This window comes from Pristis pectinata, chromosome 23 (genome assembly GCF_009764475.1).
Source record: "Pristis pectinata isolate sPriPec2 chromosome 23, sPriPec2.1.pri, whole genome shotgun sequence".
NCBI lineage: Eukaryota > Metazoa > Chordata > Chondrichthyes > Rhinopristiformes > Pristidae > Pristis > Pristis pectinata.
Genome location: NC_067427.1, coordinates 5,537,946 through 5,660,298, shown reverse-complemented (window position 1 = coordinate 5,660,298; position 122,353 = coordinate 5,537,946). Strand labels below are relative to the sequence as shown.

Below are 122,353 nucleotides of genomic sequence, written 5' to 3'. Positions count from 1 at the left end.
TTTAGTACACGTACTAGAGATTAATATGGAAACGGTTTTACGTCAATTAGCCGATTGTTTGCAATATAAACATTTGATGTAATGACGGCGTTTTATTCTTTCATGTGCTTCATAAATTGTAATGAATTACTGGACATCAACAACTGCTTTCACACTAACATTTTTCCCTTGCATCCCTCACTATTCTTTTGCAAAACACTTTTTCCTGCTGAACTTTCTTGGTTCCTTCCCGTGATTTCCAGCCTCACACAGCTCTCGCCAAAGTGACGTTCAAAGATAATAACTTTGCAAATTGCATAAAAGAAAGCTGCGGGACCAGCAGCATCTGAGGGGGAGGAGAGGAACTGTGCACGTTTTGGGTCGAGAGCCCACGTCAGGACTCTGTAATTCCCTCCCCGTGATCTCTCTCCCACGGATACCATCGAATAATGACAGCACTTGTTCCGGGAGGTCCCAGAGCCCCGGAGGATGACCACTCCTCCCGGCGCTGGGTGAGACAACAAGTCCACTCTTGCTCACTGATGTGACCTTCTTGGCGTTGCAGCCCAGCCCTCACGGCTGGTGGGTGGGGGGGGGGAGCTGAGCGCACCATCCAATCAGAGATCGGATTGCACGAACGAGCGCGGGGGATACAACCAGCTGCGGGTGTAACGCCGGCTCTGATTGGCTGGGCGGGGAGGGCGGGACCAGCGAGCGCTCGGTGACGTCGCGGCCACATCGGCTGAAGTGAGGCGATGAGGGAGCGATGGAGCGGCGGCCCTCGAAGCTCTGCGGCTGACGCGCACTGAGGTACCGGCTCACCGAGTGACGGACAACTCCCCGGGCCGTTCCCACTCGCCACAACCGCTGCTGGTGTCCAACTTTTCCGAGCCGGCCTGCTTTATCCCGCAAGTCCGGGCCAGCGGCCGCTGAGCCGCCGCGCTGTCGGCCGACCGTTAGCGCCGGCTGGGTCCTCCCCCCACCCCCGCTGCCCCGGGCCAGGGATGTCACTGGCGCTAGGCCGCTACCCCTCCGTTCAACTCCGTACTCACCCGCGGCTCCCGCCCCGCCCGGTGCTTGATTGGTGCGGAAGTTCTGGCAGCCGTCCAGTAAACATCCCGACTGGGGACCCCTCCGTCTTCTGATTGGTCGGCTGGCCTGCCACTCAAGGAACTGTCAGCTGCAGTTCACATACAGTTTCTTCCTTTTATATTTCTGGCGACTTTTGGCGAAGGAATGTAAAGATGTGCAGCATTTTCAAATAGCCAGACGTTACAGACCGTGCACATGCATCAGTGCAATTGCATGACTTCTGTGGATACACTTGAAGAATCTGCACAGTTCATGATAAAAAAGACACCTGATGCTACCTAAACCCCTGTGATGTTTGGAATTAATTGAAAACTCAGTGAATTTGCATGGATTTTTAAAAAAATCCCTATAATTTATGTTAAACTAATAGATTTGTCATTACCTCTATACATCTTATACAGAGGTTTGCAATAAAAATGAAGATAACTTCTGCACAGATCTTGCTATGTTTCAAGAAAATAGGGACATTTGCATTGTTATTGGTGACTTTCATCTAATGTCCTTTAGGGAAATAAACCTCATGTCTTTCCTGGTCTATCCTGCTCCGTTGTGACGTGGTTGTCTCTTTTAGTTTCTTGAGAAATGGCCTAGCATTCACTCAGTTTAAAGGCAAAGGTTAGGCAATAAATAACTGGCTTTGTCAGTGATTCCCACATTCCATGAATGAATAATGATTTCAAGGTAACCAATGGAATTTATTAGTACTTGTTATTGTATTGGTTCTGTCACCCTTTGTCAAATGAAATATGACCACTTGATAAGGTTCTGGTTATTGATAGACTTGTCCGATTACCCTGGCAACCTTCAGGTGTGTGGAGAAAATTGGGAAGAGTAAAAAGACATTTGGACAGCAACATTTTTTTGCTTTTGTTTTGCCTTGGCTTTTGGTGATTTGTAGGCATGAACACTGTAAGGTGTGCAGTTACAAATTTCACCACATCTGCTATTGTTATGCTCACACATTTTGAAAATATCAGCTGCACAATTTATTGTGCATTCTAATTTAGCATCTTAAAGCCTGGATATAACTCTCTCTTACTTCATCCAAGCCCCATGTGTGAACCTGTGGCTGTAATACAGATCACTGAGGAACACCACCTGTCATATTTTAACAATTAAAGAGGTCTTTGCCCCTACTGATTCCCCATTTACCAATCAATTGGTAACACTTGTTGCAGGGTTCCCACCAAATGGTTCCATTCCAGTAATGCTTTTTTGTGCAACCTGGATCAGATGGCTTCTGGACATCATCTTTTCACCTTGCCAGTGTGTTCTTCAAAATTTCCAACCAGACAGTCTCTGATCAGCCGATAATTGGATAAGGCCTCAGTCATCATCGAGGGTGTTATTAAACTAAAAAGTTTCTCCCTCCCTTCCACCCCAAATGGGATGATATTTGTAATTTTCCAAAAAAAAAAGCTACATTTCCTTAATTAGGAGAGTTTTGTGAAATGATGTCTGATGAACCCATTGTTTCCTCAATTGTTGTACTCTTTGAACAGATGAGGCCTATTTCTGCTCCTTGGTTTTGCATTCATATGTTGGCTTCTCGTGGATTTTGTTTTATTAAGGGTAATGAGATGCAAAATGATTGGATGTAGGTTTATAGCACCACAAAATGCAGGCTAATTACTGTGTAATCGATCTACTATCAATCATCAGCAAATTGATGGAAAGTATTGTTGACATGCTATCATTTAGCATCAATAGTTTCACTTGGCACGAGATCTCTTCACTATCTTGGCCCAAACAAAGTGAGATCGATTGCCTTTAACATCAAGGCAACATTTGAATGATTGCGATATCAAGGAGCCCTGGTAAAGCTGAACTCAGTGGCATTAAAGGGAAAAACACTGCAGTAGCTGGAGTCATGCCTGGTGTAAAGATAGTCGTGACTGTTGGAGGTCAATCATACGAGCCACTGGACATAATTGCAGAAGTTACTCAGGGCTGTATCCTAGGCCCAACCATCTTCAGCAATGACCTTCCTTCCATCATAAGGTCAAGACTGGGAAGGTTGTACAAAGTTCAATACCACTCAGATGAAGCAGTCCATTCTGCGTGCAGCAAAACCTAGATTACATTCAGGCATGAATGTGACAAATAATATTTCTGCCACAAATGAGCCAGGCAATGACCATCTCTAACCTGAGAGAACCTAATCACCAACCCTTGACCTTCAACAGTATTACCATTACCAGGTCTCCCACCATCAACACCCTGGGCATCCTCATTCATCAGAAACTTAACTGAACCAGCCACATAAATATTATGGCTACAAGAATGAGTCAGAGGCTGGGCATCCTGTTGCCAGTGACTTGCCGCTTTGCAGCCCAAAGTTTTCCATTGACTACAAGGCACAAGTCAAAGTGTGGTAGAATACTCCCCACATATCTGGATGACTGCAGCTCCAACAACTCTCAAGAAGCTCCTAGGACAAAGCAGGCACTTGACTGGCATCTCATCAGCACCCTAAATATTTATTTCCTATCCCACCTCATGCCATGAGTGCAGTTTATGTCATCTCCAATTTACATTGCTAGGCTACTCTGACAGCACTTCCTAATCCTGTCACCTCTACCTCCAAGAAGCACAAGAGCAATGAGAAAACCACTCTCTGCAGGTTCCCCACTGAGTCATATACCATCCTGAGTTAGAAATATATTGCCATTACTTAATTCTTGCCGGGTCTAAAGCTTGGAAGTCCCTTCTTGATAGCACTGTGGGAGCCCCTCACCAAAAGGACTACAGTTGTTCAGAGATGACTCAACATCAGTTTCTCAGGGGCAACTAGGGATGGGCAATGAATGTTGGCCTCGCCAGTGATGCCTGCGTTCCAGAAAATAAATATTAAAACAAGATCATGTACCTTTGATGGAGCTGCAACGACAAACTGGACCCCCTGAGAAAAGGCAAGAAAATAGCCAAAGATACTTATTTGCCCTTTAGAAAAGGATGATATCAACGATGTTTTTGGTGGAGGACACATAAGATAAGATTTCTTTATTAGTCACATGTACATTGAAACACACAGTGAAATGCATCTTTTTGCATAGTGTTCTGGGGGCAGCCCGCAAGTGTCGCCACACTTGCGGCGCCAACATAGCATGCCCACAACTTCCCTAACCTGTATGTATTTTTTTGGAATGTGGGAGGAAACCAGAGCACCCGGAGGAAACCCACACAGACACAGGGAGAACATACAAACTCCTTACAGACAATGGCTGGAATTGAACCCGGGTCGCTGGCGCTGTAAAACGTTACGCTAACCGCTACACTATCTATCCCTGGAAATGAAATGCGAGAAACTAACCCCAAAATAGGCAGTTGATATTATTGATGTACAAACCTGAAGTTATATTCTCTGCAACCTGTGCAATATAAACTACGTGCAGTACGTCATTTATGGAGCTTGGCACAAGCTACCAGCACCTGTGTTCCAGCTGATGGATTTTTAAGGTTGCATATTGTTGGTTGGGCAAACCGTAACTTTAAATGTTTTGTTATGCATGGCCTCGCCTCTCTCCATTTTTGTACTTTTTTCAGCTTCATAGCCATCCACGATTTCAAATTCTGCCTTTTGTACAATCACGGTGAAGGTTGACCATGATATCTGCTGCTGGGGCCATAATTCTGGAATTTCCCCTTTGAACCTCTCACCTCACTTTCCTTCCTATAAGAAACTCTTCCCCTAACCCCCCCTCCCCCTCCCTCCTTTTAATGTGGCTCAGTGACAGGTCTTGTTTGAGAATCATCTTGGAATGTTTTATTGCACTACAAAGTGCTACATAAAAATCAAAGTGATGTTGCTGCTATCAGACAGAGATTGAATCGGTGTTGTATAGGATTCCCTTTCCTGATAAATCAGCATGTAATCTAGGTCACAGGTCCTCCCTAGGTTACGAATGCCCAATTTATATACAGCCCGTACATTTCAACGAGTGTTTGGGAGACCGGCAGGATGGATTTGCCGTCTGCTGTGGGGCTGCAGGCACCTTCTGCCGCCTGGGAATTCAGATAGCAGCCACGTTTCTGACTTGCGAACTGTCTGGGTTTCAAACGGTTCACAGGAACGGAACCCTGCTTTAAGCTGGTTCGGTGAGACAGCTACATTGTCAGAAGTAAAAACAGAAAATGCTGGAAACACTCAGCAGGTCAGGCAGCATCTGTGAAGAAAGAGAATTCTGATGAAGGGACCCAGAACTGAAGGATCAACTCTTTCATTGTCCACAATGCTGCTTGACCTCTGAGTGTTTCCAGCATTTTCTTTTCTTATTCCAGATTTAGATGCTTGCACTTTTTGATTTACATTGTCAGAGGTGAAATGTTTTATATGTCTTTTAAACCTAGTTTGTCTGTGTCTTTTTGGATGGTTCATCTTATGGTAAAATAGATCATTAATTTAAAAATCTTTCTATTATTCCCTCCCATCACCACTTCCCACAGAGCCTTCAACTTTTGGGTCCCTGAAACTGCAAGGGAAGTAGAAAAATAAAACTTGTGACCTTGTTGTATAGTTTCTCCGGATCATATGGTTGTAATGAAACCACCAGCTATGCTGAATAATGAAACCTCAAACACTTCTATTTCTTGAAGATCAGCAGGGATGTTATTTTCTTGATCTAATGTATTTTCTTTTGCCTGACAGGTGCCTATTACGATGCAATGGAAACTTTTGCAATGGATTGTAAGGGCAGTCGCTGTTAAGGAGTAGCAAAGCCAAACACAGTGTGTTATTTTATCAAGTACAGTTGAAACTCCTTCCAAGTGTAAACCCTATTTGTTCAGATAAATTTACAGAACTTTGTGTTTGAAGCAAACTTGCTTGTGGATGAATTGGAACTCACCTCAAAAAGAAAAACTGTGGAAACATGTTTGCCAAATTGAAGAAGAAGATCGCTGAAGAGGCAGGAAGCACCTCAAAGCCTGGTATGGGACGGATCCCAAGATCAATCAGTAGAGACTCCATTACCTCAGTGGGAGCTGACTCGGGAGATGACATTGTACGTATGGTGATTTCCGTCATTTCGTAGATTATTTGATGTGCCTAGAGAAGAAATCTTAGAAGTGGCTTTGTAAAGCTACAGGATAATTTCATCAGTCTGCATCTTAAGAACATAAGTAGGGGTAGATCATATGGACTGTTCCTGTGTATCTTCACATTTACATCCAGCCCCCATATCCCTTGGTTCTCTTGTGTCCAAAGTCCATCACTCTCAGTGATGATTGAGCATCCACAGCCCTCTGAGGTAGTGAATTCTAAAGGTTTTCAATTATTGTTTGTCTGTTACTGCTATTGAAACATACTAATGTAACATCTTTAACATACTTTTTGAGGCATTTACTTTATATCTATGTAGCTCTAAAGATTGGAGCTATAAGAAGATAGTTTCATCTGCATCTAACCCTAACCCTAGAACAGTAGAAGTTCTTACCTGGGAATTGGTATTGGTTTATTATTGTCACTTGTACCAAGGTACAGTGGAAAGCTTGTCTTCCAAACTGATCGTACAGGTCAATTCATTACACAGTGCAGTTACATTGAGGTAGTACAGAGTGCATTGATGTAGTACAGGTAAAAACAATAACAGCACAGAGTAAAGTGTCACAGCTACAGAGAAAGTGCAGCGCAATAAGGTGCAAGGTCACAACAAGGTAGATCGTGAGGTCAGAGTCCATCTCATTGTATAAGGGAACCGTCCAATAGTCTTATCACAGTGGGGTAGAAGCTGTCCTGAAGTCTGGTGGTACGTGCCCTCAGGCTCCTGTATCTTCTACCCGATGGAAGAGGAGAGAAGAGAGATTGTCCCGGGTGGGTGGGGTCTTTGATTATGCTGGCTGCTACACCAAGACAACGAGAGGTAAAGACAGAGTCCAAGGAGGGGAGGCTGGTGTCCGTGATGCGCTGGCTGTGTCCACAACTCTCTGCAGTTTCTTGCGGTCTTGGACAGAGCAGTTGCTGTACCAAGCCGTGATACATCCAGATAGGATGCTTTCTATGGTGCATCAGTAAAAGTTGGTGAGAGTCAAATGGGACTCAAGGGGGCTGTGTGCCACAATAAAAATGTATAATGTGGAGGTGTTGAAAACAAAGACATTTCTAATTCAGTGTGCTTTCAGATATTTTCTACAAGGGTAAATAGAAGTATAACTAAAATAAGAGCAGCCCTCAAACAGGCTAAACAGTCTTTCTGTGCTGCACTTTCGATATATGTCCAAATTTATTTAAAAAGTGCACTTCATTGCTGAGTTTGTTGGATGCAGTATAATTTTAGCTGTACTCATGTCAAAAAACAACATTAGGTTTCATGCTGAAATTGGAGGCAAGACTTTAGGGATCAATGGTATTAATTTATTCATTCAAACTTTGGGACAATATTTCCTTACAGAATCAAGCAGAGGGTCGGGAAAGTAATTTTGGAATTAAGTAGGATCTAATGACACAAAACTAGGTTGGACTGTAAATTGTGAGAAGGATGTAAAGAGACTTCAAGGTGATTTAGACAAATTGGGTGAGTGGATAAATAACTGGCAGATGTGCATGTATAACATGGTTAGGAAAACCAGAAAGACAGTATTATTTAATTATTGATGCACAAAAGGACCAGAGTGTTGTTGTACACCAGTTACTGAATGTCAATACGTAGGTGCGACAAGCAGATAAGAAGGCAAGTGGTATGTGTGCCTTCATTGCAACAGGTTTTGAGTACAGGAGCATGGATGTCTTGTTACAATCACATAGAACCTTAGTGATCCCTCAGCTGTAATACTGCCTGCAATTTTGTTCTCTGACTGTAGAAAGGGTATACTTACCATCGAGGGAGTGCTGCAGAACTTCACCAGACTGATTGCTAGAATGGTAGGACTGATGGAGGAGAAATTGGGTCAACTAGGCCTGTATTCATTAGTGTTTAGAAGAATGAGAGGAGCTCTCTCATTCTAAAACAGAACCAGACAGACTGGATGTTGGTAAGATGCTTCCTCTGGGTGGAGCGGGGGGGTGGTGGTCTAAAGCCAGGGATAACAATATCAAGATACAGGGTAAGACGTTTACGACTGAAATGAGGAGAGATTTCTCCAGTCAGAGAGTTGGTGAGCCTGTGGATTTCTCTACCACAGCAGGTAGAGGCAGACCAAGTTGCTGAATATATTTAAGAAGGAGCTAGGTGGATTTTCATACGCAAAAAAAACATCAAGAGATATGGGGAGAGAGTGGGAAGGTAAAATAGAAGATCAGCCATTAGTGTACTGAATAGTAGAGCAGGCTCAAAGGGATGAATGTCCTAACCCTGCACCTATTTTCTGTGTTTCTATGTAAACAGTCTTTCCAGGTGAAGCAGCGAATCACTTGCGCTTCCAATCTAGTTTACTGTATTCAGTGTTCCTCTACACTGGAGAAACCAAATGCAGATTGGGTGATCGCTTTGTGGAATACCTGCATTCAGTCTACCCTGAAGTGACCCTGAGCTTCCCTTGCCTGCTCCTTTAATTCTCCATCCCACTCCCACTCTGAGCTATCAATTTGTGGCCTCTTGCGCTGTTACAGTGAGGACCAGCACAAACAGTGTTACAGTGAGGCCCAACCCAACACAAACCTCATCTTCCTTCTGGGCACATTGCAGCCTTCTGGACAATATTGAATTCTACAACTTCAGGTAACTTGATCTCTGACTGCATCAGTCATCCATCTGTGATATTGGCTTGGCTTGTTCATTTTTTCTTCCTGTTTCTTTTTTATTCCTCTGGGGAGTGGAGGACACACCCATCCTGCCATGCTGGCATGTTCCCTGCTCTGCATTTTGCAACTCCCACATTTTGTTTATATTCTCACCCTCTAACTCCCATTCACTCATTGACAAGATAACCTTGTTTTCTTTAGCTCAACCCCATGGCCAGCCCAGTTTTACCCTATCCCTTCCCCCACCAGACTCCCCCATTCTCCCTGCAACTTAACAAGCTTCTTTGTCTCCTTTCCAGTTCTGACGAAGGTCTTCTACCCGAAACTTTTTGCTCAGTTTCTCTTTCCACAGATATGGCCTGACCTGCCAAGTACTTCTGGCATTTTGTGTTTCTATTTTATAATATAGCTTTTATATTCTTCCACTTGGATTGGTCTAAGTGTGTGGCTTTGTGTAAGCATTAAAGGCACTGAAAATGTGTTTCTTTCAGTGGAGCGAACTAAATACAAACTAGACCCAGACCAATGACATCTGGAGAAAAGGCATTCTCCAACAAACACAAAATAAGTTCTTGTATTATCTTGTGTTCTTGAATTTTTTCACGATTTGAAAAAGTGTTACAACCTTTGCAAGTTATTTTCTAAGATAGGTGCTGACAGTTAGTGTTGGAATAATGAAAATCCACCTTCTTGAAAAATATTGCAGTGACATAACCAGATAAGAAAGAACATTCTATTTCACTTGGTTATTGCCAATAATAGTCCTGCAGGGCTCTTTTGTATAACTGGAGTACAACCTATTACCTGTCTGTAAATGCTCCCTAATATAATAGAGTTCTAATGGTTAGAAATTTGTGGCTGCCTAGGTGTGATTTGATAATATACTATTGAAACTTTTACAAGCAAACTGCTTATAGAATCATTTCATTTTTTTACATATAAGTGAAGCTTGCAAACTGCCCTCTGTATCCAGTCACAGTACTGTACCAAAGTGATTTTGTATTTATTGATTTTTGGCTTCAAATCTCTGTTATTGGGAAAATAATCCTAATTAGCCTTCATACATAATGTTGCTATAATCAGCTCAGTTATAGGGCCTTGGTGAGACCACACCTGGAGTATTATGGAGACACAAGAGGCTGCAGATGCTGGAATCTGGAGCAAAAAACCAGGTGCTGGAGGAACTCAGTGGGTCAGGCAGCATCTGTGGAGAGAAATAGACAATCGGCATTTTGGGGCAAGATCCTTTATCTGTCCAGAGGAAGGGTCTCCACCCAAAACGTCAACGGTCATTTCCCTCCACAGATGCTGTCTGATCCGCGGAGTTCCTCCAGCATCCTGTTTCTTGCTCCTCAAGTATTGCACACAGTTTTGGTCCTTACCCAAAATTAGGATATGCTGCTTTTGAGTGGAATGAAGATCTGGCAGACTGGTTCCTGGGACGGATAGAGTGTCATATGAGGAGGGAATAAGTTGGGTGGTCTTCTATTCTTTTAGGGTTTAGAAGAATGAGAGCTGATTTCGTTGAACCATAACAAAATTCATGGGGGCTTATTGGTAAATATGAGAAGGATGTTTCCCCAGTCTGAGAAGTGTAGAACTAGAGGAGATAGTCTCAAAATAAAGTGTAAGCCATGCAGGACCCAGATGAGAGAATTTTTCATTCCAAAGATGGAGAACCTGTTGTATTCTTTACTCTAGTACTGTGGAGGCTCAGCTGTTGATTTCATTCCAAATTGAGACTGGATAATTTTTGGATATTGGAAGGATCAAGGGATATGGGATAGAGCAGGAAAATGGTGTTGAGGCAGAGGATCTGCCATGGTATTGTTGAGGTGGCAGAGCAGGCTCGAGGGGCTGATTGGCCCACTCCTATTCCTATTTCTTATGCCTTTATGTTCTTTTTATCAATGCACCTGGTGTTAATCGGTAGTTTTACTGTGCTTTATCAGTGTGGAATATGAACCACATTAGTATGTTGAAATTCATTCCTTAAGGAGTCTCTTTGTGAGTATTCTTGAAGTAAAAATTTCACAAGCCAGGAAACTGATCCTATTATTATTCATGTTCTGATTAACAGGGTGAATTTTTTGGTTTGCCAATCTCTAATCAGACAAGAACTGAATAGACACCATGATTAATTTGCTTGAGATATAATGTGACATAACATCAATTCCATTAGATTTTACTATCAGGCCACGCTCAGCAACTTTGACTCTCATTTTTTAAAAATTTACCAGCATTTAAATTTGCAACTGTTTACTTATCATTTTTTTTAAAAAATTGGTGCAGTGGTTTATCTTAGATGAAAGTAACTGTGACTTTTTGCTGACATGGGTACTTCATGGTCTTTCTGCACAATATTTGAAGGCGTTTTCTTTGCTCAGGCATCTCGAGCTTGGCTCAACCTATGGCCTCATTTTATTTGATGTGCACGACTTTTCCATGCCAGCAATCTCTCCAGAGGCAAAGAATGTCAAACTGACCCTTGCATTTGGCTGACAGCTTTGATTATTTTTCTTAAATACAAAATGCTTACTTTCAAAATATATTGGAGAACCACCAGTGTTGCTGCTCATAGTAAGTCATGTTGCGATGCTTTGTAGAGTCAGGAACATTTCCCTTTCATAAATCCATGTTGACTCAGTCCAATCCCATTTTTTTCAAGTGCCCTGTTACTTAGATATAGTTTCCAACATGTTTCCTATTATTGTTTTACAGTTCCCTATTTTACCCTCTAAATGGTGAGATTACATCTGCTAACTACCTTTCTAGAATATATGGAACCAGTACATCCACCATCTCCATAGCCCCCTCCTTCAAACCCTTATGGGATGCAGGCCGTTACTTCCTGGGGATTTATCACCTTCCACCGCCTTTAATCTTGCCTGTACTTATTTTTTACTGAGCTCTTCATTCACTCTTCTCTGCTGTTTCTGGGAGGTTGTGCGTAGACTGCTGGCTGTTCGCATTTGTCTGTGATTATCTAATAGAATGTACTAGTTAGTGACATGACCGAGTAACTTGGGACATGATGGAAACACAGAATAGTAAAAACACATGCAGTGGTGGACAACTTTGAATGTACAGACATTATTTATTGTCATTAGTGGTGCAGTTGTAATTTCTGGCCTTCCATGAAGACAAACACTCATTTATTTTTAAATTTCTTTGCCATTTCCTTATTCCTGAATATAATTTCACCTGTCTTAGTCTGTAAGGGACACACATTAACCTTAGCTAATCTTTTCCTTGTCACATATCTATGGAAGCCTGTCTTTATGTTCCTCACTATCAATGCCTTAGCCATCCTTCACTGAATTCTGCTCTTCCCAGTTCTCAGTCTTACTCCCTTTCCTCTGATTTAACTTCTCTTGAGAGCCTCAGCTGGATCATTTTTCTTTTTTTTAATGCCTTAAAAGGCTGGAAACGTACTTGCCAAAGTGATTAAAATTGGGGCTGTTCAGGATTGGAGAAGTGCAAATTTCTTCAAGTGTTTTTGGACAGGAGAAGATTACAGAGGTAGAAAAGGTAGTGGGGATGGAAAAAGGCCCAACTTAACTAGAGGCTTGTGCAACTCAGTGAGCAGAATGTGAAAATAACTGTACATAGTACTTGGGTTTATTTTTATTTTATTGATGTGCCAAAAAATGCCATTTTTGTTTTGTCAAACTGATTTTTCTTTTGCCTTTCTCCCTCCCCCATCCATCCCAATTTTACCTGAGAGGTTTAGGTCAAAATTTTCTCCCTGATTGTTATTGATAATGCTAAAATTTGAACATGAAAGTTAATTTAAAAACGGGGTTTTAACATAGCACTAAAAAAAAACAGCTTTAATGAAGTGGATCAGGAAAAGATATGGATTTGGTTCATCCAGTGACTATGTGGCAAACTGTATGTTGAGATAGCTGGAGCAGATCAAAGTTGATCCATGTTGCCATGTCGACATTTGGAAACTACTAATGAATTAACACATGGATCATTATTTCCATCAAAAGACTGTGGTTGCAAAAGTGCTTTCATTTGCAGAGAAGGTTTATTTACTTTAAAATAAATTAAGAAGATCTATTTTACTGTGGTTTAAACAAGAGAAGTATAATATATAAAATAGATAGTTTGCAATGATTTCAAATTTTAAACATCCTTTTGTTTTGTAAGGCCTCTGACAGCAGTTGTTCTCGAGAGGATTTGTCGTCTCAGCTGCTACGTCGAAATGACCAAATTCGAAAGCTGGAAGTTAAGCTGTCAGGTAACTCCTTTTATTTTTTTTAACTAAAATTTTTCCTCCCAAAAGAATTTAAAAGTGGAGGAATTCTTCACATTGAAATTAAATTTGAGTTCTGATTTAGTCATAAGGTTTGAATTTTTTGATTATAGCTGATAATTGAAAAAAACACACTTGAAGGCCTATTTAGAATTATTTTTTCCACCTCTGTTGGAAATATCCTTTTTATCGACCATGCATTTTACTGAAAGATTGTAGCTTTGACAATGTGGTTGTGCATAGACTGCTGAGTGTTCGCATTTGTCTGTGATTATGTAATAGAATGTACTAGATAGTGACATGACCGAGTAACTTGGGACATGATGGAAACACAGAATAGTAAAAACACAGGCAGTGGTGGACAACTTTGAATGTACAGACATTATTTATTGTCATTAGTGGTGCAGTTGTAATTTTATTATAAAAACAGAAAGTTTATTTTTAATAACTGAAAATACTTGATTTTGCCAAATGGGAGGAATCAAGCTGACTGACAGCTGGTGGTTCCATCGGGAACTGTCGGCTGTCAGGCATTTGCAACTTGGCTCATTTTGGACTTATGTCCAAATGTGGAAGCGCACTCTCTCCTCTGTCTGTCGATTCACCATTGAGCTTAGCGGCAGAGCCTTGATGTGCTGGAGAGAGGAGCCTGATGCGCTGTGCATCCTGTCCTTCAGTGTTACTCCATGCCTGCCTGGCAAACATATAGCGGCCTCATTGTTTTGAATGGGGCCACTGATCCTGTGGGGAAAAAAGGCTAATGCAGGTTGGTGTTTATTATTTAGTTTATTTTTTCTAATCATTTCTTGATATTTTGAGGTATTTTTAATTAAATTTATTTCCTTTTAAATCTATTTGAATAGGTTTTAAATGACTCTAACTTGGAGTGGAGCCTCAGCCATAAGTTGTGTAAGGCTTACTCCTGTCACCAAGCCCACCTTGCTTGGTAGGATACTGGTTGAGTGAAGAGGGTTGGCTTGTTTGTTCCTCTAGGTCTTAAAAAGGTGCACCCTGCAGGCTTGGAGTCTAGGTGGCAGGTCAGGTCAAATAGGATACGGCATTCTGATACTGACCGTGAAACACTCCCAAAGTGAACCAGAGTTAAAAACTGGAAAATTCAAGTCCTATCTGCAGCTAATTTTAAAAACAAATTATGATGCTGTATCCCCTTGTAGTACATGGACTAAAAGGGAGAATTACATTAGCCAGGTAATTCCTTGTTTTATGAACTTTTGATCTACGAATTTTTGCTGTAATGCTGTTGACTTTTTGGGTTTCATGTCTTTTATTTCCAAGGCTGTTTTTCACTGTAATGAATAATTTGCTACTCTCCATGCACAGGACTACACTGTACTGAAATACCATGAAGCATTTTGTCCAGACTTTTCATTTTTCAAAATTTCACAACAGAACATTTTCCAGGAATGCTTCCCTTCTGTAAATCAGGGAATGATTATGGTTCTGTTTCTATACCCTCCTTTGAAAGGCTTCTGATGACAATGAGTGATCGAGGACTTCTGTCCTTTGTGCTGCTTTCTATTTGTTTTGTCCATCGTAATAGATGTGGTCAAAGGCAGTGAACGTAAATTCTTATGCACATTATCTTTTCCTTACTCATGCCATTTTGCCCTTTTTGGTCACTATAATCACGGTTGTGCTTGTGGAATACCGTATATTTTATTGTGTTATGCTCTGAAGCTACGTTTGTGGGTTTACAATAAGTGCCTAATCCACTTTCCATTTAATGGATAGAATATCATTTGTAAGCAGTTTTGAAAAAGACCTTTTTTGTTTCTTTATTAAATATATCACTGCCAAAACTGGTCTGTGACCATTTAAGTGAAATAGTAACAGTCATGGTTTTGTGCCTCTAAAGAGTGTTCATCACAAAGTGGTAAATTCAGAGGATGAGTGAACTCTCACTGGCTCTATATAGTGTGTAAATGCCTGAGCACAGGTTACTAAATGAATTGGATCCGGGGAAGTAGGAGATCTATAGATGGTGCAGGGAGTTTGAAAAAAGTTAAAACATTATAAATTATGTTGAAAAAATTCATTTTAGCTTGAGGTACTTCACTTTGACAAAAAATTGTCAAGAGTAGGTTCATGTAGACTCGAAAATAATAATTAGCATATTCAAACTATGGTCAGAAGCTTGACTTTATGCTGTAGATTTGCATTGCTTAGGTGGGGGTGATATCAATTCATTTCATTTCAGCTATTAATCAACTGGGAATGTGGGCAGACAAATAGCAGATGGAACTTAATTCAGACAGATGTGAAGTGATGCATTTTGGGAAGTTAAACCAGGCCAGGACGTACACAGTGAATGGCTGGGCCCTGGGGAATATTGTTGAACAGAGAGACTTAGGGTATAAGTACATAGTTCCCTGAAACTGGCAACACAGGTAGGAGGGTTGGTTATGGCACTGAGTACAAGATGGGACATCATGTTATAGTGGTACAAAACTTTGGTTAAACCACACTTGGAGTATTGTGTGCGGTTCTGGTTGTCGCACAATAGGAAAAATGTGATTAAGCTAAAGGGGGTGCAGAAAAAATGCACAAGGATATTGCCTGGACTGGAGGGCTTGAGTTATCAGCAGTGATTGGATTGGCTGATAATGTTTTCCCTGAAGCACAGGAGGCTGGGGGGGGTGACCTTATAGAGGTGTATAAGATTATGAGAGGCATAGATTGGGTAGTTAATCACAGTCTTTTTCCCAGGGAAAGGGAATCTAAAATTAGAGGGTGTATGTTAAGGTGAGGTGGGAAAGATTTAAAGGGGATCTGAGAGGCAAGTTTTTTTACACAGAGGGTGATGCATGTATGGAGCGAGCTGCCAGAAGATGTAGTAGAGGCAGGTACAATTACAGTGTTTAAAAAAAACATTTGGACAGTTTCATTGATTGGAAAGGTTTAGAAGGATTTGGGCCAAATGCAGCCAAATGGGATTACCTTAAATAAGCATCTTGGTTGTCATGGATGAATTGAGCCAAAGGGCCTGTTTCTGTACTGTATAATGCTATGAATCTAGATCAACAGATCTTGGATATTCTGTTGTTTTTGCAATATTATTCTAAATTAGAGGCGTGCATCATGTATTACTGCATAAGTTAAGTTCTCTGTTGTACTTTAAAACTTAAAATCTTACTGTATTGCATGTGTTATTTATAGTTGTCTGAAATGGCAGATCAAAGCATGTGCGTTCATTTCAGAGTAGAGCCATATCCAGTCAGTGTTGTGCATGCTAATAAAGACATAGGAATATGTTTGAAATAAACTCAGTTAGTAGTCCTCCTTGTGACTGAGGGTAAATTATTGTCTCCAAGCTTTGTAGATGGAGAGAACAATTGATATTGTGAAGAGTAATTGAGAACAGGGATTATCTTGCATGCTGTTCATTATATATGAAGGAAATCTGATAAATAATTGACAACAAAGCCATGAGGTAATTGTGAAGACGCACCTTGTGTATGATAAAAAGGATTATTTCTGTCATATCTTATAGTAGGTGATTATGTTATACAGTACTGCTATTTCAGTAACGCACCAGTTGTATAACAGGTGTCTTGAGAGATTGTAAGTCATATCTAGATTTTGAATTGCCTAACATATACTGTTAAGTTTGATGTAATTAAACCAAGGAAACCCATATGGTCACGGAGAACATGCAAGCTCCACATAGGTGAGAATTGAACCTGGGCCATTGGAGGCATGAGGCAGCAGCTCTACTAGTTGTGTTATTCTGCCACTGTGTACTATATGTTCCGTGCTGTGTTTTCTGCCAAAGGAAACTGACCTCTGAACATAGAAAAAGAACAAGTCCTCCCCAGGTTACGACAGGGTTCCGTTGCTAAGAACTGTCTGTAACTGGAACAGTGTGCAAGATGGAGGTGTGGCCGCGTGGCAATACATTTAAATAAAAACATCGCCGCATGTAGTTAAAGCAAGGCGTTTAACTCAGTCGTTCAGATTTCTCTGCAAGATGCAGTGATACTTCCGCCGACTGAGTTCCCACACGGCAGAAGATACCTGTAGCCCCGCAGCAGCTGGCAAATCCATCCCAAATGACCACTCTATGCACAGGCATTCGTAACCTGGGGAGGACTGTAATCTGAACCTTGTGAATTTGCTCATAATTGTTTCTCTGTGTGCTGACCTAAAGTGAAATAAAACTGATAATTGTGTGGAGCCCAGTTTAGTTTACCACCAAGTAGTAGTCGCAGAAGACCTGACTGATCTTGGAATCATCAATCCAGTTTCTTCATAATCATGAATGGTTGAATAACCTCATTATTCTTGATACTAGATTTCTTTTATTTAATGTGCTGTCTTTTCCCTTGCCGTCTGTGCTTTTCCATCCAATGCTCCAACTGATTAACAGTTAAGTTAATCTGCTCTTAGGTTTCTTGGGTTCTCCCAGTGCCACCTTGTTGTCCGATTGAAGTGAGCAAGTGGGATTATTCAGTTTGGGGGAGGTTGCTCACACTTTTTTTTAACATTCTCTGAAAGCAGCTAGCCATGTTTCAGCACTCTGCCTTCCTAATGACATGGCAGTAGTTGTACTATGAAATGTTTAAATAAAAATAATATACTTACAGTTTTAATACATTGAGATCCTGTGTTTTATCTATAACTTGGTAGTAAGTGAGCTGAATAATTGGTCAACATAGTGGTTGGCTACACAGTCTTTTAAATGTCATTAGTATTATTATAATCACATCAAAATAGCAATACAGCGCTACGTCACATTAATTTAGGTGATTTGACAGCTGAAGCATGTGGTGAGCTATTACAAATTGTTGATGCACTCCAGGAAAAATATGTTACATTATAAAGTTATTTTCTTCCCCTTTCCAATTACAGCAGAGTGAATATATCCATTTTTAAATGAGCTTTGAATAATTTATATATTTGTTTTTTGGCTCCTTTCCAAGCAATGTCAAGGATATGGAGAGTTTTATTGATGATGCTAAGAATCAGAACTTGTGGCTATGATGAGAGATTTTTATTTAAAAGAAATAGGCCTTTGTATTAGAACTGAGAAGAGATTTAATAGATCAGCCATTGGAATAATAAGCTAAATCAGGAGTAAATCTATTTCAAATGGTTGATGCAGCATGAACTCAAAGGTAAGATTTAATAATAGTGAGTTTCTGCCTCCCTAACCTCCCTGAGTCCCAGACCATTTTAGTAGAATTCCTTCATGGGATCTGGGCATTACTGTGAGTGTCACCATTTATTGCTCATCCCTGATTGCCTTTGAGAAGGTGGTGATGAGCCAGCTTCTGCAGCAGAGCTTCTGGTGAAGGTGCTCCCACAGTCCGGTGGATAGGGTTTCAACCCAGAAACGATGAAGCACCAATTCCAAGTCAGCATGGTGTGCAGCTTGGAGGGGAACCTGCAGGTGGTAGTGTTCCCATGCACCTGTTACCTTTCTCCTTCTGGATGGTAGAAGTCACAGGTTTGCGAAGAGCTATCAGAATAGCCTGGGCAAGTACAGGAAGTCCCCGGGTTACGAACGCCCATACTTATGAACGGTGGGAAGAAGGCGCAGAATTGGGCACAGAACAGTTTGCCTGTCAGTGTTGACTTTTTCCAGATGATGGAGGTGGCGAAAGGCTGGATCATGGATTTCATGTGTTACAGTCTGTACCGCTATTTTGGGGCAGGGATGTTCGAGGAGTTCTGAATGATGAGGGATGCTATGAATGGTCACCAGCCCCCTCTTCCACTGCCCCCACCCACCATATCTATCTATCTATCTATCTATCTATCTATCTATCTATCTATCTCTCTCTCTCTCTCTCTCTCTCTCTCTCTCTCTCTCTCTCTCTCTCTCTCTCTCTCTCTCTCTCTCCCTCCCTCCCTCCCTCCCTCCCTCCCTCCCTCTCTCCCTCCCTCCCTCCCTCCCTCCATCCCTCCCTCCCTCCATCCATCCATCATCTATCCATCTATCCAGCATTCGCTCTCCCCCGACAGGTCGTCCCCGGGTAATGACCGAGGTCCGTTTCTACAGATGTCCTTAAGTTGATTTTGTCCATCAGTCGGAAAATACACAAAATTCACTCAATGTGGTAACTGTACCTCCACAGTACTGTATTGTAATGAATGACACCAAACGCACATAAGACCGACACATATCACATGTCCCGGCGATAACAAGTTATGCTGTATGTTAGTTTGCTTCACATTATGTGTGGAATTATAATGAAACTGGAATCAAAATTCCATTTGAATCTTAATATATAGCTATAAATAACTGAAGCTTGTAGTGATTTAGGACTAATTGACGCTAGATGCGAACTGTACGTAACTGTTCCGACTTACATACAAGTTCACTTTACGAACAGACTCAAAAACAGAACTCGTTCGTAATCCGGGGACTTCCTGTAATTGTAGTGCATTTTGTAGATGGTACACTGTACATCAGTGGTAGAAGAATGAATATTTAAGGTGGGTGATCAGCTGCCAATTAAGCAGGCTGCTTTGTCCTGGATGGTATCTAGCTTCTTGAGAGCTATTGGCAATGTAGTCATTGTGGCAAGTGAAGAATATTCCATGGCACTCATTACTTGTACCATGTAGATGGTGGAAGACTTTGGGGTTATAGGAGGTGAGTCACTTGCTGCAGGATACCCAACCTCTGACCTGATCTTGTAGCCATAGTATTTATGTGGTTGATTCAGTTGAGTTTCTGGTCAGTGGTGACAACCAGGATACTGGTGAGGGACTCGGTGATGTAATGGCATTGAATGTCAAGGGTAGGTTGTTAGACTTTTTTGTTGGAAATTGTCATTACCTGGCACTTCTGTAATATAACTATTACTTGCCACTTAACAGCCGATGCCTGAATATTGTGTAGGTCTTGCTGCATGAGGAGTTGTGAATGGAACTGAACATTTTGCAATCATTAGTGAGCATCCCCGTTTTTGACCTGATAGTGGAAGCAACATTTGACTTCTGAAAACCACACCATCTTCCTTTGTGCAAGGTATGACTTTAGCCACTGGAGCATTTTCCCTGTGATGCATTTTGACTTCAGTTTTACCAGGACACCTTGATACCACACTTGGTGAAATGTTGCCTTGATGTCAAAGGCAGTCACTCTCATCTCTCCCCAGGAATTGCTCTTTGCTCCATGTTTGGACCAAGGCTGTGATAATGTCTGAAGCCCAGTGGTCTTGGCAAAACACAAATTGAACATCAGTTTGCTGATGTTTGAGAGTGGACTGAATAGATGGTAATTACCCAGATTGGATTTGCACTGCTTTTTGTGAACAGGACATACCTGGGCAAATTTCCACATTATCACGTAGATGCCGGTGTTGTAACTGCATTTGCATACCTTGGCTAGAGATGCAGCTTGTTCTGGTTTGCAGATTCTCAGTACTGCAGCTGGGTTGTTGTCTGATCCCACAATCTTTACTCTATCGAGTGCTTTTGGCTGTGTCTTGAATCATGTGAGTATATAAAATTAGCTGGAGACTGGCTTCTGTAACAGTGGGGATCACCAGAGGAAGTTGGAGATGGATCATGTGTTCGGCACCCCTGGCTGAGTATGGCTGCAAATGCTTCAGCCTTTTATTTAGGAGTTGTGTGCTGGGCCTTTGCCATCATTAGGATGGGTATGTTCCTGGAGCCACCTCCTTCCATTAGCTGTTTAATTGTCCACCACCATTAACAGATAGTTGTGGTTGGACTACAGAACTTCATTCTGATCTGTTGGGTGTGAGATTGTCTATTGCCTGGTGTTTTATGCTGTAGCAGCTTCACCAGGTTGGCACCACGTCATTTTTAAGTGCACCTAGTGTGGCACTCGGCATGTCCATCTCCACTCTTCATTGAAGTGGGGTTGATCCCTTGACTTGATAGTAGTGGTAGAGTGAGGGGAAAGCCGGGTGATGAGATTACAGTTTGAAGTAGTGTACATTTCTGCTGAGGCTGATTGTCCACATTGTCCCATGGATGCCCAGTTTTGAGTAGCCGTACCTATTCTGAGTCTAACCCATTTAGCACAAATGTAGTGCACAACATGATGGAGGGTGTCCTGAGTGTGAAATGTGACATTGTTTCCACAAGGACCGTGCGGTGGCTACTCCTACCAATGGTATGTCGTCATTCAGTGGTCCAGGTGCACTGAAAGATCTGGGTAGAATATAGATTGCTGAGAGGGAATACCACTCACCAATGCAAAGGTTGCCAGATTTGATCTGTGTGATGGACCCCCATTGCCAATGAACACTTGGGTCAGAAGATCACGGCTAGGTGATTGGCAAGGATGGCCACCAGTCTGGTAAGCTATGGCATTACCTGCTGGTCAGCAGATTAAATGATCCAGCATAATAACAAAACTTGCACTTACATAATGTGACATTACGTAGTAATGTTTCCTAGGGCCCTTCACAGAAGTGATTATAAAACAAAATTTGACTTCAAACTGCAGGAACTTGGTCAGTAGTAGATTTTAAGGAGTGCCTTAACTGATGGGTAAAGAGGTAGAGAGCCAGTTTCTCTGTGGAATTCTAGAGCTTAAGGCCTGGGTTTACTGAAGCAAGTGGTAGATTGTTAGAAACTGGTGATGTTTTCAAACTAGGAATGTTTAAATATCTGTATTTCTTATATTTGAACTTTATGGTATCTGCCTTCTGGGGTAAATATTTTTGTACTCTATTTAAACATTAGTAGTAAATTTATTAGGCTATTCTGTGCAAGAGTGTGATGTGTTTTTTGCATTTTTAAGTAGCTATTAGTTCTGCTGTTCAGTACTACATCATTCAGGTGTGATGTCAGAAAGCATTTGTTCTCACACACCATTGTGGAAGTCTGGAGCACTCTCATCCAAAAGGCTGACGAGGTTGGTCTTTGTCGGGTATTAAAGATTATGTTGCCATGGTAGGTAAATGGAACTATGGAGCAATCAAGTGTTGAAATGTTCTAAATGAATGGTGAAATAAGTAGCTGGATTGCTGCCTCCTGTTTAGATGTTGTGGTTCGCACATCATATCTATGCTCACTGACATTGTCCCCTGATCTGACAAAAACTAATTTAAAATTCACGTCCTTGTGTTTAAATCGTTCCGTGTCCCTGACTCACCACTTCTGGGTAGCCTGCTCCAGCACTACAACAGTCTGAGATCTCATGTTCCCAGATGGGCTATTGCTTAATAGCTCTATTGAACTCGCTCAATTGGATTCAAGCCAGTGTAAAGAGTTCAGCATGTTTCCCTTCACATAGACCTGTTGCTCTGCCAAACTCCTATGGTAGTGAAGCAGCTGTAGTTTAATACTCATTTGCTGATATTGATAATTGATAACTTCCAGTAAGCTGCTTATATATTTCTGAATCAATATCATCTTTGCATTACCACAAAAATAATGCAACATTGGGCCAAGTCTCGATGATAAATGCCCGCAGTTGCATGGCAGCAGCCAGCATTTACCCCCATTAGTGCAGCCATGTATGGGACTTCACATGCACATCCAGATGCAGAAGTCCTGTACCTGTGGAGAAATTGCAGCTGGCCACCTGTCACAGGTTTCCTCAGCAACTTTGTTGGAGGGGCTTGTTCTGGTGCATCTGACCAAATTATATTGAAAAAGAACTTCACCAAGAGTGACCAGGATGCTCTCGCTGGTAGACTTGGTCTTCCAGATCACTAACTTATAAGTGCAGAGCAAAGGAGAAGCCAAGCAGCAGTTGTGTGCAGCGAGCCCTAGTCAGCAAAATCTGCTAACACTGAGCAAGAAATACCAGTGCTAATGATAAAGAAGGTTTTTGTGGTTGACTTTTGTTCAAGTATTTTGTTCGCATTAATTTCACCCTTTTAAAAAGATAGATCTTGTCTAGTAATTGAGATAGCAATTCTTGGTACAGCACTAATGAAAAAGCAATAAGATTAAACTACCATCTATTTGCTTGATAGAGAGGTACAGCTATCTAGGTTATGTTCTTCCTCATGGATGGGAATTTAGAAAGGAGGTGGTAGTGTGGGGAAGAAACCATAGCGTCATAGAAGTGTACAGCACCGACCTGGGCACCTTATCATACTAATCCCATCTTCCAGCACTTGGCCCATAGCCTTTTATGCCTAGGTGATTTAAATGTTCATCTGCCAGAGACCAGCTTCAGCCACTCTCTCAAGCAGTGCATTCCATGTACTTACCATTCTCTGGGCGAAGAAGGTCCCCTTCATAACACCTCTAAATCTCTTCCCCCTTACTCTAAATCTGTCTCCTCTAGTTTTATCTACCTCTGATATGGGGCAAAGTTTTCCACGATCTACCCTATCCATACCCCTCATAATTTTATATACTTCAATCATGTCCCCTCCGCTCCAGGGAGAACAGACCTAGCTTCTCCAAACTCTCCTCAAAACTGAACTGCTGCATCCCAGGCAACATTCTGGTGGAACTCCTCTGCACCCTCTCTGGTGCTGTCACATTCTTATCATGGTGACCAGAACCACTTGCATTACTCCATCTGAGGTCTGACTAAGGTTTTATATAGTTGGAGCATAACGTTGCTCATTCTGTATTCAGCGCCTCGACTAATGAAGGCCTGTTTGCCTTCATAACCATATTATATACCTGTGTTGCCACCTTCAAGGATCTATAGACTTGTACTCCAAGGTCCTTTTGTTCCTCAATACTTCCTAAGACCCTACCATTCATTATGTATGTCTTAGCCTCATTAGTAATCCTAAAATGCATCACTTCACATTTGTCTGGATTTATGACACGAAGGTTGGAGGTGTCGTGGATCGTAGGTTACAACGGTATATAGACAGGATGTAGAGTTGGGTGGAGAAGTGGCAGATGGAGTTCAATCTGGAAAAGTGTAAAGTGATACACTTTGGAAGAACAAACCTGAAGGCAGAGTACAAGGTTAATGGCAGGATTCTTAGCAGTGTGGAAGAACAGAGGGATCTTGGGGTCCAAATCCATAGGTCCCTCAAAGTTGCCATTGCAAGTTGATAGGGTGGTTAAGAAGGCATATGGTGTGCCGGCCTTCATTAGTTGGGGGTTGAGTTCAAGAGCTGCGAGATAATGTTGCAGCTCTATAAAACTCTGGTTAGACCACACTTAGAGTATTGTGTTTAGTTCTGGTCACCTCGTTTTAAGAAGGTTGTGGAAGCTTTAGAGAGGGTGCAGAAGAGATTTACTAGGATGCTGCCTGGATTAGAGAACATGTTTTATGAGGAAAGATTAAGCAAGCTAGGGCCTTTCTCTTTGGAGTGACACAGGATGAGAGGTGACTTGATAGAGGTGTATAAGATTATGAAGGGCATAGATAGAATGGACAGCCAGCACCTTTTCCCCAGGGTGGCAATGGCCAATACCAGAGGACATCAGTTTAAGGTCAGAGGAGGAAAGTTTAAGGGAGATGTCAGAGGTAGGTTTTTTTACACAGAGAGTGGTGGGTGCCTGGAACACACTGCTGGAGGTGGTGGTAGAGGCTGATACAATAGGGACATTAAAAAGACACTTAGAAAGGCACATGGAAGTAAGAAAAATGGAGGGTTATGCGCTGTGTAGGAGGGAAGGGTTAGATTGATCAGGGAGTAGGTGTTTATGTAGGTCAGCACAACATCGTGGGTTGAAGGGCCCATACTGTGCTGTACTGTTCTATGTTCATCTGCTATTTCTCAGCCCATTTCACCAACACATTGATATCTCTCTGCAGCCTAAGACTACATTCCACACTATCAACAACCCCACCAACTTACTGGTTGTGCCTCCCACATCCACATCCAAGTCATTCATGTACATTACAAACAGCAATGGTCTCAGCACCATGCCTTCTGGGACACCACTAGTCACAGGCATTCAATTGCAAATACAATTCTCTACCATCGCCCTCTGTCTCCTGTTGCCAAACCAATTTTGGATCCATTTTACCAATCTGCCCTGATTGCATGGACCCTAACCTTTTGAATTAGGCTCCCATGTGTGACCTTGTCAAAGTTCTTACTAAAGTCCATTGTAAATCAAATCTACTGCTCTGACCTCATCAATACACTTTGTTACCTCTTCCAATAATGCACTCAAATTTGCCAGACAGGATCTAATCTTAACAAAGCTGTGTTGGCTGTCTCTGATTAGTCCCTGCCTTTCAAGTGATCATTAATCCTCTCATTCAGAATTTTTTCCTGTATCTTCCCTCCCACTCATCTTAGGCTCACAGGTCTATAGTTACCAGTCTTTTCCCTGATGCCTTTCTTGAAAAGGGGGAGCACTTCTGCTATCCTCCAATCATCTGGTACCTGACTTGTGTCCAGCGAAGATTTCAAAATCTCAGCCAGTTGTCCCAGCAATCCCTTCCCTTTCCTCTGATTCTGTTATATATCCACCTTTAAGCCCACTAAGGCATCGAATACCTCCTCTTTGGTAATTTTGGTCAGACTCATTCTGTGTCCTGTTGCATTCCTGTTAGTCAGACTAGTAGTCCCATGATGGCATTTGTAACAAAGGCACCATTCTCTTTATTAAGATTGTATACACTCCTTAGAGATTTGAGACACTGTTGGAACTTGACCACAATATTAGTGATGAACTATGTATCAGCTCCTTCAGTATGTGTAGTAGTTATGCATGTTACTCTAATATAGGGAGTAATTGGGATACTCATCACAAAAGTTTGTCTATCATATATTATTCATAGTTTCCAAACAAGACCTACAGTATATAGTTTAAAATACTGTTTAATTTTAACTTCTTAACTATGAAAATCATAATTTTACAACTTTAAAAAATTGAGACCTAAATTCATAACAGCCCATAATTTGTCAGTAGCAGACAGATTGCACTTACTGTTAGCTGTGCAGCTGTCCCCAACATCTGTGGGTATTGTACCATGAACCAGAGAAGCATGGTGCCCACAACACGTGATCTGGGTGTGCATGAAGAGGATGTCTTCTCAACCAATCAGATTGAAGAATGAATGCTGACATTCCATATTTTTAAAATAAACTTGTAGTGCCAAAGAATTTGTTTGGCAGTAAGTACAACTATATTATGTTTTTAAAAAAATCACCATCCCATGAATTGACAAGTATTAACTTTTATTGGTATGTTTCATTGAGTAACTGGTGAGTAAGCAGTGTCATTTAATGCACTTCATGCATTTAATGCCAATTTTCTGAATGAAATACTACGTGAGCAAAGCTTATAGAGGAGCTGAGCAACTTGGGCAGCAACTCCCTGACTGAAACTGGAAATTGTCATCCAATTTACTCAGTGAGGAGCACTGATAACCTTGCCTTATTCTTAATGCAAAATCCATGCCATTTTCTTAGATGTAGCTTTTTTCTTTTGGGGAAATTAAAAATGCTGGAAATCTGAAATAGAAACAATCAACTCAGCAGGTCAGGCAGAAGGGGAAGTGCTGCACCGACTTTCTCTTAGTCTCCTTGTATCACTGCCATTCATCTTCCCTACATCTTAAAACATGTTTCATTCCTAACTTTTCTTAGTTTTAATGAAATGCCATCAACCATAAGCATCGACCCTGTTTCTCTCTTCACAGCTGCCACCTGACCTACTGTGTATTTCCAGCATTCTATTGACTCCTTTTTAATCACAAACAAAAGTAAATGCCATGGTGGTACAGTGGTATAGCTAGTAGAGCTGTTGCCCCTCACAGCTCAGCAACCTGTATTCATTCCTGCTGTCTGTGGAGCCTAAATAATGATTTAGGTAGATAATGATTTGCAAGATACTGATGTTGGCTATTTGGAACTGGTAATGCGCCAAAAAGTCAGAAGTGGTTGGGTTTCCCTGAAAGTGGTGTCACGGGTAGAAAGGGTGGTGAAGAGGCTTTTGGCACTTTGCCTTCATCTGTCAGGACATTGAGTATAGAAGTTGGGATGTTATGTTGCAGCTGTATAACACATTGATGCATTTGGCCGCATTTGGAATATTGTGTTCAGTTTTGGCCACCTTGCTGTAGGAAAGATGCCATTAAGCTGGAGAGAGTGCAGAGAAGATTTACGAGGATGTTGATGGGCCTTGAGGGACTTGATTATGGAGAGAGATTGAGAAGGCTGGGACTTCATTCATTGGAGCATAGCAGAATGAGGTGTGATCTTATAGAGGTGTATAAAATCATGAGGAGCATAGATAGGGATGAATGCACTCTTTTTCCCAGGGTTGGGGAATCAAGAACTAGAGGACATAGGTTTAGGGTGAGAGGGGAGAGATTTAATAGGAACCTGAGGGGCAACTTTTTCACCCAGAGGGTGGTCCAAATGTGCCACCAGAGTAAGTGGTTGAGGCAAGTACATTAACAATATTTAAAGGACAGTTGGACAAGTCCATGGATAGGAAAGGTTTAGAGGTATATGGGCCAAATATGGGCAAATGGGACTAATTTAGATGGGAATCTTGGTCAGCATGGACCAGTTGGGCTGAATGCTGTATGACTCTATTTCCATGATGTATATGATCATTGCTTGGCACATGCGTGGTGCAAGTATTACATGATACTTCTCAGTCCAAACTTGAATATTGCCCATGTCTTGCTGCACAGGATGTTTCTTTGTCTGAGGAGTTGCAGTTGGAACTGAGTACCAGTATTTGATGGAAATACAATTATTGATGACTCACCTGAATATTGTTGGGCCAATATTGCTGCTGCAGTGTTCTGGGATTAGATCATTCTCCAACAATCACTACCTTCATCCTTTGTGCCACATATAATTGCAACCAATTGTAATTCCTGTTGACTTGGACAAATGGTGCCTTGATGTCAAGAGCAGTTACTCTCACCACTTCTCTTTTGTCCACATTTAGACCAAGTTATAATGAGGTCGGAGCTCAGTGGTCCTGCCACTGACATTCTTCGTCACATTGGTAATGGTTGAGAGTGGAGTGATGGGATTTGCCCTGCTTTTTGTGGACAGGACATATCTGGCCAATTTTCCCCTTTGTGGGGTAGATACAAGTGTTGTGGCTGTGTTGGAATAGCTCAGCTAGAGGCTGAAACCGAAGTACGGTTTCTGCTCAGACAAGGGAAAAACATTCTTTTAATCCATTATGAGATTCACTTGTGGGGATATTGGTACATATGTACAAATTAATCCATGTGAAATTTAGCATGTTTTCTGAAAGTTTAATACTGTACTACACGTTCAAACAATGATAACTGGTTGAAAAATCTGAAGCAAGATGTCACACATAGATTGCAATCAGCATGTTTCTTCTAGTAGTTTCAGTTCATTTAACTTTGTAAATGCACAGGCTCCAGCATATGCTCAAACATTTACTTTCCCTAATATACTGTATTTGTTAGTTCGAGTAGATCTTTCTGTTTACCATTAACATGTTAAGGGGAGGTCATGAAAGACATGTTCTCCTTAACAGCAATGATTTTCTGTTGGAGAAAATCATTTACGTCCTTCACTCATGAATATCCTGTGTTTTGTTTTCTTTTTTGCTTGTTTTGATCTCCGGGCCTGCGTCCCCTCTCCCCTCACACAAGATTATGCTGAACAGCTGCGTAATTTGCAGAAGACAAAAGAGAAGCTTGAAATTGCATTAGAAAAACATCAGGATTGTACGTACATTGAATTTATTGTTTCTATATGATTTATTCAATTGAATAGCTTTTCAGATGCTAATCAACTTTTTGCCATGAGTGATAAAATAAAGCCTAAGCATTTATTAATTACTTCTTTTACTGGTGTTTTAAAGACTGAAAAAACAGTATGATTTCATTGTACAAAACTATGGAAGAACATTTGCAAAATATAGTAAGACTCCAATAATCTGTTCAGAAATCATGATGGTTCGACATGTAGCTTACTAGGGTGGTGTTTGCAGTTTCCACTGACTAGGACCCCAGTTCCCATGCTCACCAGGGCCCCATTTCCCACTCTCCCTTCCTACTCACTGGGGCACCAGTTCCTGTGGTCCCCAAGTACTTGCCGGGGGTTCCCGCGCTCTTTTCTTACTCACCGGGTCTCCAATTTGCGCACTCCCCAACCCCTCACTGTTCCCTAACCACTTGCTGGGACACTAGTTCCCGGACTTTCAGTTACCATGCTCCCCAATCCCATGGCAGGGCCCCAGTTCCCAGGTTCCTTGACCACTTGCTGGGACCCCAGCTCCCACACTCTCTTGAAACTTCTGAAAATGGTATTGTGTAATATCTTTTTAAAAAAGTGAAATCAAAGTCTTAATAAAATAACATCTGATGGACTGGAAAAATGACTAGTCTAGCACCATCAATGTCCTGAGCATGCTGGATTAATGGAGTCTTACTGTACTTTGGATAGAAAATATGTTGATAAATTTCACTTGCTTCTAATAAAATAGTTCATTTGAAAGGACATTCTATTCTAAGTACAATTTTGTTTACTGCCAGGCAGTAATATGACGTATTTTGTATTTCAAATTTTAATCAGCCTCAATGAGGAAACTTCAGGAACAGAATGAGGCGTATCAAGCCAGCAGAGCAAAAACAGCAGAAACAATGGCTCTAGCCTTGGAAAAGAAGGATCAGGTAACTTGTTGCTAATATTGCAAACTTACGCCAGTCTTATTCAGGCTAAAGTAGCTATGTTACACAGTAGATAATGCTGCTTGCCTGAGGAGTTACCAAAGGAATTATTTTTTAAAATTAGTACATTGCTTTAGTTTCTGCGCAGAGCAACACCTCTTCTGAAACTGCATTCACTTCTTTTATCTTTAAAGAAGAAGCATATATAAGGCTTGACATGTGTTCTAAACTAATACTTTTTTTTAACTCTTCCACCCTCTCCAGAAAGGTGTTTTCTTCCATGGGTGACATCGGGCATGTGCCCAACCTGTTCTTCAGAGCACCATGGATGGCAATAAATAATGTCATTGATCAATTCAGAGATTTCCCTAAATCTGTGTACATTATGTACATTTGTGTACAGTCTTAATGTTTTAGTAAACAATTCTAATTTGGAAATGAAATACTTGTCATTTTCATTTTCAGGAGTGGATGGTGAAAGTTTCAATTCTTGAAAAGGTAATGGATTTTTCTAAACTTTATTATGACATACCCAAGTAAATTAAAATAATAAATTGGCTAGTTGAAACTGTTACATTTAAGATTTGATGTTTTTTGTAAGCTAGGATCATGTCTGCTGTAGGCACCTATCAGCAACATTTTGCAGCATTCACTTTGTGCACAGCAAGATCCTCTAACAATATTTGGATGAATGGTTAATTTGTATTTGTTGAGTTGGAGAAGTGACACGCTATGGCAGCTTCACTTGCCTTTTCATCAGAACTGGGAAAATTGGTAAATTGGTTTATTGTTGTCACATGCACCGAGGTACAGTGGAAAACTTTGTTTTGCATGCCATCCATACAGATCATTTCATCACATCTGTGCATTGAGGTAATACAAGGGAAAAGCAATAACAGAATGCAGAATAAAGTGTTGCAGTTACTGAGAAAGTGCAGTGCAGGCAAACAATAAGGTGCAATGCCATAATGAGGTAAATTGTGAGGTCAAGAATCCATTAGCGTAACGCTATTGCAGTACCAGCGACCCGGGTTCAATTCCGACCGCTGTCTGTAAGGAGTTTGTACGTTCTCCCCGTGTCTGCGTGGGTTTCCTCCGGGTGCTCTGGTTTCCCCCCACATTCCAAAGACGTATGGGTTAGGAAGTTGTGGGCATGCTATGTTGGCGCTGGAAGCGTGGCAACACTTGCGGGCTGCCCCCCAGAACACTCGATGCAAAAGATGCATTTCACTGTGTGTTTCGATATATGTGACGAATAAAGAAATCTTATTTTATTGCACAAGGAGTATGATTATATGACATCTCAGTTGCATTAAGGTAATGATTCAATCGATTGACTATCTTCTTTACCAGCTTGATGCAGTGAATGGTTTGCTGGGCAACCGTGACAGGCAGTTAGGAGATATCTATGTAATTGCAGACACCAGAGAGAAAAATGCATGTCAAATGTGATAAAAATAGGACATTTCCCACTCCATTAAGGCAGTCTGGAAACTCATGGTCACTTTTACTGATACTTCTTTATATTTTCATATTTTTCATCTAATGAATTCAAATTTTCAAACAACCAACCTTTTTCTTGATTACTTATAGCTTCAACAGCACATGCTATAACCAGGTGTGTGTTTACATAGGCCACAATAGAGAACATTGACAGGAGTTACATACAGTTTTAATGTTTCTTATACACACACATACATATCTATGAAGGAGTACTTTCCATGAATGTAGCATGGACTTTCAGATTTGTAAATCAAAGATCCTCTTATGTGAGTCAGAGAGAGATACAGCAGGAAAACAGGTCCTTCGCCCCAGTGTGTCCCCACCGACCATTAACCACCCATTTACACTAATTCTACATTAATCCCAAATTCTCATCAACTCCTCCCAGACTTTACCTCTCATCTAGGGGCAATTTATAGTCACCCACTAACCTACCAATCCACAGGTCCTTGAGATGTGGGAGGAAGATGGAGCACCTGGAGAAAACCCACAACAGTCACAGGGAGAACATGCAAATTCCACACAGCACCTGAGGTCTGACGAGAACCCAGGTGTCTGGCGCTGTGAGGCAGCGCTGTACTAGCTGTGCCACTGAGCTGCTCAGGTATAAGTTGTGTTACAGTCTTTGAACACACCCATTTATCGTGATATCTATGAATGCATGCAGAGACCTCATGAAAGATGGTTGTAAGGATTGCCGAGAGCATTGATCTTTAATTTATAATTATGTGTATAAAATAGCCTTCCTTTTTTTTAGGAAAAAGCAGCGTTTGAGGATCAGCTGAAGCAGATGAAGGATGAGAATTTGAATCTGTTTCAGAAACGTGATGAACAGGATGAACTGGATGGATTCCAGCAGCAGGAACTTGCCAAAGTCAAACATATGGTATCAGAAATAAAATATAAATATTCATGCAAACTTCCATTTTTTTTAGAAAACCTTTTGCTCTATTTTGTAGCCGTCCAGTTTGTGGTGGACTTGTATTTTACTACTAGGACTTGGAAGCAGGGTGTCTTCTGGAAGAAGTGATTTCATCCCTCACACCAGAGCTTAATAGTGGGTGTGGCACATTGGTTAGTGTCCTCACTAGGTTAATAGTCCAAACCACAGCCCACCAACCAATGGGAACACATCCCTTGAAGTCCAGGGATTAATTACACCTAACTTTCTACCTTGCTGTTGGTGTGGTGGTTTGTTACGAGCTGTTCTTACCATTGATGCCATAAATGAAACTGACAGATCACAGAGTTATGAGATTTAAACTCCATGTGCCTGTGGAGCTGTGAGTTGATGAGAGTGAAGGCTTGAACAATCATAAACTCTCTGCTGTTAAGGACTTATGAGTACCTGCTGCATCATCTCCCTTCAACATCCCAATCAGAATTAATACAATTGGTCCACATTACACAATACATATTTCTTTTTAGTCCTTTATTGCGTGTGAGCATTGCGGACAAATTTTACATTCTAAGGGAAACAGGCACACAAGACAGTTGAATAAATTAACAACCCTCAGTCTCAGTTTGTGTATTCCATGGCAATCTAACAATTCAATCAAAACTTTGAACTTATTGTTAATACTAATATTGTTAGCAACTATAAAACAGTATTTAGACTAAGGTGAACTTCACAAATTGTGACGGTGAAAGTGGTTTATTATTTGCTTGAATCACAGAAGCGAATTATGGCCTCATACAACAGAAATAAATCCACGAGATTTGTTAACCTTATATATTAGGATGTTTAACCTCTTTGTGTTTTATTTGAAAGCTTAATGTTGTTATGCATATCCAGGTTTAAAGTGAAATATCAGATTTATCATGCATTTTCTGGAATCTTCAACTCCAGGATTTAATTGATATAAAGTGAGGTTTACTCTTTCAGACATTCATTCTTCCATTCTTCTACAGTAATACTTGGCATCCCAACATAACACTAAACTCGTGTCTTGGGAATTGGACTTTAAGGCTTGATTAAAATGAATGTTTTCCCTCTGTGAAGAGTCTTCACCAATTTATATTCCAATCTTCATTTTAGAAATTTCCATGTTCCTGAATTTGTGAATGCAGGAAGGCATTCTGTTCACAGCTCTCTACCAACGCCACACACTGCCATTACTCTTAACAGTAGATGCATAAAGGTCTGCTGAATATTCTTTTGCTCTTTGTGATAAACTGGTTTCAGCTGAATGAACATAGCATATGAGGAATTATACATGTGAACCCCCCCCCCCCCCCCCCTACTTTTCTATAATGGAGCATGTTAAATTTCTATCTACCTCTGATGGCTTGGGGAATCACAGCCTTAGACTTGTCAATATTCTCATTAATTAAGGTAAAGCATTAGAACTGAATTACATTGTGATATTTGGAACTTAACCTTGTGCTAAAACATCTTTTATGTTCAGAGCTAAAAGTAATCTGTAAAGATGTTATTTTATCTGTTTTATAGCTCCTGAGGAAAGAACAAATGTTATCCAATGTTGAAAGAGAACTTGAGGAACAGAAAACAGAGCTAGATCAAACCAAAGAGGAGCAGAAGGTCTCCAACCAGAAACTTTCAAACCTAAACCAAAGGCTACAGCAGCTAGAGAATTTAAATGCAGACATGACCAAGGAAAGGTACAGCATTTTGGGGGAAATGTCAGTTATCATATTCTGAAACATTTCATTCTTCCATAAGCTATACAATTTAGCATCAATTCAAATGAGCAGGATATTTCTGATCATACTTGCTCCAGTTGAACATGTAGCAAAATTGCAGTTACCTCCAAATTAACACAAAACATTATGTTTTTCTTCTTGAAAGAAATAAAATTGTCAGCAGAGGTCAGATTGGTAGAATAGTAAGTTTAATGCTGTTTATTGGAAGTTTTCTATGAGACAGAAGGGTGTTACAGAGCTTCTAGAGTACACTAAGTGGGCCTTTTTTTTACCTTCCTTGTGCAAAACTTTAGGTGTTGAAAATGCATTTGAGGAACTAAGATGTGGAAGCCATTGGTCCTTACATTAACATTAATGGATGGAAATTCAGGTCCCACAATGTTATGCCAAATTTTCAATAAGTGCTCATAATTTGCTTATTTGTACAATCTTCTCTATTGTGTGTTATCTTTAGTTCCATTGACATGCCATGCATCCTTCTATATATCCCATCAATATTACCAATGATCGCATATAGCCAAAAAATGCATATGGTCTTGGTTTCAAAGACTTAAGGAAACGTATACAAGTACAGGCCAATCTGGGCAGTTGCTTTCTGAATCAAACTGAAACATTTTAGCAGTTTTCTGCAATTTGCAGGTTTATGCAGTTTGTTGAGATTAAAGCCTATATATTGCATTTATCAGTGATACGAAGTGGATTAGTATTTTATGAAATGAATTTTGTTCTCCATCATTGGACTGCCTGTACTGAAATAGAGAACTTAACTTGCAGTACCAGTTTCTATGGTCAAACAAGTAATCCCTCTCTAAACTTCTCACCTCTCAACTTTTCTTCCTTCCTATAACATGCTTTTTTAAACCTACTTATTTAAACAAGTTTTTGATCATCTCCCCAAATACCTTCCAATGTGGATTGGTGTCAAATGTTACCTGTTGACTCTTTGGCACCTTTTGCTATAAATACAAGCTATTGTAATTGTTCTGTGTTGAGAAACAGAAATGTTATTGTGATTTAAAAAAAAAGATATATCTCCATCCAATGTATATTAAGTGATGGGATACCTCTGACGTTAGGCCAGAACATTACTGCAAATATAAAGAAATAATTCCAAAGAAGAAACGAAATATAGAAATTACATTTATATAATGTCTTTCATTGCATCAGGATGTACCAAAGTGTTCCAAAGCAAATTAAATACTTTTGAAGGGTATTTAATAGTACTCTTAAATACTCTGATGTAATGTAGGGGAAGTGGACAGCCAATTTGTGCTTAGCAAAGTCTTACAAAGGACCATGAGATAAATGATTACATTGTGGAAGGATAAATATTGCACCATGCTTTGGGAAAGCTCCAGTGCGTAATTTTTAAATCCTACATTCGCTTCAAGGAACAGGGCTATGGTTTATTACCTTATAACAATGTCATCTCTGTCAGTGCAGCAATACCTTAGTACAAACCAAATTGTCAGCATACATTATGTCTCAAATCTTTGGTTCTACTTTATTTAAACAAACTTTAAGCATTTGCAAAGTACATTGTAGCAGGCATGAACTTACAATTGTTTTGTGTGAAATGATGCCAAACACTGTTGTCCAAAAAGATCATTGAAAACATGGAACTCTTACTGAGTTCTTACAAATATTTGGAAGCAATTCTTTGTTTCATACCTTTGAAGAAAAATTGTGTTGATTTTTTCCTTATTACATAGAGAGGAACTTCTGGCTACAAAACAAAGTGCAGAAGGGAAAATAACTGAATTGGAACAAAGGGCTCAGGAACTGCAGGATGTGACCCAGCGGTTCTCAGCTGATTTACATAAGGTATCCGAAGTTTAATGTGCTATGTCAAATAGGAAAAAATGTTCAATAATCAACAGCCTATAATTTATATGAAACTTCATAGGAGAATGGAATGGTGTCCAGCTGACATTTAATTCCAGCAAAATAGCAGTTGTTCACTTTTTGCTTGCTGGATCTTTAGATTTATCACAAAGCTCATAAGTGTGCCTGTGTAAAACCTGTGAAAAATAGCTGTTATATGTAGCAGTTTTTATTAGAAAAGATAAATTGTTATGATATCAACATTTTCAGAGTCTAAAGCAAAAAAAAAATTCCCATACTTTGATCCTAAAATAGAGTTCAAGATATTCTTTCTCATCAAACAGCAACTGTACATCCTAATAATATAAAGAGAAAATAACTATATACAGGGGCACCTATTTAGAAAGTAAATAGTAAATGTTGAATTGTACAAACTAATTAAAATTCTTTGTTGTAGCATCAATCTGCCCATTTTTGTTTTCAAATCAAAGCCATTGGGATATTTTAAAAAGAAGGAAAATTAACTTCCCAAACTGAGCTGGAACTTTGTGAAATATTGCTCAGTTTAATTGTATTCTGTGAGGTTGCTGAGACTTGTCATACTGCAAACAAAAAATGGTGAGCCCTCCATAGAATGTAGTCATTTCCTTTAATGTTGAGAAGTATTCCTTTAGTTTGAAGTTGCTGAAGCAGTCAAACAGTTGAAATGTTTCAGGTGATCAATATGAAACAATAACTTTGTTTTGCTCTCCACAGATACTGCCTGACCCATTGAGTGTTTCCAGCATTTTCTGTTTTTATTTCATATCTCCAGTAGTCTTTTGCATTTTGAAATATTCCTGTAAATCAGTTTTAACTATAATTTAATAGCAGAAAGGAAGATTGTATAGAAGTGAAATAGCTGAAGACTGAAATATACATTGGGAGTTTTAACTCTCTTGTTCTCTGAAAAGTGTAGGTTTCAAGCTTTTGACAGCTAGTATAATGGCAGTCAGTTGATGAGAGCTCGCTGACCCATTTTTGGTACCTAACTGTGAAGTTTTGTGGAAGCACAGTCTGTTGATATATATATCCTAATGGAATGTGCAGTAGTCCAAATAGGAATTGCCTGGCATGTATATAGTAGCTGTTATGATTTTAAAAAGCTTCTTGTCAGATAAAATGTTCTTTTTTATTCTCTCCATGAGAAACAAAATAAGATTTCACATGAAAATATTTTGTTAGTTCTGTCTCCTGCCCCACACAAATTTGCAGATGATTTGTCCCAGATTTCTCTATCAAGGCAATTCTTTATACACTAGACAGAGAGTTTTATCGGGCTGTTCAGTGGGGGATATGATAGCTGAACCAAATTCTGCTGCTTTCTAACCTCGCAGTTGTGCACTTTGTTCTCAGGGTTACTGAAATGCAGTCAGATTTGAGGCCTGGCGATCTCTTAGATAGCCACATGAATGATAGAAAAATGGAGGGTTACGTGGGAGGGAAGGGTTAGATAGATCTTAGAGTAGAATAAAATGTTGGAACAACATTGTGGGCTGAAGGGCCTGTACTCTGCTGTAATGTTCTATGTTCAGTATTTAAATGATGCTAGTCTTTCTGTTGCTTAATGGGCTCTTTTTCAATTATTTGTCATGCTTTGTGTATAATGGTAATTTCCTAAAGAGGCCAGTTGTAAAATTCCTATTTCTAACATGTCCAAGAAAAATTAACACCCCTACCTGAAAAATGCCCTCCAGGCCCCACACCATCCTGACCTGGAGAGATAATGCCTTTCCTTCACTGTCACTGGGTCAAAATCCCACTCCTCAAGGACTGCAATGGTTCAAAAAGACAGCATCTTCTCAAGGGCAATTAGCAATGAGCAACTAAATCCTGGCCCTGCCTGCGAAGCCCACGTCCCTTGAATGAATAAAAAAAACTAATTATCACTTAAAGTAACAGTGGGGAAAAAACAGTGCTGCATTGCATCGTGATTCCCAAGTACACCTTATTAGGATTTTCAGTGACATTGATTCATCCTTAGTTAGCTTATCACTGTATCTTTGTTGTTCTTTGAAAATAGGCGTCTGTAGAGGCTGAAGAGAAGGGAAAAATTATTGAGCATCTACAGGCAAAAGTACATTCTCTGGAAAAAAGGATAGAGGGAAATTACTCAGAGGATGAGCACGTTCAAGAGCTGCTTAAGGAGGTATAATTCACGCAATAGCAACTCTAACTTACAGTTCTTAAATGATTCAAATTTTTTGTTTTGATTGATCCTTATTCAATGATATGTCATGCTATGTGTACAACCGTAATTTTTCTTACTCAGCTTTTGTCTTAGTTTTATTTTAGTTCATTATAAACACAGTCTATGTCCATGAAATTGGAGTTGAAATTGTGATTCTATTACTTTGTTAACCTCTAACTGTGCTCTGCAGAAATCCTATCTGGAGCAGGTACTGGAAGAAAGTAGGCATCATTTGTTAGAAGCTAAGACTAGCCATGCTGAGGCTGTGGGAACTTTTGAAAGACAGGTATCCACTGCAGTGGAAAATCTAATTATCTCAAATAATTTCTTGATACAAGAAATTGTGCTTTATTTTTACTTAATGTTTTTCCCAATTTGTTTTAGTTAGCTAAACTAAAGAATGAAGTAGCTGAAGTACAGTCTTTGATGAAGCAAAAAGAGGCTGATATGCAGAGTTTCAAAGATAAGAGTGCAAGTCAGGTAATTTCTGCCTCCTGTTCTATTACAAGACTAATTACTGAACTACCTCTTGATTACTTGCAAACAGGCTTTCATTTTCAACATAGCCTGAAATTCTGTCTTTATATCTTAGTTTTTGATTGCAAAATGAGAACAGTGGCATGTGGATGAATGTATTACAGCCAAATTAAATGATGTGATGCTTTCATGATGTTGGAAATTATAAAATTCAGCATCTAAGTTTAACCAGACATTGTGTGATTATTTCTCATCTGTAACACAAGAAGGTTTTGTGCTTTCGAGGCATTACTTTGGTCTGGTCTTCATAAGATATAGGAGCAGAATTTGGCCATTTGGCCCATCGAGCCTGCTCTGCCATTCTCCGGCCTTCTCCCCATAACCTTTACCAATCAAGAACCTATCAATCTCTGCCTGAAATACACCCAGTGACTTGGCCTCCACAGCCCTCTGCGGCAACGAATTCCACAGATTCGTCACCTTCTGGCTGAAGAAATTCCTCCTCGTCTCAGTTTTAAAAGGACGTCCATTTATTCTGAGGCTGTGCGCTCAGATCCTAGACCCTCCTACTAATGGAAACATCCTCTCCACGTCAACTGCCATTTATTGCCACTCCTGCCATAATACTGCCATTTCTAACAATCCGGTTACTTTCCAGATCAGTGAACTGGAGGAAAGGTTGCAGTCCACCAATGAAAAGCTAATGCAGAAAGAGAGTGATGTAAATGAGAAAGAAATTCAATTAAAAAAGCTGGTGAGCAGAATTATAAAAATAAGTTATTTTTTTGAATCCTTAAAGACCAGATTTGTTTTTTTAAAACTTTCAAATTCAAAGAGTTATTCTTAGTAAGTTTACTTTAAGTTTTGTTGAGATAATTTCTTTCTTGTAGCAGGAAGAACGTGAAGCTGAGAATGATAAATTACAACATCAGATTGCTGCCTTAAGACATCAACACCTTGAGAGGACCAACAGAGTGGACGCCCAAATAGCTGCTCTTGAAACTGCCCGTGAATTTGACAAAACAGCCTCTCAACACAAGCTAGTAAGTATTATACTAACATTGTGAAATAAAAGCAAAGAATTCTGAAAAAACTCATGGAACCTGAGAGAAAAAGTTTAACATTTTGATCAATGACCTTTTATCAGGACTGGAAAGAGAGGAGGAAGGAGCAGAAAGAACAAAATGGGAGATCTGTAGTTGGAGAGATTTTATGCTAACACTATTTAAACAAAATATAAGGCACAGAAACCATTATTTTAGTTCCTTTTTTTCTTGGATTTCAGAGGAGAGTTCCTGCTGCCAAGGAAGCAGGTGGATAACTGTAGCTATACACTTGTAGTTGGGCAAGAGTTGATAACTTTTCCTCTGCTTGGAAAATTACATGGACCATATTCATGTCTTTGGCTCAGTGGAATGGAGTCTGTGAAATCTCACCGTCTAGTCAATGACTGTAGGAATTGATGCCCTAGTGAAACAATGAAATATTAATATTCTAGGAACACAGAAAAAGTGCCAAAAAGCATGATTTTGAAGGGAAAAAACTATCGTATCATGGTGAAGGATCCCTAGAAACGAGTGATCATAGCACATTAGAATTCCAAATTCAGTTTGGGGTGACAAACTTGGGTATGAAAACAATGTCATAAACTTAAATAGAGCCAATTACAATGGATGAGAACAATGTTCCCTGAAGAGGACTGGGAAATAAATTTTATGGTAAGAGGTGGCAGACATTTAAAGAGAGATTTCATGGATATCAGCAAAGATGTGTTTCATTGAGAAAGGAATCCATGGCCAAGGAAGCTGAGGATGGTATCACACTGAAAGGAAAGGCATATAATATTGTGAAGATTAGTGGTAGGGCAGAGGAAACCAGCAAAGGATGACTAAAAAAAAATAAAGAGGGAGAAGATTGAGTATGAGAGTAAATCAGTGAATAATATGGAAACAGTAAGAAACTTCTGCAGGTATATACAAAAGAAAAGAGTAGCTAAAGCAAATCAGATTTATTATCACTAACTTATATGATGTGAAGTTTGTGGTTTTGTGGCAGCAGTACAATGCAAAGACATAAAATTACTATAAATTACAAAGATAAATAAATAGTGCAATAAAAAGAAAATAAAGAGGTAGTGTTTCATGTACCATTCAGAAATCTGATGGCAGAGGGGAATTAATAATGGGAGATGACAGATATTCTAAATAATTATTTTGGATAGGTCTTAATATTAAGAAGACCAATAAAAAACATCCCAATTCTTGATAATTCACGGCGCTATAAGGAGGGAAGAATTTAAGACAATCTGTATCGTAGGAGAAAAAGTGTCAAGCGAACTAGTGGGGCTAAAGGCCAACAAATCCTCTGAACCTGTAGCCTATAATCTAGGAACTGGCTGCAGAGATGGTAGGTGTGTTGGTTATAATCTACCAAAATTCCCCAGATTCTGAAGAGGTCCCAGAGGATTGGGAAATGCAAATGTAACATCACTATTTAAGTAAAGAGGGAGATGAGAAGGTAGGAAATTATAGTCCATTTAAATCCATCTCTCTTTGGGAAATGCTGGTATTTATTACTAAGGATGTAATGGCAGGACATTTACAAAATCATTAGACAATCAAACAAATACAATATGAATTTATGAAAAAGAAGTCGAGTTTAACAAACCCTGCTAGAGTTGTTTAAGGATGTAACAAACAGAATGGATAAAGGGACACCAGTAGATGTGGTCTGTTTGAATTTCCAGAAGGCATTCAATAGGAGACCACATGAAGGGTTACTGTGTAAGATAAGAGCATAACAGGTTACAAGTTTAGTGTTGGCGTATGAATTGACTAACTAACCGAAAACAGTCAGGTTAAATTGATACTTTCAGATTGACAGTCAGTACGAGTGGAGTGTTGCAGGGATCAGAGCTAGGGCCTCAACTCTGTACAGTCTACATTAATGATCTAGATAAACCAATTGCATTATAGCTGAAGTTTCTGATGATATAAAGATGGGTTGGTTAACGAGTTGTGAGGAGGGAGCAAAGGGCCTGAAAGGAGAAGTAAATAGGTTAAATGAGTGGGCAAGAAGTTGGCAGATATAATGTAGGAAAAATAAGTTATCTACGTCAGAGAGAAGAGCGATTAAAGCACATTATTACTTAAGTGGAGACTACAAAGTGTTGCAGTACGAAGGGATCTGGAGCTACAAAGTGCATGAAGCACAAAGGATTGGTGTACAAATACTGCTGGTAATTAGGAAGACTAATGGAATAAGGCCTTTATAGCAATGGGGAGAGGAATATAAAATAGGGAAGCTTTGATACAGCCTTACAGGGCAGTGATGAGACCGCTCCCTGAGGACTATGTACAGTTTTTGGCTTCCATATTTAAGGAGGGATATACTCGCAATGGAGACATTGTGGAGAGGATTCATCTCAAGTTGATTCCTGGGATAAAGAGGTTAACATATGAAAAGTGGTTGATCAGGTTAGGCTTATTTTAATTGGAGCTTAGAAGAATAAGAGGTGATCTTATTGAAGCACATAAGATTCAGAGGGCAATTGGAATGCTAAGAGTAGTTCCTACCTAGTTGATTATCTCAAACCAACTGCACTCCCAGTCCCCAGCTCTGGCTGTGCATGTAATGATGCTGGTCATGGCCTCCTAGTTGCTCACCTAACCATGCACATGCATACGCACGGCACATGCATACATACACACGCACTTCTACATAGCTACATGCACACACACATATACAGTATGCACACTGTCATACAGCTATGAGCTGCTTTTGCACTGGTGTTGAAAGTTTTTATTTAGGTGCATAGGGCAATTCTTCCAAGTTATTTTTCCTACTTGCTTATATCTTGGCCTTGCTGACCCCGTTATTTCCTGCATGTAAGATCACCCCACCTATTCTTCCCTAGAAAATCATAATGTCTTGTATTTGTAATGTATTGGACATTGCTGGCAATTGCTGATACTGTTTGTCTATTTCTAAATGCCCCTGAACTGAGGAGACATTTCAGAATCAATCACGTGGTTAGGGACTGGAGTTGCATGTAGGAAGATCAGATAAGGACAGCACGTTTTCTTCTCTGAAGAACATTAATGAACCAACTAGGGTTTTATGAGAATCTGATAGCTTCATGGATATCAATTAACAACAAGTTTTTGTTTAGGTTCTAGGTTTATTTAACTACTTGAAGTTAAATTTCCAAGCTGCCATAGTGGGATTCAAACTGATGGTCTCTGGATCAGCAGTCTATTACTCTGGCTGCCATTCTAGTAACAACCACTTCTCTTCCGTGTGCCATTTGCAGAAACCCAGCCATAAGTGCCATTTGTTTGTCTTTATTGTGCACAGTGCCAGCTCCAACAGAAAAATGAAGAAATAAGTGACAGACTAAATGAAACTGAAAATGCTTTGAAGAAAGTTGAGTGTGAACTTGAAAAGTCAAAGGTTTGTACCCGATTAGTCTATAATCACAAAGAACCTGCCTACTTAATCTTCACTATCATCTTGCTGGGATATATGTAAAAAGAGTTCCCATCCTTTCTTTTATCAACTTACTTCTCTTCTCAGTCTTTCTTTTTCCTTCTCCTGATTCTGACTCTTTGGGTTATGTAGAAAGCCTAATTGAAAAAGGAGTTTTATATGCATGTTTGAATGTATTCGAAGGTTTTTGGTGCATGACAAAATATCGCAGACTGCACTAGTCATAATTTTGATGCCCTTTTTTCTGATTCCTTCATGATTTCAGTTTATTCCATATATCTTCATCCAGAATATGAAGTGCTGTCAGTGCTTCAACATTTCTCATCACCTCCCTTAGACGGCCATGTGCTGTTCCAAAGATGGGAGAGTGGGAAGCTTGCACAACAGTCTTCTCTGTGAACCTATGAGGAGGAAGCGGTTTAAAAAGTATTGCTTCAGTAAAGTGGCATATTACTGCATTGATCCAACTGAAAACAAATAATTCTCTCCAATGCACAGATTAAGTGAGGGAGGATATCTACAAAAATCATTTACCATGTATGAAAGTGTTTGTGTTTCCAATTATTTAATTAAAATGGAACAAAGTTATTTTGCAAAACAAAGAACAGGCAACCTAAAGGACGGAACTATCCTTGGGGAAATACATCTGTGTATTCCTTGTACACTTGAAGTATCTTTTTTATTGAATTAATTTAAAAATATGGCTTGAATTTTGTTCTTTGGTGGGTGGGGGGGGGGGCCTTTCACCATCATCCATGATCTTGCATACAGTTACCAAAGTACTTAGTCAACTGCTATCTGTTGCCATGCAGCCTCCTTTATAGGGAATCTGAGGAGTCTTTGAGCTGGGGAAGAAATAGTGAGACTCTTCAACCAAACTTGAAGAATCCTCACTGAGATATACAGTCTTAACTTAAAGAACTGGAGTTGCAAATTACATATTTAAATGATGGATGGTGTGGTGCCACAGCAGTTAATGCTGCTGCTTCTTAACACCAGGGACCCAGGTTCGATCCTGACTTTGGGCCTGTCTTGTGTGGTGTCTGCACATTCTCTCCAGGATCGCATGGGGGTGTTTGCCAAGTGCTCTCCTCCCACATCCCAAAGACTTGCAGAAAGGTTAAATTGTCACTGTAACTTACCCTTTAGTGTTGGTAAGTGGCAACGGAATCAAAGTGGAGTTGATGGGCAAGTGAAGAGAGGAATAGTTGCAGAGCTCCAGGGAAATAAGGAGGGAGGAACGTGACTGATAGGATTTGCTATTTTGTGAGCCGGCAGGGACCTGATGGGCTGAATGGCTGCTTTTTTGTTATATTACGTATGTAATGGAATTAAAAGTTGATTGAAACATACACATGGGAATGAAGGAGTGAGGCATAAAGAAAGTAAAAAGAAAAACTAAAAATACCTTTTTATCCATATATTTCAGCTAAATGTTTGCACATTCAGTTGGATCAACATTTGCTATTGATTAGAAGTGTTTAGGCTAGCAGTATTATAGTGAGCATACTGTTTACCCACTTCTATTAAATACTTAAGCATCACTCCCTCATAGCACAGCACTGAATACTCACATTAACTCACATTATTAGCTCAAATAATAATTACATAAGGCCATTTACTTAACTGTATAAAACAGCAGAAATATCTAATAATGTGTGGCCTGTGTGTATGAATATACAATATTAGAGGTGTTGTAAGCATGACATTACTGTTATGCTTTTGAAATTTTAATAATGCAATTGTACTAACACATTTAACTGCTTTAATGCAGGACAAATTAAGAGTCAGCGAAACTGCAAGTGCTGAATTTACTAAAGCTTTAGAAGAAGTTAGAACACAGAGGGATGAATTGCAACATGAGGTTTGTTCTAATCAATATTCGTAAAATTGAGCTGAAGGTGTAGAGTACATAGAGCTACAATCTTGGTCCTTAAAAGTACTGTCTTATTATTTTGTCAAATTGAATAGTTGGCCAAAGAGTGTATGTATAAATCCTTAACAGTCATGTTATGGAAGTGTATTTATTGGGGTTTTTGTAAGTGATATTAGCTAGATATATTAAAAGTTATGTTCTGCCCTATTGTTTTCAAAGATTAGAATGGGATCTTGTAGAGGCGAAGGTCAAATCCAATAGCTCAACCAACTATAGGTCATAGTTTGGTGTTGCTGTCACTGACACGTTGCAGAAAGTTTTGCCTAGGGCTAAATAGTCCTGGGAGCAAGGCGAGTTGGGACATTATTCCATGAGAATGATCTGGGATATGAAAGCCAAAGTAACATATGGTTAAAAGATTAACAAAGATCAATAAAATAATTGCCTAATTATTGCAAGAGTTGGATGAATAAGCTATAGTCAGGAACAGAAGGGATAATTGTAAGAATAAATTGAAGTTTTGCCATAGATGCATAGAACCATAAATAAGTATTGTAGGTTGTATGGCATTCTTTGGATAAGCCAAAAAAAAGATGGTTTGTTTTGATGTTAAGAAAGATCTGTCTTTCTACACCTTGTGAGAGAAAAATGATTAAGTTGAGAGTTAAATATCAAGTTACAATATAAATGTGTCTTCGGGAGGGTTTATAAAGTATGGAGATGTAACTTGTATTTTATAAAGTTTGATCATTCTAATTTTAAAATTGGACATAACTTCGCTGATTGTACATCACTGATTTATATACTGAAAAAATCTAATACATGCACTACAAGAAGATAAACAGTCTTTATTTTAATCTTTGAAATTTTTCCAATATTTTTTCAGTCATCTGTTGGCACAAATGTGTCCGTTGGCCTGCAATTCCCCTTGAGTCCTTTTCTCTTTTCACATTTCTCTCTCTTCCTTTGGTGCCTTGGAAAGGATTTTTGGTAAACCCTGAAAGAAAGCAGATTCTGTATTTTGATTGCAGAATTATATCCTGTTTCATTTTCCATTAGAACTAAAAAAAATCTATGCACATTAAACTTCAAGGATTTCACAGCTTTGATGTCAAAACATGCTAAGTGTAAGCATATTAATTGACTTTAAAAAATAAAAGAAATGAATACATTAGAATCAAATAGACTTTGCAAGCGTAACATTTACAAGAATTGTAGGAGCCAAAAGGCTAGGGTGTTATATCGTACGTAGTATCATTATAGCACAAGGAATCATAAGAAATTAGAAAAGTAATTTCCTTTCACACTTGGATTTAATCCTAATTTGGTCATTGATTGCAGAACAAACCTGATTGTCATAACACTGCCACCTTGTGTTTTATCAATGGAAGTCCTTGGTATCAGCGAAGTTTGTTTGTAACAGTGCCTCCTTTCATTAGGTCGGTACAAGAACACAAGAAAATAGGAGCAGGAGGAGACCACTCAGCCCCCTCAAGCCCTGCCTCACCATTCAATATGATCATGGCTGATCTATGCTGCCCTCAATTCCTATGCCATTCCCCATAATCGTCAATTCCTCGATCTTCCAAAAATTTATCTAGCTCCACCTTAAATACATCTACTGCTCTGACTACCCTGAGGGGCAGAGAATTTCAGAGATTCACTACCCTCTGAGGGAATAAATGTCTCGGCACCTCAGTTTCAAATGGACCGGCCTTCTAGGTTAGAACAAGGCCACCCCTCATTCTTCTAAACTCCAAGGAACACAAAGTCAGACTGTCTAGCCTCTCAACATGGGACAGTACTCTCATCCGAGAATAAGCCTGGTGAATCTCCTTTGGACTGTCTCCAATGCTATATCCTTTTTTAGGTAAGGGGACCAAAACTACACAGTATTCCAGGTGCAGCCTCACCTGTACAACTGTATCAAAACCTCCCTAAAACTCCAAATCGTTTTCAATAAAGACTGATGTGCCATTTGCCTTCTTAACTATTTGTTGGGCCTGCCTGCTATCTTTTTGTGTTTCATGCACTAGAACACCTAGATCCCTCTAAACTTCAGAGCAGCACACACAAAATGCTGGAAGAACTCAGCGGGTCAGGCAGCATCTGTGGAGCGAAATAAACAGTCGACGTTTGGGGTCGAGACCCTTTCTCAGTACCTCATCAGGACCCGATGAAGGGTCCTGGATGAAGGATCTCGTCCCAAAACAATCAACTGTTTGTTTCCCTCCATGGATGCTGCCTGACCTTGCTGAGTTCCTCCAGCATTTTGTGTGTGTTGCTCCAGATTCCAACATCTGCAGAATCTCTTGTGTCTCACTCTGAACTTCACTCATTTGCTTTCTCTCTCCATTTAGATAATATTCCACCTTTTGATTCCTCTTACTGAAGTGCATTACCTCACACTTCCCCACATTAAACTCTATTTCCCATGTGGTCCTCTCTGTAGGATAGGGTTTTTGTGATTATGATTCTTGTACCATTGTTATAATCTTTAGTCTAAGGGAGATACAGTTGCTGGTGCTGCTAAAGTTTTACCAAGAAATATAACACAAATTAAATTTCACTTTCTTGCACTGATAGGTGTTAACATTAACAGAAAAGCTGGAAGAAAAAAATACTTCAATAATCAAAATGGAAGAAGATTTCAAGAAACTTGAACAAGGTTTGAACGTATATCATTTATTAATCATCCAGCAACATTTGAGGGAAGGCAAAAGAAAATGGATTAATATTAAAACCTTGAACTGCATTTTAGAATCTAGCTAAGGGAATGTCAATTTTTACTTTAGCCTCGCGAAAAACATCGATGCAAGTTTCTTTTGATCATTATATTTGAAATGAACAAACAAAATCTATATATGAATTCTCAAGGTCAATGCATGGTTGGCAATTCAATGGTCAATTTGGTGAATGCAAATTAATTTTATTTTCACAATTGTGTTAAATCAAGTTTTACTCAAACAACTTGTACAAAAGCTTTATCATCACGGCCATGTCTCTGATCCTGAGTAAAGAATAAGTGCCTGCAAACTGTCACATGCACTTTCTACTAACCAATTATGAAACAGCAAAATCTTAGGTCTTTGAGCCATGTAGTCTAGATCACAGAACTGCTTGAGAGGGACAGGAAGAGATTAGTCATTGTTGGTCAAACTTTGTCTTTTTGGAGACAGGTGGTACCTATTTTCTAAATCTGAGTTTGGAACAGTATAACGAAGAGATTGTGAGAAATCTTCAAAGATCTTTTTGTTCCAATCCAATGTACTTTCTGTATGTTTGTTAGAATTGAGTGGTATTTCACTTATAGATAGATGAAAGGTTCTTAATTACATATAGTTAATTGCAATGAGTTCTTACAAATTTGTTTTCCTAACATTTTCCCTAGACAAGGAAGCGCTAAGTTGCAACTGCATCAGCTACAAATCGGAAAGTGAAAGTTATAAAAGTATAGCAGAAAGAGAGGGGGCAGCACAGAGCCAGTTAAGTGATCTCAAGCTGCAGGTGACTGAGAGCCGGCAACTATTGGAGGCCAGTCAGAGGAAGGTAGGTTATCTTTTATCTCAGTCACACACTAAGTTTTAAATGGATTGTCATTTCGATGGTTGGGTGTAACACACTTCTAAAACAACCATGGTTCAGTTCATTTTTGTTCCTCGGTGATCCTGAGTGACCTGTCATTATTTCTGAATCAATAAAAAAGTGCAGTCATTTTGTGAGAAAGAGATACTGCCTCTCTTCCATTCTTCTTGCTGCAATGTAATAGTGCTTCACAAGTTTATGTTTCTTGATGTTTATAGAGTCCAAAATGAAAGCCTTTGCTGGGATAGAGACCACACAAAGGACTGTCCTGCACTATAACTACATGACCCAGTTCTGACTTAGAATCATAATCAGTGAGGTAACTGGGGCATCATATTGATGTCTACCAATAACATTTTTTCCTCCAGTGAGTTGACCTTCATGATTATCCCAAGGTGCCCTAATGGCATTGTACAAATTGAATGTTTTTTGGACAAGACTGAATGTGCGGCGACCAATACTTTGCAAAAAGCTCGAGTTTTTCAAAATTTCATATTTAACGACAGACAATTATTGATGATTAAGCTGCAACCCTTGTTCTTTGGATCACCTTGGAAGCAGGTGGTGATAACTTCAGTCTGTTTCCTCTTTCCCTATCCTGCATTTGATCTTTAGCCTATGTGAATCCTTCTGCTGTGTGCTTGGCTTTACCCCTCAGTTCTCAGGACAAAAAGCCATTCGATCAATGTCCATATAGGTCTTTAACAGTGTCCATTTCACTGGCTCTAGTGATCAAAACTGCTACTGAGGACCCCAGAACATGATAGTTCAGCATTGTATACCATTATCTCCCTCACACAGATTATTCTAGCAGATGGAACAGAGGGCTGTAGTTATAGGGGAGACATTGGATAGGCTGGGTTTATTCTCACTGGAACGCAGGAGGCTGAGGGATTACCATGTAGAGGTTTATAAAATTATGAGAGGCATAGATAGGATAGGTAGTCTTTTTCCTTGGGCAGGGGAGTCTAGGACTAGAGGGCACATACTTAAGGTGAGAGGAGAGAGATTTAAAGGAGATCTGAGGCCTAAGTTTTTCACACAGAGTATGGTTGTCTGGAACGAACTGCTGGAGGAGATGGTAGAAGCAGATACTCTTACAACATTTAAAAGGCACTTGGATAGGAAAGGTGTGGAGAGATATGGGAAAATGCAGGCAAATGGGTTTGGCATAGGTGGGCATCACGGCCAGCACGGTGGAGATGGGCCCAAAGGACCTGTTTCCAGCTGTACATGGAAATGGGTCCTCTTAGCCCACCTAGTCCATGCAGTACGGTTCCATGATCCTGTCATTCTCATCAGAGTCAGCAACTGTTCACAAGCCTGGAATCCTTCCTGCAAATTCCAGGCTCGTGAACAGTTGTTCATACCCCCTGTCTCTAACGGCTTAACATGTTTGGTATGGTGTGTCTTTTTGTCTTTGTTTGCAACCTTTCTATAAGTCAAACAGGCTCTTCAAGTTCCTTATCATACTTAACAGAAATATCAGCAGGTGCATGGTTTACATTTCAGCTGCACATTTCTTTAACCCTTAACTTACTTAGCTTTACTTACTTAACTTACTTACTTACTTAACTTACTTACTTAGCCTTATAAAGTCATAGAGAGAAATGGCACAGAAATAGTCCCCATGGCCCACCGAGTTCACACTGACCAAAAATCACCAGTTTTTAACAGGAATCCCACCCTAACCTATTTTATTCTCACCACATACCCATCAACAAATGACTGTTTTACAATTATTCACAAACAGGATGTCGATGGGTTTGGCATTATTACTGCCAAACTATCAGAAGTCCCTGATATTCTAGAAAATGTGTGCATCATTTCGGTCTTTTAGATGAAGTGGAAAGCAATTAAATTATGACAATTATTATTCCTTGAAGGCATCATTGAAACAACTGACCTGGCATACCTTTGATTTTATGCACCCTGCTCTGTAATCCCCTGTAAAGTCACACCCTTTCTTTGTCTACAAGACTCCTTCTGAGTTGCACACTATCCTGACCTGGAAAATATTGCACTTTTTTATCATCTCAGACTAAATCCTGGAACTCCTTGCCAATCAGTCCTTCACCACTTGGACTGTAAGGCTTATGGAAGGCAGCTCCCACCTTCTCCTCAAAGGCACTTCGGGATAAACAAATGCCAGCCTTGCCAAAGGTATAGATATTGTGGAAATAAATGAAAAAAAAGAATCAGCTTTTGAGTTTCAGTGATCACAGTCCAGACTTTTTCTGGAGGGGTATCTCCGTCCTCTGTCCAACCTTTCCTGCACCATTCACAACATAAGCAGCAGTCAGAACTAAAAGTCCTCAGGGTTACACACTAGACAGAGTCAGCTGCTTCAGGAATCTGGAATGCTGTGATAAAAAAGTAAGTGGAAAAAGTCCATATTATTTTAACTGGCATCAAAATTATTAGAGCTGCAGTGGCTTTAAACATGAGATCGGCTGTTTTACAGCCAATCAAGCACTTTTTGAAATAGAATCAGAAGAACTTGTAAAACACTGGCAATTTTTTTTTCAATCTTCACTCTTTTTGGTTTCTCCACAAGAAATTTGACTTTGGAATACAGTTGCAAAACCTAGCCACTGTAACACTATATTCTGCATTCTGTTATTGCTTTTTCTTTTGTACTACCTCAATGTACTTATGTTTGGAATGATCTGTATGGATGGCAGGCAAAACAAAGTCTTTCACTGTATCCGGGTACATGTGTGTTACGGACTCGGTGAATGTCCCTTTAAGATAGAGCTAGTTGTGTGTGTGTGTGCGTGTGCGTGTGTGCGCGCGCGCGCATGCGTGTGTGTGCGTGTGCGTGTGTGTGTGGCGTGCTTACGTCAACAGAAGATAAAGGACGTAATGACGTTGTTGAAGAAGTCAGTCGAAGTCAGTCAGAGGAGAGAGAGAGAGAGAAAAGAGAGAGAGACACCAGCCTGCTAGTTTCTCTATCGATGGATGAGAAACAATAACTGTGTCTGTTACTGCAATCCACGTATGGAAATTGGGAGTAATCCGGTGGAGTTCACTTTGTTGCTGACCTGTAGAGGGAAACAGGTATTTGTGTGGACGACCACGATTCGGATGCTTTTCGGGGTGAGGAAGTCACTACTGAGTAAACACTGAGGTGTCGTTTGGGTTCCATCGTGGAACATTTAGATTTCGTAATTACTCTCTCTATGTTCTCTACATCTACATCTTATCTTCAGACAACGGTGGTTGTTGAAGAAGCCTTTGCTCATGTTTCACCTTATGGCTTGCTGAACTGAACTTTAAGAACGATTCCTGGACTTGGAGTTTGGGACTTTGCCACACACACATGACGAGTTTAGTTTTTGGGGTTAATGTTCAAGGTTTAACATTTTTACTTCTAACATTCTAACATTTTTACTTTTATTTTTCTTATTATCATAAGTAGTTATTAATGAAGTAGTTTTTAACACTGAATCATGACTCAATGTGTTTCTTTTGTTGCTGGTTTGTAACAATGTGACAATAATTTACCAATTACCATCCATAAATGCTTGACCCTCACACATGAGCATGGAATTCTAATAGGAGTTCTTGGATAATGATCAGGAACACTGATTGGTTTCATTAATCCAGCAATGTTACAGCCAATTGTGGCATTTCTGCCACTCTTCCAATAAAATTCACTTGTTTAGCTTTGATGAGGACTTTTATCTTTTTTTTAAGTTTAAAATTGTTAATGTTATTGTACTCACTTCCTTGAAAATAGAGTGAATTTCATTTGAGGCCTTTTAGTTTTCAGGTTTGGAAACCAGAGGTTGCTTGTTTCTCCAGTGAGATGGTATATACTCAGTGTTTTATGTATTGTGTTCTATACTTTTCTCAAACTCTTTATTTCAATTCATGGCCAAATTGCATAGGTTTGCAATTTCCAGAAACAAAGCCAAGAGCTCAACTGATGAAATCCAAATTGCTCCCACAGGTAACTGCTCTGGAAGCAGAACTGATGGCCCTTAATCCCCCAGAAAACGGCGAGAAAGAGCAAAATGGAGATGTTGCAATTGCAGATGCCTTGCAGCTTCAGCAGGACAACCAAGATTTGGAGCAACAGTTGACGGAGAAAAATAAGGTTAGCCACACGGGAAATACTTACTTCACTGTGGTTTAGAAGCTGTACCTCCAACTGACAACCACTCCAGGTGTTAACAGAGGATTACTTTGTGCTTTAATAGTTTTTGAATGGGGTACTTCTGCTTGTAGTTATGCTTGTGGTTGTACTGGTTAAAATACTGCATTTTTCCATCTATGATCAACACCTTGGGTTGTTCTAGTGTGCCATTTTCATTATGAATATTGTCGTTTCACAGTTGTGTTCTCAAAAAGGTTAAATTACATTGATGCTTTATCACATTGAGCCACACCTTTCACAGCATCCCAATGTATTTTATAACCAATTAAGTACATGCAACATTGTAATCTGAAAATGTGGCAACCAATTTGCATATTGCAAGCTCACACAACTGCGTGATAATCACTAAATAATATGCATTTTAGCAATGTTGAGTGAGGGATAAATATTGACCAGAGTTCAAGGGTTGAGGGGTAGTGGGGGGTAACTCCCTTGCTTTTTGTCCAAGTAGTGCCTTATAATCTTCTATGTCTGTCTGAGAGAGCAGACAGGGCCCTGCTTTGATATTGTACATGACAGACTGTACCTTTTACAGAGCAGCACTCCCTCAATACTGCACTGGAGTCAGTGGGGTCATTCTTGAACCATGAATCATAGAAGTAAGTGGTGCACACTGAGCCAGGTCTGACCAGTAAGAGGTGCAGCATGAAGGTGGCTATCTTCAAAGATATCAGCAAATTGTACTGAAAAAAGTAATGCGTTACATAACCTGCTCTGAAAGCCTTCACTTCTAAATAGACCTCTGTTTACTGGTTGTCATTTCATGAGCCAGTCAAATCGCACCCAATCCACCCCATCAGCTAGGCCAAGTTATATAATGAGACTACATCTTCTGAACCTTTGCATCTATTTTTCTTGCAATTGATCATCTGTTTATTGCAAAGGCAGCTCTAGTAAAGGCCTTTACTGGTGCCATACTTCAGTAGCAGGTTCAAAGTGACTCAAGAGGAAACCTGACACAGAATTTTATGTGGGTGTAGAACAGGGTGGATGTGAAAAAGCTATTTCCGCTCGTAGGTGGCACCAGTCCCCAAGTCGGTGTAATTTATAAAAGTCACTAACAGATCAAAAAGCCCATTTATGACACACTTCTTTTGTTTGTGGCACTTTCTGCCTCATAGAGTGGATGCAGCTGACATATTGTCACTTTTAAGGGGAGGTAATGCCAACATGAAGAAGAGATAAAAGAATTATATGGGCAGAATGGAGTGGGAACGGTTTTGTGTGGGAAGAGTCAAAATCAAGATTATTGTCCTATGCATAAGTCCATGTGTGCAGAGGTGCAAAGAAAAACTTACTTGCAGCAGCATCACAGGTAGATAGCATCAGAGACGTAACATTCACAAGAAAAACATAAATTATACAAAATTATACAAGAAAGAACACAATTAGAACAAAAAAAAGTCCATTGTAATGCAAAATGGTTATAGTGCCGCTATACTGAGGTAGTGATTAGGGTTTGCTGGTTGGGTCAAGAACCAAATGGTTGAAGGGACGTAGCTGTTCTTGAACCTGCTGGTGTGGGACTTCAGGCTTCTGTACCTCCTGTCAAAGATTCTCGACCCTCTGAGAAAAAAATTACCTTGTCTCTGAAATAAATGGGTGATACCCTTAATTTTAAACAGTGACCCCTAGTTCTAGATTCTCCCACAATCCTCTCCACATCCATCCTGTCAGCAATTCTCAAGATCTTGTGATTCAGTTGAGGCCTCCCTCACCCTTCTAAACTCCAGCAGATACAAGATAAGCCGGTCCAACGTTTCCTCATAAGACAACCTACCCAGTTCAACTATTAGTCTGGTAAACCTCAACTGAACTGCTTCCAACACCCTCCTCAAATAAGGAGACCAATATTGTACACTGTACTCTAGATGTGGTCTCATCAATGGCCTACATAACTGAAGCATAACCTCCCTACTTTTACATTCCATTCCCCTTGCAATAAACTATACTGAATACATGTGCAACAGATAATTAGGAAAACTATTAAAAGTAATTAATTAAAAGAATAGTTTCATTGATTTATGCATTCTAAAGTAAAATTTTTTTAAAGAATTACTTGTTTTCCTTTTTCTCCCAGCTAAGAATCCCCATTGAAATCAGTGGGCTTTCAAGCCTACATAGGATAACAACAGAGCAGAGTGACGGATATGGTGGCCTCTGTCACTGACTACGTCCTGGACTTGCAGTTGGGTCTGTGTATGTCTGGGACTTGGTGGGAATGATGGAACCCCATAGTTTGCACACCCAGCACCATTTGGTCCATTATGTATCCACACTTTCATTTCCTTCCATCCAGTCCATCTTCACAGTGTGTTGCTTCAGGAAGGCGAATAGTATCACGAAGGATGCCTGCCACCCTGGCCATTCCCTCTTCTCTCTTCTACCTTCTCGGAGAAGATACAGGAGTTTGAAAGCCTGGACGTCCAGACTTGAGAACAGCTTCTTCCCCACTGCACTCAGGCTTCTGAACCAACCACCTCTCTCACATCCCCTTCCCAGTGTTGCTGCCACACTCTCATACTCTTAATTTTACCTCACTTGGTTATTCCATTATTGTCACTTCAGCATTTCTTTTTGCACTACTTCGTATTGCACTGCAGTCTTCGCACCATTCAGCTGTTTACAGTCATTGTTGTATTTATTGTTATAGTTATTATTAACATGTATACTGTGAGCTTCGTGCAAACAAGGAATTTCATTGCACCCTGGTGTATATGACAATAAACTAATCTGAATCTGAATAATGATGCCGAAACTCCTTGGTTGTGGTAAGATGTGATGGTCCCATTTCTTCTCCCATTTTTGAGGCTCATGATCACTCAAGGTCCATTAGTGATTGACCCTAGAAAACTGGAACATTTGTGTATACATACACTGGACTTTTATGGCTAAAGTTTAAATCAGGATTGTTTTATCAAATAATGCACAGCATCAGTGTGGATTTTACATTTTAAATCTTTTTCCTCTCTCAAAGACAATTAAGCAGTTGCTACAGAGGCTAGCAGAACTGAAAAAGACATTGCAGAAGGAACTGGTAAGGCTCCTGCATGAACCTAAGCTTTCAAAATATATTAATTAGGTTTTATTTTATTTTCGGGAATCATTTCAAAAAGTGGGTCAGAGAAATGACACCAATACCTTGCACATGCGTAGAGTACAGCGGATGCCACTATCCAAAACACGTCGCTCGACACCCATGACTTAACATCTGTAATGTAATACTGAAATAATGTCACCTGGAGAATTGTTCCCAGGATAGCTTTCTATGACTTTGCTTGACCCAGTCTTAATGGAAGTAATAGCACTATTTAAGGGAGCTTATCTTTGTGATTGATAACCCTTTCTAATTCCTGTGTTTTCACTCCTCTTAAACTCTTGCACATGTGGTTCACATTGAAACTGGTGCGGCTCTTCCACCTGGAACAGTTCATTACTTTGAACTGGAACTAACCCACTTTGTTTTCATGTGTGTTTAAGCAACTGAAGAATGGCAAAGTGCATTTTGTGGTTTCCTACCAATGTGGGCAAAATTAGAAGTACAATAATGGACATCAACCCCAGTATATCTACCCTGCAGATTATTTTCAAACATTTATAAAACAATTACATTCACTTAAGCACATACTGTCTTTGCTTATGCTGTGAATGTGCTCTGTATGAATAAGTGTGCACATTTAGATAGTTCAGCTGTAGTCTTGGACATCCTTGAAGGTCGCTAGGCTTTGTCTATCTGAGTGCATCTACATTTTAGCTTCTGAGGTATGTTCCTCAGAGAGGATACTGTCCACGTCAGGCAAACAGAAATACCACTTGTATAGATTTCTCCTTAGCTTAAGTAAGAAACTCAAAAAAATTTTGATTTGGTTTTGAATGTAGCATCTTGATTAATGCATTCTAAATCTTGTCAATTAAAGAAAATGAAACCAGAAATGGACCCTGCTGAAGTCCGAGAGAGATCCTGCTTCGAGCCGCCGGGCACCGTTAGTAATTCCTCCACAGTTGTAAACAATTCTGATCTGAATGACTCCAGGGAGATAAATTTTGAGTATCTTAAACACGTTCTTCTCAAGTTCATGTCTGTACGAGAGTCAGAGGTAAGTTAATAATAACTCAGTAGTTTAAAGATGATCAGTGGAAAGGTGTTACTAGAGTCTGTTGGAGCAAGATTAAATATAGATCTGTAACAGTAATTTAAATAATGAGCGAAAAAAGTCCTGCCGTGGTCTCGTATTTAAACTCGCGTATGTGAAATTTGGACTCGTGATTATTTACTATCAATAAAAGCTGAAAAGCATATCCCATTCTGACATGCTGAAACCTTCGTATACCATGAATCCCATCACACTAACCCTGCCCTATGGATGTGCCACTCTCAGGTTTAGGAAATTCCTCCCTGACACATAAAAGCAATCTCCCCAGTTTCATGAGTTGTTGTTAGCCCACCTGCCCACCGTTACATGTGTAGCTGCTCTCTGAGGATTTGTACTGAATCCATGCACACCAACAATCTATCAGGGAGGTCAAAGATTCTCTGTGAAAAGTACTTCCTGGAACTTAGCTACCACTTTTGTAATTCATATAGATGCCTGATCCTACCCAGCCTATCTAGCTTAACCCAGTTCACTGTTAGTTTACAGACTCCAAGCATATCCTCAATAAGTCTTTGCTTTTTCAAAGTAAAATAAATCCAATTCTCTAAATTTATGCTGACCATTAAGGGCCCAGAGATTTAACAACACAAGACGGGACCAAAACAGCAAGGTATTTTAGGTGCATACTAATTAAGGCTCTATACATGGAAAAGATTGCACAGATAACAGAGGACTGTGCACTGTGATGGGGGGAAAGGGATGATTGGGTGAGGAGAAGTGGGTGTTAGACATTGGAAAGTAAGAGGACCTATGCTCTGTTTAAAATGCATGATGCAGTTTGATCATTTGCACAGCGGTGTCCTCAAACTCACAGAGTCTCACTCACAATTGATCATATCTCTTACATCACTAGTGACTGCAGTTACAGCCAGTATTTAAAGATTATAACACAGATTGACCCACACTCAGACACTTACTGTTCTGCTTAATATTTTGTTAGAAAATATATGAGCACTTACATAATTAGCGAACTGCCTTTCTCTCAATATTCAGAGACATAAAATATATACAGATCCCACAAGTCGGGGTTCCACCAAAGACTGGATGTAAGAGTGCTGTAATTGGATGGCTAAATTCAATAACATGGCTAGGATCAGGAACCCAGTTGCCAAGTGGCAAGTAACTTTTTAAAGATCAACAGAAGAGACAAAATGTTTCTGGAAAAAACACTGAACGATGTGGTCATTGTAGCCTGATGTAGTACTTTAATGAACTCTAACTTAGAAGTTTAGAGAAGATTTCTTGAAACATTAAAAAGTGATTCTTGAATAGACTACTGAAACTTTATATTCAAAATGATTTGTGACGGCTGCAATTATTTTAGCATTTTCCTTGCTGATCCATCAGTACTTTTCTGCTTGTAGAAAACTGCATGACAATTTTCAGTGGTGTAATATATGAAAAAGGTATTAGATTACAGTAAGTATTCTGTTACAGGCATATCAACTGGTGAAAGCTGTGTCTGTGCTACTAAACTTTACACGCGAGGAGGAGAACATGTTAAAGGAATCCTTAGAATACAAGGTATAGCATCGTTATTTTTTTTGGTTCTCCAAATTAACTGGTGTTGTTAGCCATCCTGTTTCCTTAGATACAGTTGCTCCTCAACAAGTCTTGTGTCATCAACCTTCTCTGGAAAGAATAAGCTTTGATCCATCCATAATGGTAAATTGCACCCATTTCCAAGCTTCCTTTCTTCCCCAATTGCTGAATCTGTTGTAGCCTTCTAAATTTGTGCCCATTTTTCTTGAAACCCTTTTTCAATTAAGATTAGAAGGACACAAGAAAATAGGAGCAGGAGGCCACTCGGCCCCTCAAGCCTGCCCCGCTATTATAGCCCTCAATTCCCTGATCTTTCAAAAATATGTCTACCTTTTTTAAATACCACCAATGATCCAGCCTCAACAGCCCTCCAGGGTGCGGAATTCCAGAGATACACCACCCCCCCCACCCTGATCCTGTAACCGTCACCCCTCCTTCAAATCAGATTTTCGACTTAACCATGGCTTTTTATTAAAGTTAGTAAAGACATCCTATCTGATCATCTATTCTGCTTGTGGTTCTTGCCGTCTTTAACACACTTGACTACATAATCCTATCCATCAATACCCAGCTAATTAGACTCACCGGATTCTTATTCAGCTAGTTGTAGCCAGAGGTTCACCAACAATGGCTTTTCTTCCTGTGCTCCACCAGTTGTTCTTGGCCTTTTCCTGTTACTTATCGACACGCTAACCCTGGCATCATCTAATAACATAGCATTATTTTCCACCTGTAAGTTGATGAAAACTGTCTCAACCCTCACAACCATTCACTGTCCGTAACGACTACCTGTTCAGCACACCTGTCCTTCACCTTAAGTATTAGGAAGACCAAACCCATTGCCTTTGGTCTCTATCCCAAACTTTGCCCCAACCACATCTCTATCTCTGTCCCTGACATGAGAAAATGAAGCAGACTTTTCACTGTGCTGGTGTTACATTTGACTCTGATGAGGTTATTCGCCATTGCTAAGGTTGCCTAACATGGTGTTTGCTACAGTTCATTTGCTGCTAAAATCTTCATTCATGCCTTTGATACCTTCACACTTGACTTTTCTAATGCACCCTTCACTGATCCTTGTTTCTCTCTTCATTACACTGAGCTCCTCTACAACTTGTGTTATGCATGCTTAGCTCAAACCAAGTCGCGCTCACCCATCATCCCCTCCGTGCTCACTGAACCCAGGTTTAAGCAACATCTTGATTTTAAGTTTTTCACCCTTGTTTTCAGATTCCTCCATGGCCTCTCTCCTCCCTGCCTCTGTGATCTCCTCCAGCCCTCTGACTCCCCTGAGATCTCTGTGGTCCTCCACGTCCAGCCTCATGATTGTGCCCAGAGTTAATCACTCTACCAACGCAACCAGATCTTCAGCTAAGCTTTGGAATTCCCTTCCTAAACCTTCCTGCCTCTCCCTTTCTTTCCTCCTTTTAGATGCTCCTCAAAATCCACCTCTTTGATCACCTACCCTACTATCTCTGTGTGGCTCAATAAGGCAACTATGAAGTATTTTGGACATTTTTATTAACTAGTTAATGTCACTCTGTAACATTGTTCCTTATAGCGTCTGGTCTATGTTGTGTCTTTTACTTCTTGTACATCTCCTGTTTTGGAAACTGCAGCTTTCATGTAAAGTGTTTTAATTTGTTAGGTGAGTAAATCAGCTCCTGCTGCGTTATCATTTTACATTAGAGTGAGTGAGGCGCACAGCTTGAAAGGTGGTTGCATCAGATGACCGTTGGCATGGAATTATTGCACTCAACAAATGTCTTTGAGTAGCTTACTAAACATTATTCCGTATACTTTGCAGATGTCTTGGTTTGGATCTAAGCCTGCCCCTAAAGGTATTGTGCGTCCATCAATATCAGGCCGACCTCCCTCTCACTGGCAGTGAACTAAGTGCAGTGTCTGGAACATGCACTCTCACAAGAACCATCGACATAACTCTCTGGGTGAACACTACAGCTATTGATAAGATATCCTTATTAATGTTTTCTGTCACTGTTATGACAGTGTTTTTAATACAGGACTACCCGTTTTACAGCTGTTTACATTTAATAGTACCTGGTACTTTATATTACTGCACCTGTTAAATGCAGATGAAGACGTTCTCCTATGGGGAATGATATTCATAGAGAACAAGTATGGACAGATTGAAATTCTGGGATAATTCGTTTTGGTCTTGTAGCTTTATTACAGCCCTGAACAGATTTGAATGAAATACTGTTTGAAATGACATACTATCCTGCATCTTTGTACATGTGATGCTCCTTCATGAGAAAACATTAACGAATGCTTACAAATGTCTGTTCCTTAAGTTATAATTTTCATTCTTAGCATTAGAATATAAAGATGGGACTAAATCTAAACAAAATAGCTGAATCTCCATGCCCTGGTTACAGAAGAGGAGGACAGCAGTGCTGTTCATAACCGCTTTTGAACTCAGTATCATGGTCAAATAACATGTTTTTGTTTCTCTTTTTCAAAAGACTAAAATGTGCACATCTACAGTGAGTGATTTGGATTTGATAAAAGCAGAAAATGAATGAAAGATGATGATAGAAGAGACCAAGTTTAATATTGTAATTGGTCCAAAAACTTCACTGCAGCCCTTTCCCAAATGTCATTTACCTCTCAGAAATACTCCAATAATTGTACGTTTGTCTGGATTCATTACATCATTTAGAGCCTTTCCATGTGTTGTTGCTGTTTTAAGGTTATCATGTGGTTTTATTACTGTAGTATTGTGTGAAAATGGCGCTGGAACCAGAAACTGGGGCTTTAATGCTTGGTATAAATAGGGCAAGCGAAAGTATGGTTAGTTCACATATACTCGAGCTAATGCAAAATAGAAAAAGTAGCATTCCTGAAGGGTCGTTTCTGAAGGGAACTCTGTATTGTATATCGAAACTGGAACAAGGTTGTAACACACTAGATGTAAAAATGGATGCATAAATTATTTACAGCTTTTCCAAGGCAGAAAGCATTGCTGTTGTAATAATGATGTTCCATCAGTATTTTCTTCACCCTGCCATTGTTGTGAAACCAGGAATTCTTGTTGAAAGCAAGAGCAACATGTATGTAAATAATATAATATATGTTATATGAAAACTAATGCACTTTTATTTGTATAAAATATGCTGTGGCATGTAATATTGTACATGCGTTGATTGGCCTTGGCGACTAATTTTTCTCCCTTGATGTTGTAAACCTGGACTGGATACAGCAACTGATGCTCTGTCTAACCAGTGTTTGCTTGGGAATGATTTGTAGGTGCAATACTTTCCAATTAAAATTCCTCTAGACTTGCAGAAATTGTGTTTGGTTTCATTGAAACTTTAGTTGCTGCAATGATTTGTTATTGTACATGGTACGTTGGGGGTTGACTCGTAAAATTTCACCCTCCCAGGATACAAAAAAAAATTAAGCAACAAAACATTATTCAAATGTGCATTTGTGTTCTTAACATTTGTGACATTGGCTGCTATCACTGTCAGTTGACGTGGTAAACTTTACAGTGTCTTTTTAAAGATTTGAAATGTCAAGGTATCTAGCAAATAATATATTTTACTTTTTTAATGCAAGAATGAAAAGACGCATTCAGCAGTGTTGGGGAGAATATCATATTCTGAGAGAACTAAGTGTGCAAATGGCAAACTTCCAAAAGCTTCTTTTCAAACTTGTAAAATGAACATAAATCTAGAGAAACTAACTCAAACTCCTTTCCAGTAGAAGTTGAATATCATCTTCAAGGGGCAGCCCAGTGTGCAGCTAGTAGAGCTTATGCCTCAGTGATCCGGTTAAATGCTGACCTCCAGAGCTGTCTGTGTGGAGGTTGCACACTCTCCCTGTGACCACATGGGTTTCCTCCAGGTGCTCGGATTTCCTCCCATCCCGAAGATGTGTGAGCTGTTAATTCTCCATTCTAAATTGCCCCTAGTGTGTGAGTGGTAGAAACTGAAGGGAGATGATGGGAATGTAGGGAGAATAAAATTGGATTAGTGTAGGAATAGTGTAAATGGGTGCTTGACCGTCAGTGTGGACTCGGTGGGCTGAAACGCCTGTGTCCGTGCTGTATGAATAACACAACATTCAGCTTCAACAGAAGAATGGCAGAAGCAAAGTTTGAAAGAGAGCCAACAAGAGGTATATAACATTTCTTTGTGACAATGAGGGTGGTGTAGGTTTTTTTTAATCTTGTGTTTATCCAAATAATAATTTATTCTATTTTTCTTTCAAAATTCAGTTTGGTATAGTAATTGCAGATAATTAGTTGGGTAGCTTCTGGCTGTTGTCCAAACCTCATTTGAAAACTTGACTAAACTACACACAATAAATGGCTTGTTATTTACAACCCAGAATTTGATTCCATATAATGTCGTGATGGCCAAGTGTAAATACAGGCTTAGAGTCAGTTTTTCACAGAACTATTGTGAGGCCATAAACTCACAAAACAAAATCATACTTACAAGTAGGTCACTTGTTTACACAGTGGAATTGGAAACCAGGTTAGTTGTCCTGGTATAAAGCTAAAATTGTTTTTAAAATGGGATTGGGGGAAAGGGATTGTACCTATTTTTTAAAAACTATTTAATGCAATTTGAGGACTTCCTAAAAGTTGAGAACAAACTAAGAATGAGAGAATCAAAGTAAAGTTACCGAAAAATATAGCAACAGCGTGGAATTAGCTGAAGATGGGGCGTTAGTAGGCATTGAGACATTTTAGAACATTACGTAGTGCTTTAATCAAAACTTTATGGGAACTGCTAAAGTGATATAAACTGTAACAGTTTTCAGTAGTTGGAGAAATTTAGAGCTGTTGGGAAACTGATGGTGCTTGGCCTGAAGATTAGAGCCAGGGTGTTGGAGGCAAAGTTAGGAAATGCCTCAACCTGCTAAGGTTGGTGAGCTTGGAAACCTCATGCACTGACAGCAATTGAGCACAGGTCAGTTAAAATAAATGGATGGGTTTCTGTCAAGCAAGCACATTAAAATGGTATGAGACAATGGCAGGTATGTGAAATTCTGTTGCAATATTTCAATGAATGGTAAGAGGCATCGAGGCCACCTCCTGTTCAGTCTGATTGTCAAAGGACAGAGGTTTACAGAGTGTTACATTGGAAGTATTCTATTCTGCCTTCTGGGTTTACAGCTGCATATTAAGTAGCAATTGTCAGATTTTTTTTTTAACCAGCATTGAAATTTTGTGTTAATGTGTTAAATTATCCCATTCTCTTTTCACACTAACCCTTATTTATGTATATCATGCCTTTCACTACTTCAGGACATCCATATTAGTAATGATGGAGAAGTGATGTCTTTATACATAGAGGAAAACACTAACTGCTCTCTCAAATATATATGTTGAAGGTTTTATCCTGGCAACATGACTGATTTAGGTCTACATGGTGTGAACCTGAAATAAATTCACATTGTACCCTTTCAGCCATCATACCCACACTAAGTGTTTAGTTCAGTTGTTGCTGCAGGTCATTGTTTTATAATTAGCTTTACTAAATTAAGTGATGCCAAAAAAGGACCAATTGAATTATTTTTAAAAAGTTAATTTACCCAGAACACTGAATTAGGATAATTTCCATTCAACAATGGTCTATTTAAATAATGTGATCAATTATTGTGAATGGAGTTTCTAGTTTATTGGCTGACATCTGCTGTTAACACACCACCATACCCAAGCACAAGTTTCAACCATGACAACAATTTTCATTTTTAATAGTGCCTTTAATGTAGAAAGACAATCAAAGGCGCTTCATTGGTATAACTGGACAAAGTAAACACCAAGCCAAAGCAGACTAGGAGTGATCAAAAACTTGGGTTGTAAGGAGATGGCAAAAGTTTAAGGAGGGCGTGTAGGGTCTTGGTTGCTACTCATAACTAGATGGGATAAGAGAGAAGAGGCCAGTCATTCTCGAACCAGGTTTTGAGATCTCTATTTGAAAGATGTGCTAAGCCACCGTTAACCTGCATGCAGTACAGGTGCTTGGGAAACCATGTTAAAAAGTATTTTTCTAACAAAAAACAGAAAAAGTGACTATCTGATGTCAATGTGCATGGCTTTGAAACCAGTCCAGCTGGTTTGTAGTTTACTATGAGAAGTATTAGTTCAGCAGCACTCCTCATTGGCAGGGTGAGGCAGTTTAAAATCAAAGTTTACCAAAGAAGGCAGACAATTTTCTCTGCATCTTAGGTTAAATATACAGCCAATCTCAACTGTGAGCAGGGTAGCTGAAAAGAAGTGAAAGAATATAGAACTTGCAGAAAGGGGTATCATCTCAATGGAATAAACATGTAAAGGCCACTTGTCGTCCTTTTTCATAATATACATTTAAACCAGTTTATAGTTTAATACATTTTTGGAATAGCAAAGTCATGCCTACAAATGCAATACACATACAGCTGAAGCAAAATGTTTCCTAAAATTCCCACCAAATCTGTTGGAAAAACTTCTGGTAAATGTTTTTGCTCAACTAGAGAATGGAAATAATTGTCATAAAAATTACCTCTACAGAAGTTAAGTTTGACCAAAGCCATCATACTACAGCAGGGTAACATTTTCATTTCCCCATCTCAGCCACTGTTCTGAGCAAAACACTTCAGTGCCAGTTCTATGCATTATTAGTAGGGACTGTCAGCCACCGACTTGGTTTAAGATTGTTCTTTTTCTTTTTAAAAAACTTAAAATTATGAATTAGCCATGAAGGTTATTGATGATGCACCAAGGGAGCATTTACTCCAGCACAGAATGTGTTTAATGTGTTTACACTTGATTCCACTCAGTAGGCATTTTCTCACTGCTTCCTTCAAAAAAAAAATCAGAAATCAAACTAGTTTTTGACGTATTATGATACAACAAAAGCTATCCACTAAAAATGATCCAACAGTTTTATTTTGCAGCAGGCACTTTACAATAAATCCATCAGTGGCAATTCAGTTAATAATATTGCCATATGTATAATACTAAGTCTACCCAACTGTACAAACAAAAGTGGAGTGACCCAAAGAAATAATGCGTAATACTGCATGTACTGACACTGAAGTCTTAGTCCACCAGTACTCTGTGGCACAAAATTTTGGGTAAAATCCCCAACACTCTACAACACAAACAGCACAATGTCATATCATTGTTTTTCCATTGTGTGAATGTGTCTTTATTAGTTACTATTTGGTTTCAAAACATTTCCAAAGGTAAAAGCAAAAATGGTAAAGAAACTTAGGATGTGCAAGACCTTGCATGTCATACTTGGCCAAAACATAGTAACACAAACTTTTCACCACAACCTATTATGATAAAAAGAGCATTCCAACAGTTTATTTTCAAAATAATTTCATTTAATATGAATTAATCTTTAAAGATGGGTTCAGATATTTCTCTTCCGCTGTTCCTTCCTCCTACTTTTCAGCAGCTTTCCATCCATGTGAATGTATTACTTTTCAAACAGTTTTTCTTGCAGTGAGAACTCTTACTATGCAGCCTACTCCACCCACCGCTAATGCCTATGAAGAGAAGGGAGATGTTCAAGTTTTACACTAAAAACAGTGCAACTACATACGGCACATTCACACATTTAGCCACACAAGTATTTTGATGTGATAACTCTCCACTCTGGAACCAGCATTTCACAAATTACATCCTTATTCCCAAAGTGACTCACAAACAGTTAAGTCCATTAGTCAATTTGTGCACAGCAAGGTTCTACATTATAAATGAATGATCACAGAATGCTTGTTGGTGCTTGTATAAGGAAGAATGCTGTCCAAGAGATTCAAACTCCCCACCCAAGAAATATTAGATCTATCAGTAGTTAGCTCAAGTTTTTCCATGGTATTATTAAACTTGACTCTCTGTACATTAAAGTGTGGACCTCAATTATGTGCTCCTTTATGGCACACAGCCAAGCCACACTCTAAGCCATCTAGTTACAGCAAGAACATTTATTCAAAGTGTAATGTTAATTTTATCTTGGCCTACTTTCTCCATGTACATTTTATCTAGCAATTAATGATCAAAATGGCAGCAGAATGAAACTGCCTGCAACTTTCCTGTCAAATTTCTAGAGATAGCATGTTTTGGAGTAAATTTTCAAAGCAAAACACAATTAAAGACACAAAGAAATTGATTTACCTTTTCATGCCACTGCAATAATATCGCACTACTGTTTTCTGTGGGTTTTTCAAAGCCTTTATAAATGTACTTCATTAAAAGGTCAACACCATTTCTATCTAATGACTTTACCGCTTGTTCTATTTCACTACTTTTAAAGGATGTAAGGACTTTGAGAACTATTCCCTGTGCCCGCTCCTGTGAATGAAAAGAAAAAAAAAATAATTTTGTGCATTTTAACTATGATTGAAATATGAACTATGCTGCACATCTAAATCAATGAAACGATTTCTAGTCCTAACATTGCAAGATCAACTATCAATGATTGTGACAATTGTACCAAATAGCAGGAAATTTAAATGAAACTTTGGGGTTTTTTTTGGAATATGGTAGCTTACTTCTTACTTTTTTTTTGTTCAGTTGACAAACTTGCATCATACTTTCCCCAAGATCCCCATGAATTTGTGTCAAACCAAGTTCTTTTTGGATATTAGAATTACTCCCAATTCAAAAACCTGAACTTTCCTGGGGATGAGGAGAGAAAGAGTACAGGAGGGCAGAGATAAAAATACAGGAAGTGTTATAGGTGATTTTGAACACAAGTTTACAGGGCTTGTACTAACTAGAGCAAAAAGGAGGCATAATCAATTAAGTTATTAATCCAAGTGCCATTAACTGAAATCTGGCAAAGTTCTAAACCGGGAGGCAAAGTTGCCTCTGTCTATGCCTCCTGTTGCCTCGGTAAAGCAGCCAGCATAATCAAAGACCCCATCCACCCGGGTCATTCTCTCTTCTCCCCTCTCCCATCAGGCAGAAGATACAAAAGCCTGAAAGTATGTACCACCAAGCTCAAGGACAGCTTCTATCCTGCTGTTATAAGACTATTGAACGGTTCCCTAGTACAATAAGATGGGCTCTTGACCTCACAATCTACCTCGTTATGACCTTGGACCTTATTGTCTACCTGCACTTTCTCTATAACTGTGACACTTTACTCTGCATTCTGTACTGTTTTACCTCGTGCTACCTCAATGCACTGTGTAATGAATTGATCTGTATGAACGGTATGCAAGACAAATTTTTCACTGTACCTCAGTACAATAATAAGTCAATTCAATAAAGCAGCAAAACAAGAAATATTATTGCAATAATACAGATAGAGCTACAGGACGTTTATCTTTGTAAAGTAAATGATCAGGTAGATGATTTGTTCAAGATAGACATTCTTGGAGACAAGCTAATGCATTTTTGAGTATATTTCCATGCATAACAGCTCTAACATTTCAACACTGGGGGGAAAAAAAATCAGCTTTAAATACCTTGACTGCTTGATTCTTCATGTTAACTGGAGGGTTCCTTAAAGCTGCATGGAATGCACTAAGCATGTCACCTGTTCATTATTACAGGTCAAGGAAGATTAAGTTGTATCTCACGGACGAGTTGGGCTGAAGAGCTCATTTCTGTGCTGTATAACGCTGTGAGTCAACCACTGAAAGCCAAGCTGTTCTTTAGGTATAAATTTATATGTGAATTAACAGTGTGGGATGAGTTACCTATGTCAGTTATATACTTTACTATTTCACATCTGTATTTAAATTAAATCCCTTTGAATACCAAGCAACGTCAATCACCAATCACGATGCATAACAGTATCAATTTCCCCAATATATAGTAAATCCTTTATTCCTTAAACCACGATCAAATGGCTCAATACAAAACTATGCCATCACAGGTTTTCAGGATTTCTTGAAAAATTAAATGATTAGTCCTTCAGTGTAATACTATTTTCCATCTAGAAAAGTACTTCTGTTCAATTATAAAGTACTGCACAAAATAGTGTCAATTTTGGCTCTAACAATGTTGGGGAAGGTGCAAGTCATGTCAAACAACACGAAAGAGACTTTTCTCCTTTAATTTAGATCACACAATACTTATGCTGCAGATGGACAATGTCAAGGTCACAAGTGCAGCCTTATTTGCACAGAGCATAATAGTCCCGACTTTAGCCACTTAAATGTATAAGAAATAGCAAGTGATAAAATAAGGTACACTTAAGATGCAAGGGGAGGAAAGAAAGGTGAATTAAATACCTCTTGGAACAATTGACTAGGTGTGAGACTCCTCATGGCTCCTTCTCTCAACCTCCAAGGCTGAATATCATGTAAAACTGATAAAAACCTGTTCTTAAGATACCAGTTACCTCCTGTAAAACGCTGCACTGATCCCTTCATATTTGCTGGATTTATACTATTACTTCATGACAAACTTTAATGGGGAGGCTCACGATAAGATGGTAACCATTCCAGTTTTAGCTGCATCTAATCGCCCATCTGTTCATGGAGAACCAAGTGCATGATTTAAAAAAAACATTTTACATCTTAACGCTAAACCTTAGGTGAAACACTTGAACAAACATCAAGTAGTATAGGGAATCAAAATCAAATCTGAAACATCAACTAATCACCAGCAATCTGAAACTGTTTCTCTCTGCCTGGCCCGGTTGAGCATTCTATTTTTGTTTTACAATCACTTTTGCAACAAAAGAAACGCTGGAAATAGCACGTCAGGCAGCATTAGTTTAATACATGTCTGCTTTCTAAATTTTTTCATTTCTGAAAGAGAGTCATGAAACTGTTACCCTCTTCACAAATGTTACCCGAGTACCTCCCAACATTTTCTGCTTTTATTTCATATTTCCAGCAATTGCTTTTCGATACAAGTCAGGAAAGTTGAGGATTCTTGTGCATTTAAAATCAGTGAAACAACACGACTGCAAACCAGAAGTGAGACATCCTGAGGTATGCGAGGGTGGGGACGCCCCGGGTTAATCCGCCCTGTTCCCGGGCGCTGTCACCACCTCGGGGCTTTGAATTCATTCACAGGATGTGGGTGTCGCCAGCGGCTAATTACCCGACTGAGACCCACAACCTTGTCCAGTGGGGAGGGCGAGCCCCACGGGCAGGTTCCCACCCCCTCCCCCGACAACCCGCTGCCGACACCCGCACACTCCTCTATTGAACTGCAATCCGGAGGCGCGGGTGGGACTCGAACCCCGGTCTCCGGGTCACCAGTCCAACACCTTAACCGCTAGGCCACCGCGTCGCCGTGAGCCGCCCCGCGAAGGATATTGCCTGATGAAGCCGTCCACCTCCCCGGAGTCGGGGCCCTGCTGCTCGGCCGCCTCCTCCTGCTCGTCCACGAACTTGTTCTCGTCGTACTCGTCGATGTCGACTTTGCGGAACCGGTTGGACAGCGTGTTCCTCGCCATCTCCCGCTCGCCCGCCCTGCTGGATCGCCCAAAGCCCGAGCGTCAACCGGGACGATTCCCTCTCCTCCTCCTGCTCCTCCGCCGCCCCTCCTACTGAACCGGCGGCCGCATCCAAAGTCGCGGCGGCTGCCGACTGCCCCGCTCCAAACCGGGCCCGCTCCAGCTTCGCCCTGGAACCGGAAACTGCCTCAGGACTCTATTAGAAGGGGAGAGTGTAAAATAACAGAATAAAAAAATGAAGCTTATCATGGGTGTTCCTGCAATAGGTTATTTGAAAATATATTATTAATACTACTGAAAGGAGCTGTTGGGATGGGTTTAGAGTTAAAGATTTGAACCCCGATTATGTGTTTCAGATCCTGCTGGCGTTCCCCCCCCGCCTGCCGCGGCAGGTGGTAGAGCCGGTCACGTGGTAAGGCAGGCCCCGCCCCCCTGCCCGCTCCCTTTCTGCGCCTGCTCCGACAACATGGTAGGGAAGGCGAGCGGGGAGCGGGCGGTCGCGGTACAATCCGACCCCATCCTCGGTCCCCGGCAGCGGCCGAGCCCCGCCGTCCTCCTCCATCCGCGCCCCCACCCCCGTCCCACTGGCCGCCGCTGCTATTGGTGATGGTTTGTGTGTGTGGAGGGGGGAAAGGATGGAATGTTCGATAGGTCCCGGCTGGGGTTTGCAAATGGCGGCGACGGGGCGGCCTGAGCTCCGGGGCCCCGGCGTCCCGCCTCGGACCGGGGCCGCCGCTGGAGTCCGACCCCGGCGCCGTGGAACAACCTCGATGTGGACGGCGGGGGCTGCGTTCAGTGCGCCGGGAGGGGACCCTTGCCCAGGAAAGGGGTGGGAGGGAGGCTCTGAGGGGGTTCCACTGCCCCGGTGATGGGGCTGGAGGGGGTTCCACTGCCCCGGTGATGGGGCTGGAGGGGGTTCCACTGCCCCGGTGATGGGGCTGGAGGGGGTTCCACTGCCCCGGTGATGGGGCTGGAGGGGGTTCCACTGCCCCGGTGATGGGGCTGGAGGGGGTTCCACTGCCCCGGTGATGGGGCTGGAGGGGTTCCCTCACTGATTTAGTGAGGTAGAGCAGCGGGGGTGGTTACATTCTCAGTGTTCAGCCTTTGTTACTGCTGGAGTTTAAAGGATAGAAATGCAGGAAGAATCTGGAATTGTTAGAAACATTCTGCAAGTCAGACTATCTGTGGAGAAGGAGTTGATGTTTCAGGTCAAGGACCCTTCATGATCATTCTGGCATTAACTTTCTCAGTAGGGTGTAGTGAGGGGGGTGTTCTGCCTTAGTAATTGAAGGTGGGAGCTTGGGGCTAAGAGAAGGGATGAGATGGGAGGAATGGGATGGAAACTTTTTAGGCTGATGTTTGATCTTTCTTATCCAAGATGGCAGAGGTGTTGGAAGGGGATTGGGTGTTGGAAGAGGTTTGATGCCTTGATAGTTGGTGGGAATAGTTGTAAGTTGCTGCAATTTGGGTATTGGTTTATTATTGTCACTTGTACCGAGGTACAGTGAAAAGCTTGTCTTACAAACTGATCGTACAGGTCAATTCATTACGCAGTGCAGTTACATTGAGTCAGTACAGAGTGCATTGATGTAGTACAGGTAAAAATAGTAACAGTACAGAGTAAAGTGTCACAGCTACAGAGAGTGCAGTGTAATAAGGTGCAAGGTCACAACATGGTAGATCGTGAGGTCATAGTCCATCTCATTGTATAAGGGAACCGTTCAATAATCTTATCACAGTGGGGTAGAAGTTGTCCTTAAGTCTGGTGGTACGTGCCCTCAGGCTTCTGTATCTTCTACCCGATGGAAGAAGAGAGAATGTCCTGGGTGGGTGGGGTCTTTGATTATGCTGGCTGCTACACCAAGACAATGAGAGGTAAAGACAGATTTTCTTGTGAATGGTGAGATATTGGGAAACTAATTGTTGTTACTGTGTTTCCCCTGCTGTGAAAAGGCTTTGAGAGTCTATATGGTTTTGATGAAGTGTTCCTTTCTGCGATTGATATGTGATGAGTACTGGTGGTATGTGTCAATGGCACTGGTTTGGCTGTGGATCTGCAAGACTGATGTGGGATAAGTGTAGTTGGCTGAACAAGTGCTGAGTATTCCAGCCTCCTGTAGATTTGATTCTTGCAATGGCAGAGACCAGAAGATAAGAATTTTCATTTTTCATTAACAGGGAATGTGCATCTCTAGCAAGACCAGTTTAGGATTGCTCATTCCTAATGCCTTTGAGAAGGTGGTGATGAGCTGCCTTCATTAAACCAAAGACCATAATTTTACTCTTAGGAGATTGGTGGGTAAGGAGTGCCAGGGTTTGGGCCCACTGATGAATGAGCAGCAGCATATTAGTATGACGTGGAGTTGCTGCTGTGCCCATGGACTTGATGCCTTTGTTCTAAATGGTAGAAGTTGTGTGTTTGAGAGGTGGTATCCAAAAGCATTAGGTGAGTGTTTGCTGTGTATCATGTAGATTGCGTTCCATGCTGGCGGTGAAGGATTATAAATGAATATTTGAAGTGGTGAATTGAACATCAGTTAACCAAATATACAGTAAAACTAATAATCTGGCATGCTTGGGACTTTGGCATAGACCTGGCAGATTTTCTGGTCTGTTGGATGTTGTTTGTATTGTCACTCTGATGAGTCGAAAGGGAGTGTGGGAGCTAAGGCCTTGGTTTGGCATCTTTCTCACCACTGGGGTTTACAGAAAGCAAATTGTCAGAGTTTTATTGTACTTTGTCCCAGATGGTGTGAAGCTTTGTTACTGTTGGAGCTTAAAAGGCAATAAACAGAGGATGGAAAGTCCAAAGCCTGCAGGTGCTGGGAATGGTCAGCAAGTCGGGTAGTATCTATGGAGAGAGAATGGAGTTAACATTTCGGGTCTGACGTTAACTGTTCCTCTTCACGGTCTGGCCTGCTAAGTTGAGGGTAGGCTGGCTAAGCTTGTTTCTCCTTGAGCCCACAAGGTTAATGGATGATGGAATTGATGTCTTGAGTAAAGGATGTGGTAGGGTGGATGCAAAGAAATGATCTTCAGATGGGAGAAATCCAAGACCATCTTAAAATTAGGATGTAGCTGGTCGGGAGCAGTAGAAATTAGAAAATGATGCAACATGGAATGAGATCCTTGAATCCACTGTGTCTGAGGCAGAATGAACCTGAAGTTCATTGCCCAATCTGTGGCCAGATCACACAAAATTTTGGAATTAGTAGCTTTGTTGGGTAAGGATCAATAATGGGTAAATGGAGTAGGATTACATGATTGAACTAACTTGACATGCTACACATTCTGCTCTTTATGTAAAAGCATCTTCTGTTACCTTTGGAGTTTTTGTTGCATAAGGATTATCAGTGGCCTCTGTTAGAGCCTTGGTCGGTGACAGTAACACGTCTGTTCCATAACAGGCAAAAATCAAGGCACGTGATCTGCGTGGCAAGAAGAAGGAGGAGCTCCTGAAACAGCTGGATGACCTCAAGGTTGAACTTTCCCAGCTCCGTGTTGCTAAGGTAACAGGAGGAGCTGCATCAAAGCTTTCCAAGATGTAAGTAAAAACAGAGGATGTATTGGACGAGCCAGTTTTTAAGATGCAACAAATCAAATCCTGCTCAAAGTCTAGGTCCATAAGATCGTAAAGATTTGAAAGAATTTGCTGCTGTGCTTAGTGGACTTGAAGCAGGTGCCACCAATGTTTTCTCAAGGGCTTAGTACTGTAGTTTTATACCTTGTGATTGGTGCAAGTTACCCATGTTCGTATTTGTTGGGCTGTGAACTGAACCAGTGCGTGTGGCTTCCTCAGCCCTGAAGCCCTGATACTTGATGAGACGTGTGAACAGCTGTAATGATTTTTCTTTTAATTTCCCCTCACACCTGTAGCCGTGTCGTGCGCAAGTCCATTGCTAGAGTCCTTACTGTCATCAATCAGACACAGAAGGAGAACTTGAGAAAATTCTACAAAGTAAGTTGGACTGTTTTTGTAATGTGCCTTCTAAACATGATCCTGCGATGGTGTATGTAAAATGGGAGAGAAAATGATGTACCCTAGTAGTTTGGAGCATTATTGTTCAGGAGTAATGGACTTATTATTTTGTCCACTACGTAACTGTCCAAGCTGTGGAATCATCTCTTGCGAGATGACGCTCCTTCCTGGTATTCCTTGTATGTTGTTTGATAATGCTTCTGTGAATTATCTTCGGATATTTTTCTGCATTCAGGGTCCTATCTATACAACTCTAGATTTTCAGCGTGAGTATTTTCCCTATTGACTTGAATTGTATTATGTTAACCCCCAACCTGTCATCCAACTGTAACACAAACTTTTGCCGTTTCCAATGACTGTCAGAGCTGTATGCATGAGGTAACTTGTATGAGTACCCTGTGTGTTTTCCCCTTACTCTAAGTCCAAACAAGCAATGGGGAAATTGATGTTTGTCACTCTTTGCTGGGTTCTATTGCTGTTCCTTTTATAATCTATTTCAAAATTTCTTGATTGAAATTGTATGAAAGATGCCATTTATTTATATAGCATTGTATGGCTTTTGTGTTGTATGTGGGGTGGGGAAGGATTAGAATTACTGATTTGCTAATGGAGAGAGTGCAGAAGTGGTGCTCCTGCTAAGCATGTCCCAGCTTAATAAACTTTTTTAATTGTAGCAGAAATTTAAACTCAAATTTATTCTGGCCTCTAATTGGTTCTACTCCTACAAATACTACACAGATTTTTTGGAATACAGAATTAGTTCTGAAAGGGTAAGTTTGTGCTTCCAGCCACATGGTTGTACCCTGTGGTTGTAATTGGGTGAAATTATCCATTTTTAATAATTTTGGAAAAATTTAATTTCTTAGAAATAGTGATTTGGATTGCAAGGTTGAAAATATTGGCGGTGATCTGAACCTAGATGTTTTTACAGAAATCTGTCCTTCATTAAAGTTTTTGTATTCAGTAGAAAGTGGGATTGTCCACAGCGATGGTTCTGTTACTGGGTCACGCTTTTCAGCTAGGCACCAATTCATTCCTCCTTTGTATGTAGGAACAGATGTTCTGATTTTAAGAGGTCATCATTCACCCCCCCCCCCCCCCCGCAAAAAACTACGGAGTTTCTTAAGGGGCCTGTTTTAAAAATTCTCTGGAAATTGGAGCGTTTAGAATTGGTAATTGAAAATCAGGAACTTAATGTGTGGATCACAAAGTTGTTTCCTTTCCTTCTGGGTCCTCTGTGTCTTGGCATGCTGACCCACAGAAAACTTGGCCACACAGTACTATCCAGAGCCATGCAATGTACAGGCAGTCCCCGGGTATCATAAGGGTTCCATCCCTAAGAATTATCTATAAGCCAATTTCTAATGTTGTTTGTAGATATTCATTTCATTATTTAAAGAATTACAGCAAGTGTATGTAATTTCATGGAATAATCACCCTAATGCTACCCATAATTAATATATATACTGTCTGGTCACTAATGAATACCATGAAACTTTTTATTATTACCTTGCAAGATGCTCTTAAAAAAATGTATGGGAGAATTTGTGTAAAGGCAGGTCATTTGTAACCTGGGGAGTCCCTGAATGTCCGGATATTACTTGTAATTTTCACTGGATGTAGGACCTTCACTGTCCACGTGCCTTCGTGTCTCCCATGAGGCTTCCATTACAGGACTTGTAGGGTTGCCATTTTGTGGCATCTTGTCAAATGCCTTTTGGGCTTCTAAGTACACTACATCTACTTGTTCCACTCTATCAACCCTTTGCTGTGTCATGAAAGAATTTGACCACATTTGTTAAACGTGAGTTGCCCTTCATAAAACCATGTTGACTAGGTTTATGTTCAGCTTTTCTAAATGATTAGTTAGTTATTCTTTGATCATCTACCTGCCATGTTCACATGTCACAGCCAAGGAGGCAAACTATAAAATTGCGCTTGAGTAAATGGAGAACCTGAGACGAGTCTACCGATGAATGGGTTAGACTGTGTAAAAGTAAATTAACGTGTGTGAATTGTATTCCTGTTCTGTCAGAATGGTGGAATCGGTGTATGTGTTTGCTGTCTTGGTGCCTTTTGGTTTATTGGTGATGTGTGAAAGCCTGCGGTGGGAAAGGTCAGTTTGATGTGTTGGTGAGTTATAAAGTACTGAGCTGAGTTTGGTGACTAAAGTTATCCTTTATTCTTAGGGCAAGAAGTACAAGCCTTTGGATCTGCGGCCCAAGAAGACCCGAGCCCTGCGCCGGCGACTAAACAAGCATGAAGAGAGTTTGAAGACCAAGAAACAGCAAAGGAAAGAGCGTCTGTACCCCATGCGCAAATATGCTGTGAAAGCATAAATGTTCACCCACAGGCGTCATTAAATTTAAGAAAATGCTCATGTTTGTTTCAGCACATTGAATGAGTTTGTTGCATTTTCCTAATTAAAAGGAGTTAGAGTGAATTGAGAGGATTGAGAAATACTGCACTTGTCCTATCCCGTTGTCAGTCTGCTGGTGTATGTGCCCTGTTTGCAGTAATTTTGGGAAAGGTTTGAGGAGAGAAATCGTTATCTGTTTGCACAACTAATAAATTCTCCAAAGAACCTTCAACAAATCACTAACTTAAAGGGACAGTTGATTAACTCATCAGGTATTTTTTAGGATTGAATTCAGACTGCATGGTTTGCTGGCATTGGTTTGAGCACAGTAACATCCTGCCATCTATGCTAAAACTAGCAGTAGTCTAGAAATCCAGCAACTGTAGTAGCACTGGAATTGTTCCATGGTAACCAGGCAGCATACTGCAATCACTCTTTTCTGCAGATTGTACCGGCCAACACAGTTGCTTCAGCCTTGTCAGTTTCTGAACTTGATGGATCATCTATGATTGGTGCAGATATTGTTCATTGGCTAATGTGATTCATCCTGTCTGTTTAAGGTAGAAAGACAGTGATCTGTGTATAGGCTCAGAGCTCAAATCATCTGCTACTGGAATGAAATTGATGGGGAAAAGGCAACCATTAAAAGGGGTTGCTTCTGAAGATATTTTGGGAGCAACCAATAGGACCTACTTTCTAGTGTATACATTTGCATTGTATTTGTACACCACTGACCTTGTAGATATATTTTTGAATGGTATTCAGGAAGACTTGGTTGCAGTTGGAAAAGTTTTTCTTTTACGATTTCAGGATATGAATAAGATTGGGAGGGAAAAGTTTATATTTTTGTTGAATACAAAAATCATATATAGTGGGTATGAGAGATTCCATAAAGCATTTGAGGTGCTGTTTAAGAAAGTAGCCATGATAACTTGGCGTGCTGATGTCAAAAGGAGGATTGAAGTAAATGATTGTGTTTGACAGGGTGTAGACTCCTGCTCCAGTGTTAATTTTCTGTTCTAGTTGAGATGGTTGCAAGGCGGTTAAGTTTAATGGTGCAGGGGGCGTGAACGATTCCACTCAACTTGTGAAAATAGCTGTCTTGATTTTGTCAGTGGGTAATGTCAGCAAACCAGGTACTATACTGTCAGGGAGAAAGGACTAAACTGAAGTTCATTGGCAGATGCACAAAACAATGTATGTTTCAGAAAAGTTAATGCCTATAAATAGTTCATCTCTTAATGTATTAAGGATAGATTGGAAGAAGTTTTCAGATACATCTGGATGCTTTAAAAGTGATCTAAGTGGGGTTTAGGGGGATATTGAGAGGGTAATTGTGCAAGTGATCGATGATTTGGCTGCAGCTGAAGTAGTGTGCAGCTTTGAGCTCACTTTTCTTGGGTGGGTGATCGAAAGTCGCTTGGTTCCTGCTGATTAACCCTTTTGTGTTCAGAAATGATTAGTTGTTGGCCTTCATTGTAGACAGTAATTTATTCAGCACAAGGCAGGCTTGATACATTTGGGCATCCTAGCAGCTGTTTTTCAAGAATACATTGGTGATGCAATACTAAATTATTCCTTGGGTAGCAGTCACAATTCCATGTCTGTCCTGGCTTGTCCATTGGTATCACGATGGTCTGGCCTGTGATATTGGCCATGTCCCTTTGTACAAAATGTTCTACATGGTCACTCTTGGAATCCCCTAATGCCCTGCTCTGAGGCTAGACCTGTGGAATTTTGCTCCAATCACTACATCCAGATTCCAGTCCTAGCCAGACGTCAGTGACAAAAGAAACATGTTGCAGAGATGATCATTGTGAGATGGCTTTATTGGTGCTCCCTCTGAATTGCAGCATTCCAGCACACCTTTATTAGACTGACCCATGTTCCCATCCACATTTACCTGCATCATTTCTGCCAAGAAGTTAGGTTTTAATGTATGATTTTTAACCTCCCCTACTTATGCAGTGCATTACAGCAACATCTGCACAGGCTAACAATTGTTAAAACAACACAAGCACAAAACTGAGCAAACTCTTGAGCATAACCTACTTTGCAGTACGTGGGAATATCCCAACAGTATTTGCGAAAGTCTGATACAAACGGGAGGAGGCAATTCAGCCCATCTTGCTCATTTCCATCCCACTCGCATATTTCCCTCGGCTGTGCTCCTTCTCCCTTCCAAGTCATTACCTATTCTCTCTTGAATAGAACTAATGTCTGTTTCATCAGCTTTTCAAGCAGTGTACTCCGGGTGGTGGTTTGTATTGAAAATAGGTTTTTCCCCAAATGCTTGAATCATCTGTTTTCTGCTTTGTGACCTTACTGTTTCATAGAATTGTACCATATAGTTCACACTGCCTTTATTCCTGCCAGAATGTAAGTAACCATATGACCCCCTGGGAATGTTGGTGGAAGTTTAAGTAAAAACAGGAGTAGGCCATCCAGCCCCTTGTGACTGCGCCATTATTTAGTAAGATCATTCCTAATGTTTACTGACCCCATATTGCTAGATTCCTTTGTGCCTTAATCTATGTCTTGAATATATGTGTATAGCAACTGAGGGTCCATAGCCCTGTTGAGTGGAAATTTAATTCTAAATCGTAATTCTAGATTTAATTAATTCATTTAACTAATTTTAATTTTATTTAATTATAAAAATTCACTACACGCTGGGTGAGAATTTATTTTCAGCTGTCCTGAATGGCTGACACCTTATTTTGAGTCTGACCCCTGGCTCCAAGCACCCATTGCAGAGAAACATCAGCTATACAACTGTCTGTCAGACACCATGAATTTTGTATCTTTAGATGCAATCGCCACTGGTTGTATATTGGAAAGAATAGGCCCAATCTGCTTAATCTATCGTCCTGAGACAATTCCTCCATCTCAGGAATCAGTGTTCTTGCATTCCCTCTATCCCAAGTGTATCTTGGGTAGAAAAACCAGACCTCTCTGTAGTTTTCCAGCTACAGTCACACTAGGCCCCATACCATTTCCATAAGACACATCGCTCTTGCACTCAAATCCTCCTGCAATAAAGTCAATGTACAATTTGCCTTTCAAATTGCTTTCTGTATTGCACAATATTGCAACTTGTGCCTAAGGACAGGACCTTTTGAGTAGTAAGACCTTCTAAGTTTCTAGCAATTTATAAAAATCCTTCCTATGTTTTCCATGGAAGTAGATGTCCTTTGTTTTTATAAATCCATTGCCCATATCTTCACCCATTCAGTTGGTCTTCCTATACCCCTTAAGGCCACTCTGGTTTGTTCACAACACGCTGGCACCCAGCTTTGTAGCTTCAGATAAACCCCAAGATACAGTCCTCCCTGGTTTGCATACATTTATGTACAAATTTTCTACAGCAAGCATTTTAATTAGTTGCTTGACTAGTCCATTCATTAGTCAGGGTAGGGAATACATATGGAGACTCAAGTGCATGCGTAAAACCTAGCAACATTTTTAAGGGTCCTTTTGGATCACGTTCATGGAATGAAGTCTAGTATAAATGACCTATTCAAGGTGGGTGGGTGGGAAACTCTTGAGCACCAGGGCTCTTCCAACTGGCAGCAGTGGCCATTGAGTGAATGAGTTGGAATGTTTCAGCTTATCAGAACAAGTACAGTTTGTTTTTCATTTACTGCATCCTTACAGGATTGTGTAGCTTCTGACTTTCACCAGTCAAGGCAGCTGGTATCCCCCATGAAAGTTAAGGGTTTACTCCACCTCCAGCTCTGAGTTTTCATGTAATAGATGCTGCTGTAGGAATTGAATCCCTCCATTAATGGGGAGAGCTGTAGCATTGATATCAAGTGTGTACAAATGCAGCCTCTGCCAGTATATCAACCCAAATCTTTGCTTTAATTTTATTTAATAACCTCTAGTGGGGCATGTTATTGAAAGTTTAAATACAACACATCCACTGGTTTCCCCTTTATTTGTCGATCCTGATTTCTCTTTCATAAGCCAACATTGAATCTACCCGATCCTTCTTTGTGCCATGTTATTAGTTAATGACAGATTACAGCATTTTCTCTGCTATTGATGTCGAGCTAACTGATCTCCCCCTCAAATGCTGGGGTCACATTTGCTGTATTCCATTTGGAGGATGGTTGTAACATAGAATTTTGGGAGATGATAACCAATGCATCCCTCATCTCCATAGCCACCTATTTCAAAACCTTCACATGTAGGTCGTCAGGTCCTGAGTCTTTATTATCTTTCAACCTCATTAAGTCCTCCAATAGTTTATATTCTAATGTTAATATCTTACAGCTCATTCGGTCTGGAGCTGTTATAAAAGAACACTCCTTATGCCCAGTTACATCTATCCCACCAGCCTAATGGTGATTTGGTTCAACATCACCCTGAAAAGCAGCACTGCCAATCAACAGTGTGGCCGGACTTCAGCTTAGAACATGTGCTTGACTTGTCTTGACAAAACCAAAGAGCATCACAGAGGGTGGAATGAAACAATGAGCAGAAATTGTGATTTGTGAATAGGGAATATGTCACAGGAATCTTTCTGGGTTCCGTTTGTGCTTTTTCACAGCAATGCTGATAAAATCCCAAATTCCAGTTCAGGAACATTACTTCTTCACCAAGATTGTATGGTTTTGCATTTAAAATTGAACCATTTTATACAGTTTTTAAATTCTTGATACCAACTTAATCCAACCTTTGTGTAAATCTTAAAATATTCTTTAAACTTTGCCTTTGAAATCTTGGTGACTGAAAGGTTCGATGATCGATTCATTGTCTTGTGTTATGGCTAGTCACACGTTCCTGCAATCAGAATGGTCTCAAAAGAAGAAAATTGGCAACTAGTGACATTGTCCATTATCCCCTAGAGAACGGAAAAGTAATGATTAAAAATGTGTCACATTATTCAAAACGCATGAGTTTTTGTTTTGGTGGTGAGGAAAGAGTATCAATCTCACATTCCAATTAATCAATTTACATTTAAAAAGTTAATCAAAGAAGAATGCATTTCTGTTTATCCCCATGAGATGTGGGAGTTGCTGACAAGGTCACTATTTACTGTCCATCTTTGACTGCCTTATTGACCATGGTACTGAGCTGCCATCTTGAACCACTATAGGCCATGTGCTAAATGTGGCACTTCAGTGCAGCTGAGTGGCTTCCTTGCCCAGTTCTGAGGGTAGCTTAGAGATGACTACATTGCATTAGAATTATACACAGGCCAGACCAATTAAGGATGGCAAATATCCTTCCCATATTGAGGTCAGTGAATTGAGAGATTGTTTTAATATAGTTGACATCCCCAAACCTAACTTAATTCTTCAACTGCCATGGTGAAAATTGAGTGAAGGCCTGTTCCAAGAGAATAGTCTGCCATGTAGCTCCATTGAACCAACCTTTGACAATCTAGTATAATTTCTGCTCCTAATCCTAGGAAAGCAAAAGCAGGGATGTATTACCTCCAGGATCCTCTTGCATTTTCCATCTTCACAATCCCACACACGAACCTGTGAGAATAGATGACAATAAGTCAGCCTAGCTGATTACACACTCCAAGAATTCCAGTTTCAAATCAATTCCTCTGCATACCATTCCATCTTCTGCTGCTGTCACCAGTAGAATTGCATCCAGAGAGAAGGAGAGGGCCATGAGGTGGCCACTGTGGTGCTCCAGGAGAAAGATCAGGATCCCACTCCTTGAATCCCACACACGGACGGTCTTATCCCAGGAGCCTGAGGCCTAGGAAAGGATACATCAGATGGAGATGAGGTTTTGATGTGGTTCTCAAGTTTTTTTTAAACTACCATATATTTTTCTAATTCCTTCCCACGAAGCTGAGTAATCACAATGGAAGTGCTCCACCAGTAACTGCAGTGCATTAGCCCTTGGAACGTTGGTTTCAGCTGGCACTGAAGTATTTGCTTTCTTATGCAAGGAGCGGAACAGACTTACTTCAGTAGAGTGGAGGAGGAGGACTATTGTTGGGCACCTGTTACCTGCGTGACCCACACTAAGTGACCTAGACTGAGTGACCTGGCTTAGGTCAGAGCCCTTCTGGTTTTTGTAGCTCAGTGCCACAGCACACATTGGCTTGAGCCATTGTGCAGGTGAGGGTGTTTCTGCTTGTTCTAGTACCGCCTGTTTCTATTAAATTGCACATTTCATCTTACCAGCATTCCAATGCTAGAAAAGGCAACACAGCTCACGTTGCCTGTGTGACCGTGTAAAATCACTCGTTGCATGCTTTGTAAACTCCAGATGATCACTTTAAAATCCCAGGATCCAGTGGCCTGTATAAGAAGAACAATCATTTATTCAAATGCACCTTCCAGCACTGAAAACTGGGTCTGGCTTGTTTTACAACAATAGCAGTTGCTAGTGAAAATATCTACTACCAAAGAGATTGAATGGCTTCGTAGCAAATATGGTTTAGCCTTTCAGATGTACGTAAGACATTTTAAGTGGTGGAATTTTTTTTTTCATGTCTTATTTTCCTACTAATTCTCAGCCCTGGGTGGTGTTCCAGAGGTGTGGGCGCCCTCTTCATGGGTGAGAAAAAGCGATTGGCCCCTTGTTTGGTGGACACAATTGCCCTGCACAGTTCTGTCTGTCTGTGGAATCCACCCCTTATTCCAGCTGTGGTCAGTGGAGATGAATGAGCTCCAGCTCATTTTCATCAGTATCTTTAAGTCCGTGTTTTCAGTTCGCAATTCCTTCCATGTCAGCACCTATCTTTTTCAATCTTTTTATTGAATTTCAAATTAATTCAAATTAATATACATAACATTAATGATTATACATCTGGTGAAAAGAGATCGGGTAACAATAAAGCAGTTAATGTGTATGCTCGCAAGGAGTAAAATAAATAATCTGGACCTCCTGCTCTCTTGCTAAGTGACCGTGATACAAAAAAAATTTTAAAAATTTAATTATATGAAAAGAGAACCCCCAAATCAAAAAAAAAATAGACAAAAACAAACCAAAAACTTCAAAGGAAAACTGGACTGATATTTCTTCGGTTAAAAAAAACATGATTGTGTCGTTAGCTCCGCTCTTCTATATTCAAAGGTTATCGAAAGGGATCTGAAAAAGGTCTGCTTATATCATATGGAAATACTGAATAAATGGACTCCAAACTACCTCAGATTTAAGCCAAGGATCAACAGTACCACAGCACCTATCTCCTTGACCAAGCTTTCACCCAGTTTGCTTACACCCTGCTCCCTACCCCAGTCAGTATCCACTCCTGTATAAATATTACCTATTTGCACACTTTCACCAATATTTTAAACGCCTTCCTGCTTTCATTTGGTTAAAAGGTGCTTAAGAAAAATTAAGTTGTAAATATAAGCCTGGTGCAGTGGGTACAATTGGAAATGGACTGAAGGAAATCAGGTTACCAAATATTCTCCATTGTATGAAAAGGCGCAGGTTTTGATGACGTTCTGATGCCCCAAGAGTTTCTTCATGAGTTGACCCAGCTGCTTAACAAGAAAACTTTAATTACTTTGGTGTTTTCCATTGACTGGGGCAGAGCCAGTAAAACATTAACCTCATAACTATTTGTTAAAGCCTCATAACTATTCACAATCTAGCTCCTCCATTAGAAGAGCCAATTCAAATTATCCATAACCACAAAAGATATCTTTAATAGTCACATGTACATCGAAACACAGTGAAATGCATCTTTTGCATAGAGTGTTCTGGGGGCAGCCCGCAAGTGTTGCTACGCTTCCGGCGCCAACATGCATGCCCACAACTTCCTAACCCGTACACCTTTGGAATGTGGGAGGAAACCAGAGCATCTGGATGAAACGCACTACCACTGTGTTTCCTGAGCTGATACAACAATCAAAATCGTTGCTTGTGGTTTTAGAATGAAAACTGAAATGAATAATTCCGTTTCCAACATGTCCTCGAAAAAGGTCCCAGGATCCCATTTGATATAATTAAAATATTGTCTGAACTGGTCACTTTAAAGTCCTATGTGTAAAGGTTTTGAAGCAATCTGTGCTATGTTTTGAGACTAAGTAAATACAAGTCCTCCCTGGGTTACTAATGCCTGACCTATGGATGCCTTGTACATACAAATGAGTGTTTGGGAGACTGGCAGGATGGATTCACCAGCTGCTGTGGGACTGCAAGGGTGGAAACATGGTAATACTGTGTGCTTTATGGAATCGTGGAATCTTAGGGTGGAGTATATCCTACAGGAAAGTGTGCCCTCTTTATCAGGTGCTCAGCAAGTTCAGAAAGTTTATTACTCAAATCATTTGCTTTGGGACCCGCTAGGTGTAATAGTTGATTACTGTGTACCCTAGACATCCACTGCCCAAAACAAAGGTGTAACATTTCACTAATGTGGTAACTACAACAGAACATCACAGCTGCACTCCAAGTCATACAGCATAGAAACATGCCCTTCAGCCCACCAAGTGGCACTGACCATTTAAACTGATCCCATTCTATTCTCCCCACATTCCCATCAACTCCTCCCCCCCCCCCCCAGATTCTACCACTGACCTGCACACTAGGGCTACTGTACAGTGGCCAATTAACCTACCAATCTGCATGTCTGGGACACTGGAGGAAACCAGAGCACCCGGGGGAAACTCTCACGGTCACAGGGAGAACGTGCAAACTCCACACAGACAGCACCGGAGTCAGGATTGAACCCAGGTCGCTGGAGCTGTGAGGCAGCCGCTCCATCAGTTGGACCACTTGCCACCCTGAAGGTATATTTTATTGAATTAAAATTCAGGGAAATAACCAGGCCCTTGTACATTTTCACAAGGCAGATTAAAGAATTTTGAAATTTATTGCAGAAAGTAAAACAAGCTTTCAACACATCTGTGCTGTAGAAGAGCCGGTGTTTGCCATCTCACCAATAGGGACTTTGGCTTCATGTCTTGGTCACAAGTGACACAAGTCCTGACTTTTGATTAGTACCTGAGAGGGTGAACAGACATTAACTGTACCTGATTTACTACCAGACTGAATTTAAAAAAAAGGAAAGAGTGATGTTCCATCAGATTGCCAACATCTGGAATAAGAATGTTTCCAGAGCTCATTAACAGCATCCCAACAAACGATCATGGCACAGGGTGGAGACAGCCAGCAGGACCAGGGCTGGGAGACCATGACAGGGTGGGGGAGGGAAGTTATAGATGTGTGGTGGGGGGCGGGGGCTGGAGGAGTGATAAGGGTACAGAGTGATGGGAAATGTCAGCAAATGCACCACTAACCCTTGGGTCCCACAGGATAACTGTGTAGTCCCAGCCTGCAGATCCAAGTAGCTGTGAATCGTCACTGAAGCCCACAGTCTCCACACTCTTGCTGTGCCCTAAGATTTAAAACAACGCAGCTTATTGAACCTGATTACAGAATACTGGAACAATATTATTTATGAGACTGTGTTATGTGGCTTTGTTGAGAATATGATGTACACTGATGTACTGATTGCTGAATCTACAGCTCAGTAGCTAAAATCAGATCGGTTTATATAATTGGATTCTATATTGACATCCAGCTTGGGAAAACAAGCCGTCTGCTGGAGTAGTTCAGTGGGTTGTGCGGCATTTATTGGGGGGAAAGAATGATAGAAAAATGAATGATAGAAAAATAGGGGGCTATGTGGGAGGGAAGGGTTAGATAGATCTTACAGCAGGATAAAATGTCAGCACAACATTGTGGGCCTGTACTGTGCTGCAATGTTCTATGTTCCAATTGTCGACCTTTCAGGTCGAAACGCTGCAGCAGTGCCATCAATTCCTTTCCCCCTACAGACGCTGCTCGACCCGCTGAGTTCCTCCAGCAGGTTGTTGCTCCAGATTCCAGCATCTGCAGTCTCTTGTGTCTCCAATATGGGAAAGGTGAATTTATTTTTATATTTCCATTTATTGCATCTACTGTATTTAAATTTCACATCAGCGGTACAGTTCGATTGCCAACAGTCCTGTTTAATATATACATAGAAACATAGGAATCCTACACCACAATTCAGGCCCTTCAGCCCACAAAGCTGTGCCGAACATGTCCCTACCTTAGAGATTACTAGGCTTACCCATAGCCCTCTATTTTTCTCAGCTCCAACAGTCTCTTAAAAGACCCTATCGTATCCGCCTCCACCACCGTTGCCGGCAGCCCATTCCCCGCACTCACCACTCTCTGAGTAAAAAACTTACCCCTGACATCTCCTCTATACCTACTCCGCAGCACCTTAAACCTGTGTCCTCTTGTGGCAACCATTTCAGCCCTGGGAAAAAGCCTCTGATTATCCACACGATCAATGTCTCTCATCATCTTCTACACCTCTATCAGGTCCCCCCTCATCCTCCATCGCTCCAAGGAGAAAAGGCCGAGTTCACTCAACCTGTTTTCATAAGGCATGCTCCCCAATCCAGGCAACGTCCTTGTAAATCTCCTCTGCACCCTCTCTATGGCCTCCACATCCTTCCTGTAGTGAGGAGACCAGAACTGAGCACAGTACTCCAAGTGGGGTCTGACCAGGGTCCTATAAGGGCAGTGACGTATTTATTATCCGTTCGATTTCCCCACTACAAACCTTCATTGGTGATTTACGATCCTGATTTTTACCTCATGTTGTGAAAGGAGCTTTGTTTCTCATAGTTACTGTCAATGATGGTTAATTTTGGCGTGATAAAATTTATTGTGAAAAAGACCCCAAAAGTTTGCATTTATCAAACACCAGATGCCAGTTTGCTTTCTTGTGCACTTTGATCAGAGCATTAAAGACTTTGAGGGAACTTGAATGATGGGTATGGTGAAGATGTTTCTTCTATTAAAGAATCTAGAGCTAGGGATCACTGCTTAAGAAGAAAGGGTCATCTATGTGAAGTAGAAATGAGACAAAATTCGTTCTCTCAGAGGGTTGTGAGTCTTTGCAACTCTTCCTCGGAGAGCAGTGCGAATGGAATTGTAATTGATGGTCCTGATGCAGAGTTTTGACCTGAAACGTCGATGATTCCTTTCCCCCGTAGATGCTGCACAATCTGCTGAGTTGTTCCAGCAGATGGCTTGTTTTCCAAAGTTGGATGTCTATAAAGAATCCAATTATAGAAAATGACATGATTTTTGCCTTTGAGGCAGAGGTAAATAGGTTAGTGATCAGCAAAAGGGTCAAATGTTACCAGGGACAGACGGAAATGTGGAGTTAAGGTTACAATTAGGTCAGCCATGATACTAAATGGTAGAGCAAGACTGAGGGGCTGAGTGGCCTACTCATGTTCCTAATGTGTTCTATTGTTGCATTTCTTATTACGAAACTCCATTGCCTGACTTATTCCACATTGTGATCTAAAATCCATAGATTGTACTCCCTGTAATTGCAACAAATGTGTTAACCACAATGTCAGCTAAATAGTGCACTGACAAATTAAACCTTAAAAAGACTTGGGGATGAAGAAACTTGAACCATTTTATTGTGTAAAGAAGTCAAAATCATTAACCTCAACTCCACATTCCCAGACTTTTAACTAACTTAATCATTTTCATCCACTCATATACATTCCCAATCGAATAAACCATTCCCTATTTCCCTAGAGTGAAGTAGCCGAGAGGTGACATAATAGAGATATATACGATTATGAGAGGCATAGATAGGGTAGATAGCCAGTGTCTGTTCCCCATGTTAGGGTGTCTAAAATTAGAGGGCACATGTTTAAAGTGGAGAGGGAGGAGGTTTAAAGGGATCTGAGGGGTAAATTTTTCACACAAAGAGTAGTTAGTATCTGGATTGAGCTGCCAGCGGAGGTGATAGATCAGGAACAGTAACACCATTTGAGAGGCATCTGGACAGGTACTTGAATGAGCAGGGCATAGAGGGTGATGGAACTAATGCACGCAGGTGGGATTAGTGTAGATGGGCACGATGGTTGGCATGGACACGTTGGGCCAAAGGGCCTGTTTCTATGCTGTACAACTCTTTGACTCTATTTACAGAATCCGAAGGACTTTACTCCCTTTTACTTGCATTATCCATGCGACTATTGGAAGAATTCAGACCTTGCACTAAATGTTTTATTTTGGACAATTAACCCTGGGTTCAAGGCAGGGATTTTGAAAGGTTGTTTAATTAGTTTACTTTCCTTTTGAAATTCCCCCTAACTGTCTCTACAAAGCTCTCTTCTATAATTCTATAATTATTATTCAATCGATTTGCACCATCTGTTTTGGGCACTTGGCTCTATATAATTCAGATGTTTTGCATTCAAAACATATCCCTTTTGCCAACTACCTTAAATCTATGCCCTGGTTAAGCACCAACACCAGTGAAAATGCTTCTTGATTCTTTTATGCTTCTATTTTGAAGACTTAGATTAATTCTTCTGAAGGGCCGGTTTTCCCTTCTGTGACTCTGTGGCTCTAATTGCAGTCTAATCCCCACATCCAGTTCTTTGTACCCCACACCCTATCCCTCAATACACCTATCCTGATTGAACCTGACCAAAGGTTCGCTATGGGAAAGGAGTAGGTTCGCTGTGGCCACCTACCTTCTAGAACATGCAGACAGTGGGCTTTTGCCGTGTTCCACACCCTGACAGTGCAATCGGTGGACCCACTGGCGAAGAGAGTGGAGTCAGCAGAGAATGCACAAGCCTTCACTGGGCCTGTGGGAGTAGAAACAACACTCAGAACGTCGGTTGTGCATACTCTGTAGCCGTATGCTGCCAACCAATGGCAGGAGTTTAAACAATCTGTTACATGCACAGCAACAGAACCAGGACCCCAACCTCAACACAATTGCCGGCAATAATGAGCCCTTCCTAACCCCAGTGACTCCATTTTGCTCTCGACGGCTCCCACCTGCAAGATACAGTACTTGCAAGATACGATGAGTGGTTTTAAACAGGATTATGTTGTTTATAAAACGTCTTCAGAAGAGTTTGCTCTCTTATTAACATCTGAAAACCCCACGTTAGCACTTCCAAGGATAAAGCAGTGAAGGGGAATCTTTTGACATCAGAAATAATTCACAGTTTTAACCTGCCAGCCACACCTCTCCTCATACACAGTCTCGGTTCCAGAGGCACAGGAATGAACTGGTCACACAGGTGTGACACAGTTCACTGCCCAGAGTGCAGAGCATCTGGTCTCAGTGACTCCCCTTCCTGACGGCCTCTGTCACTCTGTGCTGCCTGAAGTCAGTCTTCTCTCTTTGTGACACCCCACTGCAGAGACCTGAGGACTGAGCCTCTGACAGGCCCCTGTCGGAGTCTGGTGCCTGAGGCCAAGCCTCAGGTGAGAGGCTGCAGGGTGCAGCTCTGGTGCACACAAAGAAAACAGAAGCAGGAGTAAGCCACTCGGCCCCTCAATCCTACCCCGCCATTCAATATGCAGGTGACAGGTGAGTGCAGGTGATAGGTGAGTCCAGGTGAGAGGGGGAAGGTGGGTGGGTGCGGGAGGGGGGGAAGATGTAATAAGCTGAGAGGTGATAGGTAGAAGAGGAAAAGGGCTGAAGAAGAAGGAATCTGGCAGGAGAGGGCAGTGGACCATGGAATAAAGGATGGGGGAGGAGAGGAGATGGGCAGGTCATCAAGGCGGGGGAAGGGAGCCACAGGAATAGGGGAAGACTCCCCTATTGACTCCCCTTCCTGACGGTCTCTGGGGGTTGGCCTGTGCAGCCTAATATCTCTCGGAGACACCCCTTTCTAGAAACCTCTGACAGGCCGTGACCTTGAAACGTACCAGCTTCAGTGATGGACCACAGCCAGCAGATCCCCAAGATCTCAACACTGAGGTGTAATGTTATTTTATTAGATTAATCCAGACATTCCCAACAATGGTGGATTTCTCGTGTGTGATGGAACTCGTGTCATTTCCTCACTGGTGAGATGAGAGCAGCTGCTTGTTCTTCGTTGGGCTGTGTTTTAACTGGAGTTTGCACCAGAAGCAGCCCCATCCCAGGAGAGATTAAATATTCTGGTACCCCTGATCCTGCTCATAACCCCAGGGGTATTGGTATTGGTTTATTATTGTCACTTGTACCGAGGTACAGTGAAAAGCTTGTCTTACAAACCGATTGTACAGGTCAATTCATTACACAGTGCAGTTACATTGAGTTAGTACAGAGTGCATTGATGTAGTACAGGTAAAAACAATAACAGTACAGAGTAATGTGTCACAGCTACAGAGAAAGTGCAGTGCAATAAGGTGCAAGGTCACAACAAGGTAGATCATGAGGTCAGAGTCCATCTCATTGTATAAGGGAACCGTTCAATAGTCTTATCGCAGTGGGATAGAAGCTGTCCTTAAGCCTGGTGGTACATGCCCTCAGACTCCTGTATCTTCTACCTGATGGAAGAGGAGAGAAGAGAGGATGTCCCGGGTGGTTGGGGTCTTTGATTATGCTGGCTGCTTCACCAAGACAATGAGAGGCAAAGACAGAGTCCAAGGAGGGGAGGCTGGTGTCCGTGACGCGCCGGGCTGTGTCCACAACTCTCTGCAGCTTCTTGTGGTCTTGGGCAGAGCAGTTCCCGTACCAAGCCTTGATACATCCAGATAGGATGCTTTCTATGGTGCATCAGTAAAAATTGGTGAGAGTCAAAGGAGACAAACCAAATTTCTTTAGCCTCCTGAGGAAGTAGAGGCGCTGGTGAGCTTTCTTGGCTGTGGCATCTCCGTGATTTGACCAAGACAGGTTGTTGGTGATGTTCACTCCCAGGAACTTGAAGCTGTTAACCCTCTCGACCTCAGCACCATTGATGTAGACGGGTGCATGTACACCGCCCCCTTTCCTGAAGTCAATGACCAGCTCTTTAGTTTTGTTGACATTGAGGGAAAGGTTGTTGTCATGACACCATTCCACTAAGCTCTCTATCTCCTTCCTGTACTCCAACTCATCGCTGTTTGAGATACGGCCTACAACGGTGGTATCATCTGCAAACTTGTAGATGGAGTTAGAGCAGAATCTGGCCACACAGTCGTGAGTGCAGAGGGAGTAGAGTAGAGGGCTGAGGACGCAGCCTTGTGGGGCACCAGTGTTGAGAATAATCGTGCCAGAGGTACTGCTGCCGATCCTCACTGATTGCAGTTTGTTTGTTAGAAAGTCAAGGATCCATTTACAGAGGGAGGTGTTGAATCCTAGGTCTCGGAGTTTGGTGACAAGCTTGCTTGGAATTATTGTATTGAAGGCAGAGCTGTAGTCAATAAACAATAGTCTAACGTAGGTGTCTTTACTGTCCAGGTGCTCCAGAGCTGAGTGTAGGGCCAGGGAGATGGCGTTCACTGTAGACCTGTTTCGCTGATAGGCTAAAGGGGAAGGTTCCCTTGAGGTCCCACATGCAGCTGATGTTCGAACAACCAGACAGGTTCTAGTCTGGTTACCGCTTTAGCAGAATTGGAAGCCCACAGGATGGTAGGATTGGACCAGAGGCAGCAAATGGAGCAAATCTTCCCCGTTGGTTTAATGTGGCTGGAACTCTTGAAACCAGGTGAATCATTGGCACTGGAATCAGGTGAGCACAATGTTGATGGCAAACTAGCTTTTAGACATTAGCGTAACGCTTTACATCGCCAGTGACCTGGGTTCAATTCCCGCCGCTATCTGTAAGGAGTTTGTACGTTCTCCCCGTGTCTGTGTGGGTTTCCTCCCACATTCCAAAGACATACGGGTTAGGAAGTTGTGGGCGTGCTATGTTGGCGCTGGAAGCGTGGCGACACTTGTGGGCTGCCCCCAGAACACTCTACGCAGAAGATGCATTTCACTTTTGTTTCGATGTACATGTGATTAATAAAGATATCTTTTCTTATCGTAACTGGGTATTAAACCACTGAGAAACAAGCAAGGCAGAAATACAGACAGAAAATAATCCCAACACACAAAATACATCCAATAATACAGCTGATAAAATTAGTGCAACCAAATCTGCTGTCAAATCATAAATATTCAAGGAATAGCAACAAGCAAGTGAAAGATGGCACTGGCACCGCGTACCTTTGTGGCCTTTTGCTTTAACTAGACGATTTGCACTTCCAATGTCCCAGATACAAGCATTACAGTCATCTGAAGCTGTTATTAGGAGGTAGCCATCGCGAGAAAAGGCACAGTGATTCACCTGTATAAAACAAACCAAGTTATTACAGGCTCTCGGATCATTTAATCAATGTGTAATTTAATCACTGTAGATTTCCAAACATTTTGTTGCACTTTGTCCCAGGACAGACTGTGGGTTATTTCAGATTTAAACTGATTTATTAAGAAACAGAACTTTCAGCCTTTTTGTTCCATATATTATTTGTTCACTGTAAGTTGATAAGTAGAGTCATGGAGCACTACAGCACAGAAGCAGGCACTTCGGCCCATCTAGATCATGCCAGCCTGATTTTCTGCCTAGTCCCATCTACCCGCACCCAGACCATATCCCGCCAAACCCCTCCCACCTATGTACCTATCCTAACTTCTCTTAACTGTTACAATTGAACCTGCATCTACCACTTCCCCCGGCAGCTCGTTCCACACTTGCACCGCCCTCTGAGTGAAGAAGTTTCCCCTTAAATATTTCACCTTTCACCCTAAACCTATGTCCTCTAGTTCTAGTCTCACTCAACCTGAGGGGAAAAAGCCTGCATGCATTCACCTGCTCTATACCCCTCATAATTTTGTATACCTCTATAAGGTCTCCCCTCATTCTCCTGCGCTCCAGGGAATAAAGTCCTAACCTATTCAACCTTTCCCTATAACTCAGGTCCTCAAGTCCCGGCAACGTCCTTGTAAATGTTCTCTGCACTCTGTCAAGCTTATTGATGTCTTTCCTGTAGGTCGGTGACCAGAACTGCACACAATGCTCTAAATTCGGCCTCACCAACGTCTTATACAACTTCAACATTCCAACTCCCGTACGCTTCAGTCCATCCAATATGCTGAATGACACAAAGCTGGGTAGGAAAGTAAGTTGTGAAGAGAATGTAATTTGTGAAGAGAACATATGGAGGCAACAAAGGGATGTCAATAGACTGGAAGCAGGCAAAGAAATGGAAACGTTATAATGAGAGAAAATGTGCATTTGTTCATCTTGGCAGGAAAAATAAAAAAAAACCAAATTACTTTAATGGTGAGATGCACAAAAGGCTCGTATGCAGATACAGCATGTACTTATTGTTTATTGGTGGAGGAAATGAATACAAGAGTAGGGAGGTTATGCTTCATTAATAAGGGTACAGGTGGTACCACATCCGGAGTATCATGTACAGCGTTGGTCTCCTTATTTAAGGAAGATGTTAATGCATTGAAAGCAGTTCTAGGTAATGTTGGACAGGTTGGGCTTGTGTCCATTGGAGTTCAGAAGAGTGGGAGGGGAATAATTGAAAAGGAGAGATGTTTCAGCCTGTGGGAGAATTTAAAACAAGGGGCCACTGCTTCAAAATTAGGAGTCATCCATTGAAATTAGAATCAAAATGAATCTTTTTCCCTCAGAGTTCTGGTGAGTCTTGGGAACTCTCTTACTCAAAGGATGGTGGAAGCAGAGTGTTGGAATATTTCTGAAGTAAATAGGTACTTGATAAGGAAGGGGTGAAAGGTTACCACAAGTAGGCAGGAACGTAGAGTTGAGGGTTTAATCAGATCAACAATACTTATGTTGAATGGTGGAGAAAGCTTGAGGAGCCAAGTGACCTACTCCTGGTTTGAATGTTTGCATGTACGTGTGTGGACATTGTTGGCAAATCTGCCTTTAATTGCCCATCACATATTGCAGATTAGTCATCTCATTGGTGACTCTGGAGCCTTGTATAAGACGAGACCAGGTTAGGAAGACAGATTCCCTTACCTAAAGGAGATTAGTGAACTGGATGAGCTATCAAGGACAATCCAATAGTTTCAAGGGCACGACTATACAGAAGCTAGTTTTATTTTAAAATAGTTAAATTTGAATCCCCCTGAGATTTGAACTTGAGTCTCTGAATCAATGGTCCAGAACTTTGGCTGTTCATCCAGTAACTACCACCATACTACCATACCCAGCAGTTTATAAGAAGCTGTTTACCAAGATTGAGAAGGAATCCCTTAATTCCTTCCTTTAATAAGGATATAATGGTCAGTTCAACAAACAATCTGCTGGAGGAACTCAGTGAGTCGAGCAGCATCTGTGGAGGGAAAGGAATTATTAACGTTTTGGTTCGAAACCCCTGCTTCAGGACTGTCAACGTGCAGGGTTTCAACCCAAAAGGTCGCTATTTCCTTCCCCTCCCCACAGATGCTGCTTGACCCACCGAGTTCTTGATCCACCGAGTTCTTGACCCACCGAGTTCTTCCAGCAGATTGTTTCTTGCTTCAGATTCCAATATTTGCAGTCTCTTGTTTCTCCATTGTAATGGCTCGTTGTCTGATTGACAGAAGTTTCTCACCACATTCACCTTCCACCCTATTGATGAAACAAGTAAATCTCCACTGGATTTAGGAATGGCCCTCCAATGTTCACTAATAATCAACGTCTCTGTCACAAAGTGGTTTTGGCACTGCCCTGTTCCTGGACATTTTTACCAGCCCAGGAGGAGATGATATTGTGAAGAGAAGAGTCTGAGAAACTGAGACTGTTTTCACCAGGAAAGCCAAGAGGAGCATTCTTGGAGATGTTCAAAGTTACAGGGGCTTTGAGTAAGCTCTTTTAGGAAGTCTATTTTGTCTGGGATGTCTGTTGATAACTAAAGAGAATAATTTGAATATCGTTAACAAAAGAACGAAGAGGAATCCATTTTACACAGAGGGTGTTCGTATATGGATCGTCCTCATTTTACACAGAGGGTGTTCGTATATGGATCGTCCTCATTTTACACAGAGGGTGTTCGTATATGGATCGTCCTCATCTTACACAGAGGGTGTTCGTATATGGATCGTCCTCATTTTACACAGAGGGTGTTCGTATATGGATCGTCCTCATTTTACACAGAGGGTGTTAATATATGGATTGTCCTCATTTTCAAAGTAATACATTTTAAAAGAGTAGAAAAAGAAAAAAAGAAAAATAACTGAGGTGAGGTAGTCGGAGGGTTGGGGATCTGTCCAGGTTGCAAAATTCTATAACCTTAAGTCAATCTACAGCATTGTTCTGTTGGATGACCAGAGCTGGTGGGTGTATTCATTGTATATTGGGATCTTTTATGTTTTTCCCTGGGCAGGAATACAAGACCTCACTTTATTATCTTATCCATATCCAGCCACTCTGATGATACAGCTTTCCTTCAGTGTGAAGTGAAGTGTTAGTATAGATTAAGTGTCCAAAACTTAAAGAAACTGCCAGAAGCTGCCATGCTACTCTTGAGGCAGGGTACACTTGAAGACCAAGCATTTGAGAGGCTGGGATTAATTTTCTTGCCAGGTATAGCATATTTCTGATAAGGACTGTAATTCATGCAATGATTATCGCCAAGTCTAAGGCTAGCAACTAGTTTCTTTGCTCCCTACCTGGGCTTTGTGCGCAGAGAAGTGTTTCTCAGAAATTTGATTGAAGCCTGAAGCTATTGTCCTCCACATGATCAGTTGGTATGGTAGAGATTAATACTTACAGATGACAAGAGAGATTTGGCAACTTGCTGGTTAGCTGTGTGGGGATTCACGTGCCTGCTGTAAACTACAAGAAGCAATTCTTTAGCAGAGAAAGGACATTGGTTCTTGGTGGCATCAGTTGGTTACTGCATGGCATTCAAAGCAAGGATCACAACTGGAGCTGACAGCCTGATATTAACTAAGGGGAAGTTATTGCTTTTTGCCTTTTTTACTCCATGAAACTGACAGTATCTACAGGAGCTCTGTCTATGTGTAGTTTAACGCAGAAATCTTGAAGTTGTCTCTGTGACTCAGACCCCTCACCACAGCCTCCATCGTAGCCAAGGGTAGTCAATAGAACTGGTGTGAATCTAAACTTGTCTTGCTCAAAACTAACTCAAAAACCTTGTGCTTTATTACCTGAAGACAAATGAAAGGTGAACTAAACATGAATTATCGTTAACAAAGTCTCTGACCCTTTTCTGTATGTGGATTGTAATACCCTCACATAAACATTTCAAAATGTAAAAGATTTTAAAAGTTTAGTTATGAAATTCAAGTCTCTATCTCAGCCCATTCACTGCTGAAATCCTCATCTAGTCCTTTGTTACCTCTGGACTCAGCCACTCCAGTCTCCGTTGGATCTGGTCTACTCCAGCTAACAGAAGAATGAGAGCCGGCTGTCATTTGTCTGGATTGGATTGGAGTGTGCAGCTAGTAGAACTGATTCCTAACAGCTCCAGAGACCCAGGTTCAATGCTGACCTCCAGCGCTGTCCATGTGGAGTTTGCACGTTCTCCCTGTGACCACATGGGTTTCCACCGGGTGCTCCAGTTTCCTCCCACATCCCAAAGACGTACGGGTTGATACGTTAATTGGCCATTGTAAGTTACCCCTAGAGTGTAGGGGAATCTGGGGGAATGTGGGGGGAATTTAGTTGGATGAATATAAATGGATGATAGTCGGTGCAGACTCAATGTTTCTGTAGTCTATGACTCTTTGAGGAGCCTAGGTCCTGGAGCTGTAGACACCGTTTCCCTCATTGCACCTAATACCATCGTTCTTATGCTGAGAAAGATTGTATAATTTGAGCTGTATTACCTGTATCTTCATTGTAATATTGAAGGGACTGAGCTTTTGTAAAATGATCAATATTGATTATGATATCACAAGTGATGCCGAGGAGACAATGTCATCAAAAGACACTCATGTCACTGGGATTTATAAGATCTCTTTATTAGTCACATGTACATCGAAACACACAGTGAAATGCATCTCTTTGCGTAGAGTCTTCTGGGGGCAGCCCGCGAGTGTTGCCGCGCTTCCGGCGCCAAAATAGCATGCCCACAACTTCCTAACCCGTACGTCTTTTTGGAATGTTGAAGGAAACCAGAGCACCCGGAGGAAACCCACGCAGACACGGGGAGAACGTACAAACTCCTTACAGACAGTTTAGCTGTCCCTAGTTGCCCTTGAGAAGGTGGTGGTGAGCTGCTTTCTTGAATCGCGGGGTCTTTCAGATGAAGGTGCTCCCTGTGCTGTTGGGGAGGGAGTTCCAGAATTAAGACACAGAGTGATACATTTCCAAGTCAGGATGATGTGGCTTGGAGGGGAACCTACTGATGGTGGTGTTCCTATTTATCTGCTGCCCTTGCCCTTCTAGGTTGTAGGGGTGGTGCTGTCGAGGAATCTGAGTGAGGAACTGCGGTACCTTTTGTAGGTGGTATTCACTGCAGACACTGGTGTGAGGGGGGAGAGACTGTTGAGGGTGGTGGATGTGGTGCCAGTCGAGTGGGCTGCTTCATCCTGGATGGTGTTGAACTTCTCGAGTCGGTTTAGAACCGTACTCATCCAGGCCATTGGAGGCTGTTCCGTCACACTCCTGACTTATGTCCTGTACATGGTCTAATGGGCAGTCAGAACGTCCCACATCAGCTGATATGGTAAAGCCTGTGTTCCAGCACCTTTTGCTGTCTGGGCTGAAGAAGACCCTACAGAACAAAAGGATAGAGGAGGAAGGTTTCCAGAGCAACAGTGTCGCCAGTGGGAACACAGGGAAGCTACTCCTTGGGGAAAGAGAAATAGTAGAGGGCTCTTCCCACTGCTCAGAGACCCACTGAGCAGGTCACTTACATTTGTGGTGTTGAAAATTAAGGCATATGTGGTTATATCTGCTTGGCATCAATACTGGTCTGTGAGGAAGCTTACTGTGGGATACGTGTGAATTCCTAACATTCAATGGTCTATTTGTAGACTGCAGACAAGGAGGTCCAAACAAGGTATAATCTCTCTATTAATCTCTGGAGCTTCCCATAGACATTGCTTTGGTTCAGAGAGCAGATAATCACATGGCATGAAGTAATAGCTTAAAGCAGCAATCACTGTTCACAAACAATATTGCATATACTGCATTTAAGTCTTTCAAGCTGTGTAACAGTTCAAATGACTTAACTGTTTTCAGGTTTCTCTGGGGATTTACTCTGTGAGGACTTCCAACTCTGCAACCTTTTAAATTATCTGTGCTTCAATCCTGGCCTCTGGCAATTCCTGGTTTTAAACACTCTACGGATAAAATGTCGGCACAACATTGTGGGCCGAAGGGCTTGTACTGTGCTGTAGTGTTCTATGTTCTACCACTGGCAGTTGTGCCTTCAGCTGCTATGGACCTAAGCTGTGGAATTCCCTTGCTAAACCTCTCTGCCTCTCTACTTGCCTCTCCACTTTAAGACAATCTTTTAAACCTACTTCTTTAACCACATTTAATGCAGTTGTGGCTGATCTAATTGTAACCTCTACATTCTCACTTATCTGCAGTAACCTTTCATCCTCTCGCTTATCAAGTATCTACCTAGCTCTACCTAAAAAACTTTCCAAGGATTCTGCTTCCACTGTTGTTTGTGGAAGAGAGTTCCAAAGATTCATGACTCCCAGAGAGAAGAAATTTCACTTTATCTCTGTCTTAAATGGGTGACCACATTTTTAAATGGTGACCCTAGTTCTAGATTCTCTCACAAGAGGAATCATCCTCTCCACATCCACCCTGTCAAGGTTCATCAGGATCTTATATGTTTCAACCAGGTCCCCTCTCACTCTTCTAAACTCCACTGGATAAAAGCCAAGCCTGCCCAACTTTTCCTCATGAGACAACCCACCCAGTCTAGAGAGCAGTCTAGTAAACCTTCAAACTGCTGATGCTGTATTAACATCCCTCCTTAAATAAGGAGACCCATTCTTGACGCAGGACTCCGAATATGGTCCCCCCACATCCCTATATAACTGAAGTATAATCTCCCTACTTTTGTGTTCAATTCCGCTTACGCTAAACAATATTCTGTTAGCTTTCCTGTTGCTGTGTCTACATACGAGGGTTTTGCAAAACATGCTCTAAGATACCCGCATCACTCTGCTTCTCAGAGCTCTGCAATCTCTCAGCACTTAGATAATGCACTTATTTTACTGCCAAAATGCACAGTTTCTCACTTTCCCACATTACACTCCATTTGCCAGATCTTTGCCCACTCACAGCCTATCTATATCCCTTTGTGTCTCCTTATGCCTGCTTCACGATTTATTTTCCAACCTGTCTTTGTGGCATCAGCAAAGTTATCAACTTTACCTTCTGCAACTTCATCCAAGTCATTCGTATAAAAGTTGTACTTGATTAAAGGAAATGTCTAAGTACAAATTATTGTTGTTGCAGTGCTGAGTGCTGTTATATTTAACAAGTATAGAGGATCAGAATGAGTTGCCAATCATTAATGTGTTCACATTTAAGTTAAAAAAAATGACAGGTATTCTTTACATAGAGAAAAAGATCTGGAACATGGTTGTAGATGGGTCAGTGGTGTCAATGATTGCAAGGTGCTGAGGATGGTCAGAGAGTACAATTCACATTCATTGACGTAAAAAAGATCACCCTGAGGTGGACAAATCAGGTCTCCTTTCACTCGAGAAAATTAGAAGTCAGAAAGGATTCATACTGGAGATAGACACGGCTATTCTTTTACGTGTTCAGCAGCTTTGTAACAGCAGCTGCCCCAGCCTGGGTTACCTCCCAACGCCCCCCCACCCCCCCCCCCCCCCCCCCCCACCCTCCCAGAGACCTGTCCCTGGAACTGTAGGATCTGAAACCAAAAGGAGAATCATAAGGGTCTCAAACTCTTTTTCTGAGGAGGCTTTTTCTTGCCTGAAACATTGTGTTCTCCCATAAAATCAGTTACCCATCTGTCTGTGGCCCTGTGCACTGTTCCCCGAAGGTTGGGTGTAGGCTTGAGGAACAGCACTTTATCTTCTGTCTGAGTGCCTTACAGACCTTGGGAATCAATAACCAGTTCAGAAATTTCAGATGACTTGCTTTCTCTGTTTGTATCAGAACTGAGCAGTTCTGCTGTAGCTTATCCATCTGCAATATTAACGCAATGTTCCTCTCTCCACAGGTGCTGCCTGATTCACTGGGCATTTCCAATATCCTTCTTTTGGTTTCAGGTCTCTGACAGCTCTGACCCACATTTCACAGCTTCAACATGCCCCTTTGCACGTTTTCTCTCACTCTCTATCTCTAGCTGTTCCCGATGTATTAACAAACTAGCATCACTGGAATCACCTGGTCTCACCCTAACAGAGATATTTCCTGTGTCCGATCCAACCTCCCCCATCCTCTCAGCAACTTGAAACTAACTTGATTTTATTTTTACTTCCTCAGTTCTGACGAAGGCTCTTTGACCTGTAACATTAACTCTGTTCCTCTTTCCACAGATGCAGCCTGACCTGTTGAACATTTCCAGCGCTGTCTGTTATTATTTAACATACCTTCTTCCCTTCAAGGGTCAATCATAAAAAAAGTCTTTCCTGTAATCTGCCCCACCTTTTTCTGCATCTTTCCACTTCCTGCCTTGAGCCTTGAGCCCCAATCTTTCATCTCGAGTCATACCCTGACACTGTCCTCATCGGTATTTTACCAGGACGGCACTCATTGAAATACAGTGCTTTAAAGAGAGTTGGATCCATGGATGGTCCCTTTGTGAATTCGTCATGGGAGGGGGTTTGTGGTCAGGCAGAAGCAGTACTGGACCATGGGATAAGATATCAACTTTCATTAAAATCAATTACAATGTATACTTTTCCATATTTGGACACTAAGATAAGATATCTTTATTAGTCACATGTACATCGAAACACACAGTGAAATGCATCTTTGTGTAGAATGTTCTGGGGGCAGCCCGCAAGTGTCGCCACGCTTCCGGCGCCAACATTAGCACGCCCACAACTTCCTAACCCGTACGTCTTTGGAATGTGGGAGGAAACCAGAGCACCCGGAGGAAACCCACGCAGTCGCAGGGAGAATGTACAAACTCCTTACAGACAGCGGCCGCAATTGAACCCAGGTCACTGGTGCTGTAATAGCGTTATGCTAACCGCTACACTACTGTGTCTGCAGTGGAAAATCAAAAATAGAAGAGAATATGATGTGGGACCGAAGAGAATGAATTAAAATAAATGAAGAAAAGAAAATCTAGATAAAATGTAAAATTAAAGGCATGCTTGTGAAAAGTAAAATAATATTGGCCTAAGTGGTGACAGACAGGAGACATGGTGCTTCCTCGCTGCAAAACATTGCATCAAAGAAAAGGCTTGCATTTTCATAGCCCAGGACATCCCAAGACCCTTTATAGAATGACAGAATGGTTGTAACACTAAAGGAGGCTATTTGGGCCATCAAGTCCATACCTGCTCAATGTAAGAACAATCTAACTAGTCCCAGTGCCCTTCCGTCTCTCCACAGCCCTGCAAATTCTTGCCTTTCAGATAATTATGCAGTACACCCCCCACCCCCACTTTGAACACTGCAGTTGCATCTGCCTCTGCACTGCCCCGGGCACTGTATTCCAGCCACTCACTGCTCACTCTAGAAAGAAAAGTCCTCACGTCACTTTGGCTCTTTGATCACTGCCCTTCACTGCACAGTAGTGTAGAGGTTAGCTTAACACTATTACAGCGCCAGCGACCCAGGTTCAATTCCCGCCGCTGTCTGTAAAGAGTTTGTACGTTCTCCCCGTGTCTGCGTGGGTTTCCTCCGGGTGCTCTGGTTTCCTCCCACATTCCAAAGACGTACAGGTTAGGAAGTTGTGGGCATGCTATGTTGGCGCTGGAAGCATGGCGACACTTCTGGGCTCCCCCCAGAACACTATGCAAAAGATGCATTCCACTGTGTTTCGATGTACATGTGACTAATAAAGAAATCTTATCTTATCTTATCTTCATGTTATGACCTCTAGTTCTTGATCCATCTGCCTATTGAATCAGGTTCTGTCCATCTCCTCTGTCTATCCTCTTCATGGTTTTAAATATGTTTGACAGATCCGTTTGCATCCTCCTCTGTCCCGAGGAAGTCTTTCCACATAACTAGTGATACTCATTCTTGAAATCATTAGTGTAAACTTCTTCTCTAAAACCTTTCTATTTTTTTTCCTGGTGGGGTGCCCATCTGTGGCCAGACCAATGGTTTCTAAAGGATCAACATAACTTCCTTGCTCTTGCATTCCATGATTCTATTGTCAACTCAGAAGCTGGGTACCATGTGTTTTACTAACCACTTTCTCAACCTGCTCGACTGCTCCTGGACATAGTCTCGGATCTCTCTGTACATAGAACATTACAGCACAGTACAGGCCCTTCGGCCCACAATGTTGCGCCGACATTTTATCCTGCTCTAGTATCTATCTAATCCTTCCCTCCCACTGTACTTGCACTCCTTTTAGAACTCAGCACTGTAGTTAATGTTGGCCCCTCATTTATCCAATCAAAATGTAACACTTCGCAGTTTTCAGCATTAAACATCATCTGCCACCTCTCCGCCCATTTAACCTGTCTGAAGTCTTCTTCACAGATCACAGTGGGTGGTGCTAGGACAGTCTCTTGAGGTTCTCTGCTGTCGTCTTCCCTCCAGTGCAAGAAACAACCTTTCACTACTGCACATCGGGTCAGGCGCCCTCTGTGGAGTGAGAATCAGAGTTCATGTTTCAGGTCATTAATTTAGTTTCAGTCTGCACAGACTGACCTGCTGAATATTCCCAGCATTTTCTCAGACTTCCAGCAGCTGCAGTGTTTTACTCTTCTTTCACTACTACTCCCTTTCCCCTTCCTTGGCCAGTTTCCTATCCTTGTTGCAAAGGCCCCTTTTATTCCTTGTTCTTCAGTCTTGAGGACGTCTGTTATATTGCACCTTATTAAGTGGCTTCTTGAAGCCCATATGTACCATGTTAACTGTAGCTTCCTTATTGAGCTTTGTTATTTCATCAACAACCGAGGGGCAAGTTTTTCACACAGAGGGTGGTGGGTATATGGAACGAACTGCCAGAGGAAGTGGTAGAGGCAGGTACAATGACATTGTTTAAAAAGCATTTGGACAGGTACATGGATAGGAAAGGTTTAGAGGTCCTGATGAAGGGTCTCAACCCGAAACGTTGACTGTTTATTTCCCTCTTTAGATGCTGCCTGACCTGCTGAGTTCCTCCAGCATTTTGTGTGCGTTATTTCAGATTTCAGCATCTGCAGAACCTCTTGTGTCAGGGGAATATGGGACAAACACAGGCAAATGGGACTAGTGTAGACAGGCATCTTGGTGGGCCCGGGTCAGCTGAGCCGAGAGCCCTGTTTCCTTGCTGTATAACTCTATAACTCTGGGCATAGTTTGCCTTTAACAACTTTAGGCAACAAAGCATTTCAAAGTGCAGCCACCGTTGCAATGTTGCAAACATAGCGGCCAATTTTAATGCAACAATAGCCAACCGCCAACATTGAGATAAAGAACAGCATAACTTGTTTTAGTGAAGCTGATTGAAAGGCAGATATTGTCCAGTGCGCTGTTCTTCCCATACACAGGTACCTCACTTAGTCTAACAGTGCATTCCCAACAAGGACAATGCCAAGTAAATCAGCAGTAAAAGGGGTCATTGTAAAGTTATGTATAGAGACATGCATTACCGGATTATGTGAACCCCTGGCCTTCCACTGCTGTTCCAGGAACCTGGCGCCAATCTACCATTCAATCCCCCCAAGGCTCGGTGTGGAGGGCTGGTGTTAGGAGGGGCAGGACCAGTGGCGGGTCGACTTGGTGCAAGGACTGCACCCTGACTGACATGGTGAGCGTGGGCCGTGTCTGGGGACTGGCAGCATTTGCTCCTTGTGCTGACAGACCGTCCAGATCCTACAGCCCCTCTCAGCTCCTGATGGAAGCTGCTGTCTGCCCTTCTTCTTTTGTTGCCTGTACAGTTCTCAATGGTAACAGGTTCAATGGCCGGCAACCAACTTTAACTCAAGACACTGAAGAAGGAGAATGTATTGCAGAAATTGTTTCGAGGCCAAAAGATTTTTTTTCTCATATTCTAAATGTGAGCGGTGCCCATGGAAACCATTTGAATTTTTCTGGATTCCACATTACGTGTCTCCATAGCAACTCGGATGAAATTCCAGTTTTCCATTTAGTAAAATTAGAAACTAGTACTGCTGAGAGCTTATAAATGGTGTACTGCCTTTAGATTTACAGCTCAAGCAACTTATACAAAATATATTTTAATATTGATGTCGACATATCATTTTACATCTTAAAATAAAATTAAAGTTGTGTGCTTGCGGAATTATTCTTTAAGGTTCAGATTTCGTTTTGCAAATTCTTGGCGTTGGTGGTGTGGTGTTGGTAGCTTCATTTTGCCTTCGTTATTGTCACCATATAATCAGAGGTTCCTGCAGTCAGAAGCGTCGCAAAAGAAGAAAATTGGCAGCTGGTGATAACATCTAACTTTTCCTATGGAGATAAAGAAAAGATAATCATAAAAAGGAAATCCGTTGCTCGGATCAGAAAGGTGTGTAACGGGATTCAAACAGATCTATTCTGTATAGATCTTCTGCTGACATAATCACTCTTTTGCTGTTAATGGGGAGATGAGAATTGTCAAAATTTGCCAACTGCTCAAAAATAATCTCTAATTAATGTGCATACCTTTTATTTTTTAAAAAAATGTTTTTTTTGCAAAAAGCATTTGTAATCTTTCTATTCTTTGTTGGGGCTGGGCGAGGCCACCATTTACTGCCCGATTGAACGTGGTGGTGAGATAGGACTATGCCTTTCTGGGCCATTTCAGGGGCAGTCCAGAGTTGGTCTGAACTTGGCCAGAATAGCCATGGCTGGCAGATTTCCTTCTCTGAAGGGCATTAGTTTTTTTAAAAACAACAATCCAGAAGTTTCATGGTCACCATAACTGACACAAACTCTTTAATTCCAGTTTATTTGATCACCCCAATTTAAATTCTCCAGATAGTGTGGTAATACTTGAACTCAAGTCTTCAGACCTTCAGTTTACTCAGCCGGTAATACAGTATGTTTCCCGTCCCACACACTCATGTTATCCGTCCTTTGAATAACTAAATAATGTGATTGCTTAATCCCATTAAATCAGAACACCAACAGTGGATTACCTGAAGAATCCTCTTACATGTTCCATCTTCACAATCCCACAGGCGAATCTATGGGAATAGATAAGAGTGAGTCAGCCCTGCAGATTACAGAGCTCAACAATCCCAATTTCAGATGAATTTCTGCATACCGTTCCATTTTCTGCCGCTGTCACCAGTAGAATTGCATCCAGAGAGAAGGCGAGGGCCATGAGGTGGCCACTGTGCTCCTCCAGGAGAAAGATCAGGATCCCAGTCCTTGAATCCCATACACGGACGGTCTTATCCCAGGAGCCTGAAGCCTAGGAAACAATTGGAAGATCCTGACATTGAGAGCTGTGAAACTACTTTGTTACTCCACGTTTGACAAGTTTTCTACAGAGTCATAGAGTAATACAGCATGGAAACAGCCCCTTCAGCCCAACTTGACCATGCTGACCAAAATGCCCATCTAAGCAAGTCCATGTTAGGCCCATTTCCCTCTAAACCTTTCCTATCCATGTACCTATCCAAACGTCTTTTAAATGTTGTTATTGGTACCTGCCTCAACCACTTCCTCTGGCAGCTCATTCCGTATACTCACCACCCTCTGTATGAAGAAGTTGCCCCTCTGGTCCCTTTTAAAATTTTCCCCTCCCACCTTAAATCATGATTTTATATTCTGTTTGTTTAATATCTTCTTTTGAGTGATTATGTTGAATGGTAAAACCAGCAAGCCCAATGTCTTATTCAGTGGAATATCTTTGATTGTCCACAGAGAGCATTTTGGGCCATTATAATACAACTAGTTCTTTCCAGCTGGTGGTTTCGGAACCGACATTCACTGGCACAGAGGAGCTGAGACCCACCTCCTCAGCTTGCCTTACATAGAATATAAAACATAGAACAATACAGCACACGAACAGGCCCTTCGGCCCACGATGTCTGTGCTGACCATGATGCCAATCTGAACTACTCCCATCTGCCTGCACGTGGTCCATATCCCTCCACTCCCTGCCTGTTCATGTGTCTGTCTAAATGCCTCTTAAATGTTGCTATCGTATCTGCCTCTACTACCTCCCCTAGCAGTGTTTTCCAGCCACCTACCACTTTCTGTGTAAAAACACTTGCCCCGCAAATCTCTTAAATTTTCCCCCTCTCACCTTAAAGCTATGTCCTCTAGTATTTGACATTTCCACCCTGGGAAACAAAACTCTGGCTATCAATCATACCTATGCTTGTCATAGTAAAACTTCTATCAGTCCCTCTACCTCTGACACTCCAGAGAAAACAATGTAAGTTTGTCCAACATCTCCTTATAGCTAACACTCTCTTATCCAGGCAATATCCTGGTGAACCTCTTCTGCACCCTCTCCAAAGCTCCACATCCTTCCTGTAATGGGGCGACCAGAACTGCCTATTATACTCCAAATGTCACTCACCTAAAGTTTTATACAGCTGTAACATGACTTCCCAACTTCTATACTCAATGCCCTGACCAACTAAGGCAAGCATGCTGTACGCCTTCTTCACCACCCTATCCACTTGTGTTGTCACTTTCAAAGAGCTGTGAACTTGCCCTTCAAGATCCCTCAGTACATCAATGCTACTGAAAGTCCTGCTATTTACTGTGTACTTCCCTCTTGCATTTGACCTCTCTAAGCACATCACCTCACACTTATCCAGATTAAACTCCATCTGCTACTTCTTTACCCAAATTTCCTACAGCTCTGGTTCCCACACCCTGCCACACTAGATTAAACCCTCCTGAGTGGCACGAGCACACCTCCCTGCAAGGATATTGGCGCCCCGCCAGTTTAGGTGCAACCCGTCCTTCTTGAACAGGTTCCACCTGCCCTGGAAGAGACCCCAGTGATCCAGGTATCTGTAACCCTCCTTCCTATACCAGCTCGTTAGCCAGTGCATTCAACTGTACTATCTTCTGCTCTCACTACCACGTGATGCAGGAACCTGTACAAGAAGGATGGGACCTTTGACTTAAAACGTCAACTCTGTTTCTCTCCCCACAGATGCTGCCTGACCTGCTGAGTGTTCCCAACGTTTTCTGTTTAGAGTTATACAGCATGGAAACAGGCCCTCCCAACTCGTCCATGCTGACCAAGGTGCCTTCCAGAGCTAGACCCATTTACCTGCATTTGGCCCATATCCCTCCAAACCCTTCCTATCCATGAACCTGTCCAAATGTATTTTAAACATAATTCTTTTTCTTTCAGTTTTTGAAGTCAAGTGGACCTGGGCTACAGAGTCCCTCCTAATCCACTCATCCACGAGCCACTGAGTCAATGAAAGAGCTCCTGGTCATTTAAATACCCCTCAGTTTCCATTAAATTTCAGGATCAGCTTACCTACCAACATCCCAATGCTGGAAAATGCAACACAGCTCACGTTGCCTGTGTGACCAGACAAATATCTTCCAGGTTTCGTGTGTCGTACATCCCACACGATTACCGTATAATCCCAGGAGCCAGTGGCCTGTGCAAGGAGAACAATAGCTTACTTAATGCAAGACCAGCACTGGAAACTGGACCTGGCTGTTTTAACACCCAGGCATATTTACTTCTGATGTAAATGAATAATTTCATAAAAAATCCTACCACTTTCAGACTAACTTATATCATTTCAACCTATGGAACTGTATTATTTTCTTGCGCTAATGTACTTGGCTTTCCCTTCTGCTAACTCTTAGCCCTGGGGGTTGTTCCTGTAGCGTGAGCACCCTCCGATATCTAGCCCATTCTTCATGGGTAACACAAGCTGATTGGCCTCTTGACTGGTGGGCGGGATCACTCAGCACAATTCCGTTCATATTTGGAATCCCTCCCATATTCCAGGTGTAAAAGCAGAGTAGGAACTCTGGCTAATTTTCACCACCGCCTTTAATCCCCTCGCCATCTTTACACATGTCGGAACGCACCTGACCAAGGTTTCACACGGTCTTTCTGCACCCCTGTTCCTCCCACACCATCACTGTTCAGCATCCACTCCTCCTTAAATATTATTGATGTTTAATCTTTCACCAATATTTGAAATGCTCTCTTGCTTCCTCTCAGTTAAGAGATGCTTACTAAAGGTAAGTTGTAAATGTCGGTGAGGCCGAATTTGGAGTATTGTGTGCAGTTCTGGTCACCTACCTACAGGAGAGTGATCAATAAGCTGGAAAGAGTAGAGAAAATTTACAAGGATGTTGCCAGGACTTGAGGACCTGAGTTATAGGGAAAGGTTGAATAGGTTAGGACTTTATTCCCTGGAGTGCAGGAGGATGAGGGGAGATCTTATAGAGGTATACAGAATTATGAGGGGCATAGATAGGGTGAATGCATCCAAGCATTTTCCCCTCAAGTTGGGTGAGACTAGAACTAGAGGTCATAGGTTTAGGGTGAAAGGTGAAATATATAAGAGGAATCTGAGGGGAAACTTCTTCACTCAGAGGGCAGTGCGAGTGTGGAATGAGCTGCCAGTGGAAGTGGTGGATGCAGGTTCAATTGTAACATTTAAGAGAGGTCTGGATAGGTGCATGGATGGGAGGGGTTTGGAGGGAGCAGGTAGATGGGACAAGGCAGAAGATCAGGTTGGCATGGACTAGATGGGCCAAAGGGTCTGTTTCTGTGCTGTGGTGCTCTATGACTCTATGTATGCTGGGAGCTGCAGACACAGCGAAGTGTAATAGTGGAAGATGTTGGGTTACCATATGCTCTCCACCGAATGAGAAGGCACAGGACTTGATGACGTTTTGATGCCCTGTGAACGTCCTCACGATTTGTCCCAACTGTTAAAAGTGAAGAAAATCATGTGTCAAATTCAGATTAGTTTATCGTCATATACACCAGGCTGCAATGAAATTCCTTGCTCATGTGAAGCTCACAGAGTAAACAGTGTACGTGGTAATAATAAATACAGCGGTAGTGTAGTGTTTAGTGTAATGCTTTACAGTGCCAGTGACCCGTGTTCAATTCCAACTGCTGCCTGTAAGGAGTTTGTACGTTCTCCCCGTGTTTGCGTGGGTTTCCTCCGGGTGCTCCGGTTTCCTCCCACATTCCAAAGACATGCAGGTTAGGAAGTTGTGGGCATGCTATTTTGGCGCCGGAAGCGTGGCGACACTTGCAGGCTGCCCCCAGAACACTCTACGCAAAAGATGCATTTCACTGTGTGTTTCGATGTACATGTGACTAATAAAGAAATCTTATCTTAGCTTAAATGCAGTGACAAGCGCAAAACAACAGTATAGTGCAAAGATAGTAGTGCAGAGACATTCATTGAGTCATAGAGTCATACAGCACAAAACAGGCCCTTTGGAACAAATATGTCTCCTCCATGCCGCCCAAGATGCCCACCTATGCAAACCCTATTTGTTTGCATTTGCCCCCATATCCCTCTAAACCTTCCCATTCACGTACCTGTCCAAATGTCTTTTAAACATTATAATTGTACCTGCCTCAACCTGCTTCCCCTGGCAGCCCGTTCCATCTACTCACCACCCTCTGTGTGAAAAAGTTGCCCCTCAGGCCCCCTCTAGTTTTAGACTCCCCTACTCTGGGAAAAAAAGGACCGAGGCTACCTACCCTGTCTATGCCCCTCGTAATTTTACAAACCTCTATCAGGTCACCCCTCAGCCTCCTTCGCTCCAGGGAAATAAGTCCCGGACTATCCAGTGTCTCCATCAGCCCTCCAGTCCCAGCAAAATCTGTGTGAGTCTTTTCTGTGTCCTCTCTAGATCTTTTTAGATGATTTGGAGTTGTCCATCAACTGCTGTGGGAGCACTAAACTCCACAGAAGTTCCTTATATATTTTGTCACAAAAGCACATTAAGACTGCCCATAAATGTACATAGCAGCTGCAAGGTGCCTCAATGTACAGAAATTTGCTCTCACACTGTTGTCTTACACTGAAGTTGATCCAATTTCAAGCCATTGTCTCCTATAGGAAAGCCTGTGAGGTGGAGGTGGATCTTATAGGGAGTTCAAAGCAAAGACACTCATTCTAGAGAGTTTCATCCCACTGTAGGTGGAGTATATCCAAATGCAGTGTTAATTACATATTACAGTACAGAAGGAGGCCATTTGGTCCATTGGGTCCATGCTTGCTCCCGGGGGAGCAATCCCATCAGTCCAAATCCCCCTCATTTCCCTGTACCCCTGCAACGTTCTCTCTCACACATGCTCATCAACTCCTCTTTGATCATTTTGCTACTCACCTACATCGCAGGTAATTTACAGGAGCCATTTAACCCAACGGCAGATCTTTGGGATGTGGGAGGCAATTGGAGCACCTGCTGAGAGCCCACACTGAGAATGTTCAATAAGCCGTCACCATGGGATTTTTAATAATGAGTTATCATTCAGAATAACCAACTATGTACATTTTCACTGGGTGAATTAAAGGATTTCAAAATTTATCGCCAAAATTCACCAACACCATGATTTTATCTTAGCTCAGTTGCAGTACACCAGATATTTGCATTCACCTGTTAGAGCTATATTTGGTTCCATCTGTAATTGGCAATGGATAACACCATTCAGCTTCAATTCAGAAAGAGTCACCCAATCAAATCCATTCCTTCCCAAAATGTGTTACTTTTACAAGCTATATTCATAATAATGGCCGTGTATATTTTCATCACTGTCCACTGCTTTGTGCCTCAGACCTAACACAGATTAATCCACAAGTAATTAGCTGCTAGGTAATAAACTGGATACCATTTCACCAGAGGTAATCTGGAAGATATTTAATGCAATAAGAACTTTGTGTTCTTGTTCTAGACAGAGGCACTGAAAGTCAAATAAATTTGGAGTGGAGCCTAAAATATTGACTGGCCCCACCAATTTTAGCTCTTCACAGCAAATTCCACATTTTTTAAAGAGTATATTTTAATCAGGCTGTCAAAAAAGAGATTTAGGCAATTAATTGGCACCATGAAGATGATTGATTGTTGTACAGAGAATAGGTAACCAGTGAGGCTAGGATTGGAACTCCACTGTGCAATAGCAGCCTTCCACCACAGTGTGGGAGATGGCTCAGAGCTAACCTTTGTATCCCACAGAAGAGCAGTATAATCCCAGCTTCCAGAGGCAAGCAGCTTCGAATCCCTGCTAAAGCAGACGGTCTCCACACTCCTAGTGTGTCCTATGAAATGAGGACAGAGCATTTTATTGGGCCAGGTCAGAGAGTAATGTTCAGACATCGTCAGTGGAGCAGTGTTCTGTGGTCAGGTTTGGAAAATAAACTGATCCCTGAGGTTATATGGAACATCTAAAACCTGATCGGTTTATATTATTAAAATTATTATTAAGTTTGGGTTGTTGGGGTAGGTGGTTCCTTTTAGTTTTTGATTTATCTAGAGCTGAACTTCACAGCAGCAAGCCTGAGACTTGAGAAAAGGTTCCTAGAATGTGCATTTACTTCCTAGAGATGTTAAAATTGTTCAGAGAGAATTATTTTCCTCATTTATACTTGACTAATGGAGGCATGAAAATGGAATTATATTTCCTGGGAACTTCTGCACTTCAGACCTGTTAAACACCCAAATGTGTCGCTGCTTTCTCTGACTCACTTCCCTGCTGTCTCTTGAACTCAGCTGAGTTTTCTTCAGGCTATACCAAGGGTCTATAGTAACATATTCTGTCCCTTGTTTAACCTTCTGCTCCCGTTTTGCCTGATTGAGAAACTATGCTTCACCTAAACATGTGGCTGCTTTTTTGCTCCAGACGTCCGCTTGATTTTATGGGGCTATTTTTCTTTCAAAGACTTTGGGCAACACAGCTGGTAGAGCTCCAGCTATCTAGGTTCAATCCTGACCTCGAGTGCTGTCCATGTGGAGTTTGCATGATCTCTCTGTGACCACGTGGGTTTCTTCTGGGTGCTCCAGTTCCTCTCACACCCCAAAGATGTGCAGGTTGGTTTGTTAATTGGCCACTGTAAATTGCTCCTAATGTGTAGGTTAGTGGTAGGATCTCGGGAGAGGAGAATAAAATGGATCGAGGATAGCACTGGTGTAAATGGGAGTTTGATGGTCAGTGTGGACTTGGAATGAAGGACTTGCTTCTATGCTGTATGCACTATCACTCTGACAATAAATTGTGGAGCTTCATGTTGTGGATGACAGAACGTTCAGTTTAGAAAGGCAGGATCTTTTCCGGGAGTGTTCTTGGTAACTTTCTGGAACATTATGGCTTAGAACCAACAAGGAATTTCAGATCTATGTATGAGTAATGGGTCTGATTTAGTTAGCAGTACGTGTAGAGATCATAATTTGAGCAAGTTGTGTATGTTTGAAGATGAGAAATACAAAACAGGTCCTAAGATCCTAGCAGTGAATACTGAGCAGATATGCTATACAGCAGGTTGTGAGTGCAGTTGTAACTAGAAATGACCCACAACACTGAAAGGTAGGTTCAGTTATTTAATACTTAGTTTATTTAAATATATTTAATTATTTATTAGCATTTTATTAAATATTAATTGTTTTAAAGTTTGTTTTATTTATTCAAATTTTTAAGATAGTTTTGAAATGTCTGTGTGATATTTAAAAGCTTTTGCAAAGTCCCACAGATCTTGACAATAGGAAAGGCTCCTGTCACCTTGCCTCCCTTCAGAGGCTTGCAGGGAGTCCCGGAGCAGGGCCAAAGGCCTGCTTCTGTGCTGGATGACTTCAAGGGCCTCAGCGGTCAGCTAACTGAGGCCTAGTTGCCACAGAGACCTCACTGTGCCTCACCATCTGACAGTGGGATTGGAAGGATAATTGGACCTGTACATCAGTACAATGTTACAATGGGAGTGGGGAGAACACACTAAGGAGGGGAAGGGTGAAGCAAGGCGTGATTTACAGCTTGGAGCCTCAGAGAGAAGAGGCAAATCTGAACCTGATAACTATTTGAGGCTGGCAAATATCTAGTATGAGATTGTATAAACTGGGTTTGGAGGTCACCACCATGGCTTTTGAGATTTGGAAAATGGAAATGTTTTAATCTTTTGAGTTTTCGGCATTCCAATGGCAACCTCTTAAAGACAACAAAGTCCTGGTTCTTCTTACGGTAGAGACCTGTCCTCTTATAATCTGAGCAAAGACATCCAGTCAGCCCACCTGCACAATGGTCTTACTGTCTCTTTTGTTCCCAGATTTGTACCTTGCAGAGTGTACAGGCACCTTGCTGTTGCTTTGTCCCACAACCTTACAGTGCAATCAGAGGACCCACTGGCAAAGAGTGTACTATCAGCAGAGAATGCACACGTCTTCACTGGCCCTGTTGGATGGAAGCAACATTTAGAATGTGTTTGAAAAGCAAAAACAAAACCTGCAGATGCTGGAAATCTGAAATAAAACAGAAACTACTAGAAATACTCAATGGTTCAGGCAGCATCTGTGGAGGGAGACCTTAAATGTTAACTCTTTTTCCACAGGTGCCTCTTGTTTTATTAACCTGCCAACCGAAGCAACTGCTCCCCCACAAGCTGAGTAGTTTATGCATTTGAAATGAAGTGGTTCACTACTTCTGGAATCAAACACAATTCTGAAGGCAAACCACCTTTTAAAATGCATTCAGTAAATGTTAAACCATTAAGAAGCAAACAGTGCTGACATAAAGAAAGAAAATAAACTCTAATTCACAAAAATATATCCAATAACATCAAGTGCTGATAAATTTGCTACCGCCAAGGCTGCAGACTTTAGTGCATCTGCCAAATCGCAAATATTCGAGAAATATCTACAACTAGGTGAAAGATGTCACTGAAATCTTGTACCTGTGTGGCCTTTTGCTTTAACTAGACATTTTCCACTTTTAATATTCCAGACACGAACTTTACAGTCATCGGAAGCTGTTATTAGGAGGTAGTCATCGCCAGATAAGGCACAGTGATTCACCTGCACAAGACAAACCAAGTCATCGCAAACTCTCAGATCATTTAATCACTGTAGATTTCCAAACGTCAAACTTGTTGTGCTTCACCCCAAAACTAGTTTGGGAGTGGGAGGAGAGGGTGGGCGTTCTCTCTGTTTTAAACTGACTTATCAACATGTCGTTCATTAGTGTGAAGTCCAAATCTTGCCTCCCAGTTAGGGCACTGCTATTTCACAAAAGTGCCAAGTAGAAGGTGCACAGAATTATCCCAGTAATAAATGGCTCAGGCTTTGAGAAGATTCTGAAGCAAATGGGATTTTCTTTTGCACCAGAGTGGTTAAGAGAAGAACTGATGGAAACATTCATAATATTAATTTGAATAACACCATTTCTGTTGAAGTGGGAGATTTAAAAAACAAAATAGGCAAAGTTAAAAGGAAACTTTTTACTTGCACAGAGATTGTTACATCACAGCAGAACCTGCCGAAGCTTTCAAAAGGGGAGTTGATCAATACTAAAATAAAAAAGTTTTAAGAAGTGTGGAATTGAGACCAAGGGTAATTCAAACAGCTTGTGCTGTAATGTGGAGCAGTCACAAGAAAATAATAAATATACTGAATAAGCAATGAATATCCAAGTTTAATAGAGTTACTTTCCTGCTTACCTCTGCCTTGTGTGTGAAGTATTTCACAGAGACGTTATTGAAGTGTGCACCTGGTGACATCCACATGATCAGCTGACAGAGGTGGCTTTATTTGCACAGTAGTTTCAATGTTCTCGTCGATCAGACTCCTGTTGGGTCATGTGGGGGAATTCTGAGCTTGTTGTAAACTGCGAGAAGCAATTTGTTAGCAGAGGAAGGCGGCCGTCGAGTCTGGAGACTTGTGGGCAGCCTTAGGTTTACCGTGTGTTAAGCAAGGAGAATGATTGAATGTAATATTTACAGTCAAAAACCTCTGCCTTCCTCTGTTGGCCATCAATTCTTCAAAGTTTTACCCTGGCTGAATATTTGGGTTTGTGCCTTGAGTTTATGATATCTTTACATGTCCCCACCTTTGACTGGATAATAATCCTGTAACATAAATGACATTGCTGTAGATTCTATCATCATGTTATCGTGGGTCTAAGGAAATGTCTGGTTCCCATTCAATCAGCTGTGATAAATGGAACCAATTCACCACATATATTTATTTAAAAAGCAGAGTCCAGAACAAGATGGCATAACCTTTAAGTTATTGTGATGTCAGGAAACTGTTCCTCCAGCTGTTGTAGGAGCATGGGATGTGGGTGGATGGGCTGCGGTACAGGTGAGGATACAGGGAGTAAAGGTGTGATGGGATAAGGTTCAAAGAGCTAGGTGGGCAGGAGTCCAAGCAGAAGGGTATTGGAATTGTTGAGCCCAGAGATGAGTTGATAAACAGTATGGATGAAAATTTCAGCAGACTCAGGCGATGTTACTGGGTTGGAGATGACAGATGCGCATGGGTCAGTGGCTCAGCTCATCACCAATAGTCAGAGTAAGCCTCAGACAATGAGAGAGATGGAGCAGGTGCCAAGGATTGTAAATGTGACTGCATCAAAGTATCTTGGGTTCTGCTAAATAGGAGTTGTGATTCTTGCAGTTCAAGTGGCTTAATCTCTGTGAAGCTGAGACATAACGGCTGAGGTTTAGTACTGCAAGAATAACAGAGCTGTTAATCTGATGTAAATCGCACGACCTGCAGAATCCACGTGCAATTAAATGCGGAGGTTGTTGTCCCAAGTTTGGCATGCGACTCCGCGATCTTTGTGCATTGGTACCTTGCTGAACTACATGAAGGAAGGACTCTGATGCTGAGGGAATTCCCTCCCAGTTGCCAGAAGGGACGGCCTTGATAATAAGAGATGGGTTAAAGGCGGGTAGAGAAAGAGGAACCCAGATCAGAGCAATAAATATAGTATTGAATCTACCATTGAAAATATTACTCCTGTGGAATCTCATTCCTTTAGAATTTTTTGCAGTGGAGATTTTAAAAAGAATCTTTCTTCTGCCTCTTTTATTTCTCAGTCTTTATCCCACCTTCCTTTTTTTCCTCTGGACATGATTCACTTACACTTCCTAGTTTACAAATCCTGTGAAACTATCTGGGCCTCAAGATGGATTGTTCGGTTGGTCTGCTTAAAGTGGCTCCCGGCTTCTTATCCTGGTCACCCTCACCACTGTTCCCCTGTAGAGGGCTCCCAATGACAGGAAGTCTCTGCTCAAAGGCCTATGTAGATCCTGTGCGCACTTCTATGGTTAACTGTGCACTCCATGCCTTCTTTGCTGTGCACCAGTTGGGGCAATAAAGGTCTAAACCAATAGACTCTTATTTTAAACCTTCTCAACTAATATCAACAAGTATGGCCTCAGCTCCCCTGTTCTAAGGAGGAGACGGCAACCATGACCCATGTTCCTTGTTTCCCCTGGAAGGTGCACATGAATAGGCCAGATAAAGACAGGACTGATTTTCTGAGGAAACAATCTTCTGTCCCCCAGTATCTTGGCTCACAAACCTGGAATGGTCACCTACCGTAGGCGGCAGAGGATTGACAAGGTCCCATGAATTCACAGACTTAGTCCCCAGAAGGCAGATTGGATTTGGCAAATAGATCGTGGTAGAGGTGGATCTCCACCTCTCCACAACCTCCAGGCAAGTATCGTGCTCTATGTTGAGGTGACATCTCTGATTCAACCTCCAGGCAAGTTTCCCTGTGTGGATCCATGTCCAGTGAGAGTGAAAATTGCTTCCCTCTGTGGGGGAACGAGAGCTGCTGTCATGTGACTGGATGGATTGGAGCCCGGATCCTAGACACTGGGGCTGAGTAGACAATATCTCCACTTACCGTGTTACCATTATTCCTGTTTATAAAGGCTGGATAATTTGTTTAGCAAAATGGTATTACCTTTGAGTTTCAAGGTGAAATGATCTACAGTAATTATGATGTCACAAGGGATGCAGTCAGTGCATCCCACTTATGTCACAAGGTTATTGCCCTATAAAAGAAACAGATCCTCTTAAAGATGCTTGAAACTAATGATGTAAAACCAAATACTGATCGAGGGTAGCACGCTAAACAATGATAATAAACCAAGGAAAGTAGAGATTGCTGACTGTAAACGTTATCTTTAATGACACCCCTTACTTGGGGTGATCTTGCAATCTTGTGACTGTCCACAAGCAACTGAAGCCGCTTGGAATAAATGTTGTTTGTTCTCTATGAAGGAATTGCAAACATCTCACTTGCAGCTACTTTGCAGAGCTGGTTGATTGATGATAAGGATGAAAATATTAAACATAAAATAGTCAGATGCATCAAATAATCCTGTAGAGGTCTTCACACTTCAGTGGGATATCTGCTGAATACTTCTCCCCACATAAAGCAGGGATAGGCAGCAAAGTTTGTTAATTTTGGACACTGGGGCGTTCATTGTGTATTTGGAACATTTATTGTTTATTCTCCTGAGACAGGAGGCCTACTCAGTGAACGTCATTGCACGGGAGGTGGGTTACAACAAAAGTCCAACGATCTGCTATCTGACTGTCAGATTGAGTATCAGGCTCACCAGGTGATGTTTTCTGCTCCATGGGGGTCCCCTGTTCCTGCACTTCACCGAAACTTAACGAGTTCACTGGGAAGCTTATTATAATACTGTGTAGCACCAATGGTCACAGGCTTCCAATCACAAAACAAAAGTAATTAGAAGTGTGTTAGGGTATTAATAGGAAATACAGCCAGTAGTTCAGAAAACCACCAAAGTGCCAAGCTTGCAGGGTTATCCCAGTTTTATTGTTTTATCATCTCTTCCGAGGCTATGATAATATTTTTACCAAAGGCTTCCATCTGTAGGAAGTGGGATCATGGTAAGTTGGCTAAATCCTATCAATGTTTTCCATTAATAAAATATAATCCACACGTGTGGCTGGGTGATGTTTGGGGGGCCAAACATAGGCAAATGGGACTCGCTTGGATGGGAACCTTGGTCGGCATGGACCTCAGAGTCACAGAGTAATTCAGCATGGAAACAGGCCCTTCGGCCCAACTCATCCATGCCGACCTTAGTGCCCGCCCAGCTAGTCCCATTTGCCCGCGTTTGGCCCCTATCCCTCTAAACCCCTCCTGTCCATATACTTATCCAAAAGTCTGTTAAATGTTGTTATTGTACCTGACTCAACCACTTCCTCTGGCAGCTCGTTCCATGTACCCACCACCCTCTGTGTGAATAAATTGCCCCTCAGGTCCCTTTTAAATCTTTCACCTTTCACCTTAAACCTATGCCCTCTAGGTTTTAGTTCCCCTTCCCTTCCTCCGTTCACCCTATCTATGCCCCTCATGATTTCTTACACCTCGATAAGGCCAAGTTGGGCCAAAGGGCCTGTTTCTGCGCTGTATTCTAAAACTGTGGTGCGTGTGACCAACCATCTACCCTGCCAGCACCTTCTGTTTCTAAGCTAATTTTCTCATTTGGCCATAATACTGAGCAGCATCCGAAAAACACAATCAAATTCTCAGTCTTCATATTGGTCTCCATTGACGAGTTAACCCAAGGAAAGTCAACACTGAAGAGCGGCCAGTCTTCCACACTCAGCTTCTTCTGTCCCTCATGCATTGAAATTCAGAGGTTGCTCCATCATCGAAACCCTCTGGGCTTTCAGTATGAAAGTGAGGACAAACCTTGTTGGACCCTCTCACAGATCACCAGCCACCAGAGCTCGTGGGAGCTTAGTCCTTCATAATTACTGTTCTGTAGTGGTTAAAGATTACTGGAAAGATCTTGGAACTAATGGGAAATTTTCTGTCTGGATTATTGTTCCATAGATTCTGAAACTTAACATTACTTCCTGGATAGAAATTGACATGAATTACAATAACTTAATTTTGTTATCACTTCAGCTCCATAGGATAAGTGGATATTCTGTGAGCAGATGGATTATTGTGGATTGGGGTGGTGTGTTTAATGTTACCATCAACCAGCCCAGTCTTCAGATGATGTTTGTTTAAGTTCAATTAATTGTGAGATCTGGGACCACTTATTGCAGTCCTCATTAGTTTTCCACACTACATCGATTTTATTCATTTACAGGGTTCAGGCTTTGCGGTCATGGCCAGCATTTATTGCCTGTCCCTAAATGCCCCTGAGGAGGCGGTGGTGAGCTGCCTTCTTGAACCACTGCAGTTCATGTAACGGAAGTGCTCCTGAAATGCTGGGGGTTGGTAAATTCTGGGACTGTACGGTGCCTGGGTGGGAGAGGTAGTGATTTTCCCAACTTCTGTTGCTGATGGCATTCCTGGAGGTAGACATGTGCATGAAAGGTGTTGGAGGGACTGAATGTTTAGGGTGCTGGATGGGTGCTAATCAAGTGGGTTGCGTTATCCTGGGTAGCATCGAGCTCCATGAGAGTTAGAGCTGCACTCATCCAGGCAAGTGGAGAGTTTGCCATCACACTCCTGACTTGTGCTTTGTTGATGGCCAGATATTCTTAACTCTCAAGGTTGTTTAATACCAGCTAAAGGTTTGGATTTATATTTTGAGTTTAAGTCTTTGCAATAACTCCCTCAAATATTTCTCCCATTAACATCGCATCATTACTCCAGGTGTGACCACTTGTGATCTCATAATAACAGGTGATCATTTTACTTTGAAACTGTCTCCCCCAAATATTACAATGAAGAACCCAGGTAATACTGCGCAAATTACAACTGAGTTCACATCTTAAGGTTATGCCTTAAAAAGTTCCTTGTTCTGGTTTGCCCACCAATGACTTAGGAAAGTAATACTGTATATTAGGTGGATGGTTCCAACGTTAACAGCTAATTAAAGAGTAGTTTGACATTTTCTTGAAATCTTTTAGGAATATTACATAGGCAGGGTAAGGCAGGGATTCGACAAAGTAAACAGGATCTGTAGTCACACCTCCTTTTGTGACTGCATCACTGGCCATTCTCTTTGGGTCAGAAAACTGTGGCTTCAAGCACCACTTCTGAGAGGTGGTCTGACCGTACAGTTGAATGTTGAGGGAGCACTGCCCTGCCTGTTAGATGCAAAGTTAAAATAAGGCTGTACTGGGCTCTCATGGCACTAATTCAGAGAAGAGCAGGCAAGTGTTTTCTCGTATTTATTCATTCTTTGGGGTTTTCACTCAATGCCAGGAGTAATTATCCTTGAGAAGGGCAACATGTTTTCTCTCCCAGGACCACCAGGGACATTTCTCGTGACCCAGTCATTTCATGGATACCATTACCAAGGTTCGTTTGTTTCTTTATTAAATTCCAGATGATTTTTAACAGTTGCCTTGGCAGGAATTTTAACTGCCATTTCTTCATAGAAATCTCTGGGTTACCAGTTCAGTTATGTGATGTGCCATCCAAATACTCAATGCCTTAACCAATGTTTTTCCCACAGTTAAGACATTTAGACAAATTACCTGGTCAATATAGCATTGCTAATTGCAGGAGTTTACTGTGACAAATTGGTTGTCATGTTTCCAACAATACAACAGGCAGCTCAGTTTGTTTCCCAGTGAGGTTTCCATTCCCTCCATATTTATGTGTCTGTCTAACAGCCTCTTATCTGTCGTATCTGCTTCCACCCCCACCCCTGGCAGCCTGTTCCAGGCACCCACCACTCTCTGTAAATAAAACTTGCCCCGCACATCTTCTTCGAATCCTCCCCCTCTCACCTTAAATGCATGTCCTCTAGTACTTGACATTTTTACCCTGGGTAAAAGATTTTGACTGTCTACCCTATCTATGCATCTCATAATTTTATAAACTTCTATCTGGTCTCCCCTGAGCCCTTGATGTTCCAGAGAAAACAACCTAAGTTTGTCCAACCTCTCCTTATAGCTCATACTCTCTAATCCAGGCAGCATCCTGGTGAACCTCTTCCGTATCCTCTCCAAAGTCTCCACATCCTTCCTGTAATGGGCCAACAGAATTGAACACAATAAGTGTGGCCAAACCAAAGTTTTATACAGCTGCAACATGACTTCCTTATTCCGACTCGCACAGGTCGATAGGGCTGTTAAGAAGGCGTATGGTGTGTTGGCCTTCATTAGTCGGGGTACTGAGTTCAAGAGCCGCGAGGTAATGTTGCAGCTCTATGGAGCTTTGGTTAGACCACACTTGGAGTATTGTGTTCAGTTCTGGTTGCCTCATTATAGGAAGGATGTGGAAGCTGCAGAGAGGATGCAGAGGAGATTTACCAGGATGCTGCATGGATTGGAGAGCACGTCTTATAAGGATAGGTTGAGTGAGTTAAGATGAGAAGGAGGATGAGAGGGGACTTGATAGAGGTGTACAAGATGATAAGAGGCATAGATCAGGTGGACAGTCAGAGACTTTTTCCCAGGGCGACAATGGCTAACACGAAGGGACATGATTTTAAGGTGATTGGAGGAAGGTATAAGGGGGATGTCAGAGCTAAGTTTTTTACACAGAGAGTGGTGGGTGCGTGGAACGCACTGCCGGAAGAGGTGCTGGAGACAGATACATTAGGGACATTTGAGAGACACTTAGATAGCCACATGAATTATAGAGAAATGGGAGGGAAGGGTTAACATTTGGGAGGGAAAGCTTAGATAGATCTTAGAGCAGGATAAAATGTCAGCACAACATTGAGGGCCGAAGGGCCTGTACTGTGCAGTAGTGTTTTATGTTCTTATAGTCAATGCCCTGACCAATGAAGGCAGGCACACCATGCTCCCTTTTTACCATGGAACTTACTCCATGTAAAATTGCTGCTGCAAATCCTACATTAGAACAATGACAGTACTTCATTGTTCTAATGATGACTTGGGATGTCCAGAGGATGCAAAAGGTCTTATTTAAATGCAAGTCTTCTATCCTTCTTCACTTCCAGAAGCACAAACTTTGGGTTTCAATTGCACAGGATTATATAATCCCCTAGTTTCTTCCTGATAATGCCCTTCATTGTTGCGTGAGTTGGTATATACCAAGGCGAAAAGTCATTGGGCAGAAAAAGTCCAGCTGCTTCACCCTCCCCATCCTTCCTGTAATGGAGTGACCAGAACTGCACACAGTTAATAGAAATGAAAGTCCTTTTCTTCCTACCCAGTGAGTTCAGAGCTGAAGCAACTGAAGCTGCTCGGACTCAACGTCCCCAATTGTCTACAGAGGGACTGCTTCTCATGATCTACGGCAGGAACGCATCCGCCAAATCCTTCAACCACTCGATCGGCGCAAGCGGTGAAACTACGGGACAGTAAGGAAAAATCAACCAATCATGTGGAGGTCACTGGCCTCTCATTTCACCGAGATCGCAGCAAGACGTTTTTCCACACACACAGTGGTAGGCAGCAAAGAATCTGGTAACCTAGGACTCTGGGTCATTTCTGAGATATTGGGAAGATTTATTGCATATTGCCAGCCGCAGTTATATTCTCTGGTTCCACATAAGAAAGGGAGTGCTTGGTAACTCATGATGGTGTTTTGGGCCAACATGTGATTGGATCAGTAAAGGTACCAAATGGCACCACTTCTGAATGATGAATGTAGAAGCTGGAATGGCCCCTTCCAGCATAGGTGGAGAATGCTCAATAGACCCATGGTGCCTCTTTGAAAGGTGTCCAATTTAGTGGAACACTAGAACATAAGAAGCAGGAACAGGGGTTGGACAAAGCCCTTGGGTTGAGCCTGCCCCACCATTCAATCCATCATGACTGACATGATCTTGGCTTTAGTTCCACTTTCCTGCCTGTTCTCCAGAACCAATTACCCCCTGATGGATCAGTAATCAATGACTTCACCTCTAGGGCTCTCTGGGGTGGGGAGTACCAAAGACTCACGACCCTTT

General features: G+C 41.4%; 5 protein-coding genes across 8 annotated transcripts; 2 read left to right on the top strand and 3 right to left on the bottom strand.

The window, feature by feature from the left end:
* The first annotated feature begins 678 nt into the window (after window positions 1-678).
* On the top strand, window positions 679-61,633 carry golga1 (golgin A1). Of its 4 annotated transcripts, none has more exons than XM_052036948.1 (23): window positions 679-789; window positions 5,720-6,074; window positions 12,908-12,998; window positions 28,498-28,572; window positions 29,423-29,520; window positions 29,983-30,015; window positions 31,778-31,906; window positions 33,473-33,642; window positions 35,397-35,508; window positions 37,571-37,696; window positions 37,929-38,024; window positions 38,123-38,218; window positions 38,874-38,969; window positions 39,106-39,258; window positions 42,572-42,667; window positions 44,478-44,567; window positions 47,166-47,247; window positions 47,971-48,128; window positions 52,120-52,266; window positions 55,304-55,363; window positions 56,244-56,423; window positions 57,918-58,004; window positions 59,830-61,632. In XM_052036948.1, the coding sequence occupies exons 2-23, from the start codon at window positions 5,943-5,945 to the stop codon at window positions 59,911-59,913; spliced, it is 2,391 nt and encodes a 796-aa protein (XP_051892908.1). In that variant the 5' UTR covers window positions 679-789; window positions 5,720-5,942; the 3' UTR covers window positions 59,914-61,632. The 4 variants fall into 4 exon arrangements, with proteins under 4 accessions (XP_051892908.1, XP_051892911.1, XP_051892909.1 ...); XM_052036951.1 differs by having other exon boundaries at window positions 689-789; window positions 28,512-28,572; window positions 59,830-61,633; XM_052036949.1 differs by having other exon boundaries at window positions 689-789; window positions 39,109-39,258; window positions 59,830-61,633.
* Window positions 61,634-63,740: 2,107 nt separating this feature from the next.
* arpc5lb (actin related protein 2/3 complex, subunit 5-like, b) lies at window positions 63,741-69,598 on the bottom strand. Its single transcript, XM_052036952.1, has 4 exons — window positions 69,270-69,598; window positions 67,461-67,533; window positions 66,163-66,339; window positions 63,741-65,534 (listed from the first exon to the last, which is right to left on the bottom strand). The coding sequence occupies exons 1-4, from the start codon at window positions 69,407-69,409 to the stop codon at window positions 65,472-65,474; spliced, it is 453 nt and encodes a 150-aa protein (XP_051892912.1). The 5' UTR covers window positions 69,410-69,598; the 3' UTR covers window positions 63,741-65,471.
* A 242-nt stretch (window positions 69,599-69,840) lies between these two features.
* rpl35 (ribosomal protein L35) lies at window positions 69,841-75,766 on the top strand. Its single transcript, XM_052037187.1, has 4 exons — window positions 69,841-69,878; window positions 72,817-72,953; window positions 73,286-73,367; window positions 75,578-75,766. The coding sequence occupies exons 1-4, from the start codon at window positions 69,876-69,878 to the stop codon at window positions 75,725-75,727; spliced, it is 372 nt and encodes a 123-aa protein (XP_051893147.1). The 5' UTR covers window positions 69,841-69,875; the 3' UTR covers window positions 75,728-75,766.
* Window positions 75,767-80,521: 4,755 nt separating this feature from the next.
* On the bottom strand, window positions 80,522-95,569 carry LOC127582274 (WD repeat-containing protein 38-like). The gene is made up of 8 exons (XM_052037445.1): window positions 95,558-95,569; window positions 91,688-91,808; window positions 88,245-88,418; window positions 84,978-85,075; window positions 81,903-82,022; window positions 81,322-81,471; window positions 81,192-81,239; window positions 80,522-80,596 (listed from the first exon to the last, which is right to left on the bottom strand). Exons 1-8 carry the CDS (start codon window positions 95,567-95,569, stop codon window positions 80,522-80,524), a joined length of 798 nt encoding a protein of 265 aa, XP_051893405.1.
* Window positions 95,570-103,934: 8,365 nt separating this feature from the next.
* Window positions 103,935-114,247, bottom strand: LOC127582272 (WD repeat-containing protein 38-like). The gene is made up of 8 exons (XM_052037444.1): window positions 114,182-114,247; window positions 113,420-113,540; window positions 112,804-112,920; window positions 110,706-110,803; window positions 108,369-108,449; window positions 107,033-107,155; window positions 104,836-104,985; window positions 103,935-104,036 (listed from the first exon to the last, which is right to left on the bottom strand). The coding sequence occupies exons 1-8, from the start codon at window positions 114,245-114,247 to the stop codon at window positions 103,935-103,937; spliced, it is 858 nt and encodes a 285-aa protein (XP_051893404.1).
* Window positions 114,248-122,353: the final 8,106 nt, after the last annotated feature.

Coding starts and splice junctions, on each gene's coding strand:
- golga1 (XM_052036948.1), top strand. CDS start 5,943: ATGTTTGCCAAATTGAAGAAGAAGATCGCTGAAGAGGCAGGAAGCACC. Junction 29,521..29,982: donor CCTTGGAAAAGAAGGATCAG/GTAACTTGTTGC, acceptor TTTCATTTTCAG/GAGTGGATGGTGAAAGTTTC. Junction 52,267..55,303: donor AGTTGACGGAGAAAAATAAG/GTTAGCCACACG, acceptor CCTCTCTCAAAG/ACAATTAAGCAGTTGCTACA.
- arpc5lb (XM_052036952.1), bottom strand. CDS start 69,409: ATGGCGAGGAACACGCTGTCCAACCGGTTCCGCAAAGTCGACATCGAC. Junction 67,534..69,269: donor GTGGACGGCTTCATCAGGCA/ATATCCTTCGCG, acceptor GTAATAATGAAC/AGGTGACATGCTTAGTGCAT. Junction 65,535..66,162: donor TATTGCAGTGGCATGAAAAG/GTAAATCAATTT, acceptor TTCTCTTCATAG/GCATTAGCGGTGGGTGGAGT.
- rpl35 (XM_052037187.1), top strand. Junction 72,954..73,285: donor GCATCAAAGCTTTCCAAGAT/GTAAGTAAAAAC, acceptor TCACACCTGTAG/CCGTGTCGTGCGCAAGTCCA. Junction 73,368..75,577: donor ACTTGAGAAAATTCTACAAA/GTAAGTTGGACT, acceptor CTTTATTCTTAG/GGCAAGAAGTACAAGCCTTT.
- LOC127582274 (XM_052037445.1), bottom strand. Junction 88,419..91,687: donor TAAAGCAAAAGGCCACAAAG/GTACGCGGTGCC, acceptor ATTGGTTGGCAG/CATACGGCTACAGAGTATGC. Junction 81,240..81,321: donor CAGCAGCAGAAGATGGAATG/GTATGCAGAGGA, acceptor CTATTCTCACAG/GTTCGTGTGTGGGATTGTGA.
- LOC127582272 (XM_052037444.1), bottom strand. CDS start 114,247: ATGTGGATGTCACCAGGTGCACACTTCAATAACGTCTCTGTGAAATAC. Junction 113,541..114,181: donor ACTTCACACACAAGGCAGAG/GTAAGCAGGAAA, acceptor TGTCTTGTGCAG/GTGAATCACTGTGCCTTATC. Junction 104,037..104,835: donor CAGCGGCAGAAAATGGAACG/GTATGCAGAAAT, acceptor TTATCTCCATAG/GAAAAGTTAGATGTTATCAC.